Source organism: Indicator indicator, chromosome Z (assembly GCF_027791375.1).
Source record: "Indicator indicator isolate 239-I01 chromosome Z, UM_Iind_1.1, whole genome shotgun sequence".
In the NCBI taxonomy this organism is placed as follows: Eukaryota; Metazoa; Chordata; class Aves; order Piciformes; family Indicatoridae; genus Indicator; species Indicator indicator.
The window spans coordinates 23,504,979-23,630,371 of NC_072053.1; the positions used below are offsets into that span (position 1 = coordinate 23,504,979).

Here is a 125,393-nt window from a genome sequence, read left to right on the forward strand (position 1 = left end):
GATGTCTAAATGGACTTTGTGGTTTTTGCTCTTGCCTAAACCTGGACACTATTACATAAGGTGAACTGCAGTAGCATCTAGATGGCTGTTTGATGTGTGTGCTCATTTACTTAATATTAGGCATAGACTCATGAGAGAACTATTAGAGAAGGGAGAGTTGGCTTCTGTTGCAGCATGATATGATTGTCTAAGCAGTTTTACTTTACACTGATTTCACATAATTTTCACCCTGTTTTTCCAATTCTTTGATACCATGTATACTCTTTCTCTTGATCAAGTTAGAATTTCAAGTTTATATAATACTGCCTTGATTCATTAAGAGCAATCTACAATATCTTGCACTCTAAACATTTTTCCTGTAACTCTGAGGAGCAGCTCAATGTGCTTTTACAAATGTTATTTATTTAGGACTTGTAATTTTTTTCACCTTTGAGATAATTTTTTAGTGTCTTTCCAATAGAGACATCACCCAAGATTTTTTTATTTTTCTTGTGCACATTATATTGTATGATTGGGTTCTGGTAGGAAATGTCTCTCAGTAATATAATCTGTATATGTTACAATTCAGTCTTTGGTGTGCTTTCCCAGAATCTCATATTTTAAAATGAGACATTTTGAATTGTGTGTGTGCTTTTCTGCTGGGCTGTAGTTTTGGCACGTGATGCAGTAATGTGTTCAAAGTTAAGAACTTAGCACTTGCATCACTTAGCTTTTGATTACCAGCACTGCTAGGCAGTACTTGCATCTAGAGTTAGAGATCATCACTGGATTCAAAAGCTTATGTAAATGCATAGGATCATCCTCAGATTTGTGGTGATCCAATGTACATTAAAAATAAAATAACATAACATAACAAAACAAAACAAACAAACAAACAAAATCTCCGTGCTTGACTGTAATGGTCCAAGGTTTCAGTGTGTGAGTTTTTGGGTCTATAATGGCTTTTATGCATATGAATCAGTTACTACTACTACTAGAATATGCACATTTAGCATTTATATGAAAAAACGTTTGATATACTGAAATTAACCAGGTGCTCCTTAAAACATTATGACTGCGTCAAGTGTGAGCTGTATGTGGCAGCGTGAATATTCAGTAGGAAAATCTCTGGAAGCAATCAAGGTTTTGGAGCAGACTTATAAAAAGTCCTGGGAAAATTACGCAGAAAACTTACTGGGAGTCACATTCTTATGCACTGTGTGTAGGCCACTTGCTGTGGAAGCTGATAAGCTCTTAATGCCTCTTGTGGCACCTGATACAAATGTACAATTTCCATGTCGTCCATGGTTGTCAGCATCTGTCTTTAGCACAGTCAAGAGAGAGGTGAGAACTCTGTGTCCTAGTGCAGGTGGTGCAGCTACTGAATTTTGTTCCAAAGTGATTTGAAGGATAGAGCAATAATAAAAGAAATAATGCAGTTCTTGTGGAGCTATTTGGATAGCACAAACCCAGTCTCCATAGATGGTGATAGATCCCTGCCTTTCAGTGAGCAAGTTCAAGTTGTACAGACGGTCAGTATCTGAAAGCTTTGAGTGTATTCATACTGGAGACCCATACTTAAAGAACATTTATCTGTTTTAATAGACATGGGTGGTTTGTCTTTGTTTAGCTCTGTTGAACTGCAAGTTTGTTTGCAATTTTCTGTAAGCAGTGTTTCCTTTCTAAAGCTTCAACTACTGGCTAATGTGTTTTCAAAGCAGAATGGTCTAAATGCAAAGGACTATCTGAAAAAGAAGGAAACTGATTTCTAGTAATGTAATGTGGATATATCAGGATGTTTTTAAAGGAAGACAATAACCCTGAAAATAATTGTGGCAGATATTAAACTGAAGCATGATAATTTGTGTCTCTGGAATGCTTTTCATACCCTTTTGAAATTCTTAAATTACCTGATCTCAGTAGAGAATAAACACCAGGCAGTTCTTCGAAATTTGGGCTACAAATAGCAAGCCCAAGAATGATGAGTAATTGCTCTAGAAAACCACTGAAAGATCTATGGGTGTGAAACCTTTGCCTCTAGAAGCATAAAAATGTTTTTTATTATTATTTGTTGGGCTCTTGTTTTGCACCAAATGGTACAATATATACAATTGTGATACGTTCTCCTTTTTTATATTACACACTTTTATTATTACACACTTAGCTAAACACTAAGATCCCTGTAGATCCCTGATATTTTAAGTCAGGGTTAAATAAGTACATGGCAAATACAGAAAAAAAGGCCTATTTCAGTTCAGTCATTTCAATTCACATGTTTTATGGTCTGATCCTGTTCATCTTAAACTAATGGAAATTCAGACCTCTGCTTTATCTAAACTCTCCATGGCTGGTAGCTTCAGCTTTCCACTTTTTTTTTTTTCCCCATAACTGGAAAAACAAATGCCACTTTCTAAATATGGAGATAGTAGTTTACTCTATTAATAGAATATTTCAGGCTTACTGGATGCAAAGTACGGTGCTATGATTGCTTAAACATCTATTAATGTAGAAAATAATGTAATATTTACATTAATTTGTATTGTCTGATTTGCTTCCAGTGCATAATGGTCTGTCTCTATGCAGAAAAGTAATGTAATATTTACATTAATTTGTATTGTCTGATTTGCTTCCAGTGCATAATGGTCTGTCTCTGCCTTTGTTGACAAGTCCTAGGCAATGCCATGCTTGTGTGGAAGAGTTTGAATTAAGAGTACTGTGTAACTAGGGACATTTTTCATGTCAGTGCAGATTGTTAGCCTTTTGGGTTAGGTTTTTTTTCAGTTTATTTGTTGGTTGGGGTTTTTTTTTGGTGGTTTTGTTTGTTTGGGTTTCTTTGTTTTGTTGGGTTTTTTTTTGAGTCTGGAATTACCTGCTTCAAAGCCAAAGTTGTTTTTTTTTTTGTGATATGTTTTTGATGTTTTGGGGTTTTTTTGCAGCTGCAATGATTTAAGCAATATATCTTTGGCAACAGGGATGGCATGCCTGGGCATACTCAGGACAGGCAGGACAGACCAAACACAGAAGAACAAGGTACAGATGAGGGGACCTATGATTCAGTGTGATGTAAGAGGCCACAGCAGATTCAGTCTATGGATAAGCTGATGTTCACTCAGGTGAACAGGGAGGGTGTCGTACTGCTGCAGGTAAAGGAATACTTTGGGTTTGAAATGTTTATCTGCTGAGATGCTCACCATTCCTGATATGCAGATAAATGTTGCCAGTAACTGTGCTAAATTGTGAGTCTGCATTGCTTATTTTTTTAATCTACAACTCTCTTATTCTGTAATTTGTCATACTGTTTAAATATATTTCATTGCTTGCCAGTGCTGATAGCTTCTAAGTTAGAACTTGTACTTCTGTGGTTGTGTTAGATTTTTACAAGCAGTTAAACTCATCTGCAATAAAGGAAATAGAAGTAATATGCACCCATGATACATGACCATCTTCATGTTTCTTTGAAGCAAATATGCAAGGGGTGTGGTCAACTTTTTTGAGAAAAGGCAAAGCTTATCTTCATCATTAGATCATTTTCTGAACAATTGAAGTATTGTTCTTCTCCAGTAATGACTTGGTTTATTTAAACTTGACAATTATGTAAACTACATAAGTAATTATATGTTTAAACTTTAGAGAAAGTAAGGGAAATTAATTTCTTTTTTCTTTTCTTGAAGACTGTTGTAGGAAATCCAGATAGGTTTGTATGATTTTGTAAGTCTCCATTATAGTTTCAACTGAGTAAGGATCTGGTCACACCACCTTTGCAGTATATCATAAATCCAACCATTTAAAGCTTCTTGTACAGATGAAGGCAAATTCAGTATCTTTTGACACTTTGAAAGATAGCAGTACTCTTTAAATGAGCACTGTTTGCAGTAGTGGTAGTTTCAAGTATTTGTTTGATTTTTACAGAAAAGCAGACCCCTGTGCTCATACAGCCACTGAGAAGGTGGCTGAAGAGGCTAATACTGCTTCACCTGGTTGTTGGTCACTTCTCATGGCAGTGAGATAGTGGCTGCTCAGTGCTCATAGTTTATTTAATTAGAACAAAAACAATCAAGAAATACTGCTGCATTTAAGTGGTAGATGATAGTGATCCTCTTTTAAAAATCTTCAGTTTTTCAGAAGCTATGTTTCTGCAACTGCGGTTGCTTAGGGGTCAGAGACCTGGACTGGGGCCTTAACACCTTAGGCAGATGCAGGAGCAAGCCAGGAGGATGGTTGGATGAAATCTCAAGTTTAGTGTAATCAGGTATCAAATATACTTGTGAGGAGCTGGTATGTGTCCCAGGTCAGAACAAAAGTAAAACAACTGTGATGGCTGGATTTGAACAGTGAGAGAGGCTCTACATACAGCATTTAGCTGACTTTTCACCCATAGCTGTGCAAGACAGTGTGTAAACACAGCTGGTGTCTGCTAGTGTTTTGATGTCATTTTAGGGTTTCCCTTGCATAGATAGGAAAGGATCTGATTTCTCTGAACCAACAACTTTCATCCTTGAAATTCTTAAATCTTTGGTTTATTAAACATCCAAATTCTTTAGTGAAGTGCCTGCTATTTTGTTTATAGTTACATTATAGAGTAAATACTGCTAGGCTGCCCACTTACTGCGATTCATCCTTTTTTTCTCTTCAGGTGATGCATAAAGCTTTCTGCTATGTCCCGCTTGCTATGTATAAGTACCACTGTGCACAGGAGCAAAGTGGTATTTATCACAATGTTCTGTATGTTTCACAGCTATGTATCAGTCATGTGGAATTGACAAATGAACATAAGTGTAGGAAAAGAATGATCTTTTACAGTTCTGCCTGATTCATCCCAAAGGGATCTTGCTGTAATTCATGGTCTTAAATTGGGAGAGAGGCAGTTATCTGTCTGGTGTTAGCTTTGGCAGTAGTCCTAAGTATACTAATTAAAGTGTATTAATTAAAGTTTTAAGGCCTCAGGGATTACTTAAACATCCAAGCAATCATCATAGCTTTCAGGAAATTTATAAGCTTATTTTTAAAGCCCTTCCTTCATTTCTGTTCTAGGACTGAAATGGGAAAGAACGTATTGCCACAAAAGTTTCCAGGGTTATATTTCTGCATTAAATGTGTATTACAGTAAAACACTTCTCACTGGGGCTCAGATTAGGAAATACATTCAAAATATTGTTCCTGTTGGTATTCCCTGATGAATTTGTCTGTCTGGTAATATCAGTGATTAGGAAGTGATACCATATGCATGTAACAAGTTAATTATAAAAACCTGAAGTGGGTAATTTGATAGTGCTACTAAAACCATAGTAATCAAGCACTTCTGTGTGTGGTTGCCAACTTTAAATTATCATGATTGCTGTAAATCACATGAGGTGATTGTGGAAAATAGGGCTTTCAGCTTTTCATTACAAATCCCCCATTCTCTGTCCAGTGATCTAAGGGGAGAGCATGCAGCCATCTGTCTCATGAAGACAGAAGTGGTGCTTTACAGACCATTACTCTCAACAGGTGAGTAAGAATGGGAACATGGAACATGCCCGAATATTACAGTATCTTTGGGATTGTAGTGCTTCTTACTACACAGATTCATAGCTAAGAACTAAAGTTGCTCTCCCTGTGACTGCTGTGTGAAAAGTCACTGGTAGTTTTCTTTGTTAGGGACTGTGTGTATGTTACGTGTATACATGACTAGCTAGTCAGCACTGGAATCAAGAAGAACATTTTATATATGCTCTTCTTTGCTATATGAGAGATGTTTCTCCTCTTCATCTTTAAAAAGTAGAATCTAAAATCAGAATATGGGTCCAGAGGAGGGCCTTGAAGATGATGAAAGAGCTGGGGCACCTCTCCTATAAAGACAGGCTGAGAGAGTTGGGGTTGTTCAGCCTGGAAAAGGCGGCTTTGGAAAGACCTTGTAGCAGCCTTCCATTATTTGAAGGGGGCCTATGGGATAGCTGGAGGGGGTCTTTTTGCAGAAGCATGTAGCGATAGGACAAGGGGTAATGGCTTCAAAGTGGAAAAAGCTAGATACAGAAGCAACATTAGGAAGAAATTCTTAATGAGTTTAGTTGGTATGTGACTGAATTGCTGGCTCAACATACAGCCTTACTGCATTGTTTTCCCTGAATAAAAGTGAGAGAAGCTTATAGAGTAATGTCAAGATTGTTATTCCTTCAGCTGAAGCACATAATATTTGGGTAAGCCATAAAATGTTCCTAATGCTTACCTCTGCCCTGATAATTCCTGTGACATCTGTACTACTCGAGCCCATGAATGTGTATGTATGAGAGTTAAGATTTCTGAGATTGTGTACGTCACAAATACATGAAATGTTCTTGACTTCCTACTCTCTTGTTTCTGCTTATAACACTTCACCGACTCTAATTTGTGCTGTACCCGCTCTTAAAATAGAAAAAAGATTAAATAGCTCTTAAAAGAAAATCTGTGTCAATTCAGCCAAAGTTTACATCTATGTAAGTACACAGCATGGAAATGTGCATTTCAGAGGAAAAAATATAGCAGTCATCCTTAGCATAAATACAAGTCACTATGAAAACAAGGCAATTGCAATTTTGTATCCATAAATGCATATTTAGAAATACTTTCCAAAGAAGCTATACCTCAGTTCAGTAAACAGTACAGCAACTGATATGTTTTTATTGATCAGAAACCAATGTGAGTTAGTTCTTAGTGTAAAGAAAGCTAATATAATCTAAAAGCATTAGCTGTTTGTGCTTAATTAAATTACAAGCAGTGTTGATGAAATTGAATAAAAGTAACAAAATAACTTTCAATAATGAACTCTTTATTTCAGAGAAAGACTTCTCAAACAGATAGTGTCTCTAATATGATGCCAAGCAAATTTTCCTTGGCATTCTTTTGTGTTGAAATGGAAATTAGGAAAATAAAAAAAAAAAAAGGAAAAATCGTATATGCTTAAGCTGTATGGAATTTTTTGCTAAAGATGAGGTCAGTGGCTTATAAACCAACTTGAAGACTTTCTTTTTTGTGTAGCTTCAAGAGCTGTTCAAATAATTTATTTTTCTGGCAAGAATTTTCTTTAAAAGGTGTTTGAATTGCTTGAAGCATCTGAAAAAGAGGGAGATGATTAATTTAAATTTTCTTTGGCCTTTAAATGTTATCTTTTACTTTCAGATGTCCTTTAATCTTTAAAAATTAGACTTATGTCAAATTCTATATAAACAAAAAAGTCTTTAAACAAAGCATTGCCCTTTTTTTTGCAGTATTGGAGTGGGTACTAAGTTGATGAGGAAGGAAAAAACCCAACTTTTTACCGTATTTTTGGATCTCTGTTGTGTGAAATTAAATTTGAATTTACAGTTATTTTCAACCCAACCAAACTGTATTTTTCAATGTGACAAGAGAAATGGTTTTGGAGAAAGAGGTAGGAGGATCAGACTTGGCTAGAGAATTTTACCTACCAGTGAAGCTATTATTTCTGGGCGAGATTCCTGAAAGATAAGGAGGAAGGAGGAAGCACTATGGGTGTAGAATCAAGAAACTCAGTAGAAACAGTATTTCAGGAATGCTGTCAGAAAAGTGATTGAAGAAGACAGGGTGAAATCTGCACTCTTGAGTTGTGTTGAAAAGTAGATCATGAGAAACTTTGAGTTGTAAAAATTCCATCCTTCAGAATCAGGGACCCAGGCTAGAGGATGAGGCCTCCAGCAAGTGAATGCACTGTGTCTGGGAAGTTTGAGGTGGAAATTGTGGAAAGACTCATGATAGTTCTGGACTGAGAGGGCAGAGATTTTTGTAAGATAAAAAAATATTGTATATATTTCTAACAGGAAAGGATAAGGATAAGATAGTGGAAAGCCAGAGAAAATCCTGTCCAAAGTATAGGGAGAGTAGTAGGACAGAGACAGTAGGACAGAGGGAGCTGAAGGAGTTAATAGCAGACAAGAAAAAAAGTACATCTGCTTAATGCTTCAGTGGACTTTTCAGATTAATCCACTTGTATCTTCTTTCCTCAAAAATTTAAAAAAAACCCACAAACAAACTTGAAGGGAAATAGATTAATTCTTCTGGTTGCTGGCCTCATGATGGCATTTTTAATGGTTACCCATCTGGAGAAGCTGTTAGGCAGCTCCCTAGTACCTTCAATCTGTGCTGCTCAGCGATCTCTCAGTAAGCAGAAGATGCCTCTGAAGCTCTCTTATGAGCTGGCCTGTTAAAGGAGGTGTCCTTACTTTCTGGCATATTGACACCACCCATTCTGCCTTCATGATGAGTTATTGTCCCATGGGGAGAGACAGCCTCTGGGTAGGACTGGAGATGATCTGTTGGTTGGTACAGATTGCACTGTCCTGCAAATTTTGTTGCTTTGTTTTGACTCTTTCTTGGTTATTTAAAAAAATTTGCCATAGGCTTTCTTATGGCTTATGGTGAATAAAATGTGCAGATTTAGGTACGTAACATCCAGCCTTCTATTTTATCAGGCTTTTCTTGCTTCTTGCCTTGCATGTGCCATCATGCCTGTCCTTTTGAATAGTAAATAGTAAACAAAATTCAATTAATCTCCTTCTTTCTCTTAAGATGTTTCAATTTCAGCCTCTTCTTGGGCTGTTTTAAACCTCCATTCTTACTTTTTTCTGAAGCATAGAGAGTGTCATTTGCACTCTTTCTTGAACTGTCATGGCTGAATCCATCTATGCTCATTCAAGTATGTCTTTGCTCATGCACAATTTTCCTGTCAACAGGTGTAATTCTCGGAAATGTGTAGGTCCCTACCCTCCATGTCCTATCCATCCAGCGGCTGAAAGATGCGTAGGAGCCATGCATGGAGAGCGTGAACTTCTCTTGGAAGACAGGCCTGGTGGGGGACAGGACATTTAATTGTACCTGCCGATCTTGGCATATCCTATAGTCGTTGTGGTGGCTGGGACATAAAGGAAATAAGAGGATGTGCTGATAGCCCAGTGCTTGAGAATTGCTTGCCTATGTAAATTATCAAAGGAATTTAGTTCTTTGTTGGGGTGAAACCCTTCTGATTTCTCCCAATGATTCTCATTTCAGCTGTGTTTGCAGGCGTGGATTGCTCCTGGCAGGAATAACTAGCACGGGAAAATTGTCATTGCGCTTCAGCATTCTGTGAACTGTCTTTCACTGGTGGATAGGTATAGCACAGTAGCTACAGCTTGCACTGGTACTTAAGTCTGACTTTATGTCATGGTTTTTGTACAGAATTCATGGGCTTGTTTAGAGAAGAGCAGTCACTGTGGTGAGAAGTACTCTCAGCTTTTCACACTGGTATTGCTACCTGAGTTGCTGGAGACAATTTCTTTCTTTCTGTAGAGCTCAGTGATTAGCTACCAAAGTAAGAATTATTTCATTAAAAGGTCAAATCATTGATTGCCTGAAAGTCATACCAAAGAAGTCTGATAACAACAAATGGTTTGAAGACTCAGTGCTACTTCAGAAGAAGGAAACTAAGCACTATGCATATTACATAAATCTTACTTTATCTAAATGTTTTTGTTTAGATCTGTGGCCAAATGCTGAAATTACAGTTTTCTAATATCTTAATAATTATTGTTGCGAGTTTGCATTCAGACAATGATCTATTGTATGATTTGTGCTGCCTGAACGATCTAACTGCTGCCCACTGTTCTAATTCATTACTTTGGGCAAAGCAATCAGATAGCACACATCAGGTTATACAGAACAAGCTCAACTGAAATTTGTTTGAAATACACTTTAAAAAATGTTTTTAAAAATCAGGGTTTCTTTTCAGTATAATTTTTTTTTATTATTTTTTTGTTATCTGTATAAGATCACTTGTTTTCAGTTCAGTGTTTATTTTTCACAATCATGCTCAGGCTTTATTTCCAGAAAATTCACGTTGTTTCCACCCAGTACAGAATTGCTTACAAAATAACCTTTGTCAGTAGTCTTTTCAAAGACTCACAGAGTAACAAAACAAAAGCCTTGATCCCTTAGTCTAGATTCTTAAATACTGACAAGATAAATTAGAGCTTCATTGAATTCATGATTCAGTAATTAAAAAAGGAAGATTCAGAGGAAAAGCGTAGAAGAATGGATGAAGTATAAATAAACCCTGCATTAAACTTCCTCTTAAGTGCAAGAACAATGAATCATAAATTGCATCTGTAGAAATGCATATACTTTCTGTGGAGAGGCAACAGTTATTATGCCCAGGAGCATTCTCTGTGACATCTCCCACTCAGTTACTGTCAGCATCAATTAGTCCATTAGCATGAAAACTTCTGAAATTATCTAAGGTTAAAAAGAAATTAAAAAATTAAATCTCTTTGCTTTAGCTTTTTTTCCTGATATGAGTAGTTGGAAAGCATTGATAACTTGCAGCGCTCTTTTATACAGAGGTAATTAGATGTACACATTGGTAAACATACCTCAGAAATGCAAGAAAACTGTGAATCCCTTCATTTTTTTTCATGATGTCATTTAGCATTAAGTTAGAAGTGTCTCATAAGGAAGTTATTAAGGATTATCTGATTTGGCATACAGTGATGTCTTGAGGGATCCCCTGTGGTATCTGCATACTGAAATGAAAAGAGAAAGCCCTTTCCATTTCTTTTCATTTTGAAGTATTAAGTGAATTTATCTGATTCTCCTATGCAATTATTTGGCACTTCTGTGATGTGCTGTATACCCAAATGAGAGAATTGCTGAGAAATACTTACATGTTATATTACATAAGTGTATATGTCTAAATACTTAAGTGTATTTATGTTCCTGATACAGTCTCATACTGGCTACAGGCTGGAAATTTAATCCTGCCATCAGTGGTGCTCCAGCCAACCCCTCAAAATAGGCCTCTTTGAATTCCTGACTCTGATTTCAGATTGTTGATTTAATATTTTTAGAAGAGAAAACAAGCCTAAATCAGCAGAGAAATAGTTGGCTGAAAATGTGAATTGCGCGTTATCCACCCCAGTCCTGTGTTAATTTTCACTACCACACTCCCAAAACCAAATTTCTGCCACAGGTACTATCCGTTCCCTAGTTATCCACATGTTAAAGTAATGTTAATTTTTTTATGCTGATGCCCTTATAAGTTGGATCTGGTTTACATCAAATGGGCAGCACATTGTCTTGCACCTTTCGTGAGATATATCAAAAAGACTTGGAGCTGAAGAGACAAGTGTGTATGCAAAATATACATGAAAATCAGAAGCAGGACTTAAGGGAAAATAAATGACAGCTGTGACAAGAAGTCACAACACAAAACAGATGTATGATATAAACACATAATCATATGCATAAATCTTGTAACTTGGATGTATACATGTATGCAAGTCTTAGCGAAGATGAAGAGAAGGGTATGGATTAAATGGTTAAGTTCTGGTGCCTCACTGTGATCACCTTGTATGGAGGTATTCTGGACCTGTATTCCTTTATTTATCGGTTTGAGTATGATCCAAAAGAAAGTGAGACTGCTTTTAAAATAGGACCGAAGTAAAATAGGAAAGCGACTATACAGTATAATTGTTGTATAGGGGCTAAAATTTGTGACATGGGAAATCTCATCTGAGTCTCTCTTTCCATTGGTATTGTAGAACAGTAATGGCATGTATAATATTCATTGAGATAAGGAGTTGGATTTGAAGTCTCTTGAGATGAGATATTTGACTGCAACAAAATGTTGAATGCCTTCACAGACAATAACTTTGAAAGTTGTCTTTTTTTCATGTAGAATCATTCTTCAGACTTTAGAAACTAGAAACATTTGAAAGAATGAAGAAACGAAAAATGGAAGTCAACAAGAAATGTTTCTTAATTATTTTGTCAACTTTGGAAAACCACTATTTAAAATGATTGTGTTGTGTGGCTCCTATGGCTTTGTTAAACAGAGAGCTCTCTAATGCTCTTTGTTAACCAGAATTGTGCAGGAGAGCCAGAAGAGAAACATATTTTGAGTATGAAAATAAACAGTAGTGAAAAGTATGAAAGTACATATGTAGCTTGCAAATAATTAATCCATGAAAACTAACAAAAGGCAACAGAAAAGCCAGAACTAAAATGTAAGTACTCATTGCTTACATGAGACAGCATTAGGGATTGTTGATGAACAAAAGTAATATCAGTATTTGATATTAATAAAATGTTTATTTTTAACATGATTGTTACATTCAGTCATATTCCAATAGTATTTGAAGCCACAAGTATCTCAACAGACTGAAGAAACAGCTGATGAGGCTTAAATGCCTAACTCAAGGCATAGCGCATGGCTGGGGATCTGGAGCGGATGGAAGGGTAGCATTGTAGCCCTTCAGTTCTATGTGTGTATGCATCTCCCAGCTACACATTTCAATCCTGGCTGTGACTTCATCATCTTGCTTCTTAAACTTCTATAAATCCCTTTCTTTAATACTGAATCTATGATACCACCATTCATGCTGACCCTGGACCTGTACACTCAGGGGTGTAGGTTTTAGGCGTTGCTCTGCATAGCCATGCAATGTTCAGATTCTTTGACTGCAAAAACAGATGAGGAAATGCAGTTGAAGAATGCAAAGCCTATAATATATAACTTCAAAAGTACAGAGACAAGAAATCTGTTTGCTACATGAAGAGTTGTATTTTATTCTTGAGTTGGGGAAATGTGACCCGTGCTGAAACTATGGAATGATAAATGTTAGCTTTTGGGGGAAACAAAGTGACAACACATTGGTTCATTCAGGAAATGGAATAGCTTTTGAGGATGTAACAAGGAAGTGGCATTTTAGGACTTGCAGTTTGGTGAAGAGAAGGTTGGAGAAAAAGGGCATGATCTTAATGCTTTATTTGAACGTGAACTGTTTGCAGAACTCTAAAGCCAGCCATTTAAAAATGAAGGTCCTTAATAATGCTTTAGGATAGCAACTGCAACACTTAACAGTCAAATTAAACTCAAACATAGCCATGATGGAGATTAAGTAAATTTGCTGCTGTTCACAAACTCTCTCTCCCTTGTCTTTGAGACCACTGCCCTAAACTGTAGATTACACCACTTTCAAAAGTGAGGAGGAAATGGGAGGGGTGGAGGTTTTAACTTTGTCTGAATAACGTACTATAACACCACAAAGCCAAAAAATAAATTTCTATCTCTGAATTTTAAGCCCTGAACTTTAGGGCACTAAACTATTCACCCACTGTGCTAGTTAGTCATGAGCTTTTTTGATCGAGTAAATTTTGTTTGTATGTTTCTGTTATTAACAGTTTGCCAAATCATCCAATATGCGGGTTTTTTTTAGCAACATGCATTTAATAGGCGATTTTTTTCGTATTTCCTATTTAATTTTTGAAAAATGTATAATTCTACCTTAGAGGCCTAGTTCCTAGAACCAGTTTTTATTCTTGAAGGAGTTTTAATCTGTAGTTAAAATTTACAGTTTTGTTTTCCCATATCTTTCTATCTTTTAATTACATATTTAGAAATTTTTAATCAAAAAGGTGTGGGAAATGGTGAGATGAAAGGGAATAATTATTAAAAGCCTTTTGCAGAAAAGCCTTTGCAGAAAATCATCTGGAGCTGGATGATCACGAATCAACAATGCCATCCTTACAAATGGGCATGTGTAGTAGGATGTATAAAGCTGATTATCTGTGATAATGCCTCAGACTAGTATTTAGATTGGACTAACTGGAGAGAAATCCAGAGGAAAGCTATGAAAATGATCAGCCATGCAGAAACATTAACTGAAAAGTCAATTTTGTTTCATCTGGAGAGGAAAGTAACAGCTTTCAGGTAGGTACAAGACTATGGGAAGAAAAAAAAGATAGGAAATAACCTATTAACTCTCTTGAGGGTAAAAAAGAAGTATAGAAATTGAATTATATCAAGAGAGACTTAACCTACATATTAGAATAACCTTCTTAGTGGCAAGGGTAGTCATACATTGGGATAGGTTTCTTGGGGAGGTTACAAAACCTTTGCAGGTCTTTGTTGGTCTTTAGAAAAATCCAGTAGACAGAGATAAGTCAAGCAGGAATTGTTCAGGCTGTGAAGAGTGCAAGCAGAACAGATGATGCCTAGAGTTCTGTCCAGCCATATTTTCTCTAGTTCTGTTACATAAGGCAGCAGCTACTACTTGTGTTCAGTGATTTATTTTGCTTTAACAGCAAGTTGAAGTGATGGAGGTTTTTTGTTTGTTTTTAATTCAGCCTATAGTAAATTCCAGTTTACACTGTATTTTTTTTTCTTATTTCTGATTCCTCAGTATCAGTTCACTGTCATTAAGGCATAGTGTAGTATTTATAGCTTCTTCCATGTAAAGGTTATTATTAGGTACAACTGAGTAATCAGCTACAGTTTTTTTCTCTACCAGATTGAGGCTGTTATCTTCATTATAAAAAGATGCCCCGGATTTCACACAGCATTTTTAGATCCTTGCTCTTTTGAAGTTTGTTGGTCTGTTAAGTGTGGACATGAGAACTGGATACAACAATCCAGTAGTGCATCTTTCTTCACAGCTTACACTTGGTATTTTCCTGTTAATTTATCAAGGAAATTTTCCTTTTAAGTTACTGGTATGTCAGCAACAGTTCCAGCTAGTAAAGGTCTGGATTTCCAACTGCCCAGATTTCAAAATGCTTTACATAAACACTGAGTAAGCTAGTCTTCATAACATTCCTCCAGCTCAAGTAATATATTCACTGTATAATTAACTGTCACCAGGAATACAACACGCTTCACCCATGGAAAACAATGTGAATTTCTGGATACTACAAGAGCTATCTTGCATGTTAGGTAACATTGCTACCTACTTAGAAAGTTTGGACTTCTTATCTGTTTGCAGCCTTTACAATGCCGACAGTTTCCTTTAAAGCACAAAGAAGTGTATTAATTCCTATATTTGGCCTTGTACTGAGCTATCCCATCCACAGATATACTTGTATGCATAATGTAGTGGGAAACATAAATTCACCTTTCATCCGTACTATGAGTGCCAAAACAAATATCAGTTGTTGCTCAGCTTAGTGCTGCTAAGAAAACGTTCCAGTTATTATGTCAAACAGGCAAAGACTGCCAAATCTGTAAGAACAGAAATGTGGTTCCATCAAGTATTTAAAACATGAAGGGCAAGATTTATTGTTGGACTCATAAGGATATGAAGAGATGGAAAGGGGTAAAAGAATGACTGATTCAGAACTTGAATGTGACCACATGTCCAGGGTATCCTGGTAAGGCAAGTAGAAGGATTAAAGGAGGAAAGCAGGTTAAAAGCCTTAGCTCTCTGACCAGAGGTGAAAAAAAAAAAAAAAAGAGGAAAGATAGTGGAAGGTTCTGATGGATTTTGTTAGTGCTTCCTTGAAAGAATGTAGGGAATTCCTGTGGAGAGAAAAAAGCCTATGAGACAAGTCAAGGAGTGAGCTCAGAGTTGCAAAACCACTGAGGATGTAAAACCTTACATTAGAGGAGTAGAATTTGAAGATGAAAACTTTGAACCTGAGAAGGATCATAGAATTGTAGAATGTCTCAAGTTGGAAGGAGCCCCTAAAAGTCAAGTCCAACTCCCTGCTTCTTGCAGGGCTACCTAAAATTGATCCATATGACTAAGAGTCTCATCCAGATGCCCCTTGAACTCCAACAGGGTTGTTGCCATGGCCACTTCCCTGAGGAACCCATTCAAGACTAACTACTGTTTCAATGAAGAGCCTTTTTCTAATGTCCACCCTTAATTTTTCCTGACACAACTTCATTCCGTTTCCTTATGTCCTGTCAGTGGTCACCAGATAGAGGAGATCAGAACATCTACCTCTGCTGCCCACCATGAAGAAGGTGTAGACAGCCTTCAGTCTTCTCTGAGATGGACGACACATTACCTCAGCCACTTGTTCCAGGTCTTGCCCTTGAGGCCTTACATTATCTTGGTTGCTTTCCTCTGTATACACTCTTACATTTTTATGTCCTTCTTATATTGCACATAATACTCAGGATGGGTCCTCACCAGTGCTGTGTAGAGTGGAACAGTCTCCTTTGTTGACTAGCTAGCTGTGCTGTGCTCAGTGCATCCCAGGACATGGTTGACCCTTTGGGCTACCAGGACACACTTGACTCATAGTCAACTTGCCATCAAATGGGTGGAATTACTTGATCGGAGAAATCTTGAAAGTGCATGTGAAGAACTACTTTTCCTCTGTTTAATACTTTCAAAACAGGTTCAAGAGAAAATAGTTTGTAACTCTCAGAAACTACCACACAATGTAATTCATGCAAACTGGAGAGATGAATAAGACACGTATCTGATACAATCAGAATTAAACTCAGGCAGATTATGTTTTGTCTGTCTTTGAGCTTAGTTTTACAGAAGTTGCTTAACTGCAAATGGAGAGAACTGAAAATACAGGAGAATGAAATACAATGAAAAGAAAATTAGGATTCCTTAGGCCAAATCCTGCAAGCACAAACTCTTTGGAAATAGTTTGTCACAGATGCCAGAAATTGTCTTACACAATGGTAGCCCAGCATGATGGAGGAGCAGTGCTTCGAATAATTCGTTAGGATTTGTGAATCTAGGTCATATGTCTGCTTAAAATAATCCATCCTTCCTCAATGGCCCATGCAATCATAGAGTGCCCATAGTTTCCCATCGTTCTTACAAAGCATGTCGTTTATATCCTCCTCTTTTTTGTTTGGTGGCAGCAACTTTTCAATTCCCTACATAAACATACAGAATTGTGGAATCACAGTATGTTGAGGTTGGAAGGGTACTCTGGAGGTCATCTAGTTCAGCTCTCCTGCTCAGTGTGGGGTTTCATTAGTGCAGTTGCCCTGGGCCATATCCAACTGGGTTTTGAATATCTCCAGACTTTACAACCTCTCTGAGCCACCTGTTCCACTGTTTGATCCTTTTCAGTGTAAAAGGTCACTAATGAAGATACTAAACTGTACTGATTGTTGGGCTACTTCACTAGTGGACTTTGTGCTGCTGATTGAAACGCTTTCAGCCGGAGATTTCAGCCTGTTTTCAGTTCATTTTATCTAGTTTGTAGTTCAGTAATTTAATTTATCAATGAAATTTTTACTTGGAACAGTATCAACAGTTTTTCTAATTCTTTTTCAGCACTGGGCCTTTGATTAGGTGCTCTTTTGAAGACCTAAAGATCATTTGGCACATTTGGGTCCATCTCATCTCCAGTTTTACATGGTAGGTTAGCATGGAACGTACTGAAGAGACATAATCCAAGTTATGGGATTGATGTCTCTGAATCTGTTTCTTACTTTGTGAAGCACACTGGTCCTGGATGTGCCCTACCTTAACCCAGTGCTACAGTCTTTTTGTTTACTCTGTAGGTTAGAATAATCAAATGTGTCTCTGAGAAGGCCTCACTTGTATAGCTTATTCACATAAATCTCTGTTCTCCTCTTGCTGAAGCTGCAGTTTTTTCCAGGAATCATTTAAAAGATGACTGTTTGCCATTTGAACTACCTTAGGTGCCGCAGTGTCTCTTTTTCACACTTAATGAAGTGTCAGAACAAAATGTAGCTATAACTGTTTTCATGCTTGTGTGGTTTGTTCTAACCTGCAATATTGCAGATAAACAGAGTCACTGCATGCAGTCTTTGTGCTGTCACCACGTGCTACTAAGAGTGAAACAAAATGTTCTGAGTACAATTAGGTAATCAGAAGTTAGGACATTTCCCTTTTGTCACCCACAAAGTAGCTGAGAAATCTTTTCTGCTCTTGAGCAGGATTTCAAAATATTTTTGAAAGACTGCTGGAATGTTTTCCCTGTCCTATCGTAATAGGATTCTTTGTCACGTGGAGGTCATTTCCACTTGCTGGTACTCTGAGTGTTTTGAAAGAGGAATTTATCAGTACTGTGGTAGCTCACTTCAGTCAACAGGTGCCTTAGACTTTGTTTCAGTCTAAGCTGTCCCTGTATTTCCAGAAAAGAAGAGTTGTGAATCACTGGTCAGTTATTGTCTCTGAAAGTCGTAGTTTGAAAATCGGCAATTAAATCAGCCCAATACTCCTTACAGAATTTTAAATAAATGGGACATACAATCAGTTAGATTCTCAGCCTGATGCATGTGAGCAGGCTTTTTCTGAGAAGTGTGACACTGGAATTTGGCTATTATAGAGTAGATCAGGCAAAGACTTAGCAGATATGGGCCTCTTGTTTCTTTATGTGCGCCAGGAGAGAACCCTGCTTACAAGTTTAACCTTAGTGAACTACACATAGGATGATTTATTTTGTCCTTGATTCCTGTTGGGTGTTCTTGCTTTTGCATGGAAGATGTTTTCTGTTATTTTCAAATGTCTTTTTAATTTTTCTGTCTATTTGGTTCTAGGATCTGCTCTTCTGGTGGTTTAGGGGTGTGTGTTTTGGGTTCGGGTGTTTTTTTTTGGGGGGGGGGGGGCGTTGGGGTTTTTTGGGGGATGGTGGAGGTGTGGTTTGGGGGTTTTGTGGGGTTTTTTCCATATAAATACAGACAGGACATTTAGCATTTTACATGTTGGCCTGAAGAGTTCCTCAGAAGTTTTCATGAACAGTCACATTTTAATTTCAATTATTTGTTTGAGAATCTGTCCATACATTAAAATGATGCACATAAAAGGGAAAAAATTGTATGGGTACAAATCAAGACTGCTGCTGTTCTTTCTTAAGTCAGTGCTAGTACTTAGTCAAGGAAAACTCTCTTCTTTTCTTCTTATTAAGGGTAGGGAAATGTGGCCTCAGGCATTCAGTCTGAATGTATGCACTATTTCTTTAGATGTTTTTTGTAGGTTTCTACAGACTGCTTTACTTAAAGAACCCAAAACTGTAAAGTCTGGTCTTTTCATAGCCACACCCACTAGAAACCAAATTATTATGAATTATTCAATTAAAGTGGCCACCACTTTTTAAAATGCTTTAGAGAGATGACAAGTTCTGCAGCTCGGTGGGAAACAAGTGCAGTTGTTCTCTGTAGGACGTTTTCTAGAGGGTTTAAGTTGAAATACCCTGAGTGTAAAGGCATGTAGGAGAGCGCTTTGCTAAACAGATCTGATTCCAGCCACAAATCCTCTGTGTGTCTTGTCTGCTCTTGCTGGTGAGCTGTGAGTTGCTGTGAGTTCTCTAGAACCTGCAGCTGAGGTTCGTCCAACTGAGCTGAACAGAAGGCAGCCTTAGGAAGAAGTAGTCTTCTGTGTTGAATTAATGTTATTTTTTTTTTAATATAGAAGTGCTGCTAATTCAAAACCTTTTTAGATGCTGCTGCCATGCCAGATATCATGGGACTGATAAAGTGCTTAGGAATTCTGAACATAACGAATGACATACTTCCTTTCTTTTAACAGCATACCATCTTCCTCAGACTTACACACTGTACTTCTGGAGAAAAATGAAGTGTTGCGTTCTTAAAATTACCAGTTTATAAGACACCTATAGCTGAAATGTATTTTCTGAAGTAGTAGCAATGAGATACTACTCATCCATGTTTTCTTCCAGTCCCAACTGATTACCACCATGAACGTGCATTGCAAATTAGTCTCCATCACTCACCCTGACTTCTCTTTGCCATTTAAATCTGTGTTTGTGCATTTTAATGTCAAGATTAGCGTGGGATCCTGCAGCTGGCAAGCCCCCAACAGTACAAGGGGTTTCAAGCAGCTGCTGCTGTTTGAGTGAGAAGCCCAGGTGCTCTGTTCAGGGCTGCTGTGCAGACTGCCCAGCTGGTGGCCTTGCCTGGTGTGACCTTCCCTGAGGGGCACCAGTGCCAGGACACCATTCAGGTTTTATTATGTCACCTTCTCACCATTGCTGACTTTTGCTGTCTCTGCTTCTGCTGTTTTTGTGTAGGTGCTGGGATGGCTGGAAAAGGTTGTGATTTGCACTTGAGCTGAGGGAGGCGTGAATCATCATCCACCCCCTGCAGACATTTGAGGTAGTGTGATAACCTTTATCTTATTGTGAATGACTGTTACAAATGTTGGCTAAGCAGAGTTAAAGAGCTTGGTAACTCGTAGAATTGGTTAAAATCCATTTTTACTTGTCAGAGAAAAAATATTGTACTGCATTTAAATGAAAATAAATTTTTTCTCATTTATAATGTTAATTATTTTTTAATACATGCTACTGAAACAAACGGAGGGAAAAGAAAAATTCTGTGTTCTTCCAGAGAGAGAGAACATGAAAATGCTTATCAAAACACTGTAGATAACAAGTCCTGGTCTATATAACACTTAAATGGCATCTTGTTTGAATGTATATTGAGTCTTAATTCATATCTGGAGTAAGTTACTGAAAGTTTAATCAGGTTACAGTGAAGTAAATTTGTAGAAATACACTGTGTTATAATGAATTCAGACCTATGATTGCTCATGCTGTCCAGCTGGAAAGTTGCTATCTGGTGTTAAGTGGCTGCATGAGACTTTACGGCTGCTGCCTGTGTATTTTAGCAGTTTTATGAGACCTAGCTGGCTGTTCCCATCTAAGTGTACACAGATGGAACGTCATGAAATAGAAGAGAAATTATAGAAATTTTTTGCCTTGGTTGGATTAACACTAGGTAAAGCCACCCATTGTCCATGTTTTTAATCTTTGTGAAACCAGGTGGTGGAACTGTAGATACATTCACTGTGGATCACTGCTTAGAAGAGTTGTCTAAGGATATACCAACTCCACTAAGAAGGTCAGAGTAGGAAGAAGTTACTTGTAAAAATGCTTGTAGAGAGAGTGTAGCTTTTGAGTCCTTAGGGACCTGCTGAACCAAAGCTGCCTTTGTTGTGGTTGTCATGCCTTCTCATGCAGAGTTGAGCACACCGGTAAAACAATTTAGTAATTACTTTGCTCATTACACAGCTGAAGCACAGCAACGTAACCGTACAGAATGCTGCTTTTGTGCTCTGTTTTCCTGGCTTTCTGTGCCCAGAGAGCTGGTTGATCACTAGCTAAGCTGCCCGTTCCTGCAGAAGTATGCCCAGCACTGGGAGCACACAAATTGGGCAGGGGATTTGACCTTGCTTCTGAGCTCCACCACAGGCTCACTCAGAGGTTCTGCCATGCCATGCTCTGTAATCTTCTTGTGTTTCAGTTTCCTGTTTGTGAATGAATGCTGATTACTCTTAACTTTCAAAAGGGACCAAAGCATTTTGGTCCTTATGGTCACACAGCACCTGTCATATAGAATCATGGGGTTGTAAGGGGCCTTTAAAGGTCACCTAGGCCAAACCTTTTGCAGAAAGCAGGGACATCTTTAATTTGATCAGATGCTTGGGGCCCCATCAAGCTTAACCTTAAACGTCTCCAGAGATGAGGCCTCCACCACCTCCCTGGGCAATCTGTTCCATTGTTCCACCACCCTCACAGTAAAAAAATTCATCCTAATCTCCAATCTAAATCTACCCTTGTCTAGTGTAAAACCATTGCTCCTTATCCTATTGATACATGCCTTTGTATACAGTTCCTTCCCACCATAGCAGAGAGGCAGAGTCACCTAAGATATCACAAAATTAACCAGCGTGGAAAAGACCTTTGAGATCTTCAAGTCCAACCTATCAACCAACACCAACTATTCAACTAAGTTCCTCATCCAGTCTTATTTTAAACACTTATAGGGATGGTGACTCCACCACCTCCCTGGGCAGCCCATTCAAATGGCCAATCACTCTTTCTGTGAAGAATTTCTTCCTAACATCCAGCCTAAACCTCCCCTGGTGCAGCCTGAGACTGTGTCCTCTTGTTCTGTCACTGGTTGTCTGGGAAAAGAGACCAAGCCCCACCTGGCTACAGTCTCCCTTCAGGTAGTTGTAGACAGCAATAAGGTCTCCCCTGAGCATCCTCTTCTCCCCAGGCTAAACACTCCCAGCTTCCTCAGCAGCTCCTCACAGGGCTTGTGCTCCAGACCCCTCACCAGCTTTGTTGCCCTTCCCTGGACATGTTTGAGCATCTCAACATCTTTCTTAAACTGAGGAGCCCAGAACTGGACACAGTACTCAAGGTGTGGCCTAACCAGTGCTGTGTACAGGGGTACAATGACCTCCCTGCTCCTGCTGGCCACACTATTCCTGATGCAGGCCAGGATGCCATGGGCTTTCTTGGCCACCTGGGCACACTGCTGGCTTATGTTCAGCCTATTGTCAACCAGCACCCCCAGGTCCCTTTCTGCCGGGCTGCTCTCCAGCCACTCTGTCCCCAGCCTGTAGTGCTGCTTGGGGTCGTTGTGGCCAATGTGTAGAGCCCAGCACTTAGCCTTGTTAAATCTCATCCCATTGGACTCTGCCCATCTGTGCTGCCTGTCAAGGTCCCTCTGCAGAGCCCTCCTACCCTCTAACAGATCAACACTTGCTTCCAGCTTGGTGTCGTCTTCAAACTTACTGATGTTGGACTCAACCCCCTCATCCAGATCATCAATAAAGATGTTGAATAGGATCCTCTCTTGATCTGCTGGCCGTGATTCTTTTGATGCAGGTAAGGATGCAAACGGCCTTGTAGGCTGCAACTGCACATTGTTGGCTCACGTCCAGCTTTTCAGCCACCAGTGTCCCCAGGTCCTTTCCCACAGGGCTGCTCTCTATCACATCATCCCCCATGCTGTATTAATAATGAGGGTTGTCCTGACCCAGATGCAGGACTTCGCACTTGACCTTGAATCTCATGAGGGGTCCCACTTTGAACTTCAACCGGGCCCACTTCTCCAGTTGCCCAGGTTCCTCTGGATGACATGCTGTCCCTCTGGCATATCAGCTGCGTCACTGAGCTTGCAGACTTGCTGAGGATACACTCGATCCCATTGTCTATATTATTGATGAAGGTATTACACACCACTGGTCCTAGTGCAGACACCCTGAGGGATACCACTTGTCACCTGTCTCCACCTGGACCTTGAACCTTTGACCACTACCCTCGGATGTGACCATCCAGACAATTCTTTGTCCAGTGAACAGTCCACCCATCAAACCCGTATCCAACTTGGAAAGAAGGATGTTTTGGGGGACCAGGACAAAGGCCTTGCAGAAACCCTGATAGGTGACATCCATTGCCCTTTCCTGGCCCACTGATGTAGTCACTCCATTGTAGGGAGCCCACTAAATAAGTCAGGCAAGACTTGTCCTTGGTGAAGCCACGCTGGCTATGTTGAATCACCTCACTGTCAGAGGTTATCAGAGTTTGTAGGAGAATCTGTTCCATGATCTTCCCAGGCACAGAGGTGAGGCTGACAGGTCAGTAGTTGCCAGGGTCCTTCTTTCTACCATTCTTAAAAATGGGTGCAATGCTTCCCTTCTTCCAGCCACCAGGGACATTGTCTGACTGCCAGGACTTTTCAAGAATCATGGAGAGTGGCTTGGCAACTACATCAGCCAATTCCCTCAGGACTCTCAGATGAGTCTCATCAGGTCCCCTAAACTTGTGCCTGTTGAGGTTCTTCAGGTGGTCACGAACCTTGTCTCTTAGTGGGAGGGGCTTTGTCCTCCATGTCCCTGTCTTGTCCTTCAGCATGGGAGGTGTAAGGAGAGAGGTTCCCAGTGAAGACCAGGGCAAAAAAGTTGTTGAACACCTCAGCCTTTTGCTCATCTGTTGTTCCTAGCTGGCCATTCTTGCACATCAGAGTGGATGTGTTTTCATAAACTTTCCTTTTCTGGTTGATGTACCTTTAGAAACCTTTCTTGTTATTTTTGCATCCCTTACCAAGTTCAGCTCCAGCCACACCCTGGCCTTCCTGACTTCAACCCTACACAACTAAGCAGCATCTCTACACTCTTCAGGAGGAGAGGCTTGAACTGCCTGTGCAAGTCCTTGCCTTTTAGTTTGACCAGCAGTCTTGACTCAGCCATGCCAGTCTCTTACCTTCCTTGCCTGCACAGGGGATTGAGAGCTCTTGCACTCTACAGAAAGCATCCTTAAAGATCTGCCAGCTCTGCTCTGCTCCTTTGTCTCCATGAACTGTTTCCCAGGGGGAATACTGTGTGATACACTGTGTTACCAGGGGAGAGTTCAAAGTTCAGAGTTCACTCAAAGCATGACCCTGCGTTTGGGAACTAATAATGGATCCTTGGGTGATAGAAAATATTTCTGGTTGGTATTTTCTGCTAAGTAGAGATAACATTTTGGCACAGGTAAAGCAGCTTAACATGATCCCAGAGGAGGAGAGATAATGCAAACTAGATATCCTGAAAATTAAATGTCTCTAATTGATACTATTTGTGCCTAGCTGTAGATTAAGAACTGAACATGTGATAATTATCCCCATGTTGATCAATTAATGGCTTAGCCTTCATACATTTGCCTTTCAGTATGTTTTGCAATACCAGCCACAGACTCAGTCATTTGGAGGCAAGTTTACTGTTCAGCTCTTCGGTGAAATTGAAACATTTAATGCATTATACACAACAGGAAATGTTCTTCCACACATTTTCTGGCCATGATTAATAAAGTGTTCTACTCTGAAAGAGGTTTTCATGTATTCTAAATGAATTTGACAAATTCTTTCCTTAATTATTTCAAGTCCAATATCTCATCAAAATTTGCCATCCCAGTGGAAGATAACACAGCTTTAAATAGATTTTTACAGTGCTGGTAGTTGTGCTGAATATGGTCTGGCCAAAAGTAGCAGACATTTTTGTAAAATAAGTGCTGTAAAGTATTCCAGTAACTGTAATTTCTTTAGTTAGTAACATGCATCAGCTGCCTTTAAATAAAGCTCTGCAAAGTTGTTTCCTGTGGAATACAACATACAGAGTACGGAAACCATTTTTGTTGCTGTGAGAGCATAGAAAAAATGGAAATATGGAAATAAAATTGACTGGTCCTCCACAGTTTTGGATAAAAGAAGAAAACCTTAGTGGAATGCAGGTCTTCTCATTTTGAAGAGCCTTTTAAGTTCAGGCAAGGAGTTGCCTACGCTGAAAATGCAATAAGACAGTAAATCATGTATTCATTGGTTTGATACAAACTTGCTGTAATACTTTCTCGTCACCAGGAAGTAGGTGTCCACTATGTTTCTAACTGGTACCAGATGAAAATTCTCCAGTCAGGTTATGTTTTTTAGCATTTAATGATAGTCACCAGTAGGACAAATTAATTCACTGTTAAATAAATTCAGTTCTGCTGCGTTGAGTCACACGTTACTGCAGACTTGAAATCAAAGCTAAGATTCATTTTGAACAAGTCTGGCAATGTCAAGTATTATGTTCTGGCAAAGGGCTACAAAAAAGTCATGTTTTATTAACTAGTGTGCATAAAATAGAAAGGAGGGAATGTTAACATTAAGTTACACAGCACAATATGTTTATTTAAAGGTCTTGTTTCTTTTAAAGGCAAAACTCTGCACCCATTAGTACCCACTTTTATTCTGGTTTTGCTTCTGAGTAAAGTATCTCATAAGTATGTTGTTTGAGAACTATTTGTGAAAACAGGCTTTAGAGACTAAATATACTTTACTGGACAAGTGAGAAGAATCAGATTAAATAAATGTGTGGAAACTTATCCTCCCACACATGGCTCAGTGTACTTTCAAAAATACGTTCCAGAAAATCGAGTCTTACACTGTACATAGTACTGTAGGGTTTATTGTGCGTGACTACTGAAAATATGTTGCTATGGTCTAGTCTTTGTAGTAGTAAATTTGGATTTTGGAAAGGCTAGGCTCAATATTCTGCTTTTCAGCTCAGCAGCATTGGACTGTTTTACCCCATCCACCCTTTGTAATATGCCCCATCCACCCTCTATACCATTTTGCAGAGGAAGGAGCTGGTCCCTTCAGGGACACTTCAGACCTGGCCAATTCACAATATGTGCTTTTTCTGTGAGTTGTTTAGATCTGCCATAGAGCATGTTTGATACTGGAAGAAAGTCTGCTCTCCTAGGGAGAGAAAAACTCAATTCCAGGCCAGCCAAAACCAGAACCTTCTTAGCCAAGAAACTAATTTATAGACTACCAAGTTATCCTACAATTATTTCGTCTCTCTAACCCAAAGAACACCTGGCATCTGAAATAACTTTCTAAGCTGTGAAAGGACTACAGAGTTTGAGGGGCTTGGGGTGAGGGTTTTTTTGTGTGTGTGTTTGTGATAAAGCACCCTGTATCAATCTATATTCAGAGATAACTGGTTGATAAGCTGTCAAAAACATTTGCAGACAATCACTTTGAAAATCTCTGAAAGCAGCAACAGAAAAATATCTTCCTTGAATAAGCCATACCGAGTCATTATTCTTTTTAACGTGTGAGTTCAAGCAACTGTTACCAAGTGTTATTGCTAGTGAAAAACTTGTGTGCAGTAAGTGAACTAATAATCAGGATTAATATATGCATTAGGGCAATTCAAAAGTCAAAGCTCTGTCTGCTGTGATATTCCACTGTTTTAGTAATGTTGAGAAAATTAGGATGTTTGCAGAAGTGATTTATCTAATGCTACCTTACACTTATAGTAGAACCTGAGAGTGGTTTCATCATGCTCATTGTGAACATGGTAGCTTGCACAGGATTCAAGTGTGATTGCTAAGTATCACATATGTTTCAGGAGCAGATGGTGTCATCATTAGTAACTTCTTAAAAGTATATATATTTGGGGGTTTTTTTATGTGGTATGGTTTTTCTATAGACGGAAGCCTTTATTTCTCAAAAAGAAAAGAAAAAAAACGGGAAAAAAGATCCATCTGATAGTAAAGTTGTTCAGTGTAAGAAGCGCAAAAGGGAGCAGTCATTCTCTTCTACAATTTCCACACATGGTCACATGGATGAGTCTAAAATACCTGCAGTTTAGTACATCCAGCTTGGTTGTAGTGGGATAATTATTGATGTGCTGATTAAAGGGAGAGAGACAGTTGCTGAGACTTCTGCTGACAGTCCTCTGTGCAGGCAGCTTTGCTCACTGTTTCAGTATAAAACAGATACTGAGGCAAGATTACTCCTTCAGATGGACTTGTTCGTCTTTAGTTGGTATAAGAGATCTCTAACCCATTCCTGTCTGACCAGTGGAATGTCCACATCTCTCCAGTTCTGCTCCCTTGCTTCTAGAGACTGAGCTTCCTGAGGGCAGGTCTTAGGAGTGAAGACTGAGGCAAAGAAGGCATTCAGCAGCTCTGCCATCTCTGCATCATCAGTTACCTCATCTCCCATCTCATTCAGCAGTGGGACCACCTTTTGCCTGCTCTTCCTTTTATCACTGATGCACTTGAAAAAACTCTTCTTGTTCTCTTTTACCCCTTTGGTGAGATTCAGTTCCAGGAGGGCCTTGGCTTTCCTTTTGCATTTCTACATTCTATGGCTCTATCTCTATAATCCTCCCAACTGACCAGTCCTTTTTTCCACATATTGTAAACCTCCGTTTTTTTTTTTGAGTTTTACTAAGAGTCCCTTGCTTATCCATGCAGGTCTTCTGCTTGCCTTACTTGATATTGTTTTTTCAAGGGAATACATTTCTCTTGAGCTTGGAGGAAGTAATATTTGCATACTAACCAGCTCTTTTGGGCCCCCCTTCCTTCCAGAGCCCTAGTCCACTGGATATTTCTAAGTAAAGTCTTGAAGAGGGGAAAATTTTCCCTCTTAAAGTCCGGGGTTGAACTTTTACTCATCACCCTCCTTCTTTGTCTATTGATATTAAACTCTAACGTGTCTTGGTCACTACAACCAAGATTACCCCCAGCCTTGACATCTGCAACCAGTCCTTCTTTATTTGTTCACACCAGGTCCAGCACTGCACTTCTCCTTGTTGGTTCTTCAACTCCTTGGAGGAGAAAGTTGTCATCAGTGCACTGCAGGAACCTTTTGGACTGTTTGTGCTTGGCTGTGTGACCTTTCCAACTAATATTTGAGTGGTTGAAGTCTCCCACAAGCACCAGGGCACTTGATCTTGAGGCTACTTCCAGCTGGCTGTAGAAGGCCTCATCAGTAGCTTCTTCCTGGTTCAGTGGTCTGTAGTAAATCCCCACAACTGTATCAGCCATGTTTGTATGTCCCTTCACTCTTACCCATAAGCTTTCAGTGCTTTTATCATCTCCCCCTGGGTTGAGCTCAACACATTCTACTTGCTTATTCACATAGAGAGCAACTCCCACCACCTCACCTTGTCAGTCTGTCCTTCCTGAAAAGAACATAGCCATCCATAACCACACTCCAGCCATGGGAGCTGTCCCACCATGTCTCTGTAATTGCAACAAGATCATAACCCTGTGACTGCACCCAGATTTCCAGTTCATCCTGCTTATTCCCCATGTTTCTTGCATTGGTATACAGACACTTCAGAGACTTAGCAGAGGAGTATCTGTTGCCATTGTGGGTGTTGCATATCCACGATCACCTACAGCCGCTGGGATAGCAATGGAGCTGGTAACGCTGCCTCACAATTGTCCCAGGAATGTCCTCAGAGACGCTCGTTTTCCCTCTTCCTCCTTCAAAATTAAAGACCTATGAATCAGGCCTGCCAGTTCTTGTCCCAGGATTCTTTTTCCTCTCAGAGATAAGCAGTTTTTTTTTCTACAGTGAGCAGGCCTGGAATCTTGTAGAGTAGCCTGTGATCAAAGAACCCAAAATCCTACCACTGACACCAAACCTGCAGCCAGGCATTAATCTGCTGGATTTTCATGTTTAGTCCATCATTAGGCATAGCTAGTAGGGGGACAGAAACAAATACTAGTTGTGCTCCTGACCCCTTAACCATTCATCCCAGGGCTCTGAAGTCCTTCTTCATTGATCTCAAACTTCTTTTTGAAATTTCATCATTGCCTACTTGGAAAACCAACAACGGGTAGTAGTAAGTTGGGCGGACCAGAGTAGGAAGTTTTCTTACTATGTCCTTGACCCTGGCCCCAGATAGGCAACAGACTCCCCTGAGGTCTGCATATATGACCTTCAACACCTTTCAGAAGTGAGTCCCTGATGACAAGCACCTCTTTCTTCTTGACTGCAGATGTGTTGACAGTAGGTTTGCTCACCCCTAGCCTCTCTGATTGATGTAAACTAGATAAGCTTGCATAGCTGCTTTTACATGGTTCCACTTGCTGAACGTTGGTTTTGGTGGGAAAAGGTTCACTAAGAACAGCAAATCTATTATACGTTATCTAGTATATATCTCTATTATATATATCTTAAACTGAATTTCAGGATTCAGAAAATGGCACCACTTTAAACTGCAGTATTTACTATTATTTTTTTTGTCAGGATGATTAATTTTTGTACGTTGACTTAAGTGATAGTAAACATTTAAGTTCTTGGAGTCATAAGTGACCATCCACAAAGTCCTTCTGCTGAAGTCCTTTGTCATTCACCGGATTTCACTTAATCCACTTTTTAAGTTAATGACTTCCTAAGTGCCATAGAGACTTTGTTATGTAGTCTTTAATCTGATTAGGAGCACATGAATAATTTAACATGCAATTAAACCATGTAATTAATCTGTCCCATGATAATGGACTGTTAAGTAGTTCTATTAGTCTCAGATAAATATCAAGGTCTTGAACTTAAATTTTACAGCTTCTTGAAGATATTTTTCCTGGGAGAATTTTTTTTCAAGTATAAATACTATTTAAAATTAAAGTGCTGTCCCCACCCTCATTTGCTGAAATTGTTCTTTGAGGTCCAAAAGGCATGTTTGGGTTTAAGGTAATTAGAGGAAACTGAGGATGCTTTGTCCAAAAATGCTGGGCTGTAACTCTATCCTGTTTCACCTGAGATCAGCAGGTACTTCTTTGAAGCAAAATTTAGATGAAGCTTTTGTATAGTCTCTGTTCCAAAGGGGGTGGGGAGTTGGGAGAATTACAAATCTCAAGTGAGCACATATTTTAATGCATTCAATTTTAATACTTGAAATTCTTATAAATTATTTAGCTTACATAGAGTTCTAATTCATAATATAAAATTCTCTCTGTTACGTAGTTTTAGTTTGTCATAATGATGTATCTTTCTCTAATCCTCAATTTTGCATCAAAACATCCGTAATACATACAGCTTTATGCCAGAGTTCTTCATTCATTTCCAGTGGTGCTGTCTTTTGTTGCTAGGAGATTTTGGGGGTTTGTTTCTGAAATGTGCCCTTTATGAGGTTTGGTGGTTTGTTTTTTGTTTTCTGATTTTACAGTACAGAATTTCCACTTCTACAGTGTTAACTTCTTGTTCTTTTCATATCCCAGATAACCACACACACTAGCTAACTTGTATGTTACTTGTATCAACTGTGACAATTTGTTATTTCTATTTCTTAACACCGCTGAGTATTATAGCCCTGACAAGGGCTCTTTAAAAACAGACATTCATCCAAGTGCTGCTGATGACTCAATCAAGCTGTAATATCAGGAAGCAAGGGAAGAATTCTTCGGGTTCATGGCAGTTTTAGATTGTGCTGATTGGAAAGGCTGTAATTCATTTAGTCTGCAGAATGACTCTGTCCTGTTGGCATTCAGGGGAATGGGGGAAAGCAGGCAAAGTGATTTCAGCAATGCATGAGTAACCAAACCAGTGTGAATGCTTTAATGTAAGCACAGAAAGAAGATTTCCTCTTGCTGTCAGGGATCTTGCGGTGACATGGCTTGTAAGGAATGTCCTCACTGTGAAAATTAAAGGCCTTCCACCCAGAATAATTGTGCAAGGGTGGGTGTGTATATATTTGACATTCGCATAAGCAAGGTTCAGGACTGATTTGGAGTCACGTTGCTTCACAGCACTTGTTTTTACTTGGTGGATGTACTGGTGTGTATTCATCTGCTTTGCATGCCCTTGTGCCCATGGCTGTTTGTGACATGATAGAATGATGAAACATAGTAATGTACAGAAAAGTCTCTCAGATTAATCCTTTGCTGAACAATATGGTGGTTTGGTTTTAAGCAGAGAAGCCACCTTTGCTTTTGACTACCCGTGTGTGCTGCTTTGGCAAGCACGCTAAACTGGAGGAGATTACAGAGGAAAAACCTCTGTCATACTTGGAGTCCAGTGAGTTAATGGAGGTAGCAAAGGCAGAAGTCCCTTCATAGGTGCAGTTTCCTTTTCCTTCCTTCAGGTCCTGTCAGGTTGAGGAGCTATCTAAATGTAAAGATCTGACTTCAAACAGTGGTTTTATTTATGAGCTTAACTCATTGTTTTACTCTGAGTGTTAACATTGTTACCTGACCAGAGTAGATGCAAACTGCTCAGTATGCTGTGACTGAACTGTTTCTTTTCTGAGGGATTTTCTCAACCTGTTTATGCTATGTTCATGTCCCACTTGAGAGATGCCAGGTTTAATTTTGCTTGTGATTGACCTTACTCCCAAAATTGCTATTAAAAAGGGCCAAGACTTTTTTTTTTTCACCCTTTTTATAACTCTTGGCACCCTTTCTGTACTGAAGCAATTAGCCTGAGCTGACCTCTAGCCAAATGTTCCTGTGGTCAAGTTTCAGCTGGCTTGAGGACAGTCAGCTGCTGTCACTTCTTTTTTTTTTTTTTTTTGTCTCCCCTGGTTTTAGCTCTTTTCATTCTTACAAATTGCTGTAGTTGTTAAGAAATGGACTCTTATTCTTTAGAATAGTGTGTATTACAGGCACTGATCTTTTTTTTTCCCCTGTTAAATAACAGAGACTTTATTAGTGGCATTTGCCTTTCGTACAGGGATGGGTGTTAGGAGGTAGGTAAATGCTGCATTGTAAAAGACCAGTTTTGTCCAAAAGCTGACAGAGACTGTCTCTCACTAGGTTACACTGCAGCCTCTGAACAATACTGTTCTTGTTGGTAGTGAAGTTGCTTGACTGTCTTAGAGGAACAGCAGCGGGTGGTTACTAGATGGATTTGTGAGAACTTCCTGCAAGGCAGTAGTTGTCTGATGGAGAGGCAGATGGCACTTCAGAGAATTCCTCTCAGAAATTCTAGTTTGTACTACCAAGAGCGGTGTCATGATGGAGCAGCTCCTGCTTTGCACCAGACTTTGCCCTGTGAGACCAGAGCCATGGTAATCATACCAGCAACGCAGCAGACCTCTTGGTTTATGTGTGTGTATATATATATCTATACCTATATCTATGTGTGTGTGTGTGTATATATATATATATATATGTATGTCTGTGTGTATATATATATATATATATATATCTGCCAGATGTAGAGAGGTCGTGTAGTCACTGCTGCTTCACATCCCCTGCAGAGCTCCTTTTGCATGGGAGAGACCTTGAGTTTAAGCCCTGACCCAAGGGCTCTGGGTTTGAGCTCCAAGGAGGCTAGCATAACTTGCCCTTTACAAAGGCTATTCTATGAAGAGTGAAGCATAACCTATCCATATTTTCAAATGAGAGTAGATACCATTTTGAGCTTTTTCCTGTCCATACTTGTTACATTCAGAGTACAGCAACTAAATTTTTCTCCCACATTCAACTTGTCTGGAGGGATAACTCACTGGAGGATCTCAAAAGGATTTAAGCAGGGCAGAGCCACTGTTACTTTGCTCTGCTAAGGTAGTGCCATTTGTGAGAATCCACAGAAACATTTGTTTCTATACCATATTTTACTAGTGAAAATGCAAGATATTAAGCAGTGATTTTGATCACCTTTGAGGTTTAGGAATGTAAATTAATCCTGTTTCAGAGAGAAGATGTTTAGGTCAAGGTCTGTGGCTCAGCAGGGTATTTCCCAACAATTATAGAATTGCTCTTAAACAAGTAGCAGCTGCTGCTGGAGGGGCGACTCTGTTCTTTTCTCCACCCTGGCGGCTCACTTCCCTGCCTGTGCTTCTGTAACTCTTCTCCCAGGGTGCATCTTTGTGGAGTCTTGAAAAACCCGGTCAGCAAACAGATTTGTTACAATAAATAGTGAGGGATTAATTCATTGCATGAACATAAACAAGTCTGCCAGTGCAAGAGAGAGAGCAATGCTGGAATGGTTTTTGTTTTCATCTGCAGCAACAAGACCTTGTTGAAGTTCAGCGTGATCATTGACCGCTGGGGTATATTTCCAGGATGCTGAGTTGATGTTCCAATAATCAAACCATTCTTCCTGGAAAGAAGCTGAGATGGCTGACAGTCACAGCACAGGGATGAAGGAGATAGCCATGCTCTGACTGCTGCCTGTGGGGACTGATCCCAGTCCCACCATGGAGTTGTTTGGTGCAGTTATGAAAAACAAAATGGTCTACACAGATGTGGTCTGAAGGATAGACTGTTGATGACATTTGTTCTCACAGGACAACTCTTGTGAGCGTTTGGGCTTTTCACACAGCTGTTGTTAGGTAGGAAGAAGTAGAACAGTTTGAAGAAGTGTGGTAGGGAGATTAGCAGAGGCTAGGGGACATGGGTGGTGCAACAAGGAGAGCACAGGAAAGTTATAAATAAAGTGACATTGTGCTCAGGGCTGTGAAAGAGAAAACAACTTTAGGGAGAAAGGGAAAATGCTGAAAGGGACAGGAACTGTTCGATGGGGTAGAAATTGTTTAAGAGGAGAGGATTTAGTAAATACAGAGAAGCATTTCTGTAGATTTATTAATAAAAGACAATAGGAGTCCTATTAAGCAGGAGTACAGATGGAGCAAGGGAACAACTGAGCTAACAGAAAATGTAGCTGATGTCAGATGAACCTTGTGTTGTGCCAGTGGTAGCTCCTCTCCAAAGATTGTTGGCCTATGATTTGCTTACAAACTTTTTCCCAGCCCTGTTCACTCCAGGAGTCACAGCGTTTGCTGTTCCTCCCCATGCTGCTTCACTCTCATACCACCACAAATCCTCATTAATGTCCCTCCAGCCTCACTGTACCCCTTCCTTCCTCCATGTCCCCTTGAGAACAAGGGAGGTACTTTTGGAGGGACTGAGCACCTGGCAGGTCCCCAGAGCTCCCCCAGTTCTTTATTTGCAGCTGCCCCATGCTCTCTCAGACTATCCACAGGATGCCCAGGTGATGCAGCTATTTATCCCTGCAGTGGTGTGGATGTGGCAGGGAGCATCTCTTGGCTTGCCTTTGCAGATGTCAGTTAGTCTGTTCTAGCCTAGAGCAGTAGTAATGATTACTTCTTGTACTGAGCCTGAAACTCAAGATTTATTGAGCAGTTGTGTTAATGAGGGTGTGAGCGCTATTTTCTGATATTCAAGGTTTATGCTAACAGCACGAATTGAGGAATCTGTAGTTGGTAATAATTTTTTTTCTGTTAGTTTCTTTCAGTCTGTTCTCTTGGGCTAAGTAAATTAAGGAATTAGGTCTTAAATTCAGTGTTATCATAGTTTTAACATACCCAGTGTGCTTATGTTTTACAACTTCTGACTAAAATTGGAGTTTGCTAACTCTACTAGGCAACTCGCTATTTTTTGATACCCAGATTAAACAGCATCAGTTGTTAATCAGTAATATCCATCTAGAGATTGTTACTCATCAGTGAACTTGGTTGTTTGGACACTTGTGATTTAATCTGCTATTAGGTGGAGAAAGAAAATGTCTAATAGAACACACTAGCATGATTGTAAATGATCAGGTAGTAATCCATGGTATGTATGTTTTCCCTTTACTGTATCTAGAGACTTCATGAGCTTTTGAGGGCATGGTACAATTTTGTGCAGAAGGCTGAACTGCCTTCCACTGTCTTCCCTATCGGTATCAAACGCTGGTGATAATAGAAGCAGGAAAGTAGTGTTCCTCAAATCGGAACATGTGATGGATGAAGGTGCCTTCTCAGAAGTAACACAGGTAGTTTCCGACATGAGATACTCCTCCTGAAGAACAGTGTGGCAGAGCCGGGGCACCAAGGCAGGTGTTCAGGGCTGTGCAAGGTGCTGGTAGGGAGCACAGTAGAGAATCAGCCTGAGATAGTTGCGTTCTCTCAGCCTTGCAGCACTTCTGGCATGATGCCTGCAGTAGACAGTGGCTACAGCCTACTACGCCAGCGTTTCTCTAGCAGCCACTTGGCTTTCTCGTATGGAGGCTGGGTTATTAAACTCCTCTCAGCTTTATTGCTTTACGTCCTAGACCCAGGAAGGGTTATATACAGCATGGAAAGATGAATGCAACTTCAGAGGAGCATGAGCAGAGAAAGGATCATCATATCTTTGTTTCCTCAATGAGATACTGTTCTTTTCCAACTTTGTTGTTTAACATGGGCTTGTCATGGGGCTCCATCCTCCAAAGACTGCTGTGGAAGGAGTGCAACTACTCCTTGGAACAGGCTACAAGTTGACAGTACTTTTTTTTCCCCTTATATATTAAATAAACTAGAAACACATAAGCTAATTCTTTTATAAAAATAGTATATACTGTCTGTCCTAGGCTGCCAGATGATGTATGACTTCGTGAGGCAATAAATCACAAACACTTTAGTATAGACTTCTGGTTTAAATCCATTCAGAATGTCCGTAAAACTAGATGGTAGTTTAAATGTCATGTCATATAAGTAATACTAGTTTATAAAAAAAAAAAATCTGCTGTCTTTTGTTACTACAGAATTAGAGGTATGGATCTTTGGCATCTGCTGTTTGCTTTGGCACTGGTCTGTACAAATGACTCACTTTCTGCAAGTGATGGTAAGTTTTTTAATACCTTTCTGTGCCTTGGTGTGTGTGTATGTGTGTGTGTATATATGTATATATATGTGTATATGTATCTTTCTATAAAGAGTATTCTTATGTTGTGTGTCATAACTATGCAAGTTCCTTGATTACAATAACCTGAGTACATAATATAAAATGTTTAAAAAAAAAAAATCAGTTAATCTTGGTGTAAAGGTAATGGATGAGATTGAGAAATGTGTCAGAACAAAGGCGAATTTTGCAGGTAGCATTAGGTGTGTGATGTGTAAACAGACTGGATGAATATTGATGTTGGATACCTGGATTTTCTTTGCTCAGGTACTGAAGTTATGTGAGAATTGTATGGGGTTAATTTTTTAATAGAAACTGATTTTTTTTTTCCATAACAAATGTTTTTAGTATATTTATATGTCAAGTGTAGAACTACTTGGAATTTCAGAGGAAGCATTTTAAGACTGTACACTATGGGTTTCAGGCCAGTGTGAAAAAGTGTCTTTAAAAGTACTCAAGCAGAGGTTATGAAAGGGATTTGAAAAGAGCATGTACCCTCTACAAGCCAACTGGCTATGGGTAGCTCTCAAGGAATCTTTTTTAGCAAGGAAAAGTTCTGAATGTGTATCCTGTTATTCAGCAGATCTGCCCAGGGTTCATATCCACTGAATGTACCTCTGGTTTTCCACAGTTGTTCTTCCCATCCTTGTTCAACTCAGTTCTTTCATCTTCTGAATTAAATACCAGGTTGGACAGTATTTGGTCCAGATGAGCTTTTTCCAATGCTTTTTCATGTTGGAACCAGCAGTGATTTAGCACCATTTCTGTATCACCTGGAAACCTGTCCTGGCTCTGACAGGTCCTCCGGGACTGGTCTTTTACTCTTTAAGAACAAAAAATTTCCATTAACTCCGGTAGGATTGTATGTTGTGTCAAACTGACTTGCTTATGCTGATTTTGAGCTGCTCCTGTAAGCCAATGCAACTTAACTTGGTCTGCTATGTCTTGTTCTGGCCTTTGGAAAGAACTGTAAGTGTTTTCCATAATTACTAATTGTATGCAAATGTGTTACTGCTTTCTCTGAGATCCATGAAGCAGCTTTAGAAGGGTTGCTCTGTAAGGAGATTCCCCTCCTGACCTCCTAGCCAAAATCACTGTTAGCAGAGAAGGTCAGAGAAGGCAGTTTGATGAGTAATGAGGGGGGAAAAAGTGGGCTGGAAACACTTTCCACCACATACTCTAAATAAATGGATACAATTTTCAGTTAAAATTTCTGTCAGCTCACAATTTTTTTTTTTTTTTAGCTCCATACTTAGGTGTTGTTGAATGCAAATTAAATACCTATATAGTTGCAAGCCATGTTTCATTATTCTTTTTAGTGTTGTTTTTAGAGTAGTTGTTTTTAGAGTACGGTGCTTAAACTGAAGCACTATGGCATAGTCGCTTGTAGTCGTAACCGGCCTCCAATTTACAAGTATAATCATCTCCCTTCACTCTGATACAAATCTGTATTTCCTTGGAGTTGCATACTTAAAATTTCCAGATATCTGTATTTGCAGAAGCACTGGAGAGTTGTAAGGGGTATTGCTTTGTGATTAATGGAAACATTAAACTGAAGTAAGATATAATTAGAACTCAATCAGTTTTCAGGGAATTCATCAATGAAGTCTGTTTTGTTGATTTAAAAAGTGGTTTGAACAGGGAAAACACAACTTTCTGTTTATGTACTTCTATGTGTGTGGCTGAAATGGTTGTCCTCTGTTTTGTCGGAATTTTACAGGTTCTCCTCTCCCTTCCTAGTTAAGACTTTAACACTTACCAAATTTGGGTTGACTTGCTAGCATATTATACCCTTGAAGGAGATGAAACCAAGTCTTCACTTTCTTTCACTGCTTTTGTTTTTGACTTGCAGCAGCGCTTTCATTCTGCTACCTGTATCTCCAATGGGAAATGAGTGTGCCTATTTAAGCAAGTATAAGGAAGTCTGGGGCAGCAAAGTATTTATTTTTGTTAGAATTAGGCTGAAACAATGTGGGGGTCTTTATTTAATGTGTTATGAATCCTTCTCTGTCTTCTGACTAAAAAAAAGAGAAATTTAGAGAATAAAGTTGCGTAATAATTTTACCCTATTTGTGTACCAATCTCTGTGTACCAATCTCAGTTAGACCTATGAACTGAAATAAAATTAGCAAATTTGTCATTGTCATTCTACTGAAATGTGGAAAGTCAGTATTTCACAGTGAAGCATGATATATGTACCAGCTTCTATTCATTGCCACATGCAGAATGGTCAGTAGAGCAAAAATTAATTTGTCTTGACTTGATCCTTCTGCCCAGTGTCTGCATTTTGCAGTACATCCATTCAATAGATGAATATAATCCCTACTCAAATGCAGTCTACTGGACCAATTGATTTCTCTCTTGAGTTTTAAGAACACATGAGGACTTTTTGATACTTGGCAAATGGGGTGTGGTGCAGATGTCCAAAAGTCAGTAAAAGATCTGTGTTATAAATAAAACTTAATCATCACATCACTTTTGTGTGACTTTGTATATACTGATCAAATAGTATCCATGAGCTTACTTTAAAAATCAAAAATTAAGAACACTCTTAGTTTTGTTTCTGTTCTTAAATCCAAGACCCAATGCTAAATACACACGTCACAGTTTGCTACAGTTTGCTGCATTATTAAAAAAAACTGGGTATGAAGGGAACAGAGCTTTGTTGATCCAAGAATGAACTTCTAACCATTAAACTGCTTGTAATGCTGTAACATATTTATTCTGAGTAGGGGAAATTCTCCACTGAGAAAGACAGGAAAGTGTAAGCTGAATAGGAATGTTAAGAGATAATAGCATGAGAGCACATTGTATGCTGTTCTTGCATGGTTTAGGATATAGTATTAGGCAAGATCTGTTGATTAGCAGTTTTGTTCTTCCTCTCTCATGTGAATGTGCTTGTACCTGCAAAAGTTCTTGTGAGCATCCAAACCCACTCAAGTGATGAATCCTGACAATCTCACAGAGCTCTGCCCTGAATAGTCTTGCTCAGGCTTTCCTGTAGACTCAATTACATGTGCTGCATTGAAATGTCGCCAAAGGGACTGGATTTGTAGTGTCTTGGTTCCCTAAGAAATCCACTTCAAAGATTGTATTTCTTCTGGCAGCACACTAAAGAATTACATGTCTTGCTAATCTTGCACCAAAGCATCTTACTGACCTGTACATGGAAGGCTTTTATGTCTTGAAAGCAAGTAAAGCTCATGTTCTTTCTTCCAGGAGCCTGTGCTTTGGGCTGTCCTTGTGCTGGGGCTGGATCCACCCTTGGCATATGGCAAAATCCTATACATGTTCCCTCCTGAGTAAGAGGGTGTGGGGTCAGCAGTTGGCCAGACTGCTCCACAGCATTCCAGCTTAGCTATGGGATATTTAAGTCACCTATTTGCTGTCTCCAGGCCAGAGCCAAGTTCTGCTGGAGGTTTTCCATTGATGTAGCTTGCTTTTTTGCTCTTTTGTGAAAACCTTGGCTTGCCAGCTCCTTAAACTGAGGCTGCAGCTAGTGTAACTGACAGGCGTGCCCACCATCTCTGAGGTGGTGGAGCTTAACGTGACTTAAGCATGTCTGCTACTCCAGGTCTTTGAGTGTAATTCAGAGCTGAGCAGACCTGGATTTGCCTCCTCTTACTGGGGGACACCGACCCACATGCTGTCCATGTCTTTGAGATGCCTGCTGTATGATGGTCAGAACAGAGGGAGTGGTGGAGAGAAAGCATAAAGGAAGGCAGTTTCTAGGAGGTGTGTAATTACCACGGGTAAATAGGTTTTGTGCCCTATGCATCAGAAAACATCAGGCCCATTTTCACAGCTAACAAAGACATTTTTGTTGAGCTTATGCTTCTAAGTTTAGGTTTCTTCAAAAACAGGGAATCCTGTGATAGTCTTTAATTCTTAATTTAACTTAGTTAATTCTGTACACAAACAAAAAGCAGTACTGCTTCATAAGTAGATCACCTGTGTCCATGAAATACTGTAATTCAAGAAAGAAATAAGAACCTTTACATTCCTGTGCACTTGCACAACATTTGCTTGAGATGTATGTATTAATGTAACTGCAGAGTTTCAAATACACATCAAGTATACACCTAGGTATTTTGGTTTACTACACCTGCTGACCTCAGAAGTCGTTCAGGGGAATTGCTCCAGACACAGATTGCACAACGTTTAGTAAGCAAAATAGATTTTTTTGTCTGCTTGTTCCTTTTCTGCAGTTAATGAGTGTAGGTTACATAAGGACATAGAGGAATAAACCGGGCATTAGACCCAGTTAATAAAACAATACATAAGCTCAAGCAGTCCCAAAACTAATTTCTTCCCTGTAAAAAGAAGTGGGAAGTGTCTTTTTTCATTTTTATACTAGATCAGAATTCATTCCAGAACTGTGTTAGTTCATCCTCTGAGGCAGGTTTAGAGTGGCATTCACATTTAATGATAGTACAATGAAAATATTTTTTTAGTGAATCAATTTTGTACAATGATAATTCCAAGAGCTACAAGCCTGAATTTATTGTTCATTTTATCTAATCCAATTTTCGAAATGTATGTAGGTTTTTTTCCATTATAGCTTTCTTTAGGTATTATGTGAAGCTGTTACTTGCAAATGTTATGTGCAAATGTCACTTTTATGTAAGAAGTAGGATTAATTGTTTTCCCTTCTGAAATATGTCAAACCATATCCTGGCCTGCATCGAGAGAAGCATAGCCAGCATGTCGGTGATTCTCCCCCTCGGCACTACTCTCATGAGACCCCCACCTGGAGTACTGTGTCCAGTTCTGGAACCCCTCTTACACGAAAGATATGGATGTGCTGGAGTGTGTTCAGAGAAGGGCCATGAGGATGATCAGAGGGCTGGAGAACCTCTCTATGGAGACAGACTAATCCCATGGAGACCGACGGAGAGAGTTAGGGTTGTTCAAATTGGAGAAGAGAAGGCTCCAAGGAGACCTCTTATTGTGGCCTTTCAATATCTGAAGGGGGCCTACAAGAAAGCTGGTGAAAGACTTTTTAGGGTATCGGATAGCGATAGAACTAGGGGGAATGGATCCAAGCTAGAGGAGGGGAGATTTAGATTAGACATTAGGAAGAAGTTCTTCACCATGAGGGTGGTGAGACACTGGAACAGGTCGCCCAAGTTGGTGGTGGAAGCTCCATCCCTGTTTAAGGCCAGGCTGGATGTGGCTCTGAGCAACCTGATCTAGTGGAGTCTGTTCCTGCCCGTGGCAGGGGGGTTGGAACTTCCAACCCTGACAATTCTGTGAAATCTAGTTTTTACTTGCATCAAAATGTTCTTTTGTCGTGCTGACTTTTGCCTTCTCATAGTACTGTTATGTTTTGTATAAATTACACACCCAGATTAAACCATCTAAGTGTAGGTGTGCACTGGATATCAAAGCTCTCAGTTGTAGAGCTGGAGATTGAACCTGTAACTCATTCATAGGGCTTTAGTACCATTAAAGACAGCTCTGGGCACCCAGGGGACATCTATTTCACACTCACAGCAGGACCTACAGGATATCTGCATTATTCTGGAATAGCAAGAAGCTTAGAGAGCTCTATAAAAAGTTCAAGGCCAGGCATCTTATATGTACCTGAAAATCTGGTTTCAGCCAATTAAATCAACTCCATCAGCTGTGGATACCAAAAGATATGTATGAATTATGGATATCCTCTAGATACCCAAAAAAATCTGCATGAGACTTCTATATAGGACATCTGAATTCTGCTCTATCTTGCATACAGAGAGTTTAATATTGGTGTCTTCATTTTGAACTGAATCTCACCCTGGTAATAGCTCCCTTGTTTGGATACACATAATTCTGTGTGCTTTTTCTGGGTTGTGTCATAGCTGCTGAGCCACAAGTTACAGATTTTCTGCTACAGCAAAGGTGAGGAGTGTTCTCAGCAATGTGCTCTTGTGGTCAAGAAGGCCAATGCCATTCTGGGGTGTATTAGAAGGGGTGTGGTTAATAGGTCAAGACAGGTTCTCCTCCTCCTCTACTCTGCCCTGGTGAGGCTGCATCTGGAATGCTGTGTCCAGTTCTGGGCCCCTCGGTTCAAGGACAGGGAACTGCTTGAAAGAGACCAGCACAGAGCCACAAAGATGATTAAGGGAGTGGAACATCTTCCTTATGAGGAGAGACTGAGGGAGCTGGGCTTCTTTAGTTTGGAGAGGAGGAGAGTGAGGGGTGACTTCCTTAATGTTTATAAATACATAAAGGGTGAGTGTCAAGAGGATGGAGCCAGGCTCTTCTTGGTGATGCCCAGGGACAGGACAAGGGCCAATGAGTGGAAGCTGAGGCATAGGAAGTTCCATGGAAACATGATGATTTTTTTTTTTCACTGTGAGGGTGATGGAACACTGGAGAGGGCTGCCCAGGGGAGTCTCCCTCTCTGGAGATGTTCCAGACCCACCTGGATGCATTCCTGTGTGATCTGCTCTGGCAGAGGGATTGGACTAGATGATCTTTCGAGGTCCCTTCCAGCCCTTAACATTCTGTGATTGTCACTGGACTGACAGGATAGCAGTTGGGTTCTTGCTGTCACCGTGAAGTTAAGACACAGATATTGTCTAAATGCATTGATGTGACTTCTGTTAGCAGAGGAGTTCTTACTCTGAGCAGGATGGTGTCATTGAATTGCAGCATATTATCTGCTGAGAAAAGGAAATTTGTCCATCTCCTCATGGAGTCAAGAGGTACTGGGAACTTTGTTACTTGGCTTGAAATGTTCAGGTAAAAGATAATAGCTTTGTGAGGCTGACAACAGGTTTTGTGATTGAGTTGAACTCAAATTTTGTAAATTGCAGTGAGTGTAGCAACAAGCCTCTTCTCACACATGAAAGATATTCTTTTATTTATAATGACTTAATGACTTTTTTTGATAATCAGGAAGACTAGACATTCATGTATCTCTATTTAGTTTTATATACATATATATATTTATATATATAACACAACACTAATCTTATTAGGAAGTGGCAAAAGATAATGAGAAAAGGCAGAAACTTCCTTAGATTAAGACACAAACTCTTCCCTCCTCTTGGTAAATAGTGGTGCTATGACATAGTAGGTAGTCACTTGTTCATTGTGGCCATTTTCTCTTGTTAATTCTTGTGAATGCTGTGTCTTTGCTGCAAAGTTTCTTGGTGTTACCTGCTTTCTCTGTTGTATGCACTTGCCTAAGTACAGAACACAAGCCAAAGCAGAGCCGGCACTAAAATCTCAAAAGCTCAAAAATTAACCATCAGCTTAATGAATTATGGTTTACATGGAGAATCAAGAATGCATATTTAAAACTCCTACCTGCAGACAAAGCCTTTAGAATAATTTCTGTATTTCCAGAAATGTGTTTCTGAGAAAGACCTTGTTCCATTATGTAAAAGGAGTAGCTATAGAGCCATTTCAGGAGCCAGGATCAGAAAGCTTGGCATAGGAAGGCAAAAGTTTCACCACTCTGATCTGGCTAAGCCATTTCAGCTGGAGGGAAGAGTCATTTTGGCAGAGAGTAGTATTTCCGTCATCACTTTCTACTGTAGTTAGGTATGGCTTTGGTGGCTAGCAGAAAAATCCAAGGTCTTGGATGTTGCATTTCTGAGTTACTTTTACTGCTTTTGCTTCCCAGCAAGAAGGATGTATTTCATTTATTTTTCAGATAAGCCTTTTTTTTCTGTGCCAGTGTGCCAGTACCTTTGCTCTCACATGGAGAAGGAAGGGTTTAACCGTGTCTCTCTTCCATGTTTGGAATATACATGGTATTTTAATGGGAAGAGGTTTGGGATTTCTAAGATTAGAAGACACATGCTGGAAGTGAATTGCAAACAGGCCTGCTTTTTAAGAAAATAGAAATATGCTGCTGAAATTTTCAGGTATAGCAGCCCCTAAAAAAATCCATGCTTAGGCTTGTAACTGAGTAGATCCAGTGGTTCAAATACTAACGGGAGTTGACAGAGACTTGTCTTCTTTGTCCTTTCCTCCAAACCACATGTGTGACTTAAGCATTCTCTGAAGACTTTCAAGACTTTGGATATCTTTACCCACAAGCCTGCCAAAAACACTTAATGAACAATCAGCTTCAGTCAGGCACCCTGCAAAATAACGTATATGCCATAGTTATCCCATCCTCTTATCTCTGTTATCTTCATCATTCCTGCTATTTTGTACATTTCATTCATTACTCTTTAGGTGCCATTATATTTTCTTGTCTTTTGAACACAAATCCACGAATTTGCTGTCCTCTCCTGGGTTTTGAAGTCATTTGCAAGAACTGGCCACACCTGTATTCATGTCAGGTGTAGTCAGAAGGAGAAGCCAGTCTTAGTGCTCCTCAGCTGTAAAGTCTGTAATCCCAGGAAACATCTTTAATCTCCTAAACCAACCACACGTTAGTCCTGTGAACCAGAATTGTTCCTTCTTTACCAGGGCTGACCTACACCCAAACCTTCTGGCTGACAGTGGCTACTTGTGGCTTGCCTTTGGAGGAGAAGCAGTGAAGGCGGATTGAAACTTGAACTTTTTCCTGTATGTGCAGTTAAGTCCATGTATTTCAAGAGGAAGATCAGATGGTGAAGATGATGGAAAAATGTTCTCAGCATTTTCTTACCATTAATAAATCAATAGTCACAGTTTTTGCTTTAAGTCCTGTTTCGGTGTTTTACCTGTAGTTGTGTATTTCATGTAAGTTGTTTAAACAGTTTGCAGTGCATTAGCCAAATGAATCCAGTTAATGAACTGGCTGTGCAGCAGGGGAAGGAAAAGTAGTTCAAGCAAATAAACAGTAATCCGTATTATAAAAGCGTATTGTGAGTATGAATCATTCCATGCAGCAGAGCACACACAAAGCATATTGCTTTCAATACCACCCATCTGTAACACAAAAAAGCAAAATAAATCTTTGTTACTGCACATTCATAGCATACAGTGAAATGACCATGGGAAGGGGTAACATTTTTTTCACTAATTTAAACAATGATGCACTTGTGCAATAACTTGAACTGCCCGATTTAAAATACAGAGATTTTTTAGAACTAAGATGCTGTCTTCTGCAGTGTTGCACCTTTTCTTTCCAGTCTGTGCTCTCTCAAAGTGATAGTCATAATCAAACTGGAAACACAATGGAAGTGGGTGTGGGATTTATGGAGCTGTCAGGGAACAAATCTGGTTCCTGCTGGTATACATGTGTCTGCATTGTGTGCACCTCAGCATTATTTTGACACACCTAGACCTTCTCTTCAGCAGTTAAGGGGATCAGAAGTGAAACATTTTAGAGCTGGACTTCACCAGTATCCTTGAATCACATACAGCAGCTCTGAAAGCTTTGTGCTGTTCACCATCCTCAGCAGAACCAGATTTTCTTGGCTGCAGCAGCACTTCCAAAACAGTGATGGAAAGGAGAACAGGAATGAGGTCGTGCTGGAGAGCTTGACTGTTGTGTGGCCCACCACAACAAGCTTCTGGCAAGATTCTCCAGGGGGAATGAAAATACTGGAAATGTAAAAAATCTTGGTACTTAAGACAGAGATTTCTCTATTTTAATTTTTCTTAGTGCCCATTGTAGAAGCATTCTGTAAAATTAACTGGTAAGAGCAATGGTTAGTTTTCTGCAGAACTTTCAGAAAACTGTCACATTCCTAGAGATTTTGAGTTCTTCTTGGATAATGCAGTGAGGATTTTCTATTTCTCAGAGTACAGGATTATTTTTTCTGCAGATCACAGAAATTCAGAACAGAATCACAGAACTGTCAAGGTTGGAAGGGACCTCAAGGATCATTTAGTTCCAACCCCCCTGCCATGGACAGGTTGCTCAAAGCCACATCCAGCCTGGCCTTAAAAACATCCATGGATAGGACTTCCACCACCCCCCTAGGCAACCTGTTCCAGTGTCTCACCACCCGCATGGTGAAGAACTTCTAACATCCACTTTGAATCTACCCGCTTCTAGTTTTGCTCCATTCCCCCTAGTCCTATTGCTACCTGACATCCTAAAAAGTCCCTCCCCAGCTTTCTTGTAGGCCCCCTTCAGATACTGGAAGACCACAATAAGGTCTCCTCAGAGCCTTCTCCAGTCTGAAGAACCTTAACTCTCTCAGTCTGTCTCCATAGGAGAGGTTCTCCAGCCCTCTGATCATCCTCGTGGCCCTTCTCTGGACACACTCCAGCACATTCAGATCCTTCTGGTAATAGAAGCTCCAGAACTGGATGCAGTTCGCCAGGTGGGGTCTCACCAGAGTGGAGTAGTGGATGAGAATCACTTCTGTCAACCTGCTGGCTATGCTTCTCTTGATGCAGCCCAGGATATGTTTGGCTTTCTGGGCTACAAGTGCACACTGGTGGATCATGTTGAGCTTCTCATCCACCAGCACTGTGGTGGTTTGAGGCTGTGCCTTTAAAAATTGTTACAGTTTTTGAACAGAAAAATAGAAAAATGTAAATAAATCACTACGGGGTGTAAAAAGGAAAAATATTGATTATTCTAAACACTTTCATTGGAGGCATAGATTCCTTATGGAAGCGGTAAGATTTGGTTCTCAAAACAATCTTTGGGCAGTGCAGTGCAGTGCAGTGTGTTCTGCTCTATCTTCTTGCTTCTTCACTGGGAGGATTTCTATCACACTTTCACTAACCTTGATCTCATTGCTTTGTCTTGGTATTAACCAGGGGCATCAGGAGGATGTAGAGTAGCTGTAAGGTAGTCTGACAGAATTGGTCTTTTATCTAAAAGGGCATGAATAATGTCAGTTCAGTCTCGTATTTCACTCTCATTAAGTTGGTAAAGGCGATTTTCCCGGAGTTTCAAAGAATGCATCAGGAAACTATTAAATATTGCGTAGTTGGGATTTTATCACTTGCATAAGCCTTGGAACCAACAATGTAGAATGTAGCAAACCTGACAGCAATTCCATAAAGGATTCAAGGAAACTGCACATGTGAAAGTTTGTCCAGTGGGTAACACAAGTTGGAAGAAATTAGAAAAGAAGTATATACTGGTAAATGCATTGATAAATATGTTGCATTTATGAGTGTGTGTAAGTCATGTTTCTAACCAGGGCAATTACATGCCTGGCTGGTAAATACCATTGTATTGGGATTAATTCTCCTCAAAGTATCCTTCTAGTGCTGTGTTTTGCAGCAGTAGTTGATAACACAGCAGCGTTCTGGCTACTACTGAACTAGTATCCAGGCTGTGTTGTTCCGTTTCCCCATCCCAAGAGTATGCTGAGGGGTGGGCAAGAATCTGGGAGGAGACACAGCTGGGCCAGCTGACCCAAACTGGCCAAAGGAGTATTCCATGCCGTATGACCTCAACTCAGATAAAAGAAGGAAGTGAAAGAAGGAAGTTGGGGGATTTGGCCATGGCATCTGTCTTCCAAAGGAACCACCAAGCATAGAGAGCCCTGCTTCCTGAGGCTGACCATCATCCTGCTGATGGGAAGTAGAGACTAACATCTCTCTCTGCTTTCATTTCCATGCAGTATATTGCCTTTGGTTATCATTATTATTAAACTGCTTCTCTCTTATTACTGGCTTTTGTTATATTTTCCCCTCTCCCCTTCATTTAAGAAGGGCAGTGATAGAATGGCTTTGGTGAGCATTTGGCCCCTAGCCAGGGCCAAACCACCACAACCATGTGCCTCACGTTTCTCGTTAAAAGTGCTTGCCACCCACACCTACTGTAGTACCATAAACCAGGAAAACTGTTACAATTAGTAAATATTAAGTCTTAAACTAGAACATGTACAAAGTTAAATGATGTCGTTATATCCTTTGCATTTGTGTTTCATCTCCACCACTGAAGCACAAAACAAAAGAATGATGTGATAATTTGAGTGTTAACAGGAAATTACAAGTGTTAGGGAAGCAAAGTAGGTCATAACTGTAAACGTTAACATGGTCTATTTGTTGTTTACTGTTAATGACCAAATAGTTAATACTCAGTGAAAATGCTGATGTCAACTATAGTAACTGTTGTAGAGGATTTAATTCAAACCGTCTGTTTTAATCCCCTTGTATATATCCCAGGTTGGTCTTTACTTGCAGTGAAGTGTTTTTCTGGAAGTTAAAAGTAATTATTAAAGGAATGGAAATTATTAGTGTTTCTTGGTTTGGCAAGGAAAACAAATGCCTTTTTAAATTCTCAGGGTTCTCCGTTTCAGAGAGCTTCTACAGCAGAAATGGTTGAGAGTGGACCATAGCACAGGAGTCTTTTCTGTCATAAGCTATTTGTTACATATTTGGGAGTATTTGGGCTTCACCCTGTTGAGGTATTTGGAAATAAAAGTCACTGGTCTGATTATTCTGCACTGTTTAAATAAATCTGTTTATTTCTTAGACCAAAGGAAATATGACTGGTTTATTAAAAAGGAGATATTAACCACTAATGAACAATGTGGGAAAATACTGGTGTGTATGCTTGAACAACATTATTTGTTTTCTAGTGAACTGTTCCATTCTTCAGTATATTCTTCAGATTTGTTTAGGATGTTTAGTCTTGCTAGCTAGTTTAGTTATCTTTGAATGTAACTGCCTTGTCTGTTTTAGTCAGAAATTGCCATGTTATTCAAGGGTGCCTCCACTTGGCTCCAGAGCAGAGATTTTCATGCTCTGAAGGTCTACCAAGCCACTTCACAGCAAAAGCATTTGCATCTAGGGCAGCTCCAAAAGTAATGAAATGGAAGTGAGATCAATAGCTTATTATCTTGCCTTTCTGACTCCACAGCATTTACACAATGGGAAGCTGCAGAAACTAATCAGATAAACCAAAGGTATCTTCTCTTGCTCATGGCACATGCCTTTCAACATACCTAGAGCCTTTCAGAACTAAAATCCTGAATGGATAATGCCCTACTTTACTGAAGTAGAAGGCAAGACATTGCTCTTGAGAAGGTTCAGTGGGGCATCTCCAGGGTATCCAGCTATCACAGCTGAGACTCTTTGATCTCCCATTCTTGGCCAAGTCAGTTGAGTTACATCCTTGTCTGCAAAAATAGTTGCAATAATATTGCAGAACCCTCCTTACTAGGCCTTCATATTAAGAAAGGTAGCATAGACACAACCAGCAGAATTTAATATTGTTGCACAAAAATATTTGGCTGCTCTTACCAACTTTTCTGAGGTCATGAACACTGTTTATTGTTTGCAGTAAGTTTTTCACTGGGTTGGCCTATCTTTCCTCCTCAACTCAAGAAATACTTGGGTTTTTTACCAGGAGGAACATACATTACAGAATCTGGCACGTTTCCTGTGGTGCAACCATGTGAATGTTTTGTTAAGATAAGTGAATGACAGATTCCAGTTGGTGTTTTGCAGGAGGTGAGATCTTCTTTCCAGAAGTGCTGACCACCTCAAAATAACTATATTCTCCTTGCAAAGCTCCCAGTCTGACATATTATCCCTCCAGTACAGCAGGCTTGATACTCTGCTACACCAGTTTGTCTAGCTAATAGAACTAAGTAGCAGTTCCATTTACAGGAAAGACTGTGCAAGAATTGCATCTATCAGACATAGCATTTGGTCTGTGTTATCCAACTTTATAACAGAAGACTTGATTGTAAATTATTTTTAAGTGCTGATTTTCAGTTACGAGATCTTGTTACCACTGGAATTCAATGTGGTTTTTCTTCCAATTTGTTAAGCCAAAAGTGCAATTTTTTCCTAAGAGAACAAGGCTCTGTTTTCTTCTTGTTTAGAATTGTCAACAGTTAAAAGTCCTGCAATTTTATTTCATTATATCTCTTGAAATCCTTTAAGAAACGTGAGGAATGACCATCATAGTACTTCGCACTTCACGTGTTGTAGATCTCAGCAGCTTGCAAGGATGTGAGAAACTCAATTAAGATAAATAATCCCAAGATACCTGTATATATAACTGGCTTACTAGAAACAGCATTGTATTTCCCAAAGTTATAGCTGTTTCTAAAGGAAGTGAAATTAAATAGACTTAGTATGTGGGCTCTTAATCCTCCTCAGGAACAGAAGTGGAGACCAGTAAAAATAATTTATGGACTCCTGGAAGTAAAGAGACTTGCCTGTAGGAATCTCATCATGCATTCAATTACAGTTTATCAAAAGCTGCTATAGGCCTTTAACAAATCACTTTTGTAAAAGTTCTGAAAGCATCATATCTGAACATTACTAGAGGTCAGCTGCCCTGATATCTTACATAGTTGGGGAAGTGCCACAGCATTTCCTGGTTGTTAACATAATACAGTGTAGCTTTTACATACAGCACATTAGAAAGATAAGTGTGATTTTTACACAAACACATAAGAAATCCTCCTTCCTTTAAATCAGGGCAAGGCATAGGTTGTAGATAAGGAATAAAAACTGTTCTGTGTGGGATGGGGATGGCTACAAGATAGACATATCCCCAGGAGGAGCAGAGCTGACATTCTCAAGTCCTTGCAGCCCAGCATATGGTACATGCCAGGACAGCTGCTCTGCAGAGAGCGCTTAGGCTGTCCTGAGTTCTCAAGTCTTTGTTTCAGTGCTAAGATGTGAGGTAGATTTGTATTACTTATTAAGACTGGTTTGGTGGAGTTTTTTTAGTTAGTAGATGGTTCCCATACAATTGGTGTGAAATTACCCTTTTCATTTTTATATTGGCTCCTAAAGGAAACACACCCTGGTTACCTGAGTTGTTACTAGCAGCTGTACCTGGCATGGGTCTCAGCAAAAAGGAAAAGGGATAGCAATAACCTGGGCTCTTCAGATGAGGCTGGAGCACATTGACAGGAACACTTGTTCCAAAGCTTCCAAAGTGGCTTCCAAGGCCATTTATTTGTTCTAAAGTAGGCAAATTCTCTGTGACTCCAGGAAAAGTAATAGATCTGTAATAATTACTTTGGTCTGAAACAAGCTTTCAGCATCTGGCTGTGCCACAGAAATTCCTCTGTGTCCTTGGAAAATTGATTAATTTCTGTTTTTCTGTGTCCCGGTCCCCAGCTGTAAAGTGAGGAGGCACTCTAAGGATAAACTCCATAATGGGTTTGAGTCAATCAGATATTATGGTGGTGAAATTGCTGAGGTTGTGCAATATCCTCTGTCAACAGCACTGCATTTATTGCTCAGAGCAAAACAATATCTCTTCTTCCAGTGCTTGCAGAGCTGGCAGACTGCCTCCTCCACCAAGGGAGGGGAAGGTGGCCATGTGCTTGTCAGAAGATAGGAAACACCACCACCAGGTAGAGAAAACACGAAGGTTTCCTCCAGCACATATTTGCTTTCTGCATGCATCTGCATACTTGCAGTGTCTATGCTTTTCTTCCGGCAGGCAAGGACTTGTGCTAATGCAGGCCCATAACTGCTGCCACGGCAAGCTGTGAAACAGCCACCCACGCTTCTGTATCTAAACGGATGGAGCTCGTGTTCAGACGTAATTCTTCAATCTGTGGCAACATATGCACGTAGTGTGTATATCTGTTTCTTCCCTGGTGTAGCATGGTGAAGTTGAGATACAAAAGGCTGCTTTTAACGTTAAAGATTTTGATAGTGTCAGCAGCAGTTTTGAACACTTTGTCGTGGTGCTGCTCACGTAGCCAAGATACTGAGAGTACTGTTTGGTGTTGCTTCAGTTCATTGATGTGCTCTCAGCATGTAAAAAGGCACAGGCAGTCGTTAAGAAATGTGCATTTTTCTTTCCTTAGTTGTTGCCCATGTGACCCTATAGCCATTCTCCCCACAGAAATAATATAATGCAGACTTAAAAATGGAAGTGCTGGAGCTTTTCAAAGAAGCAAGTATTTTGTTCTGAATTATAAACCTATTTTCACCTTTTTGTGTACTCAGAAAAGGCTGTATTGTCCTGTGTAAAGTTTTCTAAAATACTTCTGTTGTGGTCTCATATGCCAGATTTAGAAAATCTCAATTCAGATGATTAAATTTTGGAGAACCTGTAAGTGACCCAGATGCCCAAAGTGGTGGCTAATGCTGAGGCAACTGCTGGGACAGAAGAAGGGGTCCATGGTTTCTATTGACCAGCCGGTACTTGTGAAAGGTACTTTTAAAAGCAGGTGCTTGTATCAATTCTAACTACACTTTGATATGTTCATTTTTACATGTATTTGAAGATGCTTGGTTTCTGAAAGCTGTAAGCAAGCTGCGTTAGAAAATCACCAGGGTCAAGAAGTGTAATTGTTTTGGTGTTAGTAGGCCAGCAGCACAAGGACTTCTCTAAGTGTGCTGCACCACTTTTAGAGAGGATCTGTGTGAAGCACATTGAAACATATTGATGAAATGTTGCGGAAAAGGCTGCATTGTCCCTGGCTGAGCTGCACGTTTGCTTTGGACTGTGAATTTGGCACCGTTCAGTGAGACGAAAGAAATGCCAGTGCTAGAGTACAGTGCTTGGCTTCCTCCCTGCCTTCAAAACAGTCTAACTTGCCAGTTCCTTCTGCGTACACAAATACCAACTGGATTAATATAAATGTCAATTATAACACCATTTGGGACAGCCAGCAAACACTTGTTCCTGTCTGGCCCTTCTGTGGTGTGCATGAGCACCTTTAGCATCAGCAGGCCCTTTCCTAAGTAAAGGATGAGCTGCAGGTATCACATGAGCATGGGTCTTAGTGATCATTTAACTCTTTGTGTCTTTTATTAGGTTCTTCCCCTGATACCCTACCTTTTTTATTTTAAAGTTTTTGGTTTTCTGTCTGAAAATGTGGGAACTACACAATGCTGATCTGATTATCATGGATTTACTTATATGGATTTGGATTTTCAAAGACGAGAAGGTTATTGGGATTTTGAGGAGGGATAGAGTTGCCTTACTGTTTGTGTACTTGTATTTCCTTAACTTAACATTTTTAATTTAAACTAGGAAATCTCACCTCCAACTAAAATCATTTACCTATCATTGTGACACTAACAACCAACAATATTGAAAGTAGAAGCAATAATTAAACGTACCCTTATTTAACTGTTGTTGTGCATTACCTTGCTTTCTCAGTCTAAGTATTTCACTAATGAAGAAAAGACATTACTAAAAGCACGTGAATATAAAACATGTTATTAAAATTTTACTCTTTTTATAGTCTGAAAGAATTTTAAGAATTAAACTAAATTGCTTAAATGCAGGCAAAGCTTCAGACAGAAGATTTTAATGATCCTAGAAAATATCTTTCTCAGTGAAATGTCAGTATTACAGATTTGAAAGAAGAGGAATTTTAATTGTTTTTATACCTTCAAGGTAGCTTGTCTGTTACCTGTATTTTTGATGAGTTACCTTAATATTTTGTGAATGCTGTGTGGGCCACTTAAAATATTTTTATAGATCTCTAAATAGATAAGTCTCTTGTTTAAATTCCTTGAAAATCCATGAAGCATCCAGTTACTTGTCATATTGTAGTTTACAACTGTAGAACCATGAGCACAATGGGAGCTTCTAATTAACTGCATTTTTCTTTTACTTTGTAAAATATCTTACTGAAGAACGTGAGTTCTTAGGAGTGTGGTTTACTTTAAAGTATTAAATATAATAGATAAGAAATGTTCTGGGTATCATATTTAATCCTTTCCCCAAATTTACTTATTGAAATTTGAAGAAAAATTTGTAATAAACCAGTCTTTTATAATAACTGTTTTCAGCAACGAAATCTTACTATTCCAAGAAACTATTTGCAAGACGGTTTGATTTTTTTGTTGTTGTTGTAGCTTATTTTGACTTTTGTTTGCCCATCCATTACTGTGAACTTTAATCATGTTGAGCTTAGCCCAAAGGTTTCCTGTGTTCCAGCTTTTTCAGCTGCCTAACCTGTGTAAATGCATTAGGACAGCTCTAAACCATTAAAAACAAGAGAAGATAGATGTGTACAAAGTTCAAATGTGTCCTGTTGGCTTTTATCATCAGTGTGAATCATGTGGCAATTTAGATGCTTAAAATACTTTGTTGTTCATAAACCAGCAAAATACAGCAAATGAAGTTCTCTGGAGGAGACAGAAATACATATTGGGCATTTCAGTCTGGTGTTGTGGGAGGTTTCTGACTGGAAGGGGATAGGTTTTTTTCGCATTTGTGTGTTTTCATTTTTATTTAATTTTTTTGTTTTGTTTTGTACTTGAAATGGTATGTGTTGAAAGTTACGGAACTGAAATCCTTCTTTCATCCTCAAAAATTAAATCATATGTGAACTTTGAAGTTTGTGCTTCCAGGACAGGGTAAGATCATAACCACTTCACAAAACAGGATTCAGCCTTCCTGCTGAATTAGTGTCTCACATCTTTCTGTTATTTCCTGAGACCTCCAGCTTAATTTCACATTGCATGCAGAATCAGTGAATAAAAATGTTTAGAAAACTTTAAAAGCACAAAATATTACATTTCATGGGCTAGATGCTCTGGATGGAGGCTGACAGCTCTTCCTTAAAACCAGTAGGCACGTTGTGCCAAACCAGCAAAGCCATATGGGAGAGTACAGCAGTTCAGGAGAGTATATAAAATCTAGTTTCTTGACTGCCATTGATTGGATTTTATTTTTGTTTTCCATCTTAAATGATCACTAGTGTGCAGACATAAAACACTTAGGTACTTAAAAAGTGCACATAGTAAGAGGGAATCAGTCCAAATCCGTGTATGGAAAAATTAATCACTTAGATGTATAAGGGAATGTACTTGAATGGACAAGTACACTAGAAAAGATAGAACAGGAGTCAGGGATGAGGGGAGGTGGCATCTGTGCCTGGGCCTGTTCTTTTTTACATATTCATAAACAACTCTGCTAAGGAGGCAAGTGCTGAGGTTTGCAAATCAAGAAGTTTTGCCACTGCTTCACTAAACCCATGAAGGGACAGCTGACGAGCTACAGAAAGTCCTTACAAGGCAAATGCCTGGGTAATAAATTGGCAGATGATACACAGCATAGATAAGCACAGAACTGTGCTTGTAAGCAAATCAGAACCGTAACGTGGCTTGGGAATTCAGAGACTCAAAACATTATGACTCAGAGCTGGGATTATACCACTGTGGGAGGCTGTCCCCTGAAAGGGTCAAATTTCTGGTTGTCGCAGCTCTACTTGTTCTCACCCCAAAAATGTACTAGAAAAATACAGAGAAGGCCAACAGGATGAGCAAAGCTTTGAAACAAATTCTGTGGACATCTTTCTTGGTGTGACCTTCCCCAGGCTTTTTTTTCTCTCAAATGCCCCCAAGATGCACGTCCCCAAATACAGAACCAGCAGCCTCCACAGCAAAGGTGTCTCTCACAAGTACTCTCACAGGCTGCAGCTGAGATGCTGGGTGCAGATACTACCTGATGGCTGTGGTCACCTTGCATCAAGCTGTACCCTGGACTGAAAAAGCACACTGGTATAGCTAAATTTACAGTGTCCCACAGTGTGTACAACAGTGAAAGTAATTATGGTTTGGTCTAGTCCACTTTATACTAATTACTGTATCTGATACAAGTTTGAACTAGCATGGTCAAAAATAGTGTTGAGACAAATGCTACGCAGCCTTTTTTTTTGTTTTTAAGAAAGCATTAAAAGTATATGAGTCTCAAAAGTTCTTATTTTTCCATGGATGTTTCCTTTGCTTGCCACCATTATGCTAGAGTTTAAAGGCATCATGCCCAAACGAAAGTTTAGTTATTGAGCAAAACTGCTAGAAAAGTAGTGCAGAATTAGGGCAGCTGCTGTGTTGGTATGTCTTTTTGCATTCTGGTATTCATGCTATTTCCACAGAAAAAAAATGGAAACAGTCAAGTCTCTAGTCAGCTTGAGAGAGTCTTTGGCTTGCTCTGGTTTTGGTGTGAAATGAGTATAATTCCTTTAGAGCTAAAAAAACAAACAAAACCAACAACAACAAAAACCCAGCAAACAAAATCACACCAGAAGAAAGGCTTCAGAGCATTTCAGAACAAGGATGTGCAGCACTCGGCATCTCTTCTTGCAGTTCCCTCTGCAGCCAGGTTTTTCCAGCTGAGAAAGCTTTATCCCTCCCTGGGAACTGCAGCCAAGAACACAGGCTCTTGGCAGTGAGCAGATGCTGTCTGATATAGCTGGAGAACTGAAAATAACTCTTTTAAGGGAAAAACTTCAGACATAAGAGACTTCAGCCATAGCTATCTAATGTTATTTTTTAGGATATTTTCTGTGATTAGTGGAGGTTAAGGGTGGAGTTTTGTGTTGTTTGTTCTTTCTCTTTGCTCTCAAAACAAGCAGCTCAACAGTTTACCCACAAAAATAATACAGGACACAGTGAATTATATCAAATCTGCTGTCACTTGTGAAATCCAAATTTTCTCTTTGCCTATTTGCATTTTAAGGGAAAAAATAAATTTTTGAAATCACTGTTAAACTTTCATTTATTATACTCTTTCATATTGCAGTCAGCTTATTTTCCAGTTTATTCATTTATGTTAAAGAGAAAGTTGTACAGCTATGTTAAAGAGAAAGTTGTACAGCTGTCCATAAATAATTGTCAATAGAACGTTAGCACATTTGGTCAAAAAAATAAATATGTATATTAGATCACCTTGCCTTTGAGAATACCAAAATACTTAACAGAGATTTAGTATAGAATCACAACGAGTTTAGTATAGAACACAACAGTGTGTGTTGCTTATATTATTTTCATTTAACTGTTGAGGGAAGCAGAAATACAGAAGAACAGTAATTTTCCAGAAATCTTAAGGGGAATGTGATGGTTGAGAATGCGGTGGCTTGGCAGAGAAAATAAACTAAAATCCTAACAGAGAGTGAGGTTTCTTATTTTCTGGAGCTTGCATTTTTCTATTGTAATAGTAACAAATGTGATGTTTCTAAAGTATATATGATGCTGATAGATTATAATCCAGTAATGAACCCTAATGAACAACCTTTTCTGGCATTGCAGTCACTCTAAAGGATGAACAATAGATCTTTGCGTACGCAACTCAAAACTATTGTTTCAGAACGGGTTGGAAGAAAATTTATCTTGTGTTTGATTTTATTTTTTACCCAACTTCAGATACTGTTCCCCTCACCAAAACATGTAATGCTGGTATAACTCTTCAGATTTTATTAGCTCTTAGTTGCTGAGATAAAAAATTCCTGGCATGTAACGTCTTGACAGTTTCACTTACTTACTGTACATAATTTATGAGACTACTTGGACTTTCTGAAACAGAGAGACATGTTTATGGAATGATACAACAGATGTGTGAAGCCTAAAGAAAGTATGCAAAATGTGCAAAGAAAAATTGTTACAGCATGGGTCATGCTATTTAACAAAGGTGAATTCATGCAGGTGTGCTCTGTACAGATCCTCACATCAGGGTGCTTCTTGAAAGATTTTTCAGTGCCACATGAGAGAGAACAGAATAGAAAAGGTGGCTGATGATAATGGGTGAGATTAAAGGCTAGCCACACAGTGGGCTGCGCTATTGATAGCATTGCACGTGAGTCATAGAATCGTGAAACTTTTCTGGTTGGAAGAAACCTTGAAGATCACCAAGTCCAGCTCTTAATCCTGCACTGCCAAGTCACCCTAAGCCATGCCCCTCAGCACCACATCTACATACCTTTTCAATCCCTTTAGGAAGGGGAACTCCACCACTTCCTGGGCATTCTGTTCCAGTGCCTCAGCAATTTTTCCTGACATCCAATCAAAATCTCCCCTGGTGCAACTTGAGGCCATTTTCTCTTGTCCTATCACTTATTAAGGGAGGAGACCACTCCCCTCTGTTTCACACTGGCATGTTGTGTCCAGTTTTCTTACGGTATGGGACTTCCCAGAAGATACAATCCTAGAATCATAGAATTGTTAGGGTTGGAAGGGACCTCAAGGATCATCTAGTTCCAACCCCCCTGCCATGGACAGGGACACCTCCCACTAGATCAGGCTGCCCAGAGCCACATCCAGCCTGGCTTTAAAAGCCTTCAGGGATGAGGCTTCTACCACCTCCCTGGGCAACCTGTTCCAGTGTCTCACCACCCTCGTGGTGTAAAACTTCTTCCTAACATCCAATCTGAATAATGACAGACAAGGATCCAGTAGATGGTCGCTGTGCAGGTGGAGGGTTGCAGCACTAGGTGTACAGGAAGCTAAAGAAACAGGGCTTGTTTAACCTGAAGCAGGGAGGGGGGCGCATCAGGTTTTTCTTCCTGCGATCGTCATTTATATTGGGGTTGACGAGTATAAATGAACAGGTTAAACCAATGGGCCAAGACCAAGTGTCAGGTCCTCCACCTGGTTCACACCAACCCAATGGTAAGCTACAAACCTGGGAACGTCTGGTTGGAAAGCTGTGACTTGGAGAGGGACCTGGGGGTACTGGTTGGTAGTTGACTGAATATGAGTCAGCAGTGTGGCCCAGGTGGCCAAGAAAATCAGTGGCATCCTGGCTTGTATTAGAAATACTGTGGCCAGCAGGAACAGGGAGGTCATCATCCATCTCAGTACGCAGCCCTGGTGAGGCCACACCTCAAGTATTGTGTTCATTTCTGGGCCCTTCGCTATAGGAAAGGCACTGAGGTACTGAAGTGTGTCCAGAGAAGGGCAACAAGGCTCATGAAGGGCCTGGAGCACAAGGCCTGTGAGGACTGTCTGAGCAAGCTGGGGTTTTTAGTTTGGAGAAAAAGAGGCTGAGGGCAGATCTTATTGCCCTCTACAACTGCCTGAAGGGAGGCTGGAGTGAGGAAAAGGACAGCCTCTTCTCCTTGGTGGCAAGCAACAGGACTAGAGGAAATGGTTTCAAGCTGCATCAGGGGAGGTTTAGACTGAATATTAGGAAATGTTCCTTCACTGAAATGGTTACCAAACATTGGAATGGTCTGCCCTGGGCAGTGGTAGAGTCACCATCCCTGGGGGTGTTCAAGTGGCATGGAACTTAGTGTTTACCCTTCAGTGCTGGGTCAGGGGTTGGTCTGGATGATCTCTGAGGTGCCTTCCAACCAGATACATTATGTGATTCTGTGATCAGTACAGCAAGGGCAACTAGTTAGGAGTGGAGCCAAGGTGGAGCCAATTTCCTCTTGCAAGTACGTGCAAAAGAACAAGGGCAACAGTCACAAGCTGCAGCAGCAAAAACCCACTTGGACATCAAGAGAAAATTCTTCACCACAAGTGAATGAGCACTGGATCATGCTAGAAAGGCTGCAGAAGCCTTGTCTTTGGAAATGTTTGATATGGGCTTGTGCAAGGATCTTAGCAGCTTGGTCTAACTTTGAAGTTGGCCTTGTTTTAAAGATGAACTAGGTTGCTGCCAAAGAGATTTCTCACTTAAATTATTCTGTGTTGTGTGATCTCAGACAGGCTGAGATGGTGGTGGATGAGGCAACTCCCACTGAATTCCTATAACTTAACCATTTCATAAACACAGACCAAGTCCTCTCTCTAAGGTGGAATGGTATGTAGATACATCCACACGCCTTGCAATACTCTCTTAGGACAGGTAATGACAATTACATCATCTGATACGTATTAAAATGAAAGGTAGGAACATCATACCTGTATTCTGAATGAACAACATTCAGAGCTTAATGATTTTCCATTGCATTAACATTTAAAAACTTGTAGAAGGAAATATTCACAAGTGCTCTGTACTGCAGTTTACAGTAATCTAAAGGTGATTTATTAATTTCTGACAGAACATTTACATTTCAGAAGCGTAAGTATGGCTATTAGGTTCTAATTTCATTCTATAAAAAAGCTGAGAACCCTTTGCACCCAACAACACTCAAAATGAAAGCTCTTCCTGGGTTCATTTTACTGCTGGTAGAAGAATTGACACGATTGTTAAGTGGTTCAGGGAAGCTAATGCTAGAAAATCCTGCCTGACAAACCTGGTGGCCTTCTATGAACAGGTCACAACATTAATAGATGAGGGGTGAGCAACTGACATCATTTACCTGGACCTGAGCAAAGCCTCCGACACTGTCCCACACCACGTCCTGGTCTCCAAACTGGTGACACATGGGTTTGATGGGTGGACCACTCGGTATATAAAGAACTGGCTTGATGGCTGCACCCAAAGAGTGGCTGTCAATGGCTCCATGTCCCAGTGGAGGCCAGTGACAAGTGGAGTCCCTCAGGGCTCAGTGCTGGGACCAGTCTTGTTCAACATCTTTTTTGGTGACATGGACAGTGGCATTGAGTGTTTGAGGCCCCATCCCTGGAGGTGTTTAAGGCCAGGCTGGATGAAGCTCTAAGCATGAGTTGTCTCTGCCCATGGCAGGAGGGTTTGGAACTAGATGATCCTTGAGGTCCCTTCCAACCTTGACTGATTCTATGATTATAAGTTTTGTGCCACTTTCCTTAACCAGAGGCAAAATATCTTGGTTGCATAGATTATTGGTGGCTCCAGAGAGACCTAATAATGACCCTCCAGTACCTGAAGGGGGCTACAAGAAGGATGGAGACTGTTTACAAAGGCCTGTGGTGATAGGACAAGAGCAGATGTAGACTGGATGTTAGGAACAAGTTCTTTACCATGAGGGTAGGGAAGCACTGGAACCGGTTGCCCAGGGAGATGGTTGAGGGCCCATCCCTGGAGATATTCAAAGTGGATCTTGACGGGGCTCTGGGCAACCTGGTCTAGTTGAGGATGCCCCTGCTAACTGCAGAGGGGATGGACTGGATGACCTTTGGAGGTCCCTTCCAACACAGACCATTCTATGAAAATGGTAAGCTGTTCTGAAGGATGCCAGTTTTTACAGATCCATGGAAATGCAAACAAAGAAAATGCAGGAGGGCCAGAGCAACTTAGAAATGTGAACTGAGTATAAAACCTTTGAAATCTGAGTTGCAAGAAATAAAATGTATTAATGCTTTGAGTTAGGTTGCCTCCAGAAACAAGCAAACAAACTGTGTTCAAGTTTAGGAAACAGTCATTTTCTCACCACACTGAGCATGTAATTTAACCTTTCTGTTGCTGTCACAAGCTGGACAGTCATATTTGTGCTTTGGAGAATGACTAAGGATCTTTAAAAATCTTTAAAAAGTATACATATTCCACTCTGAAACCAAATCATAGCTAAACTCCAACAGACTTAGGATGCAGACACAACTGGACTTTACATTCCCATTTTGTCATGGGAATTGTAGATGTTTGTTTCTATATCAGAATAATGAGCCTTTACTCTCTACCTGTTGTAACTAATTGTTGATTTATAACATTTTTCCTGGAAGTGATAAGCTGTTCCATCTGTCAGCAGGGCTTATGGTTCTCATAATTAAGGCCTGTTCTTCTCAATGAGTGGCACTTTTTTTTACAGAAAAGGGCAAAAGCACTTAAAATAATGTTTTCCAGATCTGTTTTGTGAGAAATAGTAAGAGGTTCCAGTGAGACAGTAAGATTTACTGTTGGAAACCCTCTTGGTAGGCTTAGAGATGTACCACTAGCACTTTCCTAGTCTTGCTGCCATATGGCTGAGAAGCCTATTTCAGATTTTATTGTGGTGAAAAACCTGTAGTGAATCAGCATAATTTGGTATATTGTTCTACTAATCTCCATTTTCTAGTTCTGTTGTTAACTATGTAAAACCTGGAATAAGACAAAAAGAAGACTAATGTATGGAAGACTAGGAAGACTTAAACATCATTTGTCCACCAGATGGAATAAGAAGCAGCAAGTGTGTGTGTGTGTGTTAACTACAGGTTTTTTTCATGCTTACCTGAGTATTTTAATCTCTTCTCTACACTCAAGTGAAGAATGAAACTCCAGTGTAACTGGAGTAAAGCATTCCAAAAAAAGTTGAAGAAGGGTAAGGTGAAGAATATTAAACGAGACAAAACAGACTTTGGGAAGGTCTAGAAAATGCTGTATACTATGAAACTGCCACAATGCTGGCTTATAAACAAGGACATTCTGTTTTTTCTTTCTTCAGAGTTTACCAATTTCGTATTCTTCACAGCAAGAGGGAAGAAATCATCTTGGGTTTTCAGACATGTCAGGAGTTATTTTTGTGAGCACACCTTGCTTTTAAAAAGCCCTAGATGTTCTCACCACACCTCCAAATTCTTTTATCCAAAGTTGAATCTCTGCAACTGATATTAAAATGAAGAACCACAGCCTGCTTAATTAACAGTTAAGCAGCTGTTCTGCATGGTCCCTATTGAGTCCTTGAATCGTACACAGTAATTTAAAGCAGAAAAGAGCTCTTCAGGTTTCTAGTCCAATTTCCTGCTGAAAGCTTTTGAAGTTAGATCAGGTTTCTCAGGGCTTTCTCAAGTTTTGAATGTCTCAAACAGTGGACACTCAGACCTTGCAAGCTATCTTTCAAGGCTCTTGCTGTCCTTGACCACCCTCACGGTGGGGAATGAAGTAATCTTTGTATCTAACCATAATTTCATTGCAGCAATGTCTGTTGCCTCTAGCAGTTGAGAAAGTCATGATCCTGCACTGAAGCTGCTATAGATCTTCAAATTCCCTGCCAATTCTTTCATAATTACGGATCCTGCAAAGTATTACCTTCATTAGCCCAGTGTCTGCATTAAAAAAATGTCACCAATGGACTCAAGTCACCTGGACTTTGAAAGTAAATCTGAATCTAATATTTTTGGGGAAAATTTTAAGTATCTGCAGGTAGAGATGCTTTAGAAGATAGATGGTTAGTAACACAAGAACGACAGGCATCCTTCAGCCGTAATTTAGCTCGTCCTAAAGTAGATGTCCATAAAATGCTACGTGAATTGTGCCTGTGTCCCTCCACTGTTTATAAAAGCTACTGGCTTTACTATGTGCATCATGGATGTCTAAAATTGGATTAAATTCATCTTTGCTGACTGTTACATAGATGATCTCACCTTTCTGTTGCTTGTGGGTATTAAAATCCATTCTGCAAATCAGGATATAAATTTACTGAATATAATCAATACTATGTTTTGAAGTATCTATTATTTTGGGGCCTGTTGTTGTGGTATTAACAGTACCAAATTTCCTGACTTAACATTCACAAGAATGTACTTTAATTTAGCACAACACTATTATTTGCACTAAAGATCCTATTCCTTTGCTCCAAAATGTTTGCAAAGCCCTTTAAATTAATGTAGGTTAAGGTTAAGGTTAATGAGCTTTCTCATCATGCTGGTGTGTTGATACCTTTGCTGTTTCTCTTCCACAGTGGCATGCTGTTAGACAGTATGACATTGTTGATCAGTTTGTGCAAGCCTATAGAGAGTTTTAACAACTGCTGACAGAAAAAGTCTGTCATGGACAGGTATGTGGAAAAAAAATACCAGTTTTACTGGGAGTTCAAACAAAAGCAAAAGAAATCACTTTCCAACATCTTGGGAATAAGCCTGAATCCGTTTGCACAGATATGCTGGTCTTCTGCAGGTTCTTTTCCTTCTGTTTCAGTGCGTATAAAAATTAACAGAAATAAAGCTAAAAGGTCTCGTTAACTTGCAGGCTTCTTTTCCCTGCTGAAGAGCCTCATTCTCAAACCAGGCTAAATATCCCTCCCTAATTAGTAGCAGATGCCGCAGTACGTGCATAAGCGTGTGTCAGGAGGACATTTGAAAATCATAGCAGAAGGTACTGTGCCAGATAGGAAAGGAATATGTGAAGCTGAAGTGGGGAGTTAGTGTGAGTTCAACAGTTGTTTTGTAAAGATAGGGCAGGAAAGGGGACAGCTGTTACAGATTTTTAGGTAATGCTGCAAGTCGGTCACATGACCCTTGCTTTTCTTCAGCAGTGGTCTTCATATGTTGTTTAGTTGTGTCAGATATGCATAACTGATGCACATATGGGCAGATACCCATAACTGATCTTCAGAAATATGTTTAAAATATTTGCAGATTTTCCTTCTGTCCTCAAATCCGGAAGCTTTTCAGAGGTATAATGCCTACATACTCCTATTCTGTTTTTTTTCTCTTGCTATCACATTGTTTTGTAAAAGAAACCGACCAACAGCTGCAAATACGTTAATGAGTGAACCAAGGCAGAAAAACCCTTCTGCAAAGAGCATAGAAGAAGACAGAATTAAAGAGAAAATATTTTTCTATCACCTTTTAGAAATGCTACTATACTGTAATTATTTTTAATACTTCTAATGATGTTTAAAATACCGTAGTAGGCAGCATATGTTTAACAGAAATATTTAATGGGCCCTTAAACGGGGCCTCTACATCAGTCTCAAAATACTTAGCTCTTCAATTTCCAATGCTAATTTCAGAAGTAACTTTTTGTTTTGCTGTCTTTTAATTATTGAGTTATAATAGTACTACCAATAAATATTTGGATTTACACTGCAAGATTTTCTGTCAGTCTCACTTAACACCATGACTCCAGTCCTTTATGTACTGGATAGACTGTGATTTACAAATATGGATGTTGCCACAACTTTTTTTTTTTACCAGCTTTTTGTAGCCTAATCCAAAATAGTTTTATTTTATTATCTGAAAAAAGAGACCTTAAATATAGTTGCAGAAGTAGGATTAATGTTACGGGTTATAAATGAACATCAGAGTGCAGAGCCTTCAATGACCATCTGACCCACAATGGCATAACCGAGGGGGTAGAGTGGCACCTCTGGTGTCATGTGCTTGAGTAGCACCAAGTGTTGTTAATGCAGCTCTTCTGTCCACTTACCCTTCTGAAGTACTCTGTGGAAGAAGAATCCTTCCAGGAAACCTGGTCTTTCATTTCCTCAAAGCCACTAACATAGCTTTTGGTGTTAGGAATGTGGGAATGCAGTTGGCAGCCTGTCTTCTTGCAGTGGCAACCATTGTCAGAAGTACACAATTTTTATTCTCGTCTGGGAATATTGTAACTGCTGCAATGTGGTTTCTGCTTTCACCATTGTTTCTCCACATAATGAAAAGAGATGGGACAGGCTGCAGAAGGGTAAGGAAAACTCTACTGCAGCCTAACAAATCCATAAAATCCTGTGTGAGGGCTACAGAACAATGCCATGGGAGGAGTTCTTGTCAGTTGCTGTTTCCGAAAGTGGGATTGGATAATTTGAATGGTTTCTCTGTAGTCACAAGTTTCAACAAACTGATAGACCTTCAGTCACAAAGAGTGTTTACACTTCCTAACTGTAGAAAGTGATTAATGACATTTTCTTTTCTCGAATGTTTTTCAGAAATGCATCAAAATTCACAGAAATACGTGGCTTTACTTTAAGTGGCATATTCTAACAGAAAGGAATTGCAGTTGAAAAATTTGTATACTGTATTTACACTAGATGTGGTTTCAGTTGTTTCTTTTTAGAGTTACCAAACCCTTCAGGACATTTCCTAATGTTTGCATGCTTACGTAAGCTTTATTTTTTAACCTTATTGCAGAAACTGCCCTGTATTCTGCTATAGCTACTGCCCAGATCTACTGCTTTGCTAACAATCTTTTTTTTTTTTAATGAATCATGAAGAATCCGTAAATATGTTCATAATATTTATTTTACTGTTGTCAGTGTGATGTTGTGGGGTTGTGCAATCTGGAGAACTTTATAAATACTGAAAAATATTGCTGACAAGTTGGAGACAGTCCAGTGGAGGGCCACTGAAGGTGGATAGAGGGCAGGAGAACATGCTATATAAGAGGCAACTGAAGAAACTGGGTTTGTTTTCTGTTACCTAGAGAATATTTTGTAAATTAGTCAGTTTCTTCTGAGAGACACACACAAACTAGCACGGGGCAAGGATCACAAACTGAAACAAAATATAACTTGTTTGAGCATAAGAGAAAAACTCTTCTGCAAGCAGAAGTTTTGCTGGAGAGGCACAGGATGCCCGTATTCAGTTATACTTAAAGCAGGACAGGGCAAGACCATCACAGCCTGATCTAACTTTGAAGATGGCCTTCATTTGATCATGAGGTTGGACTAGATCACCCCAAGAGGTCCCTTATAAGCTAAATTATTCTGTCATTCTCACAAATAAATGCGTCATAAACATGCACAACTTTGTGCGCTCCTCTGCACTTCCAGGCTCGCTGATGACAGAACAAATGTAGGCAGTGTTGCTAACACTTTATATAATTATGATTGCCTAAGTCTTTCTACTGAAATGTTCCCAGCTGCCTATAGCTCACCAGGGAATTGTCTTTTACTGTGTTTGTGAAAGTGTGCTCATATTTCAGTGCTCCCATAAGAATTCACAGTTTTGTGTGTGTGTGCTCAGTAGAAACTTACTTGCACTTAGTATCTAAAACCTCCAATGACTGACATCACAGTTTGCTTAGGCTTTCTTAGCAATTAGCACTGAGGAGCCTGCATGTGCTGCTGATGGAGGATGTCTGAGCACAATCTGTCCCAGGGCTGCAGAGATGAAGCTGAGTTTGTCTTAGCAGCGGCAGCCAGCTGCATCAGGCTGGGATGTGGCCAAGCCCTGGAAGCAAGGGCAGGAAGCCGGTCTCTTGTGTGCATTCAGTGACTCCCCTTGCGGGTGCTGAGGCAGTGTGGAGAAAGGAATAGGTTCAAATTTAGAGAGGACAAGAACTGAACTGGAGGAAAGGGGATATGGGCAAGGGTTGTATTTATGCAGCTGTGTAGACATGAGTTGAAGGAATCTCAGTGACCTTGTAGATGTCTGTCTGCATTACTTACCTTCTCATATACCTTTGGGGCTCCTTTCTGGAGTAACCTTTTCCATATTCCAGAAGAAGCTCCCTGAAAGTATTGAAATTTTGTTTGGATAGTCCTTTAGAATAAGTTTACCTGCCAGCAGCTGGGTCCAGCTTTCTGTACAGCCTCTGCCTGTGCTACTTGCTACTGGCTTGTTAACATTTTGGATATATTCCCTAAAGATGATCTGACATTGTGTAACTTCAGAGCAGATGAGATAAGAAGCAGCCAGGGTCCATATTTAGATGATAAGACATGTGCAGTCCTGCTCCTAGGGGTATGCTGCATTGCAGGGCAGCAGGCATGATGGTCATGCAGCCAAGAAGCTAGGCTGGACAGGCTTAGACAGGGTGAAAGGGAAGGCACCTGTACAGCAACTTCCTGTATGTTGGAAGGCTTCTGTGGCAAGCAAAGGAAAAGTAAGGGCTGTCTAAATGGAAAAAGTGGGACTGAGCACTAGAGCTTGACAACTGGAACCTGTGATAAGGACAAGAAGTCCGAAGCAAATGACAACTCTGTGATCCTGAGACATCAGGGATCACACTGGCAAAGATGCACAGAAAAGCTCTGCATAAGCCCTACAGCTTCCTTGCTTCCAGAGCCTGAATTAGAACTGGAATTCTTTGTCTCATCAGTCTGCTGCATCATACTGAAGACACACAAATCACACAAGCAAAGCACATGTCCAAGCCAACTGTGGGGTGCCAGCAATTAGGCCTTTCCCATCCAGGCAGTGTTGTTGCAGCTGGCATTCGGGAAGGTTGGTTCATATTTATTACACGTTTTCTTCCTATGTACATACATCTTTTTTGCTACTGTGCACTGAAGCTGCAGAAAGAAAAAATAAGTCTGCTAGTGACTGAGATTCATCTAGGTAGGGCACCAGAAGTGAAACAGTTTGGTCTCATTATAAGCATCCAAAAATCATTTTAAGGCATGGGAATGTTTTGTTGTATTTCTTTTCTCAGTTTAATCTGAAACAGGCATTTACTATATTTGTAGAAGTGTCCCAAGAAGGAATTATCTAGGTACACCCTGTTCAGCATGAGTAAGCATGGCAGAGCCAGTCCAACCCTGTATTAATTTCATAATCAATTTGCATCTTTTTTAGTGTGAGTGATAGAACTTGAATTGTTCAGGAATCACTGTGATCTTGTCATTTTTAATTGGTAGGCTATATGTTGAAATATTAATGTCCATTTAGTATATCTTTGATGGGAACTGAGATGGTTTTTGTAGAAGAAGTTGCCATTGTGTCAACAAATTGATTTATAAATCCATTTTTAAACTTTGTAGAAAATGTCTATAAATGCTGCAACAGCTGCATTATACAAGGCTTTTAGAAAGGAGGGCAGGGATTCGCTGGCAGCAGGTTGGCAGGAGTTTTGCAGTATTTTAGGGGCTTCATATCTTTTCATTTGTAATACTTGTGAGATTCTTTTGATGTGTTTATTTCTGCAATCTTCAAACATAATCACAGTTAATCACATAGCAGAGCTGTATTTCTCATGGGCTATTCTGGACTTCAAAACATATTTCATACAAATGTTTGCCAAAATGTATTTTCAGACTGTAGAAGAGTTTTGTTGTCTCAATAGCAAAAGCTCAGTGTTCCCTGTGGAGCAGGCAGCACAATTGTCAGATACACCCTACTCATACTACTTCAGCTGCCAAAGTAGATCCCTTTGTAAAACTTTTTTCTTTTATGTTTTTGGTTGTTGGTTTTTGTTTGGTTTTGTTGGTTGGTTGTTTCGGGGGTGTTGTTTGGTTGGTTTGGTTTTGTTGTGGTTGGTCAGTTTGTTGGTTTTCCTGAGCTGAACTACCTAGTTTCCATTTTCCAGCTTCTTGCAGTGAACTTCTGGCCCTGAAAAGAAACCAGAGCTCTGCCCTGGGACCACTTCGGGATCTGTCCCTTGGCAGCAGCCTGCTCTTCTGGGCATTCAGCAACTCTTGGGGCAGTGTTGAAAATCAATTCAGAATTGCAGTCAAGAACTGTAAAATATCAAAGAAAGAAAAGAAAAGAAAGGTAGAGCGAAAGCACCTTTAGGAAGAAGGCAGGGACCCTATTTATCAGGGGAAAAAATGAGCTCAGGGTGGGTAAGAAGGGACAAGAAAAGATAAAAAGGAGAAAATGGAAAGTATAAGTCACTAGGTTAAATAATAAAATCAGAGATCCTCGGTGCTCTGAAATAGCATGAAAAGGAGTTTTTTTCTCTGATCTTCTCACCACATGAATGCAAATTGAACTTAAAGAATCCCAGCATTTCCTTTCCTTTGACTCACACCTTCCTAGGCACCTGGCACCAAATGTTCTATTTCCACTGAAGTATGAAAGTTGATTGTGCTCTGGGATTAGATTATTTCACTAATCACAATTTTATTAGTATGTCCTTGGCCCTGTTTGCTGTCATACGTCACTCACAAACAATACCATGGATCTGAATCTTCAGAGTTGGAAAATGAGAGGTATTTTTGGCTCTGCGCTCAGTTTAGAGACTTAGAAACCAGGAAGGCTTTTCTCTTTGTTGAGCCCTCCTATTCATCTCTCAGACTGATCATGGTGTATCATCAGTGACTGGATCCCAAAAGGTATGCATCCTGCGCCTTACCTTCTTGTGAAGTATAGAAGTCACAGGGAATGCTAATGATAAATTGCCCTGCAAGATTTACAAGTGGGGCAAGGGGAAAGACCATAACCCTGTGATAAAAAAATCTTTCTGTCTGTCTCTGATACAATCCCAGCAGCAGAATAGGCACATGGGAAAAGTTTAGGAAATAATCTGTTCCTTCAGTTCTTAAAGTAACTGTTGGCTTTCACAGCTTTGTGTGAGGAGCAAGCTAAAAAACACCATGAATGCTGTATGCATTCTGGTAACTGGGAAATTAATAGGATTTTTTCATGAGGTCAGGTCTTAGTGGTGCTAAATGACTACAAGTTGAAGAGCTTTGTTAAGATGCCTTTCCTTGCAGTTTTGTGGCTCCTTTCTTGTGACAGTGTGCCTTTTTTTTATAAAAAGGAGTAATGAAATTACTTTGCTCAAGACCAAATGGAATATAGCTTAGACTGCTTCATGCCTGGCTACACTCCCAGACTGGTGCTTATATAGTAGCTTGTAAGTGAGCCTGAGAGGTGTCATTTACAGGTACGAGACATGGTAGAGTTCAATAGAAGAGGACAGGACTTTACACCTTTGTACTATGCTTACCATGTTCATCTTTCTGAGCTCCCTCTATATACATCGTATGTAATTCAAGTTTCCTTGCAGCAGTAGAATGGGATAGCAGTCTTTGCCACAGAGCTATGAACTGACATGAGCTTTCCCCATACTTTTTAAGTAGAAGATAAAATTTTATCGTTTTTGTGTTATCTAGCAAGTTATGTAGTAAGTTTGTGACTTACCAGACTGATCAAATAAAGTCTTAATTTATTTTGTAGTGGAAAAAATATTTTTAACTGCCATTTGTTGATACACATGTCTATCTTCCTTGCAGGCTTCTCTTTTCAGAAGCATTGTAAAATAGTAATGTGTGCTATGGAAGACCTAAAATTCCTTTAGCCTTGTATCCTATCTTCTGTATCTTCAATGGTTGTTTACCAAATGCACAGTGAAGAGCAGAATGATGGAGCAAACACTTAATATTCTGACTTCAGTGTGTCTTCTGAGGGCATGGAGCCTGAGGTGGTGCCTTGCTATTTATTACCTTTGAACATGTTTTCTTGTAAAGTTGACTGTTGTCCTCTTGATCATGATCAGATGTCTAAAATTTTAGCACCCTAAATGCTGTGTGATATGGACTTTCACAACTCAGCTACAAGTTGAGTTAAGAAATATGTCAATTTGTTCTTTTGAATCTGCTACTTTCCAGTTGTATTAGCTACCTCCCCATTTTCTTTTTATTTTTAATTTCAAAAGACAGTAAATAATCAGTCCCAAGTCACCTCTTCTGTTGTGTCAAGTTTTATAAAACTTCTTGCTAAGATGTCTCTTTTCCAGGCTGGAAAGTCCTACCTTGCTTAATTATTAAAAAAATAAAATATATGCTCTTTAGTTTTTTTTTAATAGCCTTGTCTGAAAACATTTTAGGATAGGAAAGAACTTTCCTTTCTAGTTGTGCTGAAAGGAGATTTGTGTCCATACATGCATACCTCTACTCCTTCCCTCCACATTGTGGTGGTTTCATCCTCAGAGGTTAATGCTGTTGTGGGAATTCACATAGTGCAACTGAGCGAGGGCAGACCACAGAGAGTCCCACAGTGTAAATCCACTGCTGTCAAACATGAGGGCAGCTGTCTGAAAGAGATTTATAGGCTTTCTGAAGTGGTAATGGCTCTTTGACTTGCCTTCTGCAAGTCAGCATTAGAGATACTCCTTTGTAGCGTTGCTCCTTTTCATGCTTACGCAACCGATACTTTAATCTGCTCCTCAATTAACAGAGTCTTGGCACATTTATGAGAAAAAGGATCCTGATTTTAGCTCAAAATACTTGCTGAGTGATTTCTAAAAGCAGAAAACCTGTAAAAACATATTTGATTTATAGCTTAGTAAGACATACTAGACATGTTTGAGGGCCAGGTGTACACTAATCTGTCAGCATTTTGCCACTGTTGTAGGAATTTCCAACATGTGCCGCCGTGTTCTGTGCCCTCAGGACTCAAAAGGTATCACTCCTAGGTTTGGTTTCCCAGCTCAGATAACAGCACAAACATCTCACCAACAGACCAAGACCTACGCTGACCTACAATAGCTTTTATAAGCAGTCAGTTTTATAAAATTAGTAAGTCTGTCTGTGCCTCATGATAAAATTATGCCCTGTGGATGGGGCCAGTGCAAGTGTAGGCACAGTGTGAAGCACTCAGTATAGTGCATAATGGAGTGGGGGCAGATTTCAACAAGATGGTGTGTTCCTAGTTGAAAAGCTATTTTCAAAACAAAGGACACCAGAGTAATTTAGCATGAGCAACCACCTTCTCTAACCTGCTTAGGAATAGTGGAACTGTTGGGGTGGAGATTTCCATAAAAGGCAGGTGCCTGATACAGAGATTGTCACCTCAAATGAATAAATTGTAGCAAAGCAGTTGAATGGGGGATTATTTAGGGGGATGAGTAAGGAAGACATAGCAGATGGCATTGTTAGCTCTGCTCCTGATACATATTTTACTTCAACATGTTTCTGGTATCTTATATGTCTATTATATCATATGGACACTCTGTCTACCCACTCTACCGATCTTCCAAAACTTTTTTCTAAGATAAGGTCCCAAAAACTACTCTAGTTTTTGAGGTTTGTTTTACAATTGATGACTGTATTTTTCCTTTTTTTTCTCCTTTGAACTTGAGTACTTACCTCAAGTGTAACCATCGAAAAATGAACCTGGAAATGATGCAAGGTGTACACTGGCTATTCCCATGTTCTTTGGCTCATGGTTTTGTTGAGACAATTTATACTTTTAAATTTCTTTTTTAATGACAATTTTACACTTCCATTTATTCCTCCTGGAATAATTAAAATTATAGCTAAAGACTAAAAAAAAAAATTGAAAATTGAAAAAAATACCTTCAGTTTTGCAAATATCAGAGAAGAAATCCAAGCTGGGTAGTAAGCCTGTATAAAATGTCATGCTATTGTTATTTCCTAAACTGGCTTGCTTATTCCTCTGTAATAAACACATATCTCATATTTGTTGGAGCCAGAATTGATGGAGCTGGTTACGCTGTCAACACAGAGATGTTATCCAAAATTTCAGGTTCATTTAATTAGTATAAATTACTCTCTGTAAGTCCATGTTTGGCAAGTGCAAACCATTCAAGCCAATTTTGTCTTACATGCTCATTCCTTCTATGCTGGAGTCAAACCACAAGTCAAGACAGGAGACCAGACGTATTGTTCTCTTGATCCTCTTGCTCCGTGCCATGTGTCCTCACATCATTTTTAAGGTGTGCAACATCACTGGCACTGGTAAGGCACTTCAGGCACCTCTTAAGCATCCAGGGTGGGGTTTTTTTGTTTTGTTCTTTTCCTCGAAATAAGCACTTCATTGCCAGTGAAAGAATTGGGCTGATCTGTGCCTAGCTGCTCCTTTCCAAACCTTCACTGCTGCCTTGCACATTCTGGCACAAACCTTATTGCAGGCATACAGGAAGCTGGTTCGAGGAGCCCGTTTGATTGGAAAATACTCCCTTTTCACCCCACAGTGTTCGCTGTCAGCTGCTTCCCTTCTCTGGACCAGTGTTCCTCATGGTCTTACAGGCTCAGAGAGCAAGTGGCTCAGGAGCTTCCTTCGTCCCGTGGCACAGCCAGCTTTACCTGCTGCAAGAGTTGACTGAACTGCATTCAAGGAAGTGAGGTCAGTTTCTCCAGATGGCAGATCAGTATCTTCAGAAAGCAGATCACAGCACCTCAGCTCCTTTCTTAGGGGCACCAATTACACTTTTACAAGGCAAGAATCCTTGCTTTACATTCAGAAAGCATGCCAAGAAACCCAGGAAGAAGACACAGAGCCCACCCAGAACAAGGAAGGCTTAAGGGCAACGCTAGTGGCACGTGTCCACAGCACACTGGGAAGCATTCATTGGGCAGAGTTTTGACAACACTGTGCCAGGATTGTTAAAGAATTGATGCCAGGCTTGTTTGTAGAGATCAGACCCAACAGATTGCTGCAGAGAATGATTCCCTGCACGCTCTTGATACTATCAGTGAACCCACAAAGAGATTATCCCGTATGCAGCTGTTATATACTTACCCCTCATGCTTGATGCATATTGTACAGGTACATCAACGAGGAAAGAAAAATGAGCAAGAATGGCAAGCTGGTGACAACAGATGAGGAGAAGACTAAGGTGATAACTTTTTTGCCTTAGTCTTCACTGTCAAACTCTGTCCTCACACCTCCCCAGTTGAAGGACCACAAGATGGTGACCAGGGTGACAAAGTCTCTCCCACTGTAAGTGAAGACAAGATTCATAACCACCTGACAAACCTGAACATACACAAGTCTATGGGACCTTATGAGATGCATCCCAGAGTCCTGAGGGAATTGGCTGATGTAGTTGCCAAGCCAATCTCCATAATGCTTGAGAAGTCCTGACAGTCAGGTGATGTCCCTGGTGGCTGGAAAATGGGAAGCATTGCAGCCATTTATAAAAAGGTCAGAAAGGCTGACACTGGGAACTACTGACCTGTCAGCCTCACCTCTGTGCCTGGGAAGGTCATGGAATAGATCTTCCTGGAAGCTCTGGGAAGGTACATGGAGGACAGCATGGCTTTACTAAGTGCAAGTTCTGCCTGACCAGTGTAGTGGTTCTCTGCAATGGAGTGGCTGCATCAGTGGACAAGGGAAGGGCAATGAATGTCATCTGTCAGGACTTCTGCAAGGCCTTTCCCATGGTCCCCTCACAACATCCTTCTTTCTAAGTTGGAGAAGTATGAATTCAATAGATAAGGAATTGGATGGATGGCTGCATCAAGAGGGGTCAATGGCTCAATGTCCAGATGGAGACAGGTGACAAGTGGTGTCCCTCAGGGGTTCACACTGGGGCCAGTGGTGTGTAATGTGTTCATCAATAATAATGACAGTGGAATTGAGTGCACCCTCAATAAGTTTGCAACTGATACCAAGATGAGTAGTGCAGTTGATATGCCTGAGGGACAGGAGGGACCTGGACAAGCTGGTGAAGTGGGCCTACTTGAACCTCATGGGGTTCAAAATGCCAAGGTCCTGTACCTGGTTCAGGACAATCCTCATTGTCAACACAGGCTGATGGATGAAAATCTGGATGTGATCCCACAACGCACACTTACATCCCAGAAGGCAAACCGCATCGTGGTCTGCATCAAAAAAAGCATGGCCAGTAGATCAAAAGAGGTCATTCTGCCACTCTGCTCTTCTCTGGTGAAACCTCACCTGGATTAATGTGTCCATCTCTGGAATTCTCCACACAGGAAGAACATGGACCTGATTTGAGAAGGTCCAGTGGAGGGCCACAAAAATTACCAGAGTGTTGGACCACCTGTCCTGTGAAGTCAGGCTGAGAAAGTTGGAGTTGTTCAGCCTGGAGAAGAGAAGGCTCTGGGGAGACCTTATACTAGCCTTCCAGTACCTGAAGGGGGCCTTCAGTAAAGCTGGGGACAGACTATTTACAAAGGCCTGTAGCAAAAGGACAAGGGGTAATGGTTTTAAACTAGAGCAGGGTAGATTTAGTCTGGACGTTAGGAAGAAGTTCTTTACACTGAGGGTGGTGGAACAATGGAACAGGTTGCCCAGGGAAGTGGTGAAGGCCCCATCCCTGGAAACATTCAAGGTGTGGCTTGATGGAGCTCTGAGCAACCTGATCTAGTTAGGGAGATCCCTTCTTACTGCAGGGGGGTTGGCCTAGGTGACCTTTAAAGGTTCCTTCCAACACAGTGTATTCTATGATTCTGTGATTATTTCAGGACCTGATTTGATTGATTGTTTGGGTTTCATAGTTATATATTTATGTGTTTAAGGAAATCCCTGATAGCATTGTATCCTTTGTGGACAGTGTAAATGTGGTTCTTGGAAGCTCGATATAATGATAAAAAGTGCATCAGACATTTGTAGCAAAACTCATTGCTAATTCTGTAAGTATGAAAGAGTGCTGTGGATTCATAATTTTACCATTAGTTTTATTTTTGCATTGCCCAAAATCAGCAGTCTGCACTTGGAAATCCTGGTCTCATGTGCTGCAGCAAAGGGAACGCGGCTCCTGAACACTGTTGTCATGAGTGCAACCCTTCACGCCTTCATTATCCTCTTTTCTCACAACTCTTCCATTGTAACACCTGGAGATTTTCACCAAAACAAAGCAGGTGAAAACTGTGTCTGCAAGTTTTTTTCTCAAAGTCTTGAAGGTGTAGCAGCTCTTGGCTGGCTAGTGAGAAAAGGAGAGGAGTGAGACATTATAAAGAATTTTTTGTGTCACCAGTGGGGTCTCTGTGGCACTCTCTCTTGTCTGTTAAATTATTCTATCTCAGGGAAGACATTTGGGCTTAAATATTGTAAGTTAAAGGACTATCACTGGATATATCTACTTGAAGGTTTTTAAAGGTTTTTTGCTTTTGTTTTGTTTTTTCTGTAAACTCAGCTACTGTGTCCAGAGAAGGGCCATGAGAATGATCAGAGGGCTGGAGCACCTCTCCTGTGAGAACAGGCTGTGAGAGTTGGAGTTGTTCAGTTTAGAGAGGAGAAGGCTTCAAGGAGACCTTATTGTGGTCTTCCAGTATCTGAAAAGGACCTACACGACAGCTGGTGAGGGACTTTGTAGGGTGTCAGGTAGTGATAGGACTAGGGGGAACGGATCCAAGCTAAAGGAGGGGAGATTTAGATTAGTTGTTAGGAAGAAGTTCTTCACCATGAGGATGGTGAGACACTGGAACAGGTTGCCCAAGGAGGTGGTGGAAGCCCCATCCCTGGATGTCTTTAAGGCCATGCTGGATGTGGCTCTGAGCAACCTGATCTAGTGGAGGCTGTTCCTGCCCATGGCAGGGGTGCTGGAACTAGATGATCCTTGAGGTCCCTTCCAACCCTGACAATTCTGTGATTCTGTGATGTGTGTTTCAGCTCCCTGTTGTTTCAGTAAATACTAATTGGTTAAAGAGATCTGTGTGACTGCTTGGACTGCCGGATGTGATGTATGTTTTTGCTTATCTTTTCAAAAGAAACAGCTCAAGAGCAGCTGGAGCAAGAATTAAATTGCCAACTCTTATTTCCTCTTTCGAAAATAAAATAGTAATGTTTGTAGTTTTATTGTCTTGGGCCTGAATCTATGCTATGCTAGGTCTACACAGAGTAACTAATCATTCATCCTAATAAAATACTCTGTGCAGACACAGCAGAAGCTGATTGCATCATTTTTTTAAATAGCCATAAACCATGGCTGGTGTTATTTGGTATAGTGTTGTAACATAAACGAGGTGACAGAAACACTGAACTTTGCCGTAAGCTCGAAACTGCAGGGTTTGATGCTGACTTCAGCCTTAGACAGCTCTTCTGTGCAGTTTTCATGTTTGCTCTGGAGACTGATCTTTGTATGTGGCTCAGTGCTGAGTGTTTCAGAGTAGATAGAAGCTAATCAAGATAACCTCTCTAGGCATAATTATTTTTTCTAACATGTAACTGCCATTTTCTGTTCCAGCGTTACCTTTAGCCCAGCTATAAAAGGAGGATGCTGATAGCCAAAGGAGGGGCCTCCCTCAAGAGTCTTCCAACTCAGCTTTGCAGGAGAAACCCTGTAACATTTCCCTCCCTACAGCCAGCAGGATTGCAATCTGATGAATATGTCTCTAGAGAAGCAGATAAGCATCCAACTTGAAGTGCTGAGCTTTCCTGAGGTTAGTCCAGCACTGTGACCAGCATTCAACAGTAATGAATGTCTGTTGAGGAAGGCCTTTTTAGATTAAAATAGTGTGGTTCTTTTGATAAAGTCTGTACTGCAGTATTTCATGAAACAAAGCCACGTTTTTCACAATCTGTAGGGTTCAACATTAATGGTTTATATAAACCTGCTCAGAATTGTTCTGGCCTCAGACTTCAATGATGAAGAGCAAACATTATGGACTTTTATTGATGAGTTCACTTCTTAGTCATGTCAGTAAGTTCAAGTAGGCATCCTCCTGAAAAACCTGCAGCCCATAGCTTGGACAGGTGCACCCTTTGCTAGGTTAAAAACTGGCTGAATGGCCAGGCACAGAGAGTATGTGAATGGTGCAGCACCCAATTGGTGTCCGGTGACCAGTGGTGTCCCCAGGGATCAGTACTGGGCCCAGTTCTATCCAACATCTTTATCAATGACCTGGATGAGGGGATCGAGTCAACCGTTAGTAAATTTGTGGATGACACCAAGTTGGGAGGGAGTGCAGATCTCCTGGAGGGTAGGAGGATGCTGCAGAGGGACCCAGCCAGGCTGGGTTAATGGGCTGAGGCCAATGGTATGAGATTCAACAAGGACAAGTGCAGGGCCCTGCACTTTGCCCACAATAACCCCATAATCCACATAACACACTGGGGGATGAGTGGCTGGAGAGCAGCCCCGAGAGGGACCTGGGAATGCTGGTTGACAACAGCTGAACATGAGCCAGCAGAGTGCCCAGGTGGCACAGAAGGCAAACGGCATCTTGGTCTGTATCAGGAATAGTGTGGCCAGCAGGACTAGGGATGCAATTCTGCCCCTGTACATGGCACTGGTGAGGCCTCACCTCGAGCACTCTGTGCAGTTCTGGGCCCTCACTTCAGGAAGGATATTGAGGTGCTGGAGTGGGAGCAGAGTGACCAGACTGGTGAGGGGGCTGGAGGGAAAGTTGTATGAGGAGAGGCTGAGAGAGCTGAGGTTGTCCAGCCTAGAGAAGAGGAGACTTAGAGGGGACCTTTGCACTCTCTACAACTGCCTAAAAGGAAGTTGTGGTCAGGTGGGGGTGAGGCTCTTCCCCCAGGCAACTTGTGACAGGACAAGGGGCATGGTATGAAGCTGTGCCACAGGAGGTTTAAGTTAGATGTTAGGAAGCACTTCCTCACAAAAGGGCTGGTTGGGCACTGGAATGGACTGCCCAGGGAGGTGGTGGAGTCGCCATCAGTGGAGATCCTTAAGAAAAGATTGAGTGTGGCACTTGGTGGCATGGTTTAGCTAATGTCATGGTGTTGGGTCATAGGCTGGACTTGATGATCTCAGAGGTCTTTTCCAGCCTCAGTAATTCTGTGATTCAGTCAAATACTGTAATATTTTCTACAGACTGCTTGGTTTTACCATCTAGTCTTCTTCCTCTGTCATGAGCTTATTGAAATCTACTATTTTGCTGTAGCTTGTGCCTTTCTGTTTTGTTTCTGGAGCATCAACCTTTCACAGAAAGATTTCACTCTTTGCTTTTATCTTCTTTTGTCTTTATGTGTAACTACCAAGAATAGCAACAATTGAATCTTGTGAAAAGCCAGCATTTGTTTCAGATGAGGGGCTTTTCATCTACTACTGACAGCTTGGCACAATGCTAGGCTGATTCTTAGGCCAAACACCCATTGGCTGTAATACAGAAGAATTGATATCACTCATTTCAGTTGAATAATCACATGTATATTTGTGCATGGGCTTTCTGTTCTTAGGCAGGTCTATGTCACTGAAAACTTTCTCATCTTTTTATGTAGAATCGTTTATAGTCAACCTCTTGCTATAACTTCTGGCCTCTCTGACAATCACTCAATCACTCAGCCAAGTGTTAGTTTCGTGAAGTAAGGCAGCAGGGAATGTTGGCTTCCCTACCATTGAATTTGTGTAAGGCTGTCTCTCGCTGTCCAGACTGGGAAACGGCATCATATCTCTTGCCCTTGATATCAGCCTGGCACCATGCATATGTTCCTTCCTGGCTTGAACACATCCCCTCACCCTCTGTGTGGGACAGCAATAACTGCTGCACTGAGCTGCAGCAGGGTGTTTGAGGTGAAGCAGGTGGCATTGATCCAAAGGGAGGGGGGACAGGGTGGCTGTCAACCTGCATGGGAAGTGTAGGGGCTGTCTATTTTCTGTCTCAGGAAGTTATCGTTGAGGTATCCTAAGAACCCTCCTGGATCACCTACCACTTGCTGTACTGCTTTTCCAGCAAATGTCAGGATGGTTGAAGTCCTCCAGCAGGACATGAGCCTGTGAGTGTGATGCCTCATGTAACTGGCTTAGGAATGCTTCATTAACAGGTTCATCCTGATCAGGAGGCCTGTACTTAGTTCCAACCACAAGGTTCCCCTTGTTGCCTCGATCTCTAATTCCTATCCATAGGCTTTCAACTTGCCCATGGCTATTTCTTAGGGATATCTCTTCACATTCAATCCCTTTCTTAACATAGTGAACACCTCCACCTCTCCTTCCCATCATGTCCATTCTGAACAGCTCGTAACCATCAATACCCACACTCCATTCATAGGATTCATCGCAACAGGTTTAAATAATGGGCAAACATGATCAAATATGTAATTCAATTTATATTTCATCAGATTTTGTTTCGTTTAAGTATATTTGGAGGCCAGGAAGGCCAACAGCATCCTGACTTGTATCGGGAATTGTGGCCAGCAGGAGTAGGGAAGTGACTGTGTCCTTGTAAATACTCTGTCCAGTTTTAGTCCCCTCACTACAGGAGAAAACACTAAGTTGCTGGAGTATGCCTAGAGAAGGGCAACAAACCTGGTGAAGGGTATGGAGAGAAAGTCTTATGAGGTGTAGCTGAGGGAACTGGAGTTTAATCTGGAGAAGAGCAGGCTGAGGGGAGACCTCATTACCTGCTACAACTACCTGAAAGGAGATTGTAGTGAGGTGGGTGTTGATCTCTTCTCTCTAGTAACTAGCAATAGGATGAAATGCCCACAAATTGTGCTGGGGGGGTGGGAGATGTATGTTAATTTGGATGTTAAGAAGAATGTGTTTACTGAAAGAGTGATCAAGCATTGGAAGAGGCTGCCCAGCAAGGTGGTGGAGTCACCATTCCTGGAGGCATCCAAAAAACGTGTAAGCACGGCACTTCAGGACATGATTTAGTGGGCATGGTGGTGTTAGGCTGATCGCTGGACTTGATGATCTAGAAATGATTCTACTGACAATGAGCCAAAGCTCGGTTTTCTTTCCATTGTCTTTCACATAATGGTATTGCACATTGGCTGCTTTAAATCAAATGTTTGCTTTTTGCAGTTACTTGTTGCCTTAATGTTTTCTAACTCTAGTCTTAATCAGGTAGTCTCTGTTTTCTTAAATTATATTAATATATCTTCAGACATTTCTTACTTCACATGATGAAGAAAAATACTATCCATAACATTTCAAAATTAAAAGGCCTGTCAGACAGTATATTTTAGGGTTTTTTAAAACAACTTTTAAAAAAAGGTGTCAAAAATTCACAACTAACAAAAAGTGTCTCACATGTCTACAAGCGATAGGAAAATTTACAGTTGATATGCATCCATGGGGATTAGGATATAACAGTTTGTACCATGGGAAACTCCACCCTTAATAGGATGGTGAAAATACTGATTTCAAAATTGCAAGAAAATTTAAAGATCCTTCAGAAATGGTGTGATAAGAATGAGCACACGCTTAGTGTAGATGACTAAAATTCTAACCTTTAAAATTTTGGAAAATACTGTTATCAAAGTCTTCCTTTTGAAAAAGATCACATATAGACTACCAGGAATAATTGAAAATACCTATGGATATGTGACATCATGATAACATCTGTGAGACTTGCTTAAATAAACATTCCAAGGCAATTTCTTAGAGAAATTTAAGTATTCTAAGCAAAATTCATATACCACATGGGATATGAAGCAAGACCGATGACTTTAAATGTGGTAGGAAATTATAAAATAGCCTTCTACACAAAATTAAACTGAATCTCAGTTTTGACTCCCTTCCTACACCTGTGTAAATCCATTTTACCTGCTGATGTTGATTCAAAATAGTAAAACCAGCACCATTAAAGAGGAAATTTTTCACTAAAACAAAGACATTTCCTGGAGTAAGATATAACATCACCAATAAGGGATGTTCTTACATTAATTATCCTTATAGCTATTTCTATTTATTGTTTTAAAGACAAAACTCTTGCACTCTCATGCTTTTCTGTTCTCCTGTAGAGGGGCTGAACGAATCACTTAATCTCACGTGCTTCAGTGTACAAAAATGTAGTTTTGGTCATCGTGTGTAATTACAGCTTGCATTCATTGCCTTCAGACTTTCCAAAGCCATAGAGTCTCCAGAGCAGGAAAGTTATTGTAATATCTAGTGTCAATCAATAGCTCATGTATTGGTGATTAATACCTGCAGTTCATTTATTGAATGTAAATGAAGCTTCCTAACTGATTGGCAATGCAGTGTCTGACACATTAAAGCAAGTTGTTTGTGCCAGGATTTTCTGAATAATCATTTTGGTTTTGGCCGTCCTTCCCACTTTCTAAGCTTAGATAGAGTTCATGTAACAAAATTCTCTTCTTCCCCTGTTTTCCAACTGCAAAAAAGCAGAGACATGCATATGTCACAATAATTTTAGTGGGATTATATGTGATTCTTTGAGTGATAGCTTGAATGAGGGCACGTACAAAGCTCTTACTGTATTGTATGTTGAATGTCCAGAACCTGCTGAATTCAAGTCTGTACTGGAAAGCTCCCAGAGGAGAAAGTACTATTATATGTGGTAGGTAAGAGCATTTTTTGACAGTCCTATGTTTCTTTTAAAGAACCTTTAGGTCATTGACAGTGTCTGTTAATTTCTTGTGAATCTAAATAAATTGTTAAAAACTATTGCTTCTGCATGAATGTCACTCACGGCAATGAGCCCCTCCTTAGCATACTATTGTTAAAGTCCATGCTTTTGTCAGAGGTAGAGTCTTCTTAGGCATGCTAAAGACTAACATAACAGTAATTCTGGAGACCTAGATACGTCTTTAGTTAACTTCAGTAATTGCTCTTTGTTTTGTCCAGTCATTTCATGGCTGTTTTTCAAATGAAAAAAGTCAGGTTTCCTTCTAAACTCTCCCTATGGTTATTTTAACATACTGGTTTATGAAAAGATATTGGAGGAAAATGGGAAACAAGTCAAGAGAGAAAGGCTCAATTTTTTTGTAGTGATCAAACTTCAAATTTATCTCTGCAGCCTGTATTTCATGTCCTGAGAAGAAAAGTCTCCACTGCCTCAGTGACACTTCCCTCACTAAGCTCTGAAGCTCAGTGCTAACAGCACTGGATTCTTACAAAGAGGGAACACATGTTAGAGGAAATAAAGTTCAGCAGAGGATACATAAAACTTAAATCACTTTTGGCAATCTGTCAGAAATAAAATATTTCCTTTATAAATCTGATTGTTTTGTTTAAATCTCCTCCATAATAGTAAAGTAAGGATGAGTCTGGAGACTTACTTCAGGCCACTCAGCCCTATACAGATGATCAGAAGATTATTTTAGGCTCATAGCCAGATCACAGAAACAAAAGCTGAAGGAAAATATGTATTATTCTGTTAAGCTCAACTCCCTTCTGAGTCACAAGTACTCCCCATTTGCGTGTTCTGTAGTGCTTTGTTCGTTGTAGCATTGAATCCCTAATGCTTGGTGGGGGGAGGGGGCCCTGTTTTTCCACTGCTAATTTCATTCCATCAGTCTAATATCATTGGCATGATTCCTCTCTCCTTTGGTATTTACATCATCCTGAATTTCAGAGTAAGTTAGGATATATCCAGCTCAGCAACTTTCCCATTTTGGGAAGAACATCAGATACTCCCTGTTTGTAAGTTTTAAGGTGTCACACACATTTCCTTTCATGCAAGAGTCCAGCTGGGATCCAAAGCATCTAAGTCTTGGCCTTGAGAACTGATTGGTACTGGTTGATGGTTAGTTTTTTTCAAGTAATTAATTTATAAGTTAGTAGGATTTTTACATGATACATCACAATACTGGCTTCATTTCTAACAATGAAGACTGAAGGTTGTTTCTTTATAAATACTATTAAAAGGGCAATACTGGGAGGTCTACAGGAGCTCTTCCTAAGCATAGGATGAAACTGTTACCACAGTCATTTTCCTTCTGAAACCCACTAGAAGAGGTGCTTTTGCAGGAGCACTACAGAAGTGCAACAGCTCAGGTTCTTGCTAAGTTTGAGGGTAAGTAGAGCAGAAAAAAAAAACACAAACTTTTATTCTTCTCTAGTTTGTTTTTAACATTTCACTGGATCTTCTTTGAAGGTGGTAACTTGTAATTCATGATTCATTGCAATAATAAAGCTCTGAATTACTGAATGAGTAAATGTCTTGGCTACAGTAATAAAACAAGAGTCTTTAAAAAGCACATGGCAAATACTGCATGTCAGAATGTTCTAAAATACTCGTACAGGTTCAGTACTCTTTGAGACCCAAGGAAATACAGTGTGGTCCAGATGTGCAAAAAGGGTGAAAGCTGCTGTATACTTCACAGTCTCTGTAAAGATGAAATTGGGTGGGTTTTATCATGAAGAATAGTGATGAAACAGCGTGACTTGCTTTCTTCAAGTATTTAAAGCTACATACATTCAGTCTTCACAGTCACTGACCAGAGTACTGGACGTAAGTCCTCAAAATGCTTTGAGGTCTCATCTTTTGTTCATTTTATGTGTCCTTGTTGCATCAGGTGGTTCTTGTAGCAGGACTTCCCAGAGGAAATCTGTAAACGTCTGGTCAGTAATGTCCCTTGGATTTTCACTCCAGGTGTGGAAGGTAACAAGTGATTCTCCTAGTAACAGCCTCTGGACATTCTGGGCTCCTTAGATTTTGTATTAATATATGCTGACTGTAACAGAGAACCTCTGGACTGAAGAACCAGATTGCTGCTGACTTTTGGCAGTTTCCTTCAAAGACATTTGGATACTTGTTTTGTGGATAGAACTGGCATTTTTCCTTCGCTTACTTCACTTGACTAAAAACGACACCAAACTGTACTGCTTCAAATTTCATATCAAGATTGGTGATTTGTACCCAATGAAAATCTCTGTTGAATAGGAGATAGGATTTTTCTGTTAGGTAAGAGCATGTTATTGCACCTAAAATAGGCAGTCATTATTTTGCATAATGGTTAAAGTTTGCAGAAGCCAGAAGGAGCTTGAAATTTCAACAATGGGAAGTACAAAAATTTACAGTTTGACTCTCGTCTTCCAGAGCAGTTTGCATGTCAAGTACAAGGCCAAAGTGAGGGCCAGTATCTTCATGAGTTACTTCATTCGAATGCAATGAGGGTGTGGAGGATGAATAAATAATAAAAAACACTGGGATGCATTTGTGCATAACCAGCACTGTTTCAGTCATGACATCCAGAGTTTGGGACATAGAGTCATTGATAATTGACAATAAACAGCTGAGTCTCCCGAAGGAAACCTGGTGAATTCATGGTCCTGCCTTTATGGAGCTCCAATTATAATGGACCTGAATGACTGAAACTTTGTTAGATTTCTGAGGAAAACCTGTCTTTCTGTTGCACTGTCACTCTTCTGCAGTGACTTAAACAGAGGTGTACTGCAGTCATTGCCTGCTTGTTTCTCTTCACACTATCTGTAAGCCACCTGCTTTCTCCTCAGTATTTCTTTTGGGTGATCCCCGATAAAGTCTGTTTCTTCTCAGGCTATCAGGATATGTGTGTGCTGGACCAAGAAATTGTCATCTTCACTATTTAAACTGTGAGACTGTGTGACTGCAATTTTGGATCAGCTCCCACGTTTCATTTACAGTTTGTCAGTTACTATGTTTCCTCTGCTTTTACCTCAAGTATCCTGCTACCTTTTTCTGTCTTCCTCTAATACACACTTCTATGTCCTCTTGTGCTTTTCTTTCCAAACATGTCATCTTATTTTCTTGTATTTTTGGTTTTTTCTGCTGTCTTTGTCCTTCTTGTTCTCCCTGCCTTTTTTTTTTTTCACTTTGCCCATTCCCACTGCAGGCTACCTGTGCTGTAACTTTATGTTTGTAAAAGCAATTTCCCTATTGTTCTCATGTTGACAGTTCTGCTCTTTGCTCTCCTAATGCCACTGTGCAGCTGCTTACTGTCACCCAGCACAGTGACACATTCACTGCAGCACCCTGCCTGCTGCAGCTTTACCCGTGACTGCCCCTGGCTGCCCCTGCCTGGCTCTGGCGCTTAAGTCTTGTCCCCATCAGACCAAAGCATGACTGAGAGGGGATCTCATAAATGTGTATAAATATCAGAGGAGTGGGTGTCAAGTGGAGGGAGCCAAGCTCTTTTTGGTGGTGTGCAATAAGACAAGAAACAACAGCTTCAAGCTTGAACGTAGATTTCACCTCAACATGAAGAGTAACTTCTTTGCAGTGAGGGTGACAGAGCACTGGAACAGACTGCCCAGAGAGGTTATGGAGTCTCCTTCTCTGGACACATTCAAAACCCACCTGGATGCATTCCTGTGCAGACTACCCTGGATGATCCTGTTTTGTCAGGGGGGGTTGGACCCAATGAGGAAGTGTTCTGGTCATTGTCTCCACTCCCTGCATCCCAATCTCAGTATATGTGCTGACAATTTATTGGTACTAGACTGAGCCTATTTAAAATATCATTCACTGACTGCAGATGCTTTTTATTTTGCTGCACAATTTGAACAAATAAAAAATACCTGGTACCAGAAAAATCAACCTGCCCTTATTAAATTGCCCAGCATTCATTGAGCTTGGTGGATTCAGGAGCAGAACCTAAGTGACACAGCATTCACTTCCAATGTACAGATTTGAGCTACAGTAAATAACACTTCAGGTCTTCATAACTGTTTCCAATTTTAATGTAGTTCATTCCCTTGTTTACATTTCCATTCCCATATTTCTCTATTATGCTCTATGGAGATTATGTTAAGATATATATTGCTGCATAAGATTTCTTCTATCATTGATTTGCTTACTGGAACATGTTATTCTAATGTAAATTCAAGTGTGCTCTAGCACTGATAAGTTTTGTAAGCTCCAATAACTGGTAATTCTACATAAGCTTCTGAAATTGCCACAACCAGAAATATGTACTTGTGTTCAGAAAAAAACAGACTCTTCTTTTCACTTTCTGTTTAGGTAGCTTGGTATTTTTGAATCATGGGACCTAAATCCTATACTAGTAAGAGACATTGCTGTATAACTTAAAGTACTGCTCCAGCATTATTCCCACAGAAGTTCTAGAACTCTGGTAGCAGCAGAACGTTCCCAAGATGATTATATTATTTTGCTACGCTCTAGTTAAAAATTTCAGCTCTTTACTCCTCCAGTCTGAAGTCTATCTCTCGTTAAAGTTTAATTTTCTTAGAGGACCTTCTAAGCAAAAAAAAAAAAAAAAAAAATAACATGGGAACTTAATCTATGTAGGAATTATACTTCCAACACCTCTAGCTATTAGGGATCTTTTTGTCTTGTTTTACAGTCCATCTCTATATAACTTCCGTTAAGCTGCAGCTACAATACTGTGTTCTGTTCTTGAAAATTAAAGAATATATAATACTGAAACACTGTTACATGGAAAACTGCTGTCTGGTGGACCCACAAACAAATGTAAGCAAAAGAGATGCCACATCTGCATTCCCAGTTCTTTCTGTAAACCGTCCAATTGTTTTAGCTACTGTTTTGGCACAGTTTCTTCTGACTGAGCCAGAGTTTAGACCATGGCTAATCTGTGGTCATGATATAATGAGAGCAGAATGTGAAGAGATTTTACTGTTCTGCGGCAGAGTTGTGCCAGCTGAACCTTTACCTTTAGCTAAACCCAGGGGCAGAACAAGGAACTTTTCTGACAGACTTTCTTATTAGTCACAGTGGAAGCCACAGATTTACCATTTTTTTTCTGTTTTCTACTTGTTCAGCCTGCATATTCAGCCAAGACATCATTTTTGATGGAGTGAATTTATTCATAACAATTTGACCAGAACTTACTGGATCATATAGGAAGAGAGCAAGTGTGTGTCCATGTTTTATTTTGCTGTCCTAGACTATTTAAAAATCCCAATTAGACAGCCTTTACTTTCAGTACCATGCTGCCTTTATGCCTAAATGCACTCAGCTATCTTATTTATTTGTCACATTCTGGTACAGTTTGTTCAGAAGATGGAACTCACACAGGGTCCTGTACAGCACTGATAATTGATTTTTGTGGGAAACAAGGAATTCAGGAGACCTACCCCAAGAGTGCCAATATGACAAAGCTTCCTCCAGTCAGCCACAAAAGCCTGCAGTTTCAAAGGCTTGGAACTTGATGCAGAAACAATCAGTCAGAAGTTAATTTTTCTTACAAATGGGAGTGGTTGTAAATTGCATATACATATATATATATATATATATGTATATATGTGTGTATGTATATAAAAACTAGTAAACCAAGTCTAGGTGAATCCCAAACAAAACTGCTCCCTGCTGAAAAGTTCTTATGCCCGTTGAAGGAACACCTGTGAGACAAAGAATTAAGAGTCCTGTCATGAGGAAGTGGAAAAGAAAGTGGGACCTCAGGGACATGTTCCTTTGGAGTTGGGGTGTAAGAGACATGGTATTAATCTGTATTCTGTATGCATTGCTAATCCTCTCTATTGTAACTGGTACCACTTCTGGGTGTGTTGTGATCCATTCTTCTAGAAGAGTTTGTGCATCTTAGAGTCCTTAATGTAGCTTGAATATAAACCTGATGAATTCAAAGTAATTCATTATTAGCACGGTGTAGAGCCTATATGTAAGTTCTTCCTGGACTTCTCAAAAGGTAAGTGATTCCATTCAGTTCATTTAATCATGTTAAGAAGTGACTGTGAGACTTTTATTTACCCTGGAGATGAGAACATGGTCTGCATGGGCTTTAGCACTGTATATTCTAGCTACAAATATAGCAAAGACATCAACAAAAGTATTCTAAATTAAGAGGGTTTTCCAATATATAATTTTCTGAAATTCTTCAGTAAAAGTAGCTTTATTTGTGATGCATGTAGCTGAGGACAGAAACAGAAAAAGCCGTAACATGTACTTGCTTGCACACTGTCTGTTTTTAGAAGGAGAGACTCATGTCTTCTTGACAGTACATATTACTCAATTGATTCTTCGAAGTAGCAGCACCAAATTTCATTTGTTTTTCTTCACTCTGTTTTTAAACAATTATTTGATTTTTTTCAGTGAAATAGAAAAGGAAGTTCAGGTTTGAAAGCTGGAATATTTGTACATTTTTAAAACTATAAATATAATACTGTTCTGGAACCAATTTGGATCTGCATTATGGCAGTTTGCGATTTCCTCATCTGTTCTAGCAAAGACTTCTACCATGTGAAAATTGTTCAGTGAATGATGTGAAAATGTGTAAACACTCAAACCAAGCATTTTGGGATTTAGGCTAAATAAAATCAGGCATGATAATTAAAATGTTTTGTTTCATTATTATCTGAAAAAGAGCACTGCAGATTTTCCCCAATTACTGCATAATATTAAGAAATTTGTTCTAATTAAAAAAGTGTAGTTAAAATAGAACATGTCAGCTAAACAAGAGGAAAAAAGGGACAAAACAAAACAAAACTTTCTGTTTAAATCTTTCCAAGTAATTCTAAATGCTTGGCACTTGGGGACAATCTTCTTTTTTACATACATATGTGCAGGCCTTGTTCAGTGTCCTATGATATGGGACGAGCAAAACAGAATTCCTAACATTCAGGTATTAATTACTTCCTGATGTAGGTGCATGGCAGGGAATAATATGAAGCTCACAATTTGAACCATTAAGCCCAAGAACTACAAATTGCTCTCACAATTTTGAACCATTAAGCTGGAGAACTACGAATTGCTCTGGTGTTGAGTATCTGTGTATGCCTGAGCCATACATGCAGGAGGGCTGCAAGTCCTCATGTGTAGGAGGAAGCATCTCGTGCATGTGGAGGTCTGTATCTTCCTTAACACATTTTCCAACTTTGAGTATAAATATCATGGTTTAGTGGTCATGAGGTCTTGGGTGACAGGTTGGACTTTGGTGATCCTTGAGGTCTTTTCCAACCTTATTGATTCTGTGATTCTGTGATTTATACCAAATATCACAGAATCATGGAATGGTTTTGTTTCTAGGCCAACCCTCCTACAATGAGCAGGGACATCTTTTACTAAGTCATGTTGCTCAGAACCCCCCATCCAACCTGACTTGAAATGTTTCCAGGGAGGAGGCATCTACCACCTCTCAGGGAAAACTGTTCCAGTGTTTTTACCGCTCTCATCATAAAAAATTTCTTCCTTACGTCTACTCTGAAATTCTTATATTCATAGTTGTGATACAACAAAAATACATGAAGAGAACTTTGCATGCAGAGTCCAGTAACATCAAGTTGTTCTCTGGACGGAGATCATTTCAATGGTCATAAACACCTGACTAATGCGTACATTTTTATCACCTTATGGACACTTTCCTGAATAAATGATATTTCCCAGGTAGTCAGTGAGGAGAGATAGACACTTCCATGTGCATGCAATCTCCTGGAAGCCTTTCCAGATCAAATAGTAAACATTGATATTAGACCCTTAAATTGGGGGAAAGTGAAGAATTTACTTTAAAAGCTGGGAGTTATACCCACAACTTTTGTTTTTATTTTTCTCACAAGGGTTGATAAGGCTGGGTAAATGTAGCAGTCAAATGGCTCTACATTGTTTCAGTTTTCGCAAAGAGCAGAAATTAGGAGTATAGAAGCAGCATGTGGCAGAACAGGCACATGCTTAGAGCTGTCCTTATCTCTCTAGAGCAAGGTTGTATCTATGCAACATAACGTGCACAAACCTGAACTCAGTTCAAGGTAGCTACTCTAATGGTAGACACATTACAAAACTGCTCAGCTGAGTAAATACTGAGCTGTTGTAAGTCTATGCTGAGCTCTGCGGTGTTACACTTTGAAGTGCACTCAAGTACATCTGTACTGAACTAATCACGCACAGGATAACCAGCCTGCCAAAAGAGGGGACTGTCCCACTGTATCAGCACTGATGTAGCTTCACCTTGAGTACTGTGTGCAGTTCTGGGCCCCACAATTTAAGAAGGTTATGGCAGGGGGGGCAACAAAGCTGGGAAAGGGTTGAAAGGCATGTCCTATGAGAAGAGACTAAGGACTTCGGGCTTGTCTAGTTTGGAGAAAAGGAGGATGAGGGGCAACCTCATTGCATTCTACAGATTTCTGAGGAGGAGAAGTCCTCATCTCTTCTTCCTGGTGTCTAGTGGCAGGATGCATGGGAAGGGTTCAGACCTGCAGCAGTGGAGATTTAGGCTGGATGTAAGCAAGCATTTCTTAACAGAAGGGATGGTCAAACACCAGAACAGGCTTCCTACAGCAGTGGTCAATATTCCAAGCCTGCCAACGTGTAAGAGGCATTTGGACAATGACCTTAATAACATGCCCCTAATTGCTCAGGCAGTTGGACTAGCTGATCAACATAGGTCTCTTCCAGCTGAAATAGTCTAAGCTATTCTGTTCAGCTACAGCTACAGGGTTCGCTGATCCCCATGCTGTGTGTCAGGCTGTCGTACTAAACTGCACAAAATGAGTTTGCCTCGTCTGTTAAATTTTTTTTTCTACAGGTATAGACATCTACATATATACACCCAAGAATAATTTATATCTAGCCTTATTGTACATAAGGAATTGTAACAGCATTTAAAATGCTGAATTTCATTTTTACAGTATGTTACTCTGGCTTATGAATTTGTTAAATGTGTCTCCTGTCCCCTGCCATTTTTCCTGACAGACATTTTGAGGTGGCCACAAATCAGCAAGTGTAGATCACCTGAATTGGAGACATTTTCCTGTTTTTGGACTGATGGAGATTTTTATAACCACACTGCTCCAGGAACGATACAACTATTGTACATGAAAAGGTAATAATGTGAGAAGAAAAAGACGAAAGATGAAAAGAAAGAGAAGCCATATATTGTGTTATGTCTGTCAGCTCATTGCTTTTTTTTTTTTTTTTTCCTGTGGTACTGATTTTAGGGGCATAAAGCTGTGTTTTGAGTACTGAAGGGGGCCTACAAGAAAGCTGGGGAGAGACTTTTTAGGATATCAAGTAGTGATAGGACTAGGGGGAATGGAATAAAGCTGGAAGTAGGGAGATTCAGACTGGACATCTGAATCTTCTGGAGGAAGAAGTTCTTCACCATGAGAGTGGTGAGAGCCTGGAATGGGTTGTCCAGGGAGGTGGTTGAGGCCCCGACCCTGGAGGTGTTTAAGGCCAGGCTGGATGAGGCTCTGGCCAGCCTGATGTAGTGTGAGGTGTCCCTGCCCATGGCAGGGGGGTTGGAACTAGATGATCCTTGTGGTCCCTTCCAACCCTGACTCATTCTATGATTCTATGATTCTGTGATACTTACCTGTCAAGTGTTAAAATTCATTTTTAATTATTAAGCTGTTTGCAGTGACCAAGTGCTACTTGGCAGACAATTAAGAACACATTTTTATTAAATTTAGGTCCCGGTTGCAGAACCCAAAACTGAACACTGTATGCCCTGGGGAAGAAGTTTTTAATAAGAAATATCTGTTTATTCCTTATTAACCTAATGTGCAGCGGTGAGATTTGTGGTATCTATGCACAGGTGGGGAGTTTGGATACAAGACTCTTTCAAATTTTTATCAAAGTTTTATAAAGCTCCCATTAATCAGTTGCTAGATTAAAGTCTGAATGTGCAGGTCCAGGTGAAAATGCTGCTCTGAGACTGTAGATTGTGTTTCACTGAGCCCTGTTCAATTCCAATTCACATTCCACTTAAGCTTTTGTAATTTTCAGGTTGTTAAAATGATTAGCCTGAAAGTGGACATAGACATTACCAGCAATAGCTATTAAGGGAAACAGGCCTTTTGTTGAGAGGAATAAGAGGATGTCAGTTTCTGTTCCATCTAATGCACTAGGTTTCAAAATTTTTGATCTACAGATGCTTTCTGCTGGTGATAATGCATTTGCCTAGTAAACTTAAACCAAGCTGGCATTCTTACTCCTCTGAGACCGCTCAAACATATAGAGATCCAAGTTAAAACTAGTATTTAAGTATGCATGTTTAGCTGACAGTTGTCAGTGGCATGTGCCAAAAGGGTACAAACTTAAAAAATGAATTAAACTCTACCATAAGGGGTCCATGAGTGTTGAGCAGATCATGTGTTTCATCTCGTCCTGTAAATTACAATACTGCAGTAAAAGACATGAATTCAACATCCACATTAAAAATAGTTCTGTTTCAATGTGTAAGCAACGTTTAAGGCTCAGGACTGGACTCTCAGCATCTAGCCCAGTCTCCTGTTTAACACAAGCCATGGTATCTAACCTTCATCAAGTCCTGACTGACAGACCTACAGCATTTCCTTTAGAAAAGTGTCTGGTCTCATCAGCCAAGGACAAGACTGGTTCTTAGTGGCAGAAATATTTCTTACTCAATTTATGTAGCATCTGCCTTTTTACTTCTTAAGCACCCACTCCAGTATTGAAGGCTGCACTTGGCATAAATTAATGTAGTTTAATCCTTCTTTTGTACAGCTTCAATGGCTCTTAGCAAGAAAAGGCATTTAAAGTATTTTTAACAAACCAAGACTGTAATTTTTGAAAAGATCTCTGTTCAGTCTGTATTAGAGCTGAGACAAAGTACTGAAATAAAGAGCAGCAACAGTAGAACTTTGTTGTTTGATTTTCTAAATTGAATTCAGAAATGCTGAATTAAACATCTGTAACTTTTCCTGTAGACTATTTCTAACAATGTGGTTGTTCCTACTTTGCTTTAACTGAGGAGTTTCTTGAGTTTGAATTTACTGAGTAGTTTCAGCTTGGCCATACAAAGATTACCCTACACAAGCAAGAGAGTTTCTCAGCCTGGGAGTTCATGCCTCTCATTGTAACTCTGCTAGTTTGTCTGTTTTAAGAGATTAAATTAGTGTGCTATTTCCTTCTAGATTTTTTTCATTTATTTAGCAGGTGGTGCAGTACTGATCTGCTGTAAGGACTGGCCTTCATGTCTTTGGGCCTCATTATGTAGTTGGGCTTCTTACTGCAACTTAACTTTGTATAAACAGCAGTTGCTTAATGTGCCTATCAAATACAGCCAAGTTTGTGCTTGGTGGTAATCATTAGCACCTACCAGTATAGCATGATGTGCTCTCTGACTGTTCTTTTCAAAGCAGCATCCAAAGCATAGACATGCCACAAAGTTAATGAGAACCTAAAAGCATTTGTGCAGGTTGATTGGATAGTGTTTTGGTTTCACTGTGATCACAATCAGTACTGACATGTTTTTTTCTCACTCCCCTAAAAGATACAACATGACAACAATGTGTCTTGTAGCATCTGTAATTTGTACCTTGTAAGATCTCTTAAGTCTCTCTCATGTACATTGCATTTTTGTTGTCATTCTAGGAATGATGAAGACTGGAAAGAATGCCCTGATTATGTCACTGCAGGAGAAAATAGCTGTTATTTCAACACGTCCTACACCTCTATTTGGATTCCATATTGTGTTAAGCTTGCCAATAAAGATGAAGTGTTTGATGAAAAATGTTTCAGCGTTGATGAAATAGGTATGCTTCCATTATGCATTTTACCTCTGCATTTTTGTTTCACAATAGGTGTGATGCTGTAAGTTTTTGTATTACTTGTATTGTATTTAAATTTTCCCTTCCAGAAAGGGTAGTTTCTAAAAAATATGATAAATAGGAAGAGATGTGGGTTTGTTACATGTATGATGTGATCCACGTCAGAAAATATTGCCCAGACTGGAAGAAAGCAAAAAGGATGAAAGCAAATGTGTGGTTTTGTTTTCTGAATACCAGTGGTCTCTCCAATGTGACCCTCCTAATGGATGATGGAAGGGCCATGGACATTGTCTGCCTGGGCTTTAGCAAAGCCTTTCACACTGTCTCCCACAGCATTCTCCTTCAGAAACTCATGCCACAAGGCTTAGATAAGTGCATGCTGCACTGGATAAAAAATTGGCTGGATGGCCGAGCCCAAAGAGTGGTGGTGAATGGAGTTAAATCTGACTGGCACCCGGTAACTAGTGGTGTCCTCCAGGGTTTCAGTACTGGGGCCTGCCCTCTTTAATTAATTAATAATCTGGATGAGGGGATTGAGCACATCCTCAGTACGTTTGCAGGTGACACCAAGCGAAGCAGTTGTGTTGATCTGCTAGAGGGTAGGGTAGCTTTACAACAGGATCTGGACAGGATAGACATATGGGCCAAGGCTAATTGTATGAAGTTCAATGAGGCCAAATGCCACATCCTCCACCTGGGTCACAATAACCCTATGGCAACAGACTTGGAGATGTGTGGTTGGAATGCTATGACTTGGAGAGGGACCTGGGGTTACTGATTGATAGTCGACTGAATATAAGTCAGCAGTGTGCCCAGATGGCCAAGAAAGCCATTGGGATCCTGGCTTGTATTAGAAACACTGCGGCTAGCAAGAACAGGGAGGTGATCATCCATCCCTGTACTCAGCACTGGTGAGGCCACACCTTGAGTATTGTGTTCAGTTCTGGGTCCTCACTAGGACATTGAGGTTCTGGAGCGCATTCTGAGAAGAGCAACAAGGCTCATGAAGGGCCTGGAGCACATGGCCTACAAGGAGCATCTGAGGGAGCTGGGGTTATTCAGGCTGGAGAAGAGGAGGCTGAGGGGAGACTTCATTGCCCTCTGAATTACCTGAAGGGAGGTTGGAGCGAGGAGGGTGCCAGCCTTTTCTCCTTGGTAGCAAGCAGCAGGACTAGAGGAAATGGTTACAAGCTTCATCGGGGAAGTTTAGGCTGGATGTTAGGAAATGTTCCTTCACTGAAATGATTATCAAACATTGGAATGGTCTGCCCCAGTGGTGTGTGGACCTGGCACTTTGGGACATGGTTTAGTGTTGACCTTTTAGTGGTGGGTCGAGGGATGGACTGGATGATCTTGGAGGTGCCTTCCAACCAGATATATTCTGTGATTCTGTGTTCAGATGAGCTTGCCTTTTCTGTCACTCTGAGCCCTTCCTAACGAGTGCTACACACATTCAGTGTGAGAAAGGATGGCATCAAAATCTTGATTCTGAAAAGTTCTGCAACCAAAGGGCTTTTTGTTCCTGAATCAACACTAATCTACAGGATCGGGATGTTTAGCATTTCTACACTAGAATTTGTATTTCTGGCAACACAAATTGTGATTTTCTTGGACTTCAAGATGTTATTGTTTGCTTAGAGCACTGGGGTACATGTATGAGATTAATTTATTCCTACAGGTGACTAGAACGCCCACTGCTCTCTTTTCCTCAGCTGGGTAATATTAGATTAGTTTTTCACATGCTATAGGTTTTCAGTGGACTTCTGTATTAGTTACTAAATATTTCACTTATTTTTTCTGTGTTTTCTTCAATTACTGTTTTTATTTCTAGTTAGAACACTAAATTCAGGTTTGCTAGAGAAATGTTTATGTCTTACGGTTTTTAAACTGTTATTGGAAATACAGTATAATAGGTAATACATGATTAGTCTTCTTTATTAGTCATTTAGGTGAGATTTATGCAGAGCATATCTACCACCAACGATAAGCTGTCTTCTTGTACCCAAACTGGTAGTCACTTTGTCATTGACTAATAGGTTTAGATTTTAATCACCAAATGCATGGTTAATATGCTTTATTAGCCTGAAATCATTTAACAGTGTGTATAGTAAGAATGATCTTTTCACAATGAAAAAGGGCTGGTTTATTCCATGTTTCAACAGTACTACCCGATCCACCTGTCCACCTTAACTGGACTCTGCTAAATACTAGTCAGACTGGGATCCATGGGGATATTCAAGTAAGATGGGATCCACCACCAACAGCAGATGTTCAGAAGGGATGGATTACTCTGGAGTATGAATTGCAGTACAAAGAAGTTAATGAGACAAAATGGAAGGAGGTATGAAACAAATGTTTGTTATCTGATAGTCATAGTGCAGTGCAGGTCTGTTCTGTCCCTAACACTTCTGTACACTGTGAAAAGCAACTGGTTTGTAATTGCTAATTAAATGATACCTTAAGTCTTAATCAATATACCCATATTCTTCTAAAGTGTTTTAGTAAACATTGTAATTCGTGTGTCAGGATATTTGGTATGAAAGATAATAATAACAAACCGTAGAATCCCTGTATTTGATCAGAAAGTATAGATACAGTGAGATACATACAAGATTTTTTTTCAAGGCTAAAATATTTATCTATTATTTTCCTAAACCTCAGCTTCTTTTAAACACTAGCAGCACTGGGGCAATGATTTTTTTTCTTCCTGTTCTTTGTTACAGTTATCTTCTCTAATGCGTGTTGGAGAAGTAAAGAGGTAAATGTCTAGTCAGGCTGTTATTACTACTTTTTTTTTTTTTTTACACAAAAGAAAACCTTTGGCTGCTTAAACATACCATAACACTTTGTTCATGTAATTGTTTAAAAAAATATATACAAAAATAAATTATTAGTACTTAGAAACTGTACTAAGGTTCCCCCTTATTAAACTTGCTTGTAATGTTTTTAGATATTTTGGGGTGAGCCCATTTGATTTTTTATGTATAGGATTAATTTTTTTAAATTCATTTACTAGTTGAAAATAGATAACTTATCAATTGAAAGAAGACTAAAACATTAAATAGTAAAGAACTATCATACAATGATACAATGATAAAAGGATCAAAATACTTTCTGAGAAGCTTCCTAAAAACAGTGCAGGTGTTCATGAGACAAAGCAAAACATAATCTGGCTCACAGTTTGAAAAGAACATTAATGTTGTTATTAGCTATGTTTTTAAAACTCTACCCTCTTTTCTTGAAGCATTTCCCATTGCACTCACTTGACTCAAATTCTATCCCTTTTTGTGTCTATCCAAGTTTACCCATCCTGACTAGCAGTTTCTATACAGACCCTGCATGGCTTCTGTGCCTTTCATACAATGTGTGAAAACACACATCATCTGAGCAATACTGAATGTCTGTCTGTGAAGTGCCTAAAAATATAAACCTGATGGGGAATCTCAACAGCCCAGTTTCATTTAGTTGTTTATTGTAATTTAGATGAGCCTGATGTTTTGATTTATTAAAAAACCCCAAACAATCCAGGCTCAGATCCACGTAGTATGGGAGGAAATCAGTGATCACAGCTGTAATGGTTTAGCACAAGGGCTAACCTGCTTGCTCCACCAACATAGAAATGAGGGGAAGAGTAGCACACACAACTCAGGACTGAGATAAAGAGATAAGAGTTTAATATAATGTGAGATATCATAAGCACAATGTGTAACTACCTTAGCTAATAATCTAATTAATGCATGATTACCTCAGCTTAGCCTATTTGCAGAGGAGCACAGTGAAATACACAGGAAAAGAACCCTACATAAAACAAAACCAAAACCAGCAGCTACCCTACTCCCACTCTTTCTGCCACCATGTCCGCAGAAAAAGATACCACCCCCAAGAACCCAGAATGCAGAAGCAGCAACTGGACCAGGAAGCCTCCCACATTGTAACCTGCACTTCAAGCCCCATCCTACTTTGTTCCAGTTAGCACTTTCATATTTGAAGCTGGCATAACTGCAGCATGGTATGAATAACAGCAGCAGGTTCAACTCAGTCCATGACAGCAGCTCGGTTCTCAGACAATAGAGCAGAGAGGACTCTGTTGGATCTCATTATCTTGTTGAATTTTTACTGGAAAAGGTCCATTTCACACTGAAGTAGGCTTAGGACAAGGAAGCATGCAGTGCTAGCTCCAGAGCTGAACACCACTGTTGTGCCCATATAGCACTGTGATTGAGATACAGGGTTTACTAGTTTGGGAGGATGTGAAATTCATCTCTCTGTACTGTACTGGATATACAGCCTAATACCTCCATGTGTTGTACCTCTGAACCTTTCCCTGGTACTATCCGTCTACCAGTTTTTACCTTTTTTTCTATTAAAGTTGGTGAAAAGTTGCCTTGGATGCTGTGTTGCCTGTCATGCCAAAGCCAGCCTCCTCCTCTGGTGCCCCCATCCCAGTGGACACTCTCAGTTGTCCCAGGAGCTCCAGCTGACTAGTAATAAACAGCTGCTCTGCAGTCTGTGTTAATCCCCTCTTACAGGGCCAGACTCATGCAGGCAGTGCAATCACACAGCTCAGCATGACAGCAGGTTTGTCACACGATTCTTTACTGTGGCAATCATAAGCACCAGTCTGTGTACACTGACCGAACAGCATGCAGTAAGCCCAGCAACCCAGCAGTCTGGTTCCAAGCTTCAGATACTTTAAATGAGTTTTCTATATGCTTTTGTACATTTTTATTAGGTAGCTTTTATCCTGTCTCTCTCATAGGGGTTTTAATTGATTTAATCCATATGACTCTTCTATTCATCTGTTCAGTTCATGCTGAACCTTCCCCACGCTATACATTTTTCTCCATCCAGGTGTTTTACACAAAGTTTTGTTAGTTCATTGATTGTCTAGAGACATCCCACCCGATAACCAATCATTTTGCAATTCAACTCTTGCAATTTCAGGTACATAGCTACAGTAATATTACCTCATAATTTCAGGCCCTAATTTAGCCTGCATACTGCTTTTCTCAAGTGCCACCATTATATATACATAAAATTTCTGTGGTACATCATCTCTAAGAATTTCCACTTTTTGTCTCTGAGAAAAAGGGAAAAACCAAAAGAAACAAAAAATCCTAACCAACCAACCAACAACAAGAACAATAACAAAGAAACAAAGAAACCAAAAACATACCTGCCACTATTGTGGCTTCATAGCATGAAATAAGAATATATTGCGTTCCCTTCCCAATGCTCTTTAACTGGATAGTCTTCACATGTTAAAAGCGTTTGTAGTGTAGAACAATGGTTCTCACAATCTTGTGCTCAACCACTAGCAGAGAAAAGCAGTCTGTCTGGGATCACTGCCTTCTACAAATTCTGTCTGGCTAGTTCTCAGAACTCCTGAGTCTGAAGCCACCAGGGATCAGAGAACTTTGCAAATCATAGCTACCAGCAGAACATGTCTGAGTTTTACATTATGCAGCGTCAATGATTATAGGATAGTATTGTTGAAGCTTCCTTCAAATCCCCAATGGCTGTTGTTTTCCAGTTGTTTTAATTGTATCAACCTTGATTCTGAAGTAGAATATAACATCTGCCACATGGATTTCTGTTTTGAGCACTTTTTCTTTATTTCTATATACTTTTATTGGACTATTGGAGCTCAAATGCATGTTCTTATAGGACTAATAGAAGAGATTTCACCTATTAAGATTTCTTATGTAACTTCATACATAGTTTGATATGCAGCAGTATCTAAGTCTTTTGCATTTAATACTTAATTTAGAATTCTTGAGGCTGACAATCAGATACTAGCTCTCATAGTCTCTATTATCACGATTACATACAGTTGAAGATTTTGGGAGCTCTACAATGCTATACTTTTGTAGGATGCAATGCATCTAGTTAGAAGGCCTTTCTTCTTAAAATTAATTCTGTGGTGGACATTACACTAGTTTTAAGACTCCCCTATTTTTTTACAAGGTTTTTGGAATTGTGAAGTCAGTAATGTGTTACGAGAGTAAAAAGGATTTACAGCTTTGCAGGATCCATGGGAGGTGCTCATACCACTGACCTAGAATCATAAAATCGTAGAATGCATTAGAGGGGAAGAGACCTTTAAAGTTCCTTTCCTTTTACTTATGTCATGTAACTAAGGGCAGCTATCTTTCTTCACTGTCTGTATTACAGAGAGCTTTGATTCTCTGCTTTTGGTGCCCTGAATCACAGCAAAGCCTGATGACTAGTAAGTCTAAAGTAAATGGTGTGAATTTTCTGTAGCTATTCTTGTTGTATCCTTACAGTTCCAAGTAGCAAAAACACTCTCAAATGTTTATTTCTGAAATCAGGAAGCAGTGTAAAATTTCCAGTACAACTCAAGCAAGCAAGTCACAGGCCTTCTCTCTTTACAGTTAGAACCCAGGATCTCAACAATGGTTCCACTGTACTCTCTGAAGGTGGGAAGAGATTATGAGATACGAGTCCGATCAAGACAACGCACCTCTGAAAAATTTGGGGAGTTCAGTGAAATCCTTTACATATCCTTCTCTCAAATAGGCATTGAATTTCTTCATTGTGATGAAGGTAACTCTATGCTTTTTGGCTTTCCAGTGATGCTGGTCTTAGTGAGAATTACAATGTCCACATCTCTTATACAAGTTGAAAAATAGCACAGCTGTTTTACAGCTCATCACAGAAACACAATAGCTTTAAGAATTAGAAATAATAACTCCTGTTGCACATCTTACAGAGCATAAAATATGTTTCAATCTCATACTTCATCATCCAAACTGATCACTGCAGCAGAGAAAAGAATTGTCACTTAATATCAGAGTGTTGTACTACTGGCTAAGTTACCATAATGATGCGCTTTTCTGATCTACCCAGTACTATCAAGGACAAGGACTATTTTGCTGATTCCTGCTTCAGTCGCATACTTGTTCTTAAAGTGCTATTAAAGACAGAAGAAAAAACAGCCATTGAGCACCACATTTTTGTGTTAAAAGAATGAGACAGTACCTTTTCCTAAAGCATTCCCAGCTCTGAGCAACTAAATTAACTCTTCAATATATGAGCTCTTCTGCAAATTATTTTAACAAGCTGCTTTCCTTCATTTTCCAGAATTAATAGCGAAGGTGTTAAGTAAAACCACCAATAGCGCTTGTCTTTCAAAATCTTGATAGTTCTCCTTTTTAACTTTTGGCATTACTATTTTTCATTTGTAATTTATGTGAACAGCTATTGCTCTGGATGCGTGTCATTGTTTTATTAACCCCAGCTTCATTAAACTGACACAGTTTTTAATATGAACAAAACTAAAATACTATGGAAGTCCTACCAGCACAATTTTTGTCAGTACTGCCCAGATTCTGCAAGTTCCTCCATGTCCGTGCTCACACAGCAGCAGTAATCTGAATGATTGAGAATTTCTTCTTGCTTGTTTTGTATATCTTTAGGAACAGATAATAAAAATTTAAATTTTCTGTGTATTTTTTTAAAAAAAGGAAATTCAGATGGAATATTCTAACTTTTTGAAACAGCCCATCTAGCAAAGAGTTACTGGTTCTCCATTAGATTAGGAACCTGTCTAGCAGACATATCCAGACAGGACTTCACACATATCTGAAAATATGGCCAGTCAAAAACTTAAGCTAGGAGCACAAGGGTGCAAATAGTACAGGAATTTTTTACTTCCTTTCCCCTAAAAGGATGTGTATTTATGTTAATATATAGAATTCTAAATCTTTCTGTCCAGTATTCCTTTGCCTAAAAAAATAAGTGAAGTTTGCGTGAAAACTTTCACATTTGAACAAATGAGAAGAATTTGAGACTACAGACAGAATCAATTTCTCTATATTTTTTATTCTACAGTCAGATTAAGTGTAATGGAATTGCCAGTATTTAAGAGATAAAACATTTCATTCATCTGCATTGTTCCAAATTCCTACCAAGATGCATTTCTTAATTGCCTAAATTCTTTGTAGACACTTTCAAGCTAGTTAAAAGGGAGAATATTTTTTTTTATGTTTCGCAACATTATTCATGTTTAGCCTTTAGAAAGGGGAGTAGCGTGCTTTTTGACACCACCATATTTTAGTTTCTGTGAGAGAAGAATAGTTTGCCTATGATTTAGTATGTCATTTATAATGTTCTCTCACTTGGATAAACAAGCAGTAACATGGTCTGTGGCATTTTATGTATAAGGACTGCTCATGTTCCAAGCAGGCAGAATGTTCCTTGTAGCTGTTTTTGCTGTATGTGTTGTCTGTACTAAGATCACAGAATCATAGAATGGTTCACGCCGGAAAGGACCTCCAAAGGTCATGTAGTCTGACCTCCCTACTGTCAGCAGGGACATCCCCAACTAGACCAGGCTGCCCAGGGCCTCATTGAGTCATACCTTGAATATCTCCAGGGAAGGGGCCTCAACCACCTCCCTGGGCAACCTGTTCCAGTGTTCTACCATCCTCAGAGTGAAAAACTTCTTTGTAACATCCAATCTAAATCTGCCCTTCTCCATTTTGAAGCCATTACCCCTTGTCCTGTAACTGCAGACCTTTCTAAACAGTCTCTCCCCATCCTTCTTGTAGGTCCCCTTCAGGTACTGGGAGGCCACTATCAGCTCTGAGCCTCCTCTTCTCCAGGCTGAGCAAACCCCAGCTCCCTCAGCCTGTCCTTGTAGCAGAGGTGCTCCAACCCCCTGATCATTTTTGTCACCCTCCTCTGGACCCTCTCCATCAGGTTCATGTCCTTCCTATATTGAGGGCTCCAGACCTGCACATAGTACTCCAGGTGAGGTCTCACCAGACCAAAGAGGCAGAATCACTCTCTGGATGTGCTGGCAACACGTCTTTTGATGCAGCCCAGGATGTGATTTGCCTTCTGGGCTGCAAGCGCACATTGCCTGCTCATATTCAGCTTGTTGTCCATCATCACCCCCAAATCTTTTTCCACAGGGCTGCTTTCTCATCCCCCAGTCTGTATTAATAGTGAGGATTGTTTCGGCCTTGTTCACATTTAAAAACTCAGTGTGTGTTTGCAAGTAGTCTCAGTGAACTCACAAGTGCAGTATGGAAATTACTGAGCTTATTTTTATTTCTGCTTAACGTAGAACTTTCACATCTAATTAACAAAAAATTCTACCAGTTTTTACCACTTTGGAATCCTCAGGAGCAACAGAAACGCAGATTCCTCTTAATAAGGATTCTCCTTTTCTTCCAGAAATTGAGTTTCCATGGTTCTTGGTTGTCACCTTCGGAGCATGTGGGCTGGCTGTAACAGCGATCTTAATCCTGCTGACTAAACAACCAAGGTAGAGAATTTTTTTTAGATTTTAAGTACTTGTAGCATAAAAAACTGTTTCAGATCTGGAGGATTTGTGTTCATTCACATAAGCTACATGGACACTAACATATATGTAGAGCCACGAGGATGATTAGAGGACTTGACCATCTCCGCTATGAAGAGAGACTGAGAGCCCTGGGGCTGTTTAGTCTTGAGAAGACTGAGAGGGGATCTGATCAATGTCTATAAATATCCGCGGGGTGGGTGTCAGGAGGAGGGGGCCAGGCTCTTTTCAGTGGTATACAGTGATAGGACAAGGAACAATGGGTTCAAACTAGAACACAGAAGATTTCACCTCAACATGAAGAGAAACTTCTTTATAGTGAGGGTGACAGAGCCCTGGAACAGGCTCCCCAGGAGGGTTGTGGAGTCTCCTTCTTTGGAGACTTTGAAAACCCACCTGGATGCATTCCTGTGCAGACTACCCTAAGTGATCCTGCTTTGGTAGGGAGGTTGGACCTGATGATCTCTCGTGAGGTCCCCTCCAACCTCTGATATAATGTGATACTGTGATACATATATATATATAGAGAGAGAGAGAGATAGATAGATAGAGAGATGGATAGATAGATAGATAGATAGATAGATAGATAGATAGATAGATAGATAGATAGATAGATATGTAGTGGTGGGTTGAAAATTCCCCCAACATTAAATTGCCAGACCTGCTCAGTTGGAAGCAAATGAAGCTGTATTTACAAACAAAACTACAATCTACAATTAAATGCAATGAATATGTACAAAGTAGACAATATTTCCAATTTATAAACAGCACAAGAACCCCCCCTGGAAGAAAACCAGGGGAGCTGCTAACAGCTTCCCCTTCCCTGCTCCCCTCCTTACCCCGTGTGCACAGGACAAGAGGAAGAGCTTGTCTATCCAATGGCATTCTTTAGAACTTATCATTATTTTCCTTTTTTACGTCCAATGGTGATTTATTTACATTCTACTACTTTCTGTTCAGGATCTGTGGAAAATTTTTAAGGTACAGCCTGAAACTGCCACCACTACTACCACTTCAGCGGTAGGAATCCAGTTATGTTCACAGCTCCTCTTTCCTTTGTATTGCAGAACATTTCATTCTACAGTATTTATATAGTTAATTTGCTTAGCATTTGAAAGGGATTTTTTTTCAGTCCATTCAAATTTTTGAAGTAATACTCTTACCCACATTCACGTTTTGTAAATGCTGGGTTTACCCACATATTTTTCAAAGTTTCACACAAATATATGTCTATATATTTGATTTTGGTTTTAGACTATTCCACTAATATCTGACTATTTCTTTACTGAGCCAAGGGAAAGAGTTTGAATTGTTGAGGAGTATTTGGTCTCTGTGGAAGAATGATAGGAACAAAATAAAACAGAATCGTATCATTTATAACAATTATAAAATTGTGTCATTTATAAAAGTGAAACAATGACACACACATAAAACTGTCAAGATGGTCTCACAGTTAATTCATCTCCTAATATGCCTGTTCAGCAATAGGTTTTGGCAGAGTAATTCAGCTTGGATATCACAGCAGTAATGTCCTAGACTCTGGAGCATAACTATAGTCAAGTCCCAGTGCACACAGGCATGTTTTCAGTCACCTTATATACAGACTTCAAAAATTAATACTGAATTGGTTTACACATACCAGCATAAGGCGAAGTCACTGAAATGAAAACAGTATCGTGCAGTTGGAGCAGCTCTGAAAAAATAATTTAGGCAAACAGCACGATGCTTTGGCAGAGCTTTATTTCAGGATGCCACTCCCTACAATAGCATCCTAGTCCCAGAGTTAAGATCTTGCAAGATCCTGATACAATACATGACAAAAGCTTCATGTGACAGAATGGGGCAAGAACAACTCGTGTGTGGGACCAGAAGTTCGCTAAGGTCAGCACACTGCACAAGGAGTGTTTTTATCACAGACGATCCTGAGGGCTAAAGCATATTTCTGATCAGACCTTATTAATATCCTGTATGCTTATCATCACTCCTGGTAAAGACCTTTTTTCCATTGACAGCCCAGCATCTTGAAAGTTTCTCTGGACCTCTGGGCCTGCACCCTTTCCTTCAAGCTGGTGCATATAATGGTGGGAGTGGCAAATGTATTCTGCAGAGGAGCAGGCTGCAGAGATTTCCCCTAATGCAAAATATCAAGGCTCAGTTTCCTCCTGTATCTGAAAAGTTACCAGTTCATATTTTCCTCAATTCTGACCTCGCAAGATCATAACCAGGCTCCCTAGCACAGGGATTAGGCCATACTCTTCTAGAGTCTAGAGATGCAGGCTTGAATTATGAGAGGCTAAGAAAGGATCAGAGTGTAGTTCTCCTTCCTGAATGATTTTTCACAGAATCACAGAATCAACCAGGCTGGAAGAGACCTCAAGATCATCAAGTCCAACCAATCACCCAGCCCTATCTAATCAACTAAACTATGGCACTAAGTGCCTCATCCAGTCTTTTCTTAAACGCTTCCAGGGACGGTGACCCTACCACCTCCCTGGGCAGTCTATTCCAATGGGCAGTCACTCTTTCTGTGAAGATCTTCTTTCTAAGATCGAGCCTAAACTTCCCCTTGCACAGCTTGAGACTGTGGCCATGCAGCAAGTGGGAAAATCCCTTGTCTGTATCATTACAAGCAGGGCCTAGTCCTGTCAGAATAGCTGATTTGTGAATTCAGCTGTAAGTGCAAATCTTAAACTAGTATCCTGAGAGCCCAGACAGTGCACAGCTAACACAGCCACTGCAGAGGCTAAGTGGAAAATTACTGGATTTCTGGCTCTCACTGAAGCTTGCTGGGCAGAAATTTGAGGGTCAAAACAAAAAACAACTGGGGAATTCAGACTTCCCATAGTTAGGCAGAAGGTGCTTACATTTCTCCCTAGCACTCCTGAGGACTCCTCTGATCCCCTTGAGGCCTCACCAAGATCACTAACAATGCAGCAAACCTAATATTTGGATTTGAATCTATTAATTCCTACATCTTACTTTCTAAAATAGGCAAGTAACCCAGTATAACAAGAATGATGAATTTTCCTTTGGGGAACTGCGGTTTATCTGTTTGCAAAAGAAGCAGGGACATAAAATGGAGGAGATTTGCTCTTGCTAGATTATTTTTAATGGAAAATCATCTTTCTGGGGTTTTTTCTTTTTCTTCTTTTTTTTTCTTTTCTTCTTTTTTTCTTGTTTTTTGTTTGTTTGTTTTTAGTCCCTCAATCAATTAGACATACACTTTATGAAGGATTAGAATAATACGTATTTACACAGTGTGTACATGCATAAGCAAGTTAATAGTTCCTTCTCTACAAGGGTAACATCTTTCGGGTTTTATATATTGTTATGTTAATAATTCAGAAACCAGAAGTGATCTGCAATTTTCAACAGAGCTCATCAACAAGATGAATAACTCCTATTTAGCATACTTTATGCATTATGCAAATTAAAAGCCACTTAAGAAACGCCATGGTACTCTGGAAATTGTTTTAAGAGTAATCAACCTCATGCTTGGTGTCCCCAGTCTTTGAATGTTTTGTAACTTTACTGATAAAGTTACAAGAAAAATGAGGGATAAAAATAGTATCTAATGAAAACCTAATGTTATATTACAGGTAATCCATATGCTGCTCAAATATTAAAAATACCAGTTAAAAAAATAACAGTTAAAATCATTAAAAGTTACATGTATATACATACACAAACATAATTATTTTACTTAAACAGGCATAATGGGCATATAGTAGTCATAGAAATGTCAAAATTACTATCCTACATTTTTGTAGTTGTGTTTGTTTTATTTCTTAGTTCTAAAGTAATACACTATTTTCACCAATTCTCTTTTTTTTTCATTCCCCTCTTTAAATTTATTGGGCTTGTGCAAGACTACTGTGTCCCTGAAATAAATAAAATTGGGGAAATCACTCTGCACACTGACATTTCTATCAGGTTGCTTTGAAAATTATGTAAAAAAAGGAAACGATTGACAGAATCTGCTTTATTATCTATTATCTACTACTATTATCTACTACTATTATCAAAGACCAGTTTCCAAAACAGATGCCCAGATAAATACATGCAATTTCAATAAGGAATTGAAAACTTGGGGTTATATTTTCAGTGAGAATAAACAATCATCTTTCCTTAGGCCTACTTGAAACTGAATCCTCAAACATTTCAGTTTTGAAGTAATTAAGTATAAACTTAGTGTAAGGGTCTCTTCTTTCTAACATCCTCAAACAGAAACACTGTCAAACTAAAAGCCTTTTTTTTTTTCCCCAGGTTAAAAATGCTGATTCTTCCTCCTGTGCCAGTTCCAAAGATTAAAGGGATTGACCCAGATCTCTTGAAGGTAATATTGCACTTTAAAATCTACAGTGGGAATCATTGTAGGAAAACATTATGACATGGAGGGAGTTGCCATGAATTAGTTTTCATAAAATAATAAAAAAACTCCTTGCAATTATTACATCAGCTACAGTTACTGTTCCTTAAGTTAACATCATAAAAAGTAGAAGCAGTTTTATTATTTCCTTTATAACATTCTTTTTTTTCTTGCTTTATAGAAGGGAAAGCTAGATGAAGTGAACTCCATTTTAGCCAGCCATGACAACTACAAGACACAGCTATACAATGATGACCTGTGGGTTGAGTTTATTGAGTTGGATATAGAAGACCCTGATGAAAAGAACAGAGTCTCAGATACCAACAAGCTGCTGAGTGAAGATCATCTGAAATCACACGGCTGCTTGGGAGTGAAGGATGATGATTCTGGACGGGCCAGTTGTTGCGAACCAGACAGTCCAGAGACAGATTTCAGTGCAAGCGACACATGTGATGCCATCTCTGATATTGATCAGTTCAAAAAGGTAACTGAAAAAGAAGGGGATCTTTTGTGCCTTGATAGAAAAGATAATGATGAGTCACTTTCAAGCCTTGCCCACACAAACACCCAACAGCCGCATACAGGTACTCAGTCCAGAAACAGCCAGCTGTGGCCGCCTTTTGCAGACAGCATCGACACAGCTAGTCCATCGATCCGTACCCAGCTAAGTAACCAGAGTTCATTGACAAATACTGACTTCTACGCGCAAGTGAGCGATATTACTCCAGCAGGCCGTGTCGTACTTTCACCAGGGCAGAAATCCAAGGTGGGGAGAGCACAGTTTGAAGGCTGCCAAGAACAAAACTTCACCATGGACAACTCCTACTTCTGTGAGGCAGATGTGAAAAAATGTATTGCTGTGACATCCCACAAAGAGGATGAGCCATGTGTTCAGGAGCAAAGCTGTACTGAGGATGCCTACTTCACCACAGAGAGCCTTACCACTACCGCTATCAACCTTGGAGCTCCAACAGCAGAATCCCCAAGTCCGGAGATGCCTGTCCCAGACTATACATCTATTCATATCGTTCACTCTCCACAAGGCCTTGTGCTCAATGCAACTGCACTGCCTGTGCCAGACAAGGAATTCAATGTGTCTTGTGGCTACGTGAGCACAGACCAGCTCAACAAAATCATGCCATAGCTCTGTTTTGATTAGATGTGTGCAGTATTTCACAGCAGAGAGTCAGCTCAGGCTTGTATGGTGAAACCAAAATGCAGTCTAAAAGTTTCTCGTGGTTCTTATAATTTTATCTGAGATGTTGCAACGTAAAATGTTCATCAAAATATTCCTATTGTGCTCTGTAAATATTATCTATGAATTTGTCTTGAGACTATTTTACTGGCAGTGACTGTCTAGTTCTTGTGGGTGATTTTTGTGATACTAAACACTGAAATTACTATGTGTAATGTACAGTAAATCGTGTGTTTTGATAAAGCTAGAAATCAAGTGGTTTAAAGTTTAGGAATTTAGTAAACACCATGCTGTTGGCAGAGATCTTTATATCGATAATTTGGAAGCGAGCATATAGGTAAAAATAATAGCTTGAATAAAAAAACACATCTATTTTGATTTATGCAAATTAATAAAATATATTTTAATATTCCAGTCACAAAAATATAGATGTTTTCTATAACAGTACACAGTGTAGTTCAGTTATGATGGAATGTAATTGCTGCAATCTTAAAAAGGAGTTTTCTGTTATATAAAGGTTTTGGACATAGCAAAAAGAAGGAACAGATTTTTACAGAGCCATTTTGTATTTCCAAAGAAACCCATAGAGAAATTTTGAAATATTGTGCAAAGTTACAAGTGACCGATCCTGTTTACTTTCTTATGGTAACTAATACAGAAATATACATTCAAATTAAAGTTTTGTAGAATACTTTACAAAATATTTGGGCAAATTATTCTATTCTTCATCAGATTCTGGTTAACACGAGTAATAAACATTATTAAGAGAAAAATTTTATTAACTACAGTATGAAACAGTGTGCCTCTATACTTTCACTGAAAATTTTTGAGAATATGTGAATAAGCTCTAGTGATTTAGCAGCATAATCTCTTCACATTTGCTCAACTTCTGAAGCCCTCCTACAGCCAAAGATATCACTGCATTTATTAGTTTGCACAACATAAAGTGTTGATTAAAAAAAATGAACTAAGGACTTCAGGAGTTAGCCAGCAGTTAATTTTTAAAGATACAACAAGATTAAAGGACTAGTGAAACAAGGGAATTGCTTACAGTATTGTTCAAAAGTGTTTGTCATTTTTGCAGCCTAACAGCATCTCCTCTGACCATGTTAGGCAGGCTTTCAGAAAGAAAGGAGAGAAAACTCATGTTCAGTGGGAATGCTTACTTTGTTCTTGACAGAGCTTTATTACTGCTTCAGAAGTTACCTTCCTAGCCCATGGCTTCAGGGTTCTTCTTAGAAAGCAAATGGGGATGTTAATTTCTTTTCTCTGACCTGAGCAGAAGCATATGAAGTGCAGTGAATGTAGGTCCTGCTCATGATATCTCCCACTGAAGTCACTGATGCTCTCTTTGCAACCAAGGGCTACCGGACTGGACCTAAACATTGGGTGGAATTTTTAAGTTTAGCACGTACTTCATGGTAAATGTGCATTAGATATTCTGCTAATTTGCTGCTATATTTTTCTAACAGCTACGTTATTTAGTTTCATATAAAATTTCATAGATGATAGACACTAATGCAAGTAATGCCTATGTGTGTGTTTGGAAGAAGTTTCTTACTCTGTCTCTATTGCCAAAAATAGATAAAATACCTCAATCAAACTCAGAATGTCATTTTGGTACCTTACTGGTCACACAAGCCGTTATACACCGGTCAGAAGATGTGTCTTTCAGTTTCTATTTAACTTTCCTTATGTCAGTGTTTTGTTTGTTTTTCTCAAAGTTTAATAAATGTATTGTCTTTGATCTGTCCTGATACAATGTTTTTTTATTGCAGATAATCTGAAACAGGGATTTTAAAAGGAGAAATCAAGTATTTGTGATTTAGTAAAGTAGAATGCAGCTTTCCTATTCTATTCCCAGAAGCAATACCTAATGAGCTCAGTGTTTTCACTGATTGATATGTATATAGTTAAAAATAGAAGCATGGACCTAAATTTGTAGATTGAGATAGGACATGCTGTACCCAGTGGTGGCCAAGACATGTTACTAATTTAGCAGACCAGCTTACCTTTGGCTGGAACAGTCTGTGGTTGCAAATAAATAGTCTCTACTAGTTCAATATTTACACCTACAGTTGAATCCACAAATCAGATACTCTGACAAGCCTCCGTAGTTACTTGTAGTGATAGTTAAAACCTAGCAGTATATGAGGTGAAGGTGGTTGGGGCCCCATCCCTGGAGATAACTCTGAAATGTCACAAATGCCAGGCAGTCTGTCTCTGTGGAAAATGCCATACCTTGAATGTCTCCCAGTGTTGTGTAACTTAGTAATCTACTACTGCCTCTGATCTTTCTATAGAGGTAGGGAAGCAGCTCTTGGAATCCAACTGGACAAGAGTAAGCCCTTTCCTCCCAAGGGAATCAGTGTGGTTCCAACATCATTTACGGTACGTACTTGAGCTTCCAGGTGCTGGTCCAGAACAGCACAGATCTTGTGTAGATTCCATACTATCCAAAAGCATTTATATTATGGTAGATGCCCATGTTTGGGAAGCTGAATTGATCCCCAGTAAAAGAAAACAGCTCCAGGAACATAAACATCTTTGTGTCAGTTAGGTCTCACTTACCAGAGCTACTTGGCTGACTAGATATAGGTGTCCACTTTAGGTGAGCTGCTTATGGCTCTCCACTCATCAGGGTAGAATGGAAGCACAGACATCACACTTATATTCGGACAACAAATGGATTTGTCACTTAAGGTGTCACGATGTTGATGCGAATGTCACCTTGCCTGAACTGTTAGACAAGGTAAGCCGGAGAGGGGCATCAGTGTTCTGTTATATGTGTGTGTCCATATATATATATACACACACTGTTATATATATGCATATACTGATTTTTTAAAAATATATATGTATTTATACTGGTATATATACTGCTCATATCTATATCTATATAGATATACTGTCTGTAGAAATAACTTCATCTGCAGAAGTCAGGCTCAATGTGGCCCTGGGCAGCCTGATCTCATTGGAGGTGCCCCTGCAGGGAGATTGGACAAGATGACCTTTGAGGGTCCCTTCCAACCCAATGCAGTCTGTGACCCTGTAAATCTGTGAAAGTCAATGCAAATGAAATGTGATGGGTAAATATGCTTGCTTACACCTCCTGTTGGAAGAACTGAGCTTCAGAAGGCTTATGCCTTTTTTTAAGGCTCTAAAAATACTTGAGCACAAGTAGTAGGAGCACTCACAGCTGGACTTAAAGAAACGACAGTGAAGACAGAGTTTCACTACGGCCTTGTGGGGAACTCCAGCTCCACCTGTGCCTATTTCAGTGCTCTTTGCCAGTGCTCTACCATTACCTCATCCTGCTTTCTAAAACTTGAGAAAATTCTGAAAGCAAAGTATCAGAAGTAGTCTTCTCTTGATTGAGTTAAATTGATTGAGCAAAGTTCTGCATGAGCACCAGGGAAGAAAGGCAGAACCACGCGTTCAAAAGCAAAACAGAGTGGAGTTTGTAGTAATACTCCCAGGAATATCTTCTTGGCAAAAACAACTCCCTCATGCAGACAAGAAACAGGAGATATACACAGCTCAAGCTAGGCATATTTTTGCAGGGACATAATGTAATAACCACTTTTGGTGGCAGCTATCAACTAGATCAACTTAAAGGGACTGTGAAAAGCCAGCCTGAGCTCCTTCTCACCTCCAGCAGCAATGCAGCTTAAGTAATCACACACGTAAATGCCTGCAGTCTGCGTAGAGTTCGCACATGGGTGTTTAGAAGAGAAATTCAAGTGTTTAGAAGAGAAATTTGGTTGTTTCTGCACTTTATGCTTTATACTAGCAATCAGCTGTTTTTATACACAGCATGGTAACCTGTTATTTCAAGGTATGCTGCACTTGCCAGATACAGAAAAACTTACATTACATGTTAGCAAAGCAACCTGGGTTTTTTTACCTTCACATTTGCTTTGAAGTGGGGACAAATGTATCTGAGCTCTCCAGGAAGAGCCTCTGGACCAGTAGAGGTTTTTTTATTTTCTCTGTTACACTGAGAAATAAAGCTACACATTGTCCTGATGCCAAACATGTGAGTCAGCATAAAAGTGACAATATATTATTTTAGAAATGCGTACTAAAATTGTACTTTCTAAGTTTAATGAGACTAAAACATATGAGGTGGAAAGAAACAGACATTGCAGACAGACACTGTAAGCAAAGAGCATTTTCGGTGGAAAACCCAGTAACTTTCACTGCATTGAAGCTTTTAGCCTGTAAACTGACCACGCTTGTTCCCATTCTTGGAAAGACATTTTACTCAAATTGCCTGGCAGAAGATAGTCTATATATGTCATGGCAAACAGGCCCAGCATAAAACCCAGACAGCCCCTAAGGTGTCCAGACATGGTCCCCCTCTCCCCCCTCCTTCCTGCAGAAAGTCAGGGCACCGTGGGAAAAGGAACAAAGGGGAAATGTCTGGTAAACAAGTTGTTTACCCGGGGTAAGAGCAGGTGTACTGGTCACTGCTCCCCCAGAGCCAGGCCTTTGTTTTGCCTTTTATGGCCAGCCTGGCAGAGCCATTTCTATTGGGTAACTTTGTGTTGGCTTCAGTTGCCCTATTGGCCCAATTAGATCTTGGGCAAGATGCATAAACAAGCTGACCTGTAGTCGCCCTTGCCTTGCCCTTAAACCTTGCTCAAGCCTTGCTCAAGTCGTGCTTAAATTGCCATCTTTGCCTTGTCTTGCATGAAATTGCCTTGAGGTACCCGGCCCTGCCTCAGGTGCCCAGTTCAGAGCCTGAGATAAAGCCACAAGCCTACAACACAGCAAGCTGGAGAAGCCACGAGCTTAGGATCCAGAGCCAAGCCTACTTCCCCTTGCAACTGGAATCATGCCATGCCTCAGTTTACCCAGGACAAAACAAGTGCCTGTCACGAAGAAGCGTCATAAACTGCCCACTGTCCACAGGCCAAGGGGAGATCCTGCCTGACTAATCTGATAGCCTTCTATGAAACCATGACCAAATGGGTGGATGAGGGAAGAGCAGTGGATGTCATGTATCTTGACTTCAGTAAAGTTTTTGATACTGTCTCCTATAACATCCTCATAGAAAAGCTCAGCAGATGTGGCATAGATGGCTGGTCAGTGAGGTGGATTGAAAACAGTATGGGGTCCAGTTTTGTTCAATATCTTTATCAATGACCTGGATGAGGGGATTGAGAGTACCCTCAGCAAGTTCACTGATGATACAAAACAGGGGGGGTTGGCTGACACCTGTCAGGCTGTGCTGTCATCCAATGTGACCTGGACAGGCTGGAGAGCTGGGTGCAGGCAGACCTCATGAAGTTTAATAAGGACAAGTGCAAGGTCCTACATCTGGGGAGGAATAACAGCAGGCACCAGGACAAGTTAGGGGTTTCCCTGCAGGAGAGCAGCTCCACAGAGAAAGGCCTTGGAGTCCTACTGGACAGCAAATTCTCCATGGAACAACAACGTGCCCTTGTGCCCAAGAAAGCCAGTGGTATCCTGGGATGCATCAAGAAAAGTCCAGCAGGTCTAGGGAAGTTTTTCTCCCCCTCTACTCTGCCCTGGTGAGACCACACCTGGAATACTGCATCCAGTTTTGGGCTCCCCAGTTCAAGAGAGACAGGGATCTGCTGGACAGAGTCCAACAGAGCGCCACAAGGATGATTAGGGGACTTGAGCATCCCCCCTATGAAGAGAGACTGAGAGCCCTGGGACTGTTTAGTCTTGAGAAGAAAAGACAGAGAGGAGATGTGATCGATGTCTATAAATATCTGAGGGGTGGGTGTCAAGTGGAGGGGGCCAGGCTCTTTTCAGTGGTGCGCAATAATTAGACAAGGAGCAATGGATACAAACTTGAACATAGAAGATTTCACCTCAACATGGGGAGAAACTTCTTTATGGTGACAGAGTCCTGGAACAGGCTGCCCAGTGAGGCTGTGGAGTCACCTTCTCTGGAGACTTTCAAAACCTGTCTAGATGCATTTCTGTGCAGACTACCCTGCTTTTGGCAGGGGAGTTAGACTTGATCTCTGGAGGTCCCATTTAACCCCTAACATTCTGTGTTTCTGTGATTCAGGTTGTGTAGTCACTGGCCTGGTATTTTGTTTGCTTCATGCCAACTTTAATTTAGTATGTGAAGTCTTCTAAATGAAGGGAATGGGCTTACTGGTGGCCAGACAAGCTCATGTGCCAGGGGCAAGAGATTTGGCAGCTGGCTGCTAACAAGAGGGCACTCAAAAGATAGCTGTCTGCCAGGGACAGAGGCTCTTTATTCCTAAATTATCAGATGTGACATTACATACTTTTTGACAAAGCCAGCGGTACTGCTGGGGGGTAGGTGTGTCTGTGCATGGCAATACTACTGATGGCACAGCTACCATCTCCTTTTACTGCCTTTTCCTCTGTGTCACATTGTGGGGAATACTGCTGAACAAAGTTTTTCTTGTCCAAGAAGATGAAGAGGATTGTTTTTTTAAGCCCTTTCCACAGTGAGGATATATCATGTTAGTTCACACTCACTGAAGCCAGCGAGCCCAAGCATCCTCCAAATGTGATTCTGCTCAGTTCCTAGCAGTTCTGCCCTGCCTCTGCTGCTTCTGTCCCACTGTCACCTGGCAGCTAAGCCAGCTGCTGAGGCACAGCTCTTCTTTCCCACTGCTGCTTCCTGGGAGCTGCAGAAAGCTTTTACAGCAAATTGACTTTGAGGAAATACTGGTGGATGTATTTGTCTCTTGGAACTCCCCCTGTTTAAATGCAATTTTACAGTACAAATTATTCTTTCTGGCTAATTACTATCAATTGCACACACACAGTCAGTGCTTTAAATTCCATAGAAACCATGCCCTTGGGGCACACAGAAGCACTGTGTAGCCCAAATCCATTTCCACGATTCATGTACTACCAAAACTTTCTCACAGAATTGTTTTGAGCAAGTGTTTCCTCACCTTCTTTAATCCGGGCAACTAGGTAGAATATGAAACAATCAGAAACACGTGGAAGAGAAGAGAAACAGTAACTGTGTGATGTTAGAACCAGGAGCAGTTGAGCAGCTTCCAGGAGGCAGCAATGCAAAGTATGATTAGCTGTAGGTGGAGCTGTAGAAGCAGTGTGGATGTTAACTGCAGTCAGTTGTTGCAGTCATGCAGACACAGCTATTAAAATTGATGTATCTACTAAATCGACACAAATGCTTGACAGGTTCAATTTTTTTTTTTTTCCACTACAGGTTTTGGTATATTTTGTGTAATATGAACTTCTTTATTCTAATATATGACATTTAGTTGAGTAATGATATTAGCTTCTTGAAATTAGTCTAAGAAAGCAAAGAATCCTTGTACATGTTATAAATTGTGACAGAATATAGCTGAACCCCCCCCCTCCTCCAATCTGGAAGGCAGAAAGGTTTGCAGAAAGCTTGATGGGGGTAAAAGGGAAGTTGAAGAGCTGACAACCTTCTATAGCTTGCCATCACAGATGCTATAAATTATGCTTCCACTACTATCCTTGGTCTCTTTGAGGTCAGGCTGAAAGAAATAGTCTGTTCCATAAGAGTCACCTTGCATATGAAACCTTATGATATTATGCCAGAAAGACATAACATGTAGAGCAATATAGTGTCAGGTGACTTTCTCATACTAGGAAAGAAGTTAAGGTTTCAGATCTATTTCACAACAGCCCTCAAGTTTGTAGCATGCACAGCACTGTAATCTTGAGTTAAAAACAAAGCAAATACTAACCCTGCCCTTCTGGATGGAAAATTTCTTCAGAAATTACTTCTGTGAGCCAGCCAGATGTACTTTCCTTGGAAGAGTATGGCACAAGGTTAGAAAGTTACCAAAAACAAAGCCCACATGGTTCTTAGTGGAACTGTGCTACCACATGAGTGGGTCCAAAACTTATTCAAAGGCCTGCTGAGTGTCTTATGTTTGTTACTCAGAAACATTGCAATCATTGTGCATCCTGTTCTCCATCCATGGCCTAGCTGCATGGAATGTTTGAAGCTAAGTTTTGTTAGAATTCATCCCTTGTCATGGTGTGGAGGGTTTTTTGTTGTTTTGTTTTGGGTTGTTGTTTTGTTGGTTTTTTTTGGGGGGGGGGGGTGTTTGTTTGTTTGTTTGTTGATAGAGACAGAAAGATTGACTAGGACCTTGAAATGCCAGTAAAACATTTAAGTGAAAATTCCTAAGCCTACTGGGGGGGAAATGTGCAACTCTGGGCAAAGTCCTGTGTGTTAACTGCAAGTGGATTTGCAAACTTTTACTCAAATGTAATGCATAAAATTTGTACTGGTACTACAAGAACAAACTAGCCAATGGATGACCTATTTTATTAAGAGCTCTAGGGGCACAAAGTCTCTTGCTTTTATAGTGTACATCATAGCAAAGTTGTGTTACTGTCTTCAGAATAGAATTAAGCATTAACGAGATTATATCAACCAATAATCAATCAATTATAACAACCTTCTGAATTTACATCACAGAGGCACATGTTAAACAACTCTTTAGAATTAAAATGCATGTTTTTAGCTTGGCACTGATAGCTCAGCACTGCCACAAACAGAAATACAAGAAAATAGAGGCATAAGTGTGTTTACAAGTTGTCTTCCTTCTTCCATAGTGTCATAAGTGACACAAACATTCCTGTCTTACAAGACTAGACTCAAGTCTTTAACTTCTATAGAAGAGGGGCTAATGATCAGTGGAGGGAAAAGAAAGAAACTGAAGGAAACAAACTACTACCCAAATGGACATCTTCATGTAGGATCAATTAGACAAGATTTGACTATCTCTGGGAAATATAGTCCCTAGCAAAGGAGTTTGTTGATATGGTGCACTAGAAGCTTTTAAGAAAAAGTGCTTCTTGCCACTGTGACACATACACATGCACTTGTGTTGTTCAAACACTATCACCATGATTTTTTTTTTCAGGATGTCAAGGATTAGGGCTGGGCCCACCACTAAACAAATGACAGATTCTCCCTATTAACCTCTCTCCTGTCCCAAAGGCAAAGAGGACGGGAGTAAGGGAGAGAGACTTATGAACTGGAAAAGAAAAGTAAAACTACTTTAATGGAAATAACAATAACAAAAGATATATACAGGTATATACAAAACCACTATCAAACCCAACCCCCCTGATGGCAATTAGTCACCATCACCACTTATGCTCTGGCAACAAGTCCCAGGCTGGAGTCAACACCAGACGGGAACCAGAGGAAAACACAGTGATAGCCATAACTGTATGGTCCCACTTCAGCACTTCCCCTGTGGAAGGGCATACCCAGCAGCTGAGGAACATTTGCAATTCAACTGCTGGATTGCTGTCTGTTGTGGTTTAAGCTTTTTCTCAGAGCCCAAAAGCCCAATGGAACTGATTTATGTTGCCTCCCCTCTCCCCTTTTCCCGGTAGGGAAAGCAAATTAGGCAGGAGGAGAAGAAAGAGAGGTAAAACTAAAAAGAATGGTCTTGAATCAATTTGGAACTAAAAAGGTAAGTTTAACAAAATATAAAAGGCATTTGAGTAAAAGGAAGGTTATGAAAGTATAAGGAAAATGGATAAACAAAAATATATGTAAAACCAGACACAGCTGGCAAAGGATTCTCTGAGGTATAACAAATTCTCTTTAGATGCAGTTCCCTTAGGTGTCCAGAACATCACAGAACAGGTCCCACAAGACCAGGGGCAAGAGAGAAACTGAAATAGGAAATTGCCTTCTCTTAAATAGCATTGTGGATCAGAAGTGGGTGTGGAGTACACTTTGACAGAGGGACCCCTCCCCCTGGGAGGAGGCCAGGTCTCTCTACCCACCTGGGTCAGGTTTCCCTTGCCCACCTAGGGCTAGGTTTTATTTTCAGCCACCCCCTCCTGGGCTGGGCTAAACCTAACACACTCTCCCAAGACTTTCATCATCATCATGTACTAATGACTAAAGTTGAGCCAGTTGAAACAGCACACTCACAGCCCCAGACATGAAAACTAGGTCAGAAGAGTCATAGAATGCTTTGCATTCTTAAAGACCTTTAACCATCATCTAATCCAAGCCCTCTGCAGTGAGCAGGGACATATTTAATTAGATCAGGTTGCTCAGAGTGCCATCCAACCTGACCATGAATATTTCTATGGATGGGGCTTCTACCATATCTCTGGGCAACCTATTCCACTGTTTCACCACCTTGATTTTAAAATATTTCTTCCTTATATCTAGCCTGAATCTACCGTCTTTCAGGTAAAACCATTATCCCTTGTCATGTCATCCCTACAGAACCTATTGTGAAGATTGTCCTCATCTTTCTTATGGGTTCCTCAAAATATAAAAAGGCTGTATTAAGGCCCCCCAGCACTTTCTCCAGGATGAAAGACCCCAGCTGTCTCAGCCTAACATCATAGGAGAGGTGATCCAATCCTCTAATAAGCTTTGTGGTCCTGGAACCACACACAGAATCACAGAATTAACCAGGTTGGATCAAGATCATCAAGTCCAACCTATCACTCAACACCATCTAATCAACTAAACCATGGCACTAAGTTCCTTCATCCAGTCTTATTTTAAACACTTCCAGGGATGGTGACTCCACCACCTCTCTGGGCAGCCCATTCCTATGGCCAATTACTATTTCTGTGAAGAATTTCTTCCTAACATCCAGCCCAAACCTCCCCTGGCACAGCTTGAGACCGTGTCCTCTCATTCTGTCACTGCTTGCCTAGGAGAAGAGACCAACCCCCACCTGGCTACAACCTCCCTTCAGGTAGTTGGAGAGAGCAATAAGGTCTCCCCTGAGCCTCCTCTTCTCCAGGCTAAACAACCCCAGCTCCCTCAGCAGCTCCTCACAGGGTTTGTTCTCCAGACCCCTCACCAGCTTTGCTGCTCTTCTCTGGACACATTCAAGCATCTCTACATCTTTCTTGAACTGAGGGGCCCAGAACTGGACACCGTACTCAAGGTGTGGCCTAACCAGTGCTGTGTACAGGGGTACAATGACCTCCCTGCTCCTGCTGACCACACTATTCCTGATGCAGGCCAGGATGCCATTGGCCTTCTTGGCCACCTGGGCACACTATTGGCTCGTGTTCAGCCTACTGTCAACCAGTACCCCCAGGTCCCTTTCTGCCTGGCTGCTCTCCAGCCACTCTGACCCCAGCCTGTAGTGCTGTGGGGTTGTTGTGGCCAATGTGTAGAACCCAGCATTTAGCCTTGTTAAATCTCATCCCATTGGACTCTGCCCATCTGTCCTGCCTGTCAAGGTCCCTCTGCAGAGCCCTTCTACCTTCTAACAGATCAACACTTACTTCCAGCTTGGTATCATCTGCAAACTTACTGATGATGGACTCAATCCCCTCATCCAGATCATCAGTAAAGATATTGAACAGGATGGGGCCCAGCACTGATCCCTGGGGGACACCACTAGTGACAGGCTGCCAGCTGGCAGTGGCACCATTCACCACCACTCTCTGGTCACTGCCCTCCAGCCAGTTCCTAACCCAGCAGAGTGCTGCTGTCCAAGCCGTGGGCTGCCAGCTTGGCCAGGAGTTTGCTGTGGGGGACAGTGTCAAAGGCCTTGCTGAAGTCCAGGTAGACTACATCCACAGCCTGCCCCACATCCACCAGGCAGGTCACCTGATCATAGAAGGAGATCAGGTTGGTGAGGCAGGACCTGCCCTTCCTAAATCCATGCTGGCTGGGCCTGATCCCTTGGCCATCCTGTAGGTTCTGTGCGATTGCACTCAAGATGACCTGTTCCATAGTCTTGCCTGGCACTGAGGTCAGGCTGACAGGTCTGTAATTCCCTGGCTCCTCCTTCCAGCCCTTCTTGTGGATGGGCACCACACTGACCAGCTTCCAGTCATCTGGGACCTCTCCAGTGATGCAGGTCTGTTGAAAAATAATGGAGAATGGTTTAGCAAGCTCATCTGCCAGCTCTCTCAACACCCTAGGATGGATCTCATCTGGTCCCATAGACTTGTGGGGATCCAAGTGGCTCAGCAGGTCTCTAACTTCTTCCTCCTGTATTACAGGGGGACTATACTGCTCCCTGTTTCCATCTGCCAGCTCAGGAGGCCAGTTGTCCTGAAGACAACCTATCCTACTATTGAAAATTGAGACAAGAAGGCATGAAGTACCTCTGCCTTTTCCTTGTCCTTTGTTACTATATTTCCCTCCATGTCCACTGAGGACTGGAGGTTGTCCTTGCCTCTTCTTTTGCCATTAATATATTTATAGAAACATTTTTTATTCTCCTTTAGAGCAGTGGTCAGTCTAAGTTCTAAATAGGCCTTTGTCTCTCTAATTTTTTTCCTAAATGACCTAGCAACATCCTTAAACATCTCATGGGTTACCTCCCCTTTTTTCCAAAGGTGATACACCCTCTTTTTTTCCCTTAATTCATTCAGAAGCTCATTGCCCATCCAGTCCAGCTCTCTACCCTTGTGGCTCCTCTTCTGGCACATTGGGACAGCCTCTTCCTGCGCCTTCAAGAGTTCTTTCTTGAAGTAGGTCCAGCCCTCCTGGACACCTTTGTTTTTAAGGGCTGTTTCCCCAGGTATCTTCCAAGTTAGTTCCAGAAGTCCAGAGTGGAGGTTTTGTTGCTGCCCCTCTTAGTTTGACTGCACATTGAGAACTCAATTACCTCATGGTCACTGCACCCCAGGCAGCCTCCAGCCACCACATCTCCCACCAGCCCTTCTCTATTTGTAAAAGGATCAAGCAAAGCCTTACCCCTGGCAGGCTCACACAGCAGCTGTGATAAGAAGCTGTCCTCATACTCTCCAAGAACCTTCTAGATTGCCTCTTCTCTGCAGTGTTAATTCCCAGCAGATATCTGGCAAGTTAAAGTTGCCCACAAGAACAAGGTCTGGTGATCTTGAGACAGCCTCTAGCTGCTTATAGAATAATTCATCAACCTCTTCATCCTGGTTGGGTGGTCTATAGCAGACTCCAACCAGGATGTCAGCCTTGTTGGCCTTCCCTCTAATTCTCACCTGCAGGCACTTGACCTGATCATCCTTAATCTCCCTTTCAATGGCACCCAGAGCCTCCCTGTTGTACAGGGCCACCCCTCCTCCCTCACCTGTCTCTCCTGAAGAGTCTGTAGCCATCAATTACTGCACTCCAGTCATGTGAGTCATCCCACCACGTTTCTGTGATGGCAACTACATCACAGTTTTTTCCTGCTGTACCAAGGCCTCCAGCTCCTCTTGTCTGTTACCCATACCACATACATTAGTGTACATCCACTTCAGTTGGGCTGCTGGGTTCACCCCTGACTCCTGCTTACCACTCTCAGACTCCTGTCTGGAGAGACTAATGCCAGCCCTTTCCTCTTCAAATCTAGTTTAAAGCCCTGTGAATGAGCCCTGCCAACTCCCTTCCTAAAACCCTTTTCCCCCTGTGGCATAGGCTATTCTCATGTGCCAGGATCTTTCTTCCCCTTTGTGACGCATGTACTCCATCTGTTGATAGCAGATCCAGTGCCACAGAAAGTTCCCCAAGATCAAAAAAAACCAAAATTCTGTTGGTGGCACCAGCCTCTGATCCACTTGTTAATCATACCTGTTTTCCTGTTCCTTTCAGTATTCCTTCCTGCAACTAAGGGTATTGATGAAACAATTACCTGGCCCTCAGTTCCCCTAAGAAGGGAATTACCATTAACAGTTACCCTCCACTCAAGCAGGTTCATATTTTTCCTGTGCTGAGGACTACTCAAGCAGGTTCATATTTTTCCTGTGCTGAGGACTCCAAAGCTCGACACAGTACTGCAGGTGGGGTCTCATCAGAGCACTGTAGAACAGTAGAATCACCTCCCTTGACCTGTTGGCCATGCTTCTTTTGATGAAGCCTAGGATTCAGTTTGGCCTTCTGGACTGCAAGCATACAACACCAGCTCATGACCAGATTCTTCACCACAGGGCTACTCTCAATTTTTTCATCCCACAATATTGACTCTGGGGATTGATTCAACTCAGGTGCAGGACTTTGTATTTAGTCTTGTTGAACCCCATGAGTTTCACATGATTCCACTTCTCAATCTTGTCCAAGTCCTTCTGAGTGGCATCCTGTCCTTCTGACATGCCAGATGCACCACTCGGCTCTGCAAATCTGATCCCACTGTCTGTGTCTTTGATGAAGATAATAAACAGCACTGGTTCCAGTATGGACTGCTGAACCATTGACCACTACCTTCTGAATGTGACTGTCCAACTAATTCCTTATCCACCAGAGTCCATCTCTCAAAACCACATCTCTCTAATTTAGAGAGAAGGATATTGTGGGGGACTACATTATAGGCCTTAGAGAAGTCCAGATAGATGACATCCATAGCCCTTCCCCTGGCCACTGATGTAGTCACTGTATCAGAAAAGGCCACCAGGTTGGTCGGACAGGACTTGCCTCTGGTGAAGCCACACTGGCTGTCTCAAATCATCTCCCTGTCCTCCATGTGTCTTAGCATAGCGTCTAGGAAAATCTGTTCCATGAACTGTTCCCAGGCACAGAGGGGAGGCTGACAGCTCAGTAGTTCCTGGGATCCTCCTTTCTACCTTTTCAAAACTGGATTTAATATTTTCCTTTTCCAGTCTTCATGGACTTCACCTGCAAGGAAATTAGCTTGGCAGCTACATCAGTCAATTCCCTCAAGACCCTGGTATGCATCTCATCAGGCCCATAGATTTATGTGTGTTCAGCTTCATTAGGTGGTCATGAATCAGCTCTTCTCCTACAGTGGGAAGGTCTTTTCTCCCCTATTCCCTGCCTTGAGGTCCATCCTCAAGGTGAGAGGCGCAGGAAAAGAGGTTGACTGTGAAGGTGATATAAAAATGTTGAGTAAATCAGCCTTCTCCTCATCTGTGGTTGCCAGCTTGCCAGTCACTTTAAAAGTACAAAAGATCCAGAATTACTAATAAATTATAAGAATATAACTGTTCTAATTGTGCTTAAAATTTAAAGTGACGCATCAGTATGCCAATAAAAAGATAAATCTGGTTTAAATGGGAAAACAAAACAATACAGGCTAAATTGCTTATGAAGCCAGTGGAAGCAACACAGTTATTTGTCTTGGCTTCATCTTTCTTCCTCTATGGCTCTTCATCTCTAATGTTCACCAGCCTTCTTTGTCATATCCTATTTATACTGGATAGAAAGCATATCTGTTAAGCACTTCCAAGCAATGATTGTTTTCTGTAAGCTCACACTACGGCTTGCAGGTCAGCACTTGGACATGGGTGGAATGCTGACATGGTGTCATGGCCATCACCTAAAGGGTATGTCTTAAACACACTGGTTTTTCAAGGCTGGTAAGTAACCAGAGGCAGCAAGTCCTGTGAAGTTAGGGCAGTGCCCCTACTGTGTTGGCTTCTCTGCTCCAGCAGATGCCTGTACTAAAAGGTCATGCCGTGGCCACAGCAGCAGGGGGAGTAAGCCAGCCCCTGAGACCCATACACCACTCCAGACCCATTTTGGGAATCTTCCAGAGAAAGATAGTGTGCATACCCAGCAAACTCTGCCCAAGGGGAAGGACCCCAAGGGACAGGAGACTATAAAATGGGCAAGGACAGCCAAGCCATTAGGGTGCCCCACCACCTTAGAACCCCAGATTGAAGACCACACTGCACAACACTAGGGCCTGGGATGATGATATATTTCTCTCTCTTTTTTCTGTCTTCTCCTTTTCTTTTTTCCTCTCTTCTAAATCTTCTCTAATTTCTCAACAAGTTGACAAACACCTCCTTTACCATGTTGCTGTTGCTGTTTGCATCAATAAAGAGTTCGACTGGGTTCAACAGTCATTTAGTGCAGGATTCACCTTTGTGGGGATCTTAGAACTTGGCACCAGTCTGTACCTCTAAATCCAGGGTTTCAGGCTTGGGTTCCATCACATAGTTTCAGAGTAATGGTAATTTGTAAAGTGAAAATCTTTTGATGTCAGAATTATTCCATAGACTTCAAGATTTACAGAAGCAAATCATCAAGATTGAAGAATGTAACAGTGTGAGAGCTGAGATCCCTGTCCCACACCGACAATAACCAGGCTAGCTCAGTCTGGAAGCAAATGAAAGCTGTATTTACAGGCAAATCTACAATCTATGATGAAATGCAATGAATATGTACAAATATACACTATTCACAACATTTACAAATATGTACAATCAACAGAAAAGCGCAACCAAGCCCCCTTTGCTTCCCCCAAGAGGCCTTCCCCAAGGGGCCAAGCCCCCAGCCAGAAGGAATCCCCCCAGACCGCCCTGGCAGAAGGCAGAGAGTCAAGAAGCAGAGAGGCTGTTAGACTTAGCTTGTCAAGGTCAGTATGTTATCCTCAGCCAGAAAAAAAAGAGAGAAGCCCAGCAAGCAAGCTGCCCAACTCCCCAACCTTGTTTTGAGTAACAGTTCTTAAACATTTCTATCTCTCCAATGGAAGTGTTTAGAATAATCATTATTTTCTTTCTTACACCCAGTAGTGATTTATTTACATTCTTTCACTTTCTCTGCTTGAAGTTCGTGAAGAAAAATTTAAAAGTCAGTCTTAAAACCATCACAAAGGGCATGGACCTGATGGAGAGGGTCCAGAGGAGGGCCACAAAAGTGATCGGGGGTTGGACCACCTCTGCTACAAGAACAGACTGAGGGAGCTGGGGTTGTTCAGCCTGGAGAAGAGGAGGCTCCAGGGAGACCTGATAGCGGCCTTCCAGTACTTGAAGGGGGCCTACATGAAGGATGGGGAGAGGCTGTAAGTGCCTGCAGTGACAGGATGAGGGGCAATGGCTTCAAACTGGAGAAGGGCAGATTTAGATTGGATACCAGGAAGAAGTTCTTCACTCTGAGGGTGGTGGAACACTGGGAGGTCAGACAAAATGACCTTTGGAGGTCCATTTCAGCCTGGACCATCATATTCCCTCTGAAACTGACTCAAAGTGGATATTGATACAAACTGATGAAAAATACTTGACTACTGAAGAATTTAGGGCATAAGAATATCCAAATTTGTGTGTGTGCAGATAGACACTTTCTTCCCTTAACATGGATTAAAGTTTTACATTAATGTAGTTAAATTATGTAGCCTAGATATATGATTTCTATTTGGGCACAGGTATCTACATATAAGCTTGAGAAAATTTAAACAAGGTTAAGATAAAGGAACATCTGTATCAGACAAAGACCAAAGAAGTTGTACCACAAATTAATGTTTTCACTCCTGTTTAGGTGGTAGTTGAGAATTTTAAAACAAAAATACTGTTCTGAAAAGCTAAATAACTGCAAATGTCTCTTAGGCTCTAATGACATATGAGTGGCTTTTTTTCCTCTTGGAAACAGCACGTACCAGCCTGTCTACAGAAAAAAAAAAAAAAAAAAAAGTGCTGGAACATGCTGTCTACCTTCAATACCATATGGCTAAATATTTTCTTCAAAGTTACGCTGCAGACGAACACAGCCTATTCCAGACAAAGTCTTCCAGACAGCGTGATATAGACAGCATGATACAGTGAGCTGGCTTTCTATCTGCAGTAATTTAGAGCTATTTCAGAAGGCAAACCAAAGCCATCTGACATTGAGCACGTTGCCCAGCTAACATGGAAGATGAGGTGATTTTTAGGTCTAACCCAAATGACTCCTAGGGATTACAAAATCCAGGCT

The 125,393-nt window shown here is 40.4% G+C and overlaps 1 protein-coding gene across 1 annotated transcript; it reads left to right on the forward strand.

The window, feature by feature from the left end:
- Positions 1–19,743: 19,743 nt before the first annotated feature.
- GHR (growth hormone receptor) lies at positions 19,744–108,414 on the forward strand. Its single transcript, XM_054398287.1, has 9 exons — positions 19,744–19,819; positions 35,249–35,328; positions 90,081–90,210; positions 92,727–92,887; positions 95,065–95,243; positions 99,298–99,469; positions 102,107–102,197; positions 106,500–106,569; positions 106,784–108,414. Exons 2-9 carry the CDS (start codon positions 35,259–35,261, stop codon positions 107,744–107,746), a joined length of 1,836 nt encoding a protein of 611 aa, XP_054254262.1. The 5' UTR covers positions 19,744–19,819; positions 35,249–35,258; the 3' UTR covers positions 107,747–108,414.
- The last annotated feature ends 16,979 nt before the right edge of the window (positions 108,415–125,393 follow it).

What these genes read in the sequence shown, in the direction of transcription:
- GHR (XM_054398287.1), top strand. Translation starts at nt 35,259, where the DNA reads ATGGATCTTTGGCATCTGCTGTTTGCTTTGGCACTGGTCTGTACAAAT. An exon ending in CTCACTTTCTGCAAGTGATG is followed by an intron (nt 35,329 to 90,080) that starts GTAAGTTTTTTA and finishes TTTTCCTGACAG; the next exon opens with ACATTTTGAGGTGGCCACAA. An exon ending in TTTCAGCGTTGATGAAATAG is followed by an intron (nt 92,888 to 95,064) that starts GTATGCTTCCAT and finishes ATGTTTCAACAG; the next exon opens with TACTACCCGATCCACCTGTC.